The sequence below is a fragment of the Zophobas morio genome, unplaced genomic scaffold (genome assembly GCF_036711695.1).
Source record: "Zophobas morio isolate AGI-343-1 ecotype UQ-CSIRO unplaced genomic scaffold, CSIRO_AGI_Zmor_V1 ptg000029l, whole genome shotgun sequence".
NCBI classification, from domain to species: domain Eukaryota; kingdom Metazoa; phylum Arthropoda; class Insecta; order Coleoptera; family Tenebrionidae; genus Zophobas; species Zophobas morio.
The window spans coordinates 4,472,685-4,613,303 of record NW_026972134.1 but is presented as its reverse complement, the minus strand read 5'-3'; the positions used below and the strand labels follow the sequence as shown (position 1 = coordinate 4,613,303).

The 140,619-nt window shown below is 35.1% G+C and overlaps 8 protein-coding genes across 8 annotated transcripts; 3 read left to right on the top strand and 5 right to left on the bottom strand.

Moving 5' to 3' along the window:
* Nucleotides 1–23,844: 23,844 nt before the first annotated feature.
* LOC135137309 (uncharacterized) lies at nt 23,845–29,010 on the top strand. The gene has a single exon (XM_064066931.1). It carries the CDS (start codon nt 23,845–23,847, stop codon nt 29,008–29,010), a length of 5,166 nt encoding a protein of 1,721 aa, XP_063923001.1.
* Nucleotides 29,011–34,417: 5,407 nt separating this feature from the next.
* LOC135137308 (uncharacterized) lies at nt 34,418–35,353 on the top strand. The gene is made up of 2 exons (XM_064066930.1): nt 34,418–34,478; nt 35,016–35,353. Exons 1-2 carry the CDS (start codon nt 34,418–34,420, stop codon nt 35,351–35,353), a joined length of 399 nt encoding a protein of 132 aa, XP_063923000.1.
* A 2,973-nt stretch (nt 35,354–38,326) lies between these two features.
* On the top strand, nt 38,327–40,565 carry LOC135137662 (piggyBac transposable element-derived protein 3-like). The gene is made up of 2 exons (XM_064067380.1): nt 38,327–38,488; nt 38,717–40,565. Exon 2 carries the CDS (start codon nt 38,722–38,724, stop codon nt 39,883–39,885), a length of 1,164 nt encoding a protein of 387 aa, XP_063923450.1. The 5' UTR covers nt 38,327–38,488; nt 38,717–38,721; the 3' UTR covers nt 39,886–40,565.
* Nucleotides 40,566–49,706: 9,141 nt separating this feature from the next.
* On the bottom strand, nt 49,707–54,632 carry LOC135137307 (cubilin-like). Its single transcript, XM_064066929.1, has 9 exons — nt 54,212–54,632; nt 53,790–54,148; nt 52,473–52,533; nt 51,155–51,346; nt 50,901–51,107; nt 50,483–50,845; nt 50,217–50,428; nt 49,994–50,162; nt 49,707–49,942 (listed from the first exon to the last, which is right to left on the bottom strand). Exons 1-9 carry the CDS (start codon nt 54,630–54,632, stop codon nt 49,707–49,709), a joined length of 2,220 nt encoding a protein of 739 aa, XP_063922999.1.
* A 1-nt stretch (nt 54,633) lies between these two features.
* On the bottom strand, nt 54,634–83,744 carry LOC135137264 (cubilin-like). The gene is given in 43 exon segments (XM_064066879.1): nt 54,634–57,254; nt 57,303–57,527; nt 57,530–57,784; nt 58,087–58,287; nt 58,341–58,685; nt 58,737–59,156; nt 59,786–59,961; nt 60,008–60,216; nt 60,269–60,397; nt 60,447–60,548; nt 60,596–60,684; nt 60,736–61,101; nt 61,161–61,359; nt 61,408–61,565; nt 61,568–61,588; nt 61,643–61,854; nt 61,856–61,991; nt 62,040–62,379; nt 62,427–62,782; nt 62,846–63,193; nt 70,035–70,209; nt 70,261–70,475; nt 70,531–70,684; nt 70,731–71,073; nt 71,125–71,311; nt 71,357–71,716; nt 77,377–77,539; nt 77,594–77,781; nt 77,944–78,100; nt 78,156–78,509; nt 78,563–78,668; nt 78,725–78,806; nt 78,866–79,040; nt 79,093–79,277; nt 79,354–79,497; nt 79,551–79,739; nt 79,786–79,912; nt 79,964–80,064; nt 80,113–80,254; nt 80,301–80,445; nt 80,498–81,006; nt 81,057–81,186; nt 83,658–83,744. Coding segments are annotated over 43 exon segments (8,919 nt in total). The 5' UTR covers nt 83,732–83,744; the 3' UTR covers nt 54,634–57,027.
* Nucleotides 83,745–90,247: 6,503 nt separating this feature from the next.
* LOC135137406 (cubilin-like) lies at nt 90,248–117,532 on the bottom strand. Its single transcript, XM_064067038.1, has 53 exons — nt 117,439–117,532; nt 113,797–113,926; nt 113,558–113,740; nt 113,221–113,501; nt 113,021–113,165; nt 112,829–112,970; nt 112,680–112,780; nt 112,503–112,629; nt 112,268–112,456; nt 112,071–112,214; nt 111,813–111,997; nt 111,589–111,760; nt 111,447–111,528; nt 111,286–111,391; nt 110,879–111,232; nt 110,669–110,825; nt 110,345–110,532; nt 110,132–110,294; nt 107,792–108,151; nt 107,560–107,746; nt 107,166–107,508; nt 106,966–107,119; nt 106,702–106,910; nt 106,468–106,648; nt 105,787–106,134; nt 105,369–105,724; nt 104,982–105,321; nt 104,583–104,933; nt 104,347–104,528; nt 104,100–104,298; nt 103,672–104,043; nt 103,524–103,612; nt 103,372–103,476; nt 103,190–103,321; nt 102,928–103,136; nt 102,706–102,881; nt 101,840–102,061; nt 101,644–101,787; nt 101,248–101,592; nt 100,994–101,194; nt 100,228–100,713; nt 99,854–100,179; nt 99,617–99,794; nt 99,363–99,569; nt 98,942–99,307; nt 98,678–98,889; nt 98,456–98,624; nt 98,172–98,404; nt 94,592–94,666; nt 91,137–91,293; nt 90,609–91,079; nt 90,464–90,555; nt 90,248–90,409 (listed from the first exon to the last, which is right to left on the bottom strand). The coding sequence occupies exons 1-53, from the start codon at nt 117,510–117,512 to the stop codon at nt 90,299–90,301; spliced, it is 11,211 nt and encodes a 3,736-aa protein (XP_063923108.1). The 5' UTR covers nt 117,513–117,532; the 3' UTR covers nt 90,248–90,298.
* Nucleotides 117,533–117,930: 398 nt separating this feature from the next.
* Nucleotides 117,931–129,778, bottom strand: LOC135137521 (dynein axonemal heavy chain 7). The gene is made up of 2 exons (XM_064067206.1): nt 124,794–129,778; nt 117,931–124,745 (listed from the first exon to the last, which is right to left on the bottom strand). Exons 1-2 carry the CDS (start codon nt 129,765–129,767, stop codon nt 117,939–117,941), a joined length of 11,781 nt encoding a protein of 3,926 aa, XP_063923276.1. The 5' UTR covers nt 129,768–129,778; the 3' UTR covers nt 117,931–117,938.
* Nucleotides 129,779–130,182: 404 nt separating this feature from the next.
* LOC135137306 (uncharacterized) lies at nt 130,183–130,722 on the bottom strand. The gene is made up of 2 exons (XM_064066928.1): nt 130,671–130,722; nt 130,183–130,604 (listed from the first exon to the last, which is right to left on the bottom strand). The coding sequence occupies exons 1-2, from the start codon at nt 130,720–130,722 to the stop codon at nt 130,183–130,185; spliced, it is 474 nt and encodes a 157-aa protein (XP_063922998.1).
* Nucleotides 130,723–140,619: the final 9,897 nt, after the last annotated feature.

The window sequence follows — 140,619 nt, the reverse complement described above, 5'->3', positions numbered from 1 at the left end:
ACGACTACATATGACAAAGTAAAATTTAAATAACATTCCGGATCAGAGCGCAAAAGAGAAAGATCTACTAAGGCTTTAATACCTTGCGGTCCGCCGCCACGTTTCCCGTTTCTCGTTTATTTGCCGGTAGTACAGGTTCTGACTGCCACATCTGGTGCACACCATGGTAACATTTAATGCTCCGTTTCTGTTTACATTCTGCCTGTTTATATCCTGTTTGTCCCCATTTATAGCATTTAAATTCCGTGATAGTGGCTCATTCCATTTCCGCTACTACAAATGAAAGATCTGGTTCAAACAAACGCGCCTTACGCGATGGGGGTGGCACAAAATTTTCCATCCGGGCTCGTCGTGTTTTCAAGTCGTCAACCATACTTCAGCAATACATCTTTTGAATCAACATTCACTAGAGCAAACTGTTCCTGATGAAAGGGTGAAATATTCCTTAGAATAACTCGCAGTTGTTGTGATTCGGTTATGTTCACCGAGAGCCTTCCAGACAACGACTCCATCACCGATTAGTAAATACCAATAGACTCAATGCTTCCTTATGTTATATATGCTTCATTCAAATTTACTCTTATCTATGTCATGAAGATCTACAAGTGCTTGATTCTTGGACAACTTCTGTGGATCCTCGTTTCCCGCATCACAAAGCTGTAATAACCGTAATCTCTGACACAAAACTGCAGATGCTCAAGGGAAATCTGTACACGTAATATCTCCGTTGAACCTCCCAAGAAAGTCTCTGAGAATCGGAAAAAACGACGCAATATATTTCATGGTGTTCGTAAACGATACTGATGTGACATTAGCAAAAGTTCCCATCTTTTCGAATTTTAAGACGTTCCGCAAAGCCTTCCGCATCTCTTAAACTCTGCTGGTCGGCAATCCTCGATACGTGAGTTCAAACGTTAATTCTTCCGACGATAATCGGTTTATTTCATTCTTCCGCATCCCTGAAGCTGTCATCGAAAAGAAGAAAACAATAATTCACCGTTTACTTAGCTAAATAGTTCCTACGTATCGATCAAAACTGAACACTGCCTAAAAACTCAGATCCTCTGCGAATCTCCTTCTTAGGGATATTCGTTTCTTCACATTTTTACCTATTCTTACCAGAAGTCAGGGACGCGGAAATTTGATTCGAACGGGGTAACACAGTAACTACTAGCATCCAGTTCGGCTATAGGTTGGTAGAACTCGATAGAAATATAATAAAAAAGGATCAATATAGTAACGCCTACGGCGTTCTTGCAGATAAAACTAAAACTCTGATAAAAAAAGTATGAAATTTAGCATTCGTCAAAATAAAGAAAACCAATTTTCACATTTTTTTTAGTATATGCTAGAGAAGTAACGACAAATATAATTCCATCATTAGTTATTCTTTATATTTGTTTCGATTTTACATTACACATTTTGTGTTCATATTAACTTCTGGAATGTTCCTCTATCTAGATGCAAGGAACTTTTCTTGGAAATTTCAGAATGCAGCTCCGCTAGTTTCTTTTCAAGTTCTTGTTTATTTTCGAGCTCTTTTTTCTTCTGCTTTAAAACATTGCGCTCGTATTTCCAATGATATCGTCGTTTCTTGGCTTGAAGGTTGAAAGCATACAGTAACTCGTCGCATGGTGTAGTTGTTATTATTTCTTCCAGTACTGCTGTATTTTGGGCGTTACGCGTCATTTTGTATCTTCTAAAACCGCTTGCTGTTAGTCGATTCATGCTAAACTTTTAAATAAATTAGTTGTTGACAACGTCAAAAATTGGAAAATTTATATCTGACGTCTATCGATGCCATTCGATTTTTTGTAGGTATATCGCGGCGTCTTCGTTGATTCACTATAATAATAATAATAGTGAATCAACGAAGACGACGGGATATTGATATGAGGTAATGCAAATGTACGAAATTTTGACTGCATAAGAATTGTTTCAAATAATATGCACATTATCATTATCGTGACGATTGAAATCGATGTTTTTACAAGTTTAGAGCAGATTAGAGTATATGTCTTCTTATAAGACTGCTGTATGTGTATAAGATTTAACCAGAATTTGTGTTTTTTTAGAATCAAAAGAACATTCATCTGTGAAACAAATGTTCCGGGATCTCAACCAGGTGAAATACAAGAGTTTTAACAAGCATCATGCCCAAAAATTGAAACATGAGGATTACGTTTCAAGCACGGCGTTTTGTGAAGGGAGGTTTTTGCAGACGATTGCAATAATTAATATTTGAAACCGAAATGAACATTTTGGGATCATCCGCAAATAAAAGCTTCTCTCAATCTATTACGTCCACAATATCATTTATGAAGATCAAGAACAACATCGGGCCAAGATTAAATCCTTTCTAGAAGTAGAAAGTAAAAATTATATGTAAAACACAACTTCCGTCGCCCATAAAATACAGTACATCGAATGCAGGGGATGCGGGCAGGCCGACAGGCAAACAGACAGACAGACAGAAACGGGGGACCTATTTCTTCGTACTCTAGGTATCATAAAAGGTCGAGAAAACGTAAAATTAGAGGGTTGACCGACGGACTCGATTACAATACTTCCTTTGCTTACGCTCGAGAATTAAAAATTTACATTGCTATTATTATTATTACTGTCAAATCATCCAACGCGCACTAAACCCTATTACCGGATGATTATAATTACAGAATCAAACCAAATTAAATGGAACTCTCTGCATATGCTGTTATTTTATTATAAAAGTTGATTTTAATTCTTGTTTTTATAAGAACGTGAAGTAATCGATGAAAGACATTTTAACAGCTTTGAAATTGTCACTAAATATATCAGAATTCTTCGATATAAGATTATTGTAAGTTATGCACATAATAATTGTAAATTGGTGATTTTATTAGAAAGTTTGTACGTGCTCTATCACAGTAAAACGTTTCACATTTAGCCACCAACAGAATTATAGAATTCATAACTCGGGAGAGTCGATATAATCATGTGTTCTCGTAACTTATATGTATATTATATAAGTCGTACACTTTCGCTCTGCAAATAAGTGTATCAATTTGTTTACTTGTGTATAATAATTGTTACCTAGTGTTTAGTGATACTAAACTAATCATGACGTGCGAATGTATAATATGCAACAGTGATGTCAGGAATGACGAAAAAATTACTTGTGATATTTGTAAGTCACCTCTACATTCAGCTTGTTCAGGCCTAAGTCGTCATTAAATTATTTGTCTAAGAGAAAAAAATCGACAGTTGCACTATTTCTGCCCCAGATGTAAAATTGTGGACATAATTTCGAGTTTACAGTCAGAAATTGCAACGTTGAAGGTCGAAGTGAATAAATTAAAAAAGGAGACTCCAACTCGACAAGAACCCGTCAGGAATTCACAGCAAACTGATAACAACACCATTGATGATAAGATAATAATTAATGAAATTGAAGATCGTCAGAGAAGAACTCCAAACGTAATTGTCTATAATTTACCCGAAATTCAAACAAACTCCGAAAGTGACTCAATAGATGTAAATCGGGAAAAGGAACGCCAGGAACTACTAAAATTTCTTTCAAAAACTCAGGTTGCACTTAACGCTAATAATATAAAGTGTTATCGACTAGGGAAACGCTGTGATGGTAAGCACCGTCCTCTCAAAGTTATTTTTCCATCACAGGATATTGCAAATGCTATTGTAAGTGGTTACAAACTTGAGAACAACATATTTATTAACAGAGATCTAACTCCCTTACAACGTAATCAAGCATACAAGATTCGCAAAGAATTTGCCCAAAGAAAGAAGAATGGCGAAACTGACATAAAATTAATTAATCGAGCTGCTGTTCCCAAAATTGTTAGTTTCAATAGAAAAAACATATAAACATCCCAAGAATAACCAAGACTGCCATCAATTTAAGTGTTCTGTATCAAAATGTAACAGGTCTTAATACGAAATTTGATTCATTTTATACGAGTATCTTAGCTTGTGATTTTGAAATAATCCTATTAACAGAGACTTGGCTTAACAAGCATATTTTGTGTAATGAATTGTTTAGTAATAATTATAATGTCTTCAGAAAAGATCGAGAATTTACCAAGGGTGGTGGAGTACTAATTGCTTTTGATAGCAAGCTCAATGTGGTAGAAATAACATTGAGTAATCCTGTTTCAGAAATGATATTGTGGCCTGTAAGGTTCAATACCACAATGACACATTTAATATTATTAATTTATGCATTCCTCCTTCAATAAAACCTGAGAAGTATCAACTTATTTTTGATTATATGGAAGAAACAATAAATTTTCAAAATATAACTCTTATTGGAGGAGACTTCAACATTCCACACATAACAACATCTGGAAGGTTTAATACCAAATCAGAAGAGGTCACTATCCTTCACAATTTTTTAAACTTTAATGATATGTACCAACACAATAATATTTTGAACAGTAAAGGCCGTACTCTTGACTTATTTATCACATCTAATGGTGTCAATGTTACCGTCAGTCACCATGACCAACCTTTAGTAAAAGAGGATAGTTATCACCCTTGTTTGTCAATAGAAGTAGACTGTTTGATTAATAACGACTGCAAATTTGTTAATGATAAACTGCTATCCAGATACAATTATCGTAAAGCAAATTTCTTAGGTATGTACACAGCAATGCAATCGCTAACTTGGGATGAGATTAATGGCACTGAAGATGTAAACCATGCTTGTGATATATTGTACAATAAGATATTTTCAGTTATTGAAATGCATGTCCCAAGATCTACTGTGAAAAATTCTAAATATCCTATATGGTTTACTAATGAGATAATAAAAAATATCAAGAGTAGAAAATATTACTGGAAATTGTATAAGAAGACCAATTTTGAAATGTATCGCGACAAAGCAAAAAATTTACAAAAGTCAGTAAAGAGAAGCATACAACATGAACAGTTTATCTGTTCGGCTGAATCTGATATCAAATTGAATCCAAATAACTTCTGGAGTTATTTAACTAACAAAAGAAAAACCAGCAGAATACCAGGGAAAATGTTCCAAAATGACTTCTCCTATATCGTATTACAGCTCAAGAAATTGTTGATGGTTTCGCTGATCATTTTAAGAGTGTCTTTGTTAAACCTTTCAACTCTAGTCGTCAAACAAGTGATAATTCCTGTGATATTTTCATTCATCTAATGATAACATAGATCCAAATTTTGATAGCGTTATTGATACTAATATTAGCTGTGATAAATTTAATGTCTGTAATATCCCTGTCAATTCTGATGTTAATGTTTTGCATACGTTTGAAATTACTGTTATTGATGTACGTAAAGCTAGTCGTAAACTTAAGCCAAACTTTACAATGGGCTGTGATCAACTACCCTCATTCTTTATAAAAGACTATCTTAGCTGTTTTGAGGTCGCTCTTTGTGTAATATTTAATCGAGTTTCTAAAGTGTGCCCAGTTTTAAGTCTGGGAATAGATCAGATGTTACAAACTATCGTCCCATAGCTATAATTCCCAACTTCGCAAAAATTTTCGAAAGTATAATAGCACACAAATTATACAGCCATATAGCTAACTCTCTTGTTCCTGAACAACATGGTTTCGTTAGAGGCCGGTCCACAAGCACAAATCTTTGTAATTTCACTCAGCTTGTGTCAAATGCCCTGAATGATAGAAAACAAGTTGATGTCGTATATACTGATTTCAGTAAGGCGTTTGATCAAGTGATTCATGAACTTGTTGTAAATAAGCTGCACACTTTTGGTATCTGTGATAATCTTGTAGAATTATTCATTTCACAATTAGATGACCGTAAGAATTATGTAGAGTATCGTGGCGTTCAATCATATTTATATGACACATTTAGTGGGGTTACTCAAGGGTCAAATTTAGGGCCTCTTATGTTTCTAGTATTCATTAATGACATTGTCAAGTGTTTTAATTCAAAAGTTTATTTATATGCGGATGACTTAAAAATTGTTAGAATAATCGAATCATATGAGGATTGCCTAGTCCTACAATCTGACATTAATGCTCTATGTGAATGGTGTAATGGTAATAAACTTCAAATTAATAAGAAGAAGTGCGATGTCATGACATTCTCACGGAAGCCTGTGAATATAATATTTGATTATACTTTTGATACCGATTTAATTAATAGGTGTGACGTTAAAAAAGATTTAGGTGTCATATTTGATCCAGTATTGTCATTTATACCACATTATCAGTATGTTGTAGGTAAAAGCTACAAGATGCTTGGTTTTATAATAAGGAACTCTAGAAGTTTTACACATATTGATAGTTTCAAAATATTATTTTTTGCATTTGTGAGAAGTTATCTAGAATACTGTAGCATAATATGGAACCCGCATTGAGTCAATCCAGCGCAAATTTTTAAAATACTTATATTTTGTTAAACACAGAGAGTACCCGGAGCGTGGCTATCCATATTATAATCTTATGACAGAATTTGATATAGATCCACTGTTCTGTAGTTCTGTAATGTGTCTTTATAACATCATTCATAACAACATAGACAACTCTGAATTGTTAGAGATGTTAAAAACATAGCGGGAAGCAAAGGAGACAAAGAGGTTATATAAGTACATACGAAATAAGCTCTCGAGTCCTGTTGTTACTCCTTAGCTCAAAAACTCTTCAGGAGAGATCTTAAACAATAACGAACACGTAGCCGACATATTTGCCACTATCTTTTCTTGATCTCATCACTGCGAAAATATTAGATACTCTTGACTGGCGGACTGGAATAGTTGGCCCATTATTCAAAAAAATTGGTCTAAAGAGTTTAAATAGTACTTCCCTCGTTGTCGGGAACGTGACGACTGCAAGCCTATTATGTCTTTTTTCGTATTACATTTATGTAATTCTTGATGTAATCAATAAAATTAATTGACTGAGTCATTAATTTTTTTCAGACACCCTGTATAAGCAAATGTAAAAAATATTAATGCAGTGATAAATCACAAGTCATCATATTTTACACATTTAAGATAGGATTTATTCAGCAAACTTTTGATCTGACGTCATCAATTTTTTTGAGGGGATAAGTAAATATATTTTGATTAAAAAATTATCAGGCTTGTCGTAAAGATTTCAAAGCATTCGATTGTACAGATTCAAAATTAAATTGCAAAATGTTGTTTCATAATTTTGATGCCATTGAGAAAACCATGCTGTAAATCAGATATATAAGGCCTAACATGCCCGATAATAACATCATAAAGCAACATTTCGAATACCTTGGAAAAATTGCAGAGCAAGGTTATGGGTCGATAATTTTCGATTACATTTTTGTTTCCATTTTTGAAAACTGGACATATATTCGACTGTTTCCAAATGGACGACGAGATCTTTTCACAATCCGTAATCGGTAAAACCTACATGAGATCTGTCTTGGAGTTCGGCAACTCCGTCTAGGCACCTGTTTTGCAGCGGGATATTGATCAGTTGGAGTCTATACAGCATAGAGCGACCAGAATCACTACCATGACCGGCTCTTATAAATGCGACTAACAACTCTATCTGAACAGCGCATTAGGGGCGTCCTGATCACAACGTATCAAGCTGTAAACAATCCATCTTCTCCCATTTACCATCTGTTTGTTTTAAACTCAGATCAAATAACCCGCGTACATTCTTTCAGATGAAGTAAGGAAAAGTGCACTTCCACAACTCGGCGAACATTTCCCACCAACAGAGTTGTTAATCATTAGAACCCTCTCCCTGACGATATCGTTACAAGTCAATCCCTTCTTGTCCTCAAACAGCGGCACGACGAATATAATGCTTAGGCCACGTTATTAGGCATTTTGTAAATCAACGTTCACTACTCGCGAGCGTGGGCATAACAGACTTCAGCCTCTGTCCTACCGCAGAATTTAATAATAATAATTTGTACTTATATAGAGAACCAATTTATCGAAGAGTATTCTAGTTTAGACAACACCATAGTGTGAAATAAAATTTTTAAACAATCGGAGTTTCTAAACTTTCTTATCTTATGATAAAGCAGAGAACTTTAAATTAATGAATCCTTTGACATATGGTCTACATGTTGTGGGTAAGAAAATTTGTCATCGAAATATACACCCAAATGTTTCATACTGTTATGAGATGGTAACATTTTTGACAAAATCACATTCTTATCCTTTGAAAATTAAAGTTGTTCGCCGCATACCATTTTATGTCGTCCGCGTACATTGCGAATGGCGGAGTTTTTATGTTTGCCAGATCAGCAGTGCATACAAAAAAAAAGTGGACCCAGGACAGAACCCTGAGGCACTCCACTAAACACTTCAACACATCGGTTTTTTTTGTTATTTTGTAAGAATATGCAGTCTTCCATACTTATAATTCTACGATAAATGTTTAAGTCATTTTAAATTTTGACTTAAATCATCGATATACAAGGAATGGACCCAAATTCGTTCCCCGCGGAACCTCGGATGTGGCATCATATTACAAAGACTTGTAACCATTATACTGAACAAAATGGGTTCTGTTACACAAATAATCTTCACCTTCCATAAAGTAGGCAATTTGCCTGTTTGCAATGCCAAGCTGTCTTTTTATTTTTCGATAATTTAGTAGTATTCAAAACTTCATCCCTGAAAATATTTGGAACAGTGGCAATTTATTATTAATAGGTATGCTATAATGTGATGATGTGTGATTTCTAAATAATTCAGAAAAATATTGTGCAAACGCATCTAAGATGGTCTGAGTATCTTGTAGGAACAGATCACTGAAATGCATCAAACCTGGTATTCTGGAACTTTTCCTTTTAGATTTAATATAACAACAAAAATTAGACTGCTTTGATCCTTTTTGGCAGCTGCGTATCTTTAGTATATTTATCTAATCTTAAATTTCTAAGATAAAGTTTACGTGCTTAAAATGCTTATAATGTTACTTAAACTTTTAAAATTGAACCAACTTGGACAACAAATCGTGCTACGTTTATTACCAGCAGGAATATATTTCAAGAATGCTTTGTTTAATTGATTATACATGCACTGATAGGCATTATCTACATCAGTAATTGTATACAACAATTCCCAGTTTAATTCTGATAAATGATTTTACGGCAGCGGAAAGTTATCTTTTCTAAAATTAAAATAATTCTCTTGAGTTGTATAGAGAAATCTGTTATATTTAAAATTTTATAATTTTTATTATGTAAGTTAATAATTGAGGTATTACATTCTGAAAATGTAGTGAAGATCCCACATCAGAAAAATGTAAGGACTGGCCTTACGAGAAAAGAAAAATGAACTATGTAACATGTAACAATGAAGACACACTTACTAATGAGCAGAACGTCTTTTTGACAAAAAACAATGGATTTGGATTGACAAACTTTTACTATGTAGAATCTTTAGCGATTTGGGATTTTGTTATAAAATTTAAGACAAAAATACTCCTGGCACCTCTAAATTTTGATGATTTTAACATGTTATAACAAATGTCTGTAATATGAGTGTTACAATTATGACCAACGTTTAATTTAATATGAGATGTGGGATGGGTTATTGTAATAACGGGTGTATAATTAAATATCTGGTCAAGAGGGTTGCGTCCAATTTTATTGTTTTTTCCCGTATGTCGTAGCCAGTTCTCATGTCAGTGTATTTCTCCTTGTATTGTTACGAGTTTGTTGAAGCTAAAATTTAAATTCTGTAGTTCTGTTCAGAACCCCCATTTCTATATCTTCAATTCCTATGTTGCCTAAAGTCAACTTTTTAAAACGGATAAAGACGGTACAAAAATGGCTTTGATGGTTTAACTTTACAGTTTCATTCATACGGTTTAATAACTCATCTTAATCTTCATGCTATTTAAAAAAATATTAATAGCCATTATTCAATATAAATTATATCTTTGTTTCATTTTTTGAAGTAAATTGTTAACAAAGTGACCGCCAAAAAAAACATCAAAAATTATTAATTTAACCAGTGGTTGTTATTAAAGTATCATTCACTGTTGACACAGGATGTACAAATTAGCTAAAAAAAGAGACAAATAAATAAAATCACTAGTAAAAATATAATGTTAAAGTGGTTTTGCGAAATGTTTCAGGGTGGCCGTTTTTTTTGCCGGTCAGTGTATATTCAAATAAACAAGAAAAAAATAACTATTGGCACAAAAATATGGTCAGCTGTCAACAAAAACAACAACCAATCCTAAAAACTGGCGGTTTCTATTTGAGTACGACCGAGGTACAACGATATATTTTTCTACCTGGTGATTACTCACAGAAGAGAAACAAACAATTACAACCTAAGCACATTTTGGTATAAAATGAATCCTAAAACTCGATTTTTTTTAAATAATCTTTAGACCCAAAAACGTGCTTCGTTACGTACATAGGTAAATATGTATGTTTACTTACAAGATGACTGTTATTTAAAATAATTTTAGGCACCAAATGGTTATCTAGAAGACTTACCTAGAACAGAAAATTTAGTTTACTCAATTGAAATGGAAAATGTTTTAATCTTTGTTATCTCCTTTTTGTTTTTGAGAAAGTACTCACAGTGCGAGAGTTGCATTTGTGTTCCGTTTTATAGCTGTGAAGATGATTATTCTGAGGAAAAATACGAAACAGGGTGAGTAATCTTTTTTGTAAAAATGTATGGTATTACTTTCATTTCAAAAATTCCACTTTCTTCGAGCTTACCTACCGTGTTCTTTAATAACGATTCCATTTACTCTTCGATTTTAGGGATAAATTGCAGCAATGTAACGATGACTTAAATGTATGCTGCTTCAATATTACTGCAAACAATACAGAAGAGCTTACAGCGAGACTGCAAGGTACGACGTTTCGAAAATATATTTTTAAGACATTGCATAATAACGACAATATTTTAGCTAAGAGTCAAAACCAACTATTCCAATGTGAGTTGCCATTACAGTGCATCTCTTTAAAAAACTGCGAATCATTGACAAGGATGATGAAAACTTACGAGGATCTTCACTCTACTCTGCAGTACCTAAACACTATAGTTTGTGGTCAGAATAAAGAAAAGGAACCCAAAGTCTGCTGCCCAGACCTTATTTCCAATCATAAAAGTATCAAAAGTAAGAACACAATTTGTTTGTTTTGTCAAACGTTTAGGTGAAGGTATATTCCAGAACAATTAGGAACACCTCCATGTGATCCAGCTTTTCATTGTGTCAGTCTTTTAAAGTGTGGTCCCCTGATGCATTTGGTAAATTTGGAAAAACCGATGACTACAGGATTTTTAAGATTCCTCAAGACTCAACAATGTGGACTGGGAAAAATATATCCAAAAGTGTGTTGTAAACTGCCCACAGAGGTAGAGCCAAAACTAACTACAGCCATTTCGGCAACAGAAGAACCTGTGACGTCGACAATATCTTTAAAAGAGAAGTCTGTTATCATGAATAAGATTTTTAGTGATTTTTTTGACTTGATGATTTAATTGTTGTATCGCAAAAATGAAAATATTAGTTTACTTAAAGTCTTATAAATACAAGAAAAATACAAGAAAATTTCGAATCGAAATTAAATGTGAGAATTTTAAAATTTTAAATAATTTTACCTTAATGAATGAATTTGAGTGTTATTAAAAAATGTTACTAAAATATTTTAGCAAACAAAAAACATTGCAGTTAAGAAAAGGTTAGTTTTCCTGCGTGTAGACTTATTTTTTGAACAAATATTTTTCTTTTGTAACTACAAAATCTAATCACAGTTTTGAAATTTTCATTCTGACACATCAAATCACCCTTTCACAATGTTACTATAATTTCGTTTATTATTTGTTGATACGCTCGTTGTTTTAAACGCTATTTCAAATAATTAAATCACATAATTTAGAATCATTTTGCTCTGTCTGACTGTCACCAATTGTGCATCGCTAAAGAAATGTGTGAAATGATAAACGAATCTGTTGCTAGTGAAATTGACAAAACGCTATGAAATGGCAGTTTGCCATAAGACTTTGAAGCAGTAAGTTAAGCAAAAACTATGCTTATATGGAAATTAGAATTATTTAGCCGTCAAAAAGGCAAAACTGTTGTGCCTCGGTAGGATTCGAACCCCACGCCCCTCGCTCTCCGGGCAAGAATGTAGGTAAGCGGAAAAAAATGAACCCCACGCCTTAACTTTGCCGATATTTCTAGTCAACTAGGTTTTATTTCGTTAAGAAATTTCAGGTAAATAAATGGGATTATCATAATGAATAAATAATATCAATAAATTATTACTTGTTGTTTTAAATACTTGTTAATGCTATTGAAAACGTAAAAACAAATACAGAAAATAGATATTTTGGATATTTTCATTTTTGTGTTCCTGCTTATCTTTTTGTCTTTAAATATTCTTGTATTTGTGTACAATGCATGATTTACAGCTTGAGTTCTTTTCTTTAGATCTACATTTTCATTCGTCCTGTTAATTGATATTTCTGAGTATTTTAAAGTTTCTACTTCTATAGAACTTATCAAACGCTTGTTTAAAATCTAAGAACAATAGATGTACTTCCATGTTATATTCCATTTCTTTTCTATTATTTGTCTTGGTATGTGTTCATATTTAAATAAAAAAATATTCGAGGTGTCCCTTTTAAACTGACTCACTCTGGACATACAGAATTTGACAACAATCGGTCCGGTAGTTTAGAAGATTATCTGTCTAATAAAAATGGACACAGAGGTGGACCGACGACAGACGGCATTCGGCAGTCGGTAGACATTCGGGAAGTAAAAAGTGTAAATTAGGGCTCTATAAATGCCACTTTTCATTTTAAACCAGCCATTTACGTTATAAATTTATCTTATCAGAATATGTTTTGTTCACTTAAGATATCTATAATGTAGAGATAGAGTGAATAAAATATCCCGTTGTTATTTTCCTGAGTTTCACCGAATTTGTTACACAAAAGTGCATACATTTTTCGACTATGGCAAACGATGATGTACACGTAAGTTTTAAATATTATATACTTATACTAGCTGACCCGGCCACGCGTTGCTGTGGCTTAAGTAAATAGATAATTGTCAAATTTACCGGTATTTGGATCATACTGTTTGATATTAAGGTGATATTCATCTTGTCCTTGCCAAAATATCAATGGATCTTGTAGTGCGTCATATGAACGGTGTAGATCCGAAATCGTACTGACAGTGTTGTCTCGCCGTGTAATTTTTATAGATCTTTTGTCAACTGGATCACCAACCATGATAACAGCAACCTCATCAACAGTTGGAGCGTTGAATCTACCAGCATGTTCACCTAATGGTACTTTGTCGGCTTTTATGACGATTTGATAATTGTCATTTTGCAGTCGTGGCGAAACTCTTTTGATCAATTGAATTAGTTGATTGTGATCTTCTAAAAAATTTTCCAATAATATCACAATTGCTCTTTCCTCTGCTTGTTCAATAAAATTATACAGGCACCGAGTCGTCACGCGCTCTTCACAATCGCCCATAAAATAAATTTGAAGAAATTTCGGATTGTTATCAGGCATTGGCATCAGTGATCCGATTTTATGGTACACCTGGCCTTGAATTTTGAATGTAGTTTCAAAATTACGTCCATCGGATGCACGATCGCAAATTTTAGTTGCCCCAAATGACGTCATTTGGAAGCAAGAATTAAATTTGCGTATCTTACGCAAAAATAATTTGGAATCATCTGAATTGCCAGTAAGAAGTGATAATAAAGGCTCCGGCGGAGCGGGTAGAGGTGACAGCACAACTTTTCCTGATGCGCAGCACATGCCGGCTGCTTCATTCCGAAATTTCAATGCCTGACAATATTGACATACTTTATCCATTCCACCGATAGCAATTTTTGAATGCGCTGAGTAGTTAATATCTGGTGCATATTCAAAGGCAAGCCGAACGAATGATGCACGTGTTAATGAGCGGCTGATCCGTTGCCTTTGTCGATCTAGTACTTGTACTGTGGCTATGTTTCGTTCTCGTGCCGCTCTTGTTCTCGTAATATTCTGTTGCCGACGTTCGTCACGCTGTTCTTGAGATTCTTGTGCACGACTTTCTGCAGTCCTGATTCTTTCAGCTGCATTTCTTGTTTCGATTTGTTCTGGTAATTGCTGAGCTCTTTCAACACGTTTGCGTCGTGACCCTTTGCTGCTCGCGTTGTTGAGGTTAGATTTTTTCGGTGGCATTTGACTGACAATAATAATTTAATCGTTTAAATATTAGAAACCCAGTCGAAAGGTATCGACATCTGTTAGAATCATTTGGAGTTAACAGATAATTGTGACTGTCAAATAATAGCAGACAAATAATTAACAATAAATTAAAATTGCGACTATAATTTGAGATTTAAACTATCCTATCTCTCAAGTTGGATCGAACTGCACATGGTGTGCGAATTTTATTATAATCGGTTAAGTGGTTTAGGAGTCCATTGAGGACCAACATTGTGACACGAGATTTATATATGTTAAGATAAGTATTAAGTACAGCAATTTTGTGATTATTAATATTTTGGCTAAGTGGATAGTTATAACATTTTGCGATACTTTTTCACTATCTAAATCTGATAACATCATACCTGTATCATTACAGTTTCGTAGTTCAATTTAGGCATCGCAAAAGAAATAAATGACCGTAGAAGAAAAGCCTCCTTACTGTGCATTATGATTGACAATGTATAAATTTATTTGCCTCTAAAACGAAATTTTTAGATGGATTCTTAGTTAATCATTAGGTAACTTTTAATATTCTTATTATCTTTTGTAAAATTTCTTAATAAGCTTTATTCGTCCTTTGTTTTCGTGGCAGTTTATGCTACTAGTCAATAGCGAAATTACTTTTACTATGATATTATTTGTTGTCTCCCTAAATTTGATGTAAGAAAACTAAAAAGTATATATTATAAGTTTTAGTGGTAAAACTAACTCGACAAAAGTTCGGTGGTCTAATATTATCTGTTTAACAAATTTTACTTCTCGAGCGTAAGGTAAGGAAGTATTGTAATCAGATCCATCAGGCGACTGGCTAGTTCCATATTTTCTAGATGTGTCATAACCCCAAGAGTACGAAAAAAATGGCTCTCCCGTTTCCGTCTGTCTATTGTCCGCCGTCTGTGTCGAAACTACCCTACCAGTTGCTGTCAAATTTAACATGAGTGTTATGAATGCAGCGTAGATCGCAAAACGCTAACCAAATCTTATCTAATTATTCCTGCCAATAAGGTGATGATGTCACTGCAAAATTGTACATAGTGAATTGTTTGAAATAACATAGTCCCACATGTGTAGTTTATAATTCAGTCTTGAGTTTTACCCAAGACATCCAAATTTTTGGAAAAAAAAATCAAAATTGAGTAACTAATTTTGCTATTTCAGTTTGGATCTGCAAAACCGAAGGCTTTGAAATCTTGCAAACGTTTAAAACTTATCGAAAGCATGGTAAATTTTTAATCAAAATACATTTATTTTATCTCCCTAAAATTGATGATAACTTTTCAAAATTTTGCCAAATAAATAAAATTTACCACACCTACAACAACTTTGAAACGTCTGCAAGATTTCCGAGTATTCACTTTTGCAATTCCTGATTTATTAGTTTTTTGGAGTCACCTTGTATAAACAAATCTAAAAAATTTTGAGACGATGTGACCAATTTTTTGGGGTTGAGAAACAGACACATTTTGATTAAAAAGTTACCATGCTTATGACAGATTCAAAACGTCTGCAAATTTTCAGACGGTCTTGCAGTTTCTGATTTATTAGTCAATAAGATAATTTGCCTCAGTCATTAATTTTGAGACACGCTGTATAAGCAAATCTAAAAAATATTACTGCAGTATAGTAGTTATATAGTGGGGGTTCTAGACCAGGTCAAATGAGGTCAAACTGGTCCAGCTCCCCCATTACTTTTCATCGAGCGGTCATTGACCTTTCGTTTGTTGTCGACCTTGTCGGTGCACGTGGCTGACCTTGCCAGCTGGTCCAGCTCCCCCATTACTTTTCATCGGGCGATCATTGACCTAGTCGTTGCACGACCTTGGTCGTTTATTGCCCTCGTTCATCTCGAGATCTATCCCCTCTTTTCGTTTAGGTCGGGGAGGGATCTCGGACGCAATCTCGCATCCCCACTTCCGTTTTATACTTGTATAAAAGTCGATGGATTCGTCTGTTGGAATTAATTAGTTTTTTGAATTCAATTATTTAACACTTTGTAAAGTTGAAATGTCATCTTTCATTTCTACCTTGAATAAAGAGTCTCACTTGCAAGCTTTTGTGAGTGCGAAAACTTTAGAAGAAAATAAAAAAATTTTAACAAAAAATTTTAGTAAACTGTCTACAAAGTACGGTGACAAGATATTTGTGGAACTTGAAGAGTCTAGAACGATACTTCCACAGAGATTTACCGAAAAATTCACCGACTCAGTGATCAGCGATCTGAACCAGAAGATCGCGAACGGCTTGAAATTGTACTTGGTAAATAGAGGTCCGATCGGTCGAACCATCAATATCGAATTTATAGAAGAATGAAGAAGGCATTGGTTCATATGGAAAACAAATCAAGTGCAGTTAGACTGCTTCGTCGTAGATTAGAATTACATTTAAAACGAATTAGTTATTTAAAAGAAGCTATTAAAATGTATGAAATAAGGACTAAATTGAACAATCTTAAGCTGTAATAGAAATTATAATAAATATTATTTAATTCGTTCGGTGTATTATTTTCCCCAGTCTCATGTAAAAAATATTTGATTGCAAACCGTCATGAATAACAGACGTGTTTGTTTCGACAAAGTTCCGGTTATTTTCTTAATAAATGATAAAGAAAGCCGAATTAATACTTGGTTATACGATGTTAAAAGATTTCAAATGAATGTGGAACGTTTCGAATTGCAAATAAAGCCCTTAATCGAAAAAATGATGGAGAAGAAACGAAAATTTAGAGAAACAATCGAAAAATTGGATTCAGAATTGAAAATTATTCAGCAAAGAAAATCAGTTAAATAACTGTGCACATTGCGGTTAAACCACTGCGTCCTAAATTAGATTTAAATTTAAAACTTATTAGTTTCTTAAAATGTATAAAGTACGAACTTGTTTGTGTAATCTTAAGTTGTAATTGAAATGATAATAAATATTGTTTATTTCGTTTGGTGTATTATTTTCCCCAGTCTCATATAAAATTATTTAATTGCGAATAACCGCAACGAATAAAAGCCGTGTTTGTTCCGAAAAATTCCGGTTATTTTCTTAATAAATAAATGTTCATCAGCAACTTTCCGTCGATTTAAGTTTCTTTGCACTCGAAATCTCGTACGTTACAATCAGTTCAACGTAAAAATAATTATGCAAAACACGTCCGTGATTATTAGAATAAAATATCAAATGTCGGAAGGCGAGTGTTTGTTGTTTAAAATTAAAAAATGTTTGCTTACGACATTGAAAACAGGCAATTAAATTATCCGTTGTCCCTCGAAAACATTCATATACACGCACACATCACAGAAGCCACCATTTAGTGCAAAAAAAACACCTTTTTCCCAAATCTTTTCACGGTAAAATTCATAAACCGAAACACGCCGCCCGTCATTGTTACAACAAAGAATTAAATAACGCGATGCTGTTTCAGCAAATTCTTACGGAACTGGACGTTTTTATCTCAATAGACAGGGACGTATTCGGAAATATTAAAAAAAAAAGAATTATCGCTTGAGGGTGCCAAAGGGCAGAAAGTTTGTTAAAAAAAAAAAATAAAAATGCATCCCTATAAACTAATGACACATTTGTGTAAAAATAAATGTGGGTTAGAGGTGCAATAATTGTTTAAATATAAAAGAAAAATGTTTTACTCGAAGACGGTAAGAGATATGAGGTTCGTGCAAAGAACAAAAAAGTTCCTAAAATACGAAACACATGCACCTGTGTCGACGGTTTTTAGTTTGAGTTTAGCATTTCGGAGAAAAGGGCAAAAGTTTGTGGTGACCAAACGGAATTAATTAAAATTTTGTTTTTTGTGTCAAAATATTTTCGGATGAATAATCAATAGGTCCATGTAATTAAATATGTGAAAATTTGAGTTTGGGGTCAAAAAATTTTCGTCAAAAAAGGTTGTCAGAATTAGAAAAAAAGTTTTCCTTGAGCAGTAGGGAAGCAAATTAGAAGTTTTGATGAAAAAAAAAGTTAAAAAAACCCAAAGGATATAAAGAAAAATTGAAAATAAAAAATCTCAAAAAAAATTTATCGAAATTTTGAAAAGTTTGTTTTTCCATAAAAAAATGCATCCTCATGAACTACTGGCTTACCGTAACCAAAAATAAATATGAGTCATAGGTGTGTTTACCGTTCAAATAGAAAAAAACTTTGTTACTCGAAAACGGTAAGAGATAGAAGTTTCGCGTATAGGACAAAAGAGATCCACATGAACGTATCATGTATATCGCCGTCGACGTTTTTCAGCTAACATCTGACATAGCGGTGAAAAGGGCAAAAGTTTGTAACGCCAAAACGGTAAAACTTAAAAAAAATATTTCTGAGTGAACAGTCTATGGGTCCACTTAGCAAAATAAATATTTTTTGCTACCGTTTAGTAGTAATAACGAAAAAACGTCATAGCTCGTAAGCGGTAAGAGGTATATAGCATGTCGGTTCAGGGGAACGGGGAAAACCTAAAAAAATTAAGGCATATGTTGAACAAAAAAAATTTTGAAAAAAGTTGAAAATAAGGGAGAAAAGGGCAAAAGTTTCTAGTGTCCAAATGGTAAGAGATAGAATATCGGTTGTATACATCAAAACCTTCTTCTGGAACGAACGCATAAGTTTGCTCAAAAAAATCGATTCTGTCCACGTCAACCTTGATACAGGAGCCATTTTTAGTTTTTTCAAGGTCGCTACGTAAAAATTTTTTCAGGTCGAAAAAAAGACCATCGAAAAAGGATTCGAATAAGCCCAACATGCAACACTTAAAAAAAAAAAAAAAGCGAAATAGGTTGTTCTTTATATTTATTGTTATATGACTACCACCATCACAACTAAATATTCTAAGACATTAAAAAAAAAATTTCAAGTTAACCAAAAATCGCTTTTTGTTGAATTTTAGATGAAAACAACAAAAAATCATTAAAAAACGAAAATCAAAAACCTATGAACAATCATCAAAAATCACTGCTGTGGTGCTGGATCATGATGAGTCATATCGTGCTGCTGGACAAATAATTTAAAACATATTAAATAAGTTATTGTTGTATTAAATCGTAGTACTGATGCTGTTAAATAAATATGTTAAAGGACATTAAATAAAACTATTAATAGTAACTAATTGTTTTATTGAATCATACATTTGTTTGGGTATTGTATTTACTAAAATAACTGAAACAAATTAATAGTAAATAAAGTAACAGACAAAATACGATTGCAAAAATAATTGCTCCTACTGAAGTAAATATCCATATCCATGGTTGTGCCAAACAATATTCTGTAACATTTGCACCGGTAGAATTCTTGTATCCACTATAATCGTTAATGATGGTGTAATTCGGTGACTTGCATCGAGTGTTGTCTTTGAAGACTAATTCTAGCCGATATTGCAGTTGGTTCGAGGAAGATACATTTTTTGAATAAAACATACGTAGTTGTTCATGCCCATTTTTAATTTCTAACATTTTTCTAACAGTACATTCTTTACTACTATCAATAGTTTGTAGATAGACATCAGTAACATTGCTATCAGTCAATAAATAAAAATCTTTCTGAATTAGAATGGTTGATAGAACAAGTGTGCAGTTTAAGCCGAACATTGTTTGGATGAAATGAATAGTTTGTTGTTGCGGAATTCTATATATAGCAACAACCATCACCACCACCATTAACGAGCAGCCAGGTCCCAACATCCCACTATTACAGTCAATATCGTGAATATGACAAAAAATGAAGCAAACCATACACGATCGTTTCTTAAACAAAAATCAATGACTTCCTTTGAACTGCGACTGCTCTTAGTATTTTCTATTATTAACCAATTGGAAAATTGTTGATTTTCTTCTTCCGTTTTTATCTTGTACGTCAAATGATTCTGCATTGTTATATTTTTCGCATAGAAGAGATGATAACTGGTTTCGATTAGATTGATCGGTGTCATTTTTTCCCAAAATTCTTTTTCGTACGTCTGAATATACAGCAGACTTATATTTGAAGTGGTGTAGATATACAAGTTGTTTTCAACAAGCACACTTAATAGTATTAACACATTGCTAGGCAGAAACATCTTAGACTTATCTTCTTGTACACAGACACAAATACTTAGTTGTGGTCATTGATATTTGTAGGGAAGAAGTTTTTAGAGGTGGTAAATGATGGTGGTGGGGTGATAGCGATAGAAATAACAAATTATTGTTTCCTTATATATTTGTTAAATGTCGCATGGTAGGCGTTTAAGGCTGTTCTATCTAAAAACAGGGACCTATCTAACTTTGGGACATAGGTCCCTGAGAATTCGTTGCCCCAGTTTTCCACTTGCGGTGGTGTTGGTGGTGGTTGACTGAACCACTTTGATGGTGGTGGGGGTGGTGTAGATGGTCTTGGAAGTGCAGTCTCCCAGAGTTTTCGCTCCCTTTCCCAGGCATCCCAGTGGCATTTGAAAATATGCTTTCTCAGCCTATTCTCTAAAAGCCTGTGGCTGACATCATAGGGGCAGATAACAAATTTCTCTATACAAAAAAAAAAAAAATTAAATACTACAAAAAAAAATATATATAAGCTTACCCATTTCTGTCGTTAATTAATTTTTATGATATGTACTTGCAGAACACTTATTAATCTGTTCTTTTGTGTGATCTTTAATTTATACACTATATTAATCCCCACCCCTACTTTTTTCCCTCCATTTTTATTACAGTACAGATTTTCTTGAGAACTTTAAAGTTGATGATTCAGTTGCTTTCCTCATGTTTCATTTTTTGCTGACTTGAATTTATTTTTAACGACCACGTTTTCAACTACGACTTGCAAGTTGTAACTTGCAAATTAATTCTCATATAAACAAGAAACTAGTCAACGGGAAATAGTAGTGTTTCTTTTTTTCTGCTGTGGTGAGCAAGTTTCACGACAAAAAATGAAATCACAAGAATCAGTGACGGCTATATGTAAAAACTCTCTTAAGCTAATTCATGAATACATAAGTAAAATCAAAACAATCGAAGAAACTAAACATTTTTTAGTTTATATCAATACCAGTATTAGAATAATTAGAAAAGCACTCAAATGTAAAATCCATCGAGAAAATATGTTGGAAAACGCAAATTCCTTAGAAACAAGTTTGGCGTATTTGAAATTTTATCGCCTAAAGCTTTTAAATAAGAAAAAACAATTATCTATAAAAACTGGTGAAGGCTATATTAAAACAGACAAATTTAAACCGGTGACTAATGTAACATGGCAGGATGTCGAATCCTGTTTTCAACAACGAATTCTTACAGGATTTATAAGTAACCACCACATTAAAGATCCTCTTCAGTTTTTTCAACAATCTTTTAAATGCTTTATGTTTAGAATTAAAAAAGAACGGAAAAACTCAATGCTTAAAGTAAATGTAATTTTTTCCGCAAATTTTATTCAACCGCACTCTGGTGAAACAGACATTAAAACATTTTCAACAAAAAATCAACACATTGATCAATACACAAATTTAAAGGAATGGTACGAAGAAAACGTCATTGATAAAATCATGAAAAAATTAGAGGAATTTGCAGAAAAGGATTCCGGTTGGGCGTTGTATGAAATTTTAGGATTGAAAATTAACATAAATAAATACGACCCAATTAAATTCGGCTATTCAACATTTGTATCCACACCAGATTTTATAAAAAAAAAAACATGCAATAATTAATGTACAAAATAATGACGAATATTGTTTTCTTTGGGCCATAGTTTCGGCTTTATTCCCTACCGATAAACATTCAGACCGAAAATCATCGTATCCTCATTTCAAAAATGTGTTGAAATATTATAATTTAGACTTCCCAATCACAATTAAAGACATTCAAAAATTTGAGGAACTCAACAATCTTGCCATTAATTTATACTGCATCGAGAAGAAAAAAATTTTACCTTGTCGTTTAAGCACTAGATTTTCAAATTCTTATAAAGCAATTAATTTACTTATGCTACCCGCTGAAAGACAAATACAAAATACCAATAACAGTAATGATAACTTTGAAGATCAACAATTGCTCTATCATTTCGTATGGATCAAAAATTTGTCAGCTCTTTTAGCTACGCAACTTTCCCTCCATAAATGTAAATTTCATATATGCGAAAGATGCTTAAACCATTTCACCACAGAGGAATTGCTCCAAAAACATAAAACTTCATGCCAGAGTATTAATAAATATTCCATAAGACTGCCAACAGAAAACGAAGATTACTTGTATTTTCAAAATTATAGACATCAAGAAAAAGTACCTTTTACTATTTATGCAGATCTCGAGAGTATTCTTCTTGATTGTACCAAACAGCATATGTCCACCACGAATAAGACCGAAACTTATCAAAAACATATTGCGCACAGCATTGCTTACTATTTTCACTGCTCATATGATAATTCATTTTCTAAATTTCGTTTGTATCGAGGTAAAAATTGCATTCAATGGTTTGTTCAGGAATTACATCGAATGGCTCATTTTTGCAACGATAAATTTCAGAACATTATTTCTATGGAAACATTAACTACGGAAGAACGTGAGCAGTTTGAATCCTCAAAAATATGTCATATATGTAAAAAAGGATTTTCGGAAAATAACATAAAAGTACGCGATCATAGTCATTTAACTGGAACGTATAGAGGTGCTGCCCATCAAAGTTGTAATTTAAATTATAAAGATATTTGTGTTATACCCGTGGTTTTTCATAATATGAGCGGATATGATGCCCATTTTTTTATTAAAGAACTTTCAAATTCAATAAAAGGTGATATTAAGTTACTTCCCATTAACAAAGAAAGATATATCTCGTTTACTAAATTTGTCGAAGACACGAAAGTTAGTTTACGGTTTATTGATTCTTTCAGATTTATGCCACATAGTTTAGACAAACTTTCCTCCAATTTAGATAATTCTCAGAAAATTATTACGTTGGCAAATTGTAATAATATGGAAGAATTTGATTTGTTAAACAGAAAGGGAGTGTTTCCTTACGATTATATAAATTCCTGGGAGAAACTACTTGAAACAAAATTGCCCGAAAAGGAGGATTTTTGTTACGCGTACCGATTCGGTGAACGACCCACCCCACCCCTGTTAGGGGTGTTATGACCGACCGCTTGGGACCTTGAAGACGAGAACGCATTCATTCACTCGAGAGTTTTGAATTGTAACACTTAGTATTGTAACTTAGGTGCACGGTGGCCAATAAATACATTTTATAATTCTATACGTTTGCTTTACATATACGACGGTCTGCTGTTCGAGCTATACCTAATACTAAACATAATTTGGTCCTTCGAGCCGGATAGCGACTATAAAGCATAAATACCACACATACGCGACCGTGCGCCAGAAAAATACTTGTGAAATACACGTTTGTATCGTTCGGAATATCGATACTCGAGTGAGTCGCAAATACAGCCCCATACAACGCATTCGGGAGACTCCTTATCACCGATTGCAAGAGGAACCGCCGAAGAAGCCGCTATAGAAGCACGTACAGCCGAGTTCTTCGTGAAGTCACGATCCTGAAGATCGAGGCGTCGTCATATCCATATCCAAATACATACCCATCAGGAGCCAGGCGTCGACTGAGGACTCCAAATTCCGGAGTTTAGCGAAACAAGGTCAGACACAATATTCTACTAATTAGCGGTGTCATTTCCTCACACAATGCCCGAAATAACAGAAAATTCGTTTTTAGTGGCTTTTTCAAGTTTGAATGATCAGTACGAATTTGTTTCCGACCCGGAAAATCATTCCAAAATAACTAATCTTAAACGGCGCTTGTTAGATTTAGAAACATTAAAAACACAACTCGTTGAAATCATAGCACATTTCAATGAATCTGGGGTGCATTCATTAGAATTCGAAAGTGACGAGGAAGCGGTCGTTTACCAATTCAAAGATGTAAAAAACAAGATGTACGACACTTTAGCAATGTTTGATAAATTATTAACAGACGCCGGTACGGAACAAGTAGAACCGCGATCGGCATCCGGGCCAGGAAGCGGCCAATTGTTAAATGTAAAATTACCTACAATCGAATTGCCAAAATTTAGCGGTAATTTTATCGATTGGGTGCCGTTTTTCGACACTTTTAAGGGATTAATCCACTTGAACTGCAATTTAACGCCGTCCCAAAAACTGCACTATTTAAAGGCCTGTCTAGACGACGAGCCGAAGCGTACTTTAGATTCGTTAAAAATCAACGATACTAATTACGAAATCGCGTTAGATCTTTTAAAACAAAGATACGAAAATAAAAGGCTAGTCATCAATAATCATGTAAAAAATATTTTTGATTTGGGGCATGTTCAAAAGGGGGATTGTAAATCGCTGCGCAATTTTCTAGACGCGATAAATATTAATTTAAATACGCTTAAGTCCTTAAAACGCCCCGTAGATGCTTGGAGCGATTTGTTGGTGCATGTGATTTCATCCAGGCTAGATTATTTATCCTGTGCAGCCTGGGAGGAGTCATTGAACCCCAACGCGATTCCTACACACGAGGAATTATTGTCATTTTTGGAAAAACGATGCCAGACGCTAGAGTCGATGCAGGTTCACAAACAATTTTTTAGTAAAATAGAAAAATCTTCAACTGCAACTAAAAACTCTCACACTTTAAATCCGGGACTCTCCAAAAAACGTGTGTTCTATACATCTCGATCACAAACGAGTAAAAAATTTACAACTCCGTGTTTCATTTGCAACAAAACGCATGGTATTTTCAGTTGCGAAGATTTTTCGAAGCTAACGCCAAACGAAAGATTTGACCGCATCAAAACGATGAATCGCTGCATAAATTGCTTCAGATCAAATCACTCGACGAAAGACTGCAAGGCAAGCGGCTGTAAAAATTGTGGCAAAAATCATCACACCCTTTTACATTTTGAAAACAACGCTTCAACCAATAATAAAACAAATTTAAATGATGCAGAGGAATTTGACAAACTGTGCCCCAGTACATCGCATTGTAATTTGGCGGTCACATCTAACATCTTGCTTTCCACAGCATTAGTGACTACATCCGGTCCAAATGGCAAACAAATACAATGTCGCGCGTTGCTAGATATAGGGAGTCAATCCCATTTTATCAGTGAACGGTTGTGTGCCTTTTTAAATTTGCCATCGCAAGACATAAACATGTCCATATTAGGAATAAATGGTAAAAGTAACATCAAAAAAGTAACGGATATTCATATTCAAAGCAGAATAACAAAATTTAGAGCAAATTTAAAATGTCTTGTCGTAAAGACGATCACGGAGCCGCTACCAACTCATACCTTCAACATTAAATCTCTCAACATTCCGTCAACCTTAGAGTTAGCAGATCCGTCATTTCATTGTCCAGGTCCCGTAGACTTACTGATAGGTGCAGAATTATTTTTAGATTTATTAATTTCCGGTAAAATTACTCTGGGAAAGAACAAACCAACTCTGCAGAATACGGTTTTTGGGTGGATTCTGGGAGGCGCCCTTGGCAATATAAGCGGTAACACGGCAAATTGTTTCAAAATAAGTTTAGATGAATCCATCGTTAGGTTCTGGGAATTAGAAAGTAGTGGTATCGGCGACCATAAAGAATTTGTAATAAAGTCTCACGGCGACAGTTGCGAAACGCATTTCAAAAATAGTACCGATCGCCTTCAGGACGGCCGGTTCCAAGTACGGTTACCCTTTTGTCAAAATCCGCCGGATTTGGGAAATTCCAAAGATATGGCATTGAACAGGTTTATGGCGGTCGAACGGAAACGGATGCGAGATCGCAAGCTTGACGAGGGGTATAAAGCTTTTATGAAAGAATATTTAGAGCTCGGGCATATGGAAAGAGTACCCAGTGACTCATCCGAAAATTCCTTTTACTTGCCCCATTCGTGTGTAATAAAAGAGACTAGCGCTACTACAAAGTTTAGGGTTGTTTTCGATGGTTCGGCAAAAAGTTCCAACAACAAAAGTTTAAACGACATGCTATTGACTGGCCCAGTCTTACAGCCCGATCTTTTCACTATTATTTTACAATTTAGACGACATCAATACGTAATGACGGCTGATATTTCCAAAATGTATCGATGCGTGATGATGCATCCCGATGATCGCAGGTATCAGAAAGTATTTTGGCGTGATAACCCTCAGTCTCCGATAGAAACGTATCAATTAAACACTGTCACATACGGCTTAAAACCTTCCTCATTTCAAGCAATAAAATGCATTCAACAAATAGGTTTCGAAGAGCGAATCAATTATCCCTTAGCCTACCGAGTAATCAATAATAATTTTTATGTAGATGATGCGCTTTTTGGTAGCGATTCTATTCCGGAATTAATAAGTATCAAAGAACAATTAAAAACGGTTCTCGCAAAGGGACGGTTTTCGTTGAGCAAATGGTCATCGAATTGTCCTGACGCCCTCCAACATGAAAGGGGTAAATCCACTGATTGTTTGATATTAGACAAGAATCATGATAATAAAACTTTGGGTATTAAATGGAATAACGAAGATGACTATTTTTCATTCACAAATTTCAGGTTCAAACTCACAAAAAATACAAAACGATCCGTGATGAGCGCTATATCACAGCTATTCGATCCCTTAGGACTAATAAATCCAGTTGTCACGAAAGCAAAAATCATTATGCAACAAATATGGATTTCAAAAATAAATTGGGACGACGAACTTCCGGAAAATCTGAATAAGGCCTGGAATTCATTCGTCCATGATTTGCTTAATCTAAACAAAATACATTTTCCACGGAGTATTGTCTGTCGCGATCCCATTAAGCTAGAACTACACGGTTTTTGTGACAGCTCTGAAAAGGCCTATGGGGCTGTCATTTTTCTCAAATCTATAGATTATCAGTTGAATGTTCACGTAAGATTAGTATGTGCGAAGTCCCGCGTAGCACCGTTAAAAACAATTTCTTTGCCTAGGCTGGAGCTATGTGGAGCGGTACTATTAGCAAATTTATCCTCAAGGGTTGCGCAAACGTACGATCTGTTGCCTGAACACTGTCATTATTGGACGGATTCAAAAATCGTTTTGGCATGGTTAGCTGCTGACTCATACAACTGGAAGACTTTTGTAGCTAACAGAGTGTCAGAAGTTCAGCGCCTGACCAACGCTCATAATTGGCATTATGTAAAGGGCACAGAAAACCCGGCTGACGTAATAACTCGCGGAACTAATCCCACGGAATTAGGCAAAATTTCGTTGTGGTTCCACGGACCTACGTGGCTCCACCAAGTTAATTTAAATATTGATGCTACCGATACACACGCGGAACTGCATGAAGGCGGGGACATTTTGGAACAACGAGTTATCGCTGCAGTAGCCGTCCAAAATCCAAAATTAGATTTTTTCATTTTACGCGTACATTCAAGGTTTTCGAAGCTAGTGAAAACAGTAGCTTCTTGGAAGCGTGTGATAACAAACTTGAAACACCGAGTCAAACGTGAACCCGAAATCAAAGGCCCATTAACTAACGATGAACTTAAGAATGCGCGACTTCGCGTGTTACAATTGACCCAAGCCGAAGCGTTTGCGAATGAAATACGTTCGTTAAAAAATGACAAAAGCGTCGTTACCAGTAGCATAGCGTCATTGAATCCATTTCTTGATTCCGACAAGTTGATCAGGGTGGGGGGTCGATTGAATAATTCATCTTTGCCATTTGATAGAATATTCCCCGTTCTTTTACCTAAGCACCACGTGACGGAATTAATTATTCAGGAAGCGCATCTGAGACAATTGCATGCCGGTCAATTAGGTACGTTGGCCCAAGTAAGATTACTTTATTGGCCTTTGTCCGGGCGTAATCAGGTACGAAAGGTAATCAGGAACTGTCCAAATTGCTTTAAGGTAAACCCAAAACCGTACCACCAAATAATGGGAAATTTGCCGATGGAAAGAGTGACGTCAGCGCGTCCCTTTTTAAGAGTCGGAGTGGACTTCGGTGGTCCAATAATGATTAAAGAAGGAAGAGGCAGAGGAAAAAAACTCATTAAGTCATATATTTGTTTGTTCATCTGTCTCTCCACGAAGGCAGTACATCTTGAATTGGTAGGCGACTTAACATCCGAGTCGTTTTTCAATGCTTTAAAGCGCTTAATTTCGCGTCGTGGAAACATTAGCTATGTGATCAGCGACAATGCTACAAATTTTACAGGCACCAGAAGCGAACTCGCAAAACTACTTGGTAGTAAGGATTTGCAAAATAAGATAGAACGTGAAAAAATCACGTGGAAATTTATTCCACCTCGCGCTCCTAACTTTGCAGGCCTGTGGGAGGCCGGAATCAAATCAGTAAAAGGCCACATAAAACGTGTCATCGGAGATAATCACTTAACGTATGAGGAAATGTACACCCTACTGGTAGGTGTTGAGGCTGTTCTTAATTCGCGTCCCTTGACTCCTCTATCGAGCGATGCTAACGATCTTTCGGCCCTTACACCTGGACATTTTCTCATCGGTCATCCCTTGACCGCCATCATCGACTTAGACCATACCGGACTACCCTCCAACCGACTATCTCGCTGGCAGCTCGTGGAAGCTTTCAAGCAACATATATGGCGGAGGTGGTCTACCGAATATCTGACAAATCTGCACAATCGCTCCAAATGGAAGAAGCCATCCACTAAAGCCCCTCAAATCGGAACCATGGTCCTGGTGAAGGAGGATAATCTGCCACCTTTACAGTGGCGACTCGGCAGGATAGTGGAAGTACACCCGGGCAGCGACGGACTAGTGCGCGTTGTGACTGTAAAGTGCCGTAATGGACTGTTTAAACGTGCCATTTCGAAAATCTGTGCGTTACCATATGAAGACTATATGTTGTGACTCGCTAGTGGGTTGCAACAATTCCTTTAATTGTTCCAAGGCGGGGGGTTATGTTACGCGTACCGATTCGGTGAACGACCCACCCCACCCCTGTTAGGGGTGTTATGACCGACCGCTTGGGACCTTGAAGACGAGAACGCATTCATTCACTCGAGAGTTTTGAATTGTAACACTTAGTATTGTAACTTAGGTGCACGGTGGCCAATAAATACATTTTATAATTCTATACGTTTGCTTTACATATACGACGGTCTGCTGTTCGAGCTATACCTAATACTAAACAATTTCTATAGTCGCTTATATGATGAAAATATTAAATATGAAGATTATTCCCATGCCACCAATGTATGGAATACTTTTAATATTCATACATTAGGAGAATATTCTGATTTATATTTAAAAACTGATGTGCTTCTTCTAGCCGATGTATTTGAAGCTTTTCGAACTACTTGTTTAAATACTTATCAACTTGATCCGTTGCATTATTATACGGCTCCGGGCCTAACATTTGATGCTATGTTAAAAACAACAGAAATTAAACTAGAACTTTTAACGGATATAGATAAAGTTCTATTTGTAGAAAGAGGTATTAGAGGTGGAGTTTCGCAGTGTTCCAATAGATACGGTAAAGCCAATAACAAATACATGCCAAAAGAAGAATATGATCCTTCGAAAGATAGTACCTATTTAATGTTTTTTGATGTTAACAACCTTTACGGAGCGGCAATGTCTCAACATTTACCGTATGGAGAATTTGAGTTTGTAGAAAATTTCAATATAGCTGATATCTTAGATACTCCAGAAAATTCAGCAATCGGTTATATTATCGAATGCGATTTAGATTATCCAATAGATTTACATGAAATACATAGTGATTTACCATTAGCTCCAGAGCATATGATACCGCCCATTTCAAGATCTAAACTTAAGAAGTTATTGTTGACTTTATATCCCAAGAAAAATTATATTATTCATTATCGGAATTTAAAAATGTATACAAAATTTGGTATGAAAATAAAATGTGTACATCGTGTTATGAAATTCAAACAATCTGCGTGGTTAAAGGAATATATAGATTTAAATACAAAACTTAGGCAGCAAGCAAAGAACGATTTTGAAAAAGATTTTTTTAAATTAATGATTAATGCTATTTATGGTAAATGCATGGAAAATGTAAGAAAACATCGCGATATTCGATTGGTTAGTAAATGGGAGGGAAGATGGGGAGTTCGTTCTCTTATATCTAAACCAAATTTTCACAGTTCTGTTGTATTTGACGATGATTCAGCAATAATCGAAATGAGTAAACTAGAAGTATTTTTGAATAAACCAATTTATGTTGGTTTTTGCATTTTAGATATTTCTAAAACTTTTCTCTATGAATTTCATTATGACTATATTAAGGAAACATTTAAAAATAATGCTAAGTTGCTTTACACCGACACTGACAGCCTAATTTATGAATTTCACGTAGACGATATATACAAATATATTAAGAACGATTCACATCGATTTGATACTTCTGACTATGATTTATATAATATTTATGGTATAGAACTCAAAAATAAGAAAGTACCAGGTTTAATGAAAGATGAAAATAACGGTAAGATTATGCTAGAATTTGTGGGTCTCAGATCTAAAATGTACGCATATAGAATTGCAAGTGATGATTTCAATAAAAAATTAGTTAAGAAATCCAAAGGTAGTACGAAAGCATCACTTAAGACAATAACGTTTGAAAATTACAAAGAATGTTTATTTAATAATCGAAGTTACGAAAAATCACAAAGACTCATCAAGTCCAAACATCATACTGTTTTAGTAAAACAAGAAAAAGTAGTTCTCAGCCCCAATGATGATAAAAGAATTGTCACAAGATTTGCAACGGATACGAAACCTTGGGTATATCATATTTCGCACGTAATTTAAAAAAAGTGGGGATTGTCATATATAAGCAATTAAATTTCCCGGATGATTTATTCGATGTCGGTTATTTTATTATTACAACAATGTCTGACTTGAGACAATTTGTTGATCTACAAGCATTTTGTGCATCCGAAAGTGTGTACAAAACATATCTTAAAGCCGCTGCGACTGATCGAACGAAATTAAATTTATTCCTTCATCTCATTGATAAAAAAGATTTTATTGTACCGGACGAAGTGTTTAAATGGATTGCCGAAAGTGAAAGTGATTTTTATACACTTGACATTTGTATTCTGCTACAAAGAAAGCAATGTGTCGATGGTTACATTGATGGATTTCTACATGTATGCGAAAGAGACCAAATTGAAAATTTAAATTATGCTGCTTTGGAGTTTTTGATGACCACCAACTATTTGGACAATACTCTAACGTATAAATGTTTTATTTATAAATTATTGAGTGATAATCGTTGGCAGAATCTTGGAGATATATTCTATCCTGTTGAGAATATCCGGAAAAATTATCGAAGGATCGACCAGTGCGTGGATGAATTTATGTGTCGGGCTGCGTATTTGGCAAACCATAAAGCGCTCAGTACTTTCTATGAGTCTTTAACAATAATAAATTACGATTCTTTCGCATTTCAACCTTCTCAAAATCCGGAGCACCGAAGAATTTTCAACTGGATCAAAAATAACATTGTCAAAGGAGAAGCCAATCCTGAAATACCATTAGGATGGACTGAGGGACCGGATTCAACAAAATGGCCCTCGATTAAATTAGATGATTATAAGAAAACTTTACATGTAATTTCTGGTAGCCATGAATAAAACACACAGAAATATGTTATATGTAGTTTTATTTACCCCCAAACATAATAATAATACAATAACAGGTTAAATTATTTACAACACTCTGACGACATCTTGTGCAGGGATGTATTTTACCATTCTATCGTGAAGAATAAGACAGTAGGCTGTAGTGTCTGCAGGAATACCAGAGATCGTCTCAAACCACAAAGTGATTGTAACGGGGCCTCTCTTCAAAGCTTCCGTTTGTTTAGAACAGTCGATTACTATTATAGGCGTCTTTTCTTTAAATTCATCCTTATCGAATAATGGTTCGCTGGTTTGTTTGGATAAGAACGATGTCTGGAATTCTTTAAACATACCATAGAGAATTGCATACCGATTATTTGTGAAATCAACATTCAGGTTGTCGTAGGGATACATGGTATCATTAAGGTACAATTTTACATCTCTCAGATTACAATGATCAAACTGACTGTAGTTTTTCTTCAATTGGTTTTTTCTTCCTTGCTGTAATGCAAAAAGTATGTACTGAGGTTTTTCTAAGGAAGTTTTAATAGTCCAAGTATTTGTTATCGATTGTACTGGTGGAGCAAATTCATGTAATTCTTTACTTCTAAACATAATATCCAATTCCCTGTTGCTTCTTACAATATCGATTAATGCGATCCTTTCTGCATCGGACACAGACAAGTGATGCATTTCCCAGCATATTTTACTAAATTCTACTTTAATTTTGTATTTATCATTTGAGGAAATTAAAGCATTCACATCGGTATTAGAACGAACTAAAACAAGCTCCTGTCTTACATTCAAAATGGCCTTTTTAAAATCTTCACAAAAACCAAAAATCATTTTTAATGGAATCGAAACTTCAAAAGTTCCATTTTCCTTAATTATATTCGAATCTTTTTTAGGAAACCATCCAGCATTCTCTAGAGCTACGCTTTCATTACTGTTATACGTTACATATCCTTTCATGGTAGACGCTAACCCAGGATTTCTAATACAATCCACAACGACTCCAGCAATTTCATATCTTATTTGATTAAACATCAGAAGAACGCCATTATTTACAAATTTGATTTCTGGTTTCTGTACAATTTCGTCGATTTCATTCTTCACAATAACTTTACCCTCTATATGCAATTGCAATGTACTCAAATGTGGAAAGGTGTATAAATCTTGATGTTCAATAGGAATTCTTATTTCATCATCGTAGTTAAATGAACTGTTAGAATAAGGTAGGTGTATATGTCTTTCTCCATAATAAATTGAATGATCATAGGCAGCTTATTCGCTTACGTTTAATATTTCAAAATTCATTGCTGACTTATATATTCAATAAAAATATTATTTCAAGACCGTTAATCCTAGAGATTCAAGAAATTTACGATTGCCTAAAGTTAAACGTTTGACCCTTCTCAAAGGACTGACTGATCTCTTTTTCATTGCCCTACTTATATATACCGAATTTCGGTTTTTTAGATTTTCATTAAATATAATACCCATCACGTGACCTTCTTAAGATGCAACCGTACACCTACCTCTTCACCTCTGAAACTAATAATATTACTTTCTTGATCTGTTATTTTAACGATTATTTCATCTATTTGTTTCGTATTAATTGGTAGATATATCACATTTAATGGTCGTTCCACTATTTTGTAACCGGGTGGTACTGTTGGAAAAAATTGATGGATGACGTGAACGGGACTTCCGTTCTTGTATGAACCAGTTACTATATTGCAATAAATGCAAAGAGCATTTACCTTTAAAATTTTTGCTGGAAAATCTGATATATGAGTTTTATGCGCTTTCAGAATGGTATCCTTAAATCCCAATAAATTCCCTAAAAAATTTATATCAAGAGTACATTTAACTTCCGATTTTAAAGTATTATTATTTCCTCTGATTATTAAGCTTGGTGTTAACATTTTAAATTTCTTATTCTATTTCCGTGTTTGTCAATTTCGTATTGAAAATAATGTTCCATATAGTTTTTGATTTCTTTATTTAAATACGACTCAATGTCTTCTATCTCGTAAGAACCCTCGGGAATTTCTAGGTAATGCTCTTTTTTGTCTGGTGTAAAAAAATAAAATTTGTTGTTATTGTTATCGATATTTGGAAAAGAATTCCAAGTAACCAAACTTTCTAATCCTAAAGCATAGTTATAATCTTCCAAGATAATTGGTGGATAGTATCTGCTCGAAAGTACAGAACTGTTTCCATCCAATGAGAATACGTTGGACATCGTGCAACTTACTTCGACGACACTAACAGTTCAACTAAAACGCTCGAATTTCAAACAATTTTATTTATAGCAGTTATATAGGAATCTTAAACACAAATGTCCACAATTAATACTATTAAAAGTCTGTAAAGATTCATAATTATCTATATATATAAAAATGGATGTTGGTATATATATCTGTGATCGATAGACTCCGAAATCGTTTGACCGATCACCATGAAATTTGGGACATGTAAATGGTTTTTCATGGAGAAGGTTTTTGTGGTATCCGCTTTGCTGTAACTAGCCACTAGATGGCGCTACAGCACATTAACTTCTACACCGTTCAACCGATTCTCATAAAAATTGGTACACGTTGGCATTTGACTATGGAGAATATTTTCGCCCTATCCATTTTGCTGTAACTCGCCACTAGATGGTGCTACAACACATCAACTTCTATACCAATCAACCGATCCTCATGAAAATTGATATACGTTGGTATTTGACCATGGAGAATATTTTCGCGTCATCGATTTTGCTGTAACTTGCCACTAGATGGCACTGCAGCACATCAACCTCTCTGTTAAAGTATTATGAACTTAGAGAATCAGCGGCACCCATATATCTAATACTACTATATTGCTATCAGGCCTCAAAAGAGTCCGAAAACACAACGGCAGAGCAATACATCGGACCTCTTTGTCTCTCTATAGTACCAAACAGTACTGCTCATATACTCGTACTTGCTTGATTTTTAGTCGATAACGTGACTAGATGTGTTTTGACATTTCATACGTTCGCTTCTATTTTGTGTACGTGCGCACAGACCCTCGGTACTTTTCTAGACAGAAAACAATATCTTCCGTCTCCCTTTGTCCGTGAACACCGTTTCTATGTTACTTCTGAAGAGTTAGCAAGTATTAGATATATGGCGGCACCAATGACAGCATTGTTTTCGTTGGTATTACAACAAAAATTGTATTGACCGCAAAATAAAATCATTAGTGATGTTCACTGTCTACAATCCTCAGTAATAACAAAGAGTGAATTACTAGAGATTATTGAAAATGCCATCCAAAAAATCAAACTGATTCCGCGCATTCCAATGGTTCGTACTGATTTGCCCTTTACATTCAAACGACTACAGTTTCCTGTGCGTCTTGCTTTCTCGATGGCAATCAACAAAGCCCAAGGGCAGTCTCTGCGCGTTGCCGGATTAAATTTAGGAAATCCATGTTTTTCGCATGGTCAACTGTATGTTACTTGCTCCAGAGTAGGAATTCCAAAAACTTTGTACGTCTATACACCAAATCGAAAAACCAAAAATATTGTTTACCCACTAGCGTTACTAGATGTTAGTATTGATTAAAATGTGTTCAAGTTGTTTCAGTTATAGTGGACCAAAAGCTATAAGGTTATATGGCCATCATAAAATCATCCCATTGTGTCGAAGTTAAGTTGTTTACAATAGAAAAGGTTTTAGGGTCGTAAATAACGTGTCCAATGGAGCTCGACCGGCTGTTGTGGTTTCGTTCAGGGGCGGCTTTCACTAAATATGTAAATCCACCACTCCACTATTTCTTTACTACCTGCAGCCGCTGAGGGTTCCGAAATCACCACTCGCTTTGAAAGCCGGCCCTGTTAAATATGAGCAAGAAATGTTGAGAAGACGATTTATTGCCAACCGGTAAGCTTAGTGCGAACCACACAAAGGGGGTACTTATTTGCGGTCAACTACTTTTATAATGGTCATATAACCTTATACCTGTTGGACTAGCATATATAGCGAATACAATAGTCAAAAATTTTGTTCATTCACGTGAATTACTAATACAAAAATGTGTACATTGTGTATACTAATGAAAATAAATGGAATAGCATCAATATGAGTTATCTTATTATTCAGTTTTCTACAACACATTCTGCGCTCCAGACCATACATTTATATCCACATATATACAAAGTAAATATATACACAAGCAGGACAACGTCTGCCGGGTTCCGCTAGTATACTATATTACAGAAACCGTTGCTTTGTAAATATTTGATCAGTTCAAGAGGTGGTCTCAAATCTCCATAACTATCAAAGTATATAACTTCGTTTCGAGTTTTTTTATAAGCTGTCCAATGTGTTCCAGGACCTTCCTTATTGTCTAAATTTAATATACCACACCCATTAAGGCGTACTTTATTTGGAAGTGAATTTTTCATAAAAACTCCTCTGAAGTGGGGAATTTTCAAACGCTTTACATATTTGTAAATGTCGATGTTGGTGAGAGCATGTTTTGGAATATTTATCGGGAGTTTTTTTGAAATTTTGATGGAGCTAAAAAAAGACCATATCCTCTTTTATATGGTTTCAAATATAATCCACTTCCTGACTTTCCTACAGCTATCGACTCCATTTTCTGATTGTGTCGTTGATTTTCTTTCAACTGTTCTTTAGCTGATTTAGCATCGTTAACAGCTTTTGCTGCTGCGCCACCACCTAGAGATCCCAGAGCGCCTAAAGCGGCAAATATTGGTAGTAGAGGTAAAAATCCACCACTTTTCGGTATGGGTATTATACGTCTGTGACGAATAGGTCTCACTCTCTTTTTTCCTTTTGATGATTTTACTGCTCTCATGGCCACTTTTACAGCATCGTTCATATTCTTAAATTTCTTATTTTTTAAAGCAAGTCTGGCGGATTTTCTTAAAACATTAAAATTCAAGACTTTTCCACGTTTGCTAGTTTGTCTTTTGACTCGACAACCCATACCGAGTTTTATTTTAGCTTTCATGGCAGCCGCAACACCTAAAGCAGCAGCTTTTTCGCCCAAAGAAGCGTCCGAAGAACGTAGTCTAAGTTTCGCTTTATCTAACAGAACTTTATCGGCCTTATGTCGATTTTCCAAATCTTTATGTTCACCATAAGCTATATCGTGAAATTTGCAAGCTTCATCTAATTGATTCCGGCCTTTATCTCCTCTTGCTAATCGTTTTTCTAATTTAGTTCCTGGTCCACAAAAGTTATAACCGGGAATATGAAGTTCAAACGGTAATTTATTAATAAACGAATTTACGATCCCACGTCCACAATGTCTCTTTCTGTAGGTCTCAATACGACGACTGTTCCTTTTTCGCTTCGTAATCTTCATTTATACTCAAACTTTCGGATCAGCTAAAATACTAACGGAAACGTAGAAAAATTTAGTATTTATACCCTCCCACATGTCAGTTTCTTAATCAGATGTCGAAATGCGTTTGACACCTCAAAACCTCAAATTGCCGATAAATAATAACGATATCAAAATTAGCAGTGAGAATAAAAGACATGGGGATCTTTTACCATCTACAGTAAGATGTATTATTGTCGGACCGTCTAACTGCGGAAAGACTAATGTTATGAATGTTATGATAGGTTTAATCGAACATCCAAATGGTTTAAGATTTGAAAATGTCTATGTGTATTCTAAATCTCTTTTCCAACCAAAATATCAATATTTGGAAAATCTTCTAAAACCTATTAAAGGTATAAATTTTGATAGTTTCAGCAATTTCGACAATAACAACATACCACCACCGCACAAAGCTAAAACTAATTCTGTCTTTATTTTTGACGATGTGGCATGTGACAAGCAAAATTTAATGAAAGAATATTTTAGCATGGGACGACACAGAAATATAGATTGTTTTTATTTATGTCAAACCTACACATGTATTCCTAAGCATCTAATAAGAGACAACGCAAATTTTATTATTTTATTTAAGCAAGATAATTTAAACTTGCGCCATATCTATGATGATCATATCGGCACTGATATCTCATTTGATAAATTTAAAGAAATGTGTTCGTTTTGCTGGCAAAACAGTTATGATTTTTTAGTAGTCGATAAAGAGAACGAAATTCGTAGTGGTCGGTTTAGAAGAGGATTTGATAATTTTATTGATCCATTTTCATAATCTCAGTCTATAGAAGTATGTTGAACATTCAACATGCCAGTTCCTGTAAAATATAAATGTCCAAAAATGTGGAGGTGAAACAGATACTCCTAACTTACCATGTATATATTGCTACTATAAAGATCATATAAGAGATCATTACAAAACAAAACATGTGCATCTATACTATTGAATAAAGTATTTTTATAGAATGTTTGTGAAATTTTGCATAGGTATATAAGCCTATCATTCAAATAAATAGATTCAGTTTATTTGTATTTTCGGAAGTCTTAGGAGACATGGATTCGAAAATTTCAGATGTGGTTGATTTAACCTCTTAAGGTCCTGTGTTCCGAATCAGGAACATACCTAACTCAGACCAAAAACAATTAGAAAAGAGCAATCATTCCGCCAGTTCTTTAACTGACCGTTGTTCCTAATATATACCAATGAATAAACATTGATAAGTAACAGCAAACGCCATCTAGAGTGAAACTAGAATAAGTTCAGTCATACCTTTGCAGACGGAGCACGTTGTGTGGTGTTGAGTTATTTGTGATCGTAATTTTTTAATTTTTGGGTAAGTACCGATCAAACTAAAATTATTTAGGCTATTGTTAGACTTTAGAAGATATGCCTGTACCTTCCTAGTTATTGTAAATATACAATTAGTCTGTAGGAGCCCAAAATTCTGTTAGTTCCTCATATGGAACATTGGTCATTTAGATGAAAATTAGATTGTTCCTGAAATGGAACAGTGGACTTTTGGTACATATGAACTAATAGCAATATTGTTGGGTTTTTACAGTAAAAATGGCCTACATACCAAGCGATAGTGAGGACGATAATCTTGGAGACTCAGATGATGAGTTTGTTGTACAAAATTCAAGGGATTCCTCTTCTTCTGACAGTGACGATTCAATTAGTAGTTCCGAATCAGATGAAGATAATCAACCTGTAGATCATGTGGCTACAGCTACGAATGTAAGAGGAAAACCCACATACAAGTGGACTAAACTCAATAATAATGATGAAGAATTGCCATTGCCACCTTTCGTTGCGGAGGAAACCGAGGAGTCCGAAATTGGACGCCCAATTCATTATTATCAGCAATTTTTTTCGAACGAATTGCTTTATCTCATAGTGGAACAAAGCAATTTATATGCTATTCAAAATGACGTAAACAAGCCCCTGAATCTAACACGTTCTGAATTAGAAATTTTTATTGGAACTGTTATATACATGTCAATTTTCCATTTACCGCGACATAGACTTTACTGGAAGTCAGCTTGCAGAGTAGCCCAAGTTGCTGACTGTATGTCCAGAAAGAGATGGGAAGATATAAAAAAGAATTTACATTTCAACAACAACGATGACCTTCCCACGGATAGAAATGATCCAAACCGTGATAAGCTATTCAAGCTTAGACCCATAATAGATGCATTGACAGAAAAATTTAAAAATCAAGTCAAACCACAGATGCTTTGCGTAGATGAACAAATAGTGCCGTACAAAGGAAGATCTGCACTAAAGCAGTATAATCCCAAAAAACCCAACAAATGGGGTTACAAAATATTCGTATTGTGCGATAGCAGTGGTTTGGTTCACAATTTTGAAATTTACACAGGAAAAATATTGCCAACACCGGGAAAGGAGGATATAGGAGCTAGTGGAAATATTGTACTACGCTTGGCATCTGTGATACCACAACACAAAAATTATTTACTCTTCTTCGACAATTGGTTTACCTCTGTAAAGCTGCTTACCTCTCTTCAAGAAGATGGGATTTATAGTTTGGGGACCGTAAGATGCAACAGACTTCCTGGTTTACAATTCAGCAGCGACAACGTTTTGAAAAAAAAAGGTAGAGGCACTTATGAGGAATATAAGACAACAGTCAACAGTGTTGATATTCATACTCTGAAATGGTTCGACAACAAGAGCGTTTTGCGGAAGCCAGCCTGTCGATATTGTTGAACGCTTTGACAGAAAAGGCAAAAGAAGAGTTGAGGTGACCCGTCCCAATATGATAAAGCTATATAATAACTTTATGGGTGGGGTTGACCTTCTTGATGGACTCATATCCTACTACAGGATAAGCCTAAGAAGTCGAAAATGGTATCTCAAACTGTTTTTTCATTTAATCGACTTGGCTCTAGTTAGCGCATGGTTAAAATACAAGACTGATATGCAGAAGAGTAACATGGACAAAAAAGATATTCTAGATTCTTTGGGATTTCGTGCTGAAGTAGCCGAAGCTCTTTGCCGAGTGGGAAAGGATGAAAATACAAGAAAAAGAGGAAGACCAAGCGGAAGTACTGAAAAGAATTATGAAGAGAAAAAGAGAAGGGGAGCAACAAAACCTATACCTCAGTTTGACGTGCGTACAGACAAGGTGGCCCACTTTCCTTCTTATAACAAAGAAAGGCAACGGTGCAAGAGACCATTGTGTGGACTAAAAACTTATTTCTATTGTGTAAAGTGTAAGGTACATCTATGTATTACTAAGACTAGAAACTGCTTCGCTGAATTTCATATTTGATTGCATAATTATGTCTATATGACCAGTGTTCCTGCAAAGGAACATATTGTTTTGTTGTTTTCTAAAGCAGAAAATAAATATTTTGAAAACTACAATTTGTTTACTAACTGCCTCTGGCCACTTTTTTCATGGAATGAATTTTTTAAATAAGATTCTAGTATAAGTGGACCTTAAGAGGTTAAAAAGGAAACTGATTAAAAAAAGAAAAGATTTACAAAGAAAATTAGAACTAATTAAAGCAACTCAACGAAATGAAGAGAAAAAGTATGAACCCCTCACTAAACATTTGGAAACATTAATTGAGAGACGGAGTGAAAATCCAATAAAAAGTAATCAAGATGTGAAAACAAAAAATGTGTCGAACATTGAGCACAGTACACCTACAAAGCGAAAGTTAGAAAATACAATTCTGTCTCCTGTTCGTGAGAAAAAAACTATTGTTACTACACCAAAACAACAAGAAATTTTCACGCCAAGACAAAGAAGAATTGCTACAAAAGTTACTAACCTTGTGAAAAGAATCGATGCCATCAAAAATGAAAAAGAAGATCGAATGAGTCCGATTAGTTCAAAATATGATGTTTTATCACAGGAAGATTTCGAAGAATTAATAAATAAAACAGATGCACAGGACAATGTGTTCCAATACATTCCCGAGGAAGACAATGATAATTATAACTTCAATGAGGTTCTTGAAAAATCTGTTCAGTTAAGTAAAAATTATATTAAAAACATCGTTGATACAGACGTTTACAACGAATGTTTAAATGATTTTGATGAATTACCCAGAAAATATATTGACGAAATGCATCACGATGCAGAAAGTAAATTTGATCACAGAACAGGCGTAAGACATGACACTTTCTCAGAGAAATTTTATATTGGTTCGAAGGAGGTACAATTTTTAGGTCCAGATATAAAAATAGACAATGAAATCTTTAAAGGGACTCCTGGAATTTATGAACTTATTTTTAAAAAGAAGCCTGTTCATTTTACTACGGAAGACAAGGAAATTTACAAAAAAATTTTAGAAAAAACCAATGCATATCGAAGAAATTTCGATGAAAATGATCGAATATTGGGTACAAGTTCGATGAAATACAAAAATATTATAGGACCATTATTTTCAACTCTCACGAAGTATAAAAAACCGAAGAAAGGTGGTCAAGTACTATTTAAAGAAGTAAACACAAATAAAGTTGATTATGTGTATTGGGAAGATCCAAATGAATTAGTTGAAAGACTGAAGTTGTTAGTCGCTTCCCAGACAGCAGGCCATTCGGGTCATCAAAACGAAATCGTTTCTATAATAGAAGAACTACGCGAAGCTAAAATTATTGCTTAATATGACTCTGGATAAATTCGGGCGTCATTTGTTAAAACATGCTAAACTTTCAGGTTCTATCGACAATGATATGATTACTATTTCAAACTATATGTTCTATAATCTGATATTTCGCTTCGAATCCGATAAAACCGTGGAAAACACGTATCTATTAAATTCTAAAGAAACGCACTATACGTTTCCTTTAGAAATTGGAACCCTTACAAAATTAAATATTACCAGTAATGAAATAAATGTTTATGTAAATAACAAATTTTTTAGTAAAGAAGAATTGAAAGGATTTGTACTACGTAACGGTGATCGAATATCGTTCAAATATGCTGTAAATAAAACAGAAAATGTACCAAATTTGTTCTCAGAAATGATAATAAAATGTCCTGTTAATTTTGAAGAATCGTTAGTTAGTGCCGAGAAAGCACATTATATACATAAGACTGATAAAAATGAAACGCAAGAAGGTGTAACTCCCATTAAAAGAGATATTGTTGCAGAATTGCACAAACCTGTAAGAATTAATTTTAAACGACGCAAGGTTATAATAAAAGGTATTAATGAAACATTACAAGCAGATCTAGTGGAAATGATACCGTATGCTAAGATAAACAGAGGATACAAATATATACTTGTTGTTATTGACTGTTTCTCAAAATACGTGTGGGCTGTCCCAGTAAAGTCAAAGGTGCTCAACAAATCACCACTGCAATGGAAACAATTTTATCCAAAATCGTTCGGTTACCCAAAAATTTACAAACAGATCAAGGTAAAGAATTCTACAACGTAAAGTTTCAAAATCTTATGAAAAAATACAAAATTAATCATTACAATGTCTACAGTTTAAAAAAAGCCTCAATCGTCGAAAGAGTAAATCGCACATTAAAAAATTTAATGTGGAAAGAATTTAGCTTGCAAGGAAATTATAAATGGTTAGATTTATTGGCAAATGTGGTACATCGATATAATAATTCTTATCATCGTACTATAAAAATGAAACCGTCACAAGTTAACAAAAGTAATGAAAACGCTATTCTAAAAGCTGCTTATACTCAGATTAAAATAGTTAGCAATAAATCAAAATTTAAAGTTGGTGATAACGTAAGAATAAGTAAGTATCGCGGAATATTCGATAAGGGATACACACCCAATTGGTCAAATGAGATTTTCATAATAAGAAAAATTAATCTCACTAATCCCACCACATATTTTTTGAAAGATGAAAAGGGTGAAAACATTTTAGGTGGTTTCTATGAAATGGAACTATTGAAAGTTAAGCATCCAGGTGTATATCTCGTTGAAAAAGTTTTAAAAAAGAAAGGTAATCAACTTTATGTAAAATGGTTAGGATTTAATAACACCCACAACAGTTGGATTGATACAAAAAAAATTACATAGTCGCTTTCCTCTCAGTCAGTTGTCATAATTGATACGATGAAGTTGGTTGTAGTCGACGTACAAGGTTTTTGTCTACCTGAATTCATTGTAAAAGAACTTGCGATTTACGATGGAATTAACACAATACACGAAACATTCAAATCTACAAAACATCTCGAAGAAATCGATGAAAGAACCAAGAAACAAGCTAGATATCTAGAACGTTATCATCACATGTTGAGATTTAATGACCGCTTCAAGGAGCAGATATCTCTAAAAGAAATTTTGTTCAAATACATCAAGGAATATGCAGTGGAGATCTTATATGTAAAAGGAAAATGTAAAGAAAATTACCTTAAGGAAACGCTAGGAAAAGACTGCCCCAAAATTGTGAACCTCGAAACAATTGAAGACTGTGAAATTATCTAAAGAAATCCCGGCATGTGATAAACATATTGCTAATAATAAAAAATGTTACTGTTCTTTAAACAATGCTAAATGTATTTACAATTGGTTGTATTCAAGGTTTCCTCAATAAAGAATACTATATTAAAACGTGTTTTATTTAATCGCAACTCAAAACGCCAAAATAACGAACGAAAAAAAAACTGTCAGGTGTGGGATTCGAACCCACGCTCCCTTTCGAGAATCAGAGCTTAAATCTGACGCCTTAGACCGCTCGGCCAACCTGACTATGGAAAAACGGGTCAGGTCGATCGAGTAAAAGGCGGTGCCAAAACGTATAGGTCGGGCACGTGCAGTCCTAAGGCAAGTCAGCCAAGGCCAGCCCCGTGAAGCGACCCGACCTAAAAAAAAAAGAGGGGATAGATCTCGAGATGGCCAAGGTAATTCCTACAGACGAATCCATCGACTTTTATACAAGTATAAAACGGAAGTGGGGATGCGAGATTGCGTCCGAGATCCCTCCCCGACCTAAACGAAAAGAGGGGATAGATCTCGAGATGAACGAGGGCAATAAACGACCAAGGTCGTGCAACGACTAGGTCAATGATCGCCCGATGAAAAGTAATGGGGGAGCTGGACCAGCTGGCAAGGTCAGCCACTTGCACCGACAAGGTCGACAACAAACGAAAGGTGAATGACCGCTCGATGAAAAGTAATGGGGGAGCTGGACCAGTTTGACCTCATTTGACCTGGTCTAGAACCCCCACTATATAACTACTTGAATGCGTAAATTTATTTTACTGATTTACTCAGAAACTACAAAACCGAATGCTTTGAAATCTTGCAGATGTTTTAAGGTTATAAAGAGCATAATAAATGTAATAGTCAAAATATATTTGCTTATCCCCTCCAAAAAATTGATGACGTCAGCTCGAAAGTTTGCCGAATAAATCCTATCTAAACTGTAAAAATATGATGAGTCTGTACTTGTAATTTATCACTCCATTCATATTTTTTGGATTTGCATATACAGGGTGACTCAAAAAAATTAATGAATGCGTAAATATATTTTATTGATTTAATCAGGAACTACAAAACCGAATGCTCTGAAATCTTGCAGATGTTTTAAGGTCATAAAGAGCATAATAAATGTTTAGTCAAAATATATTTGCTTATCCCCTCCAAAAACTTGATGACGTCAGCTCGAAAGTTTGCCGAATAAATCATATCTAAAATGTACAAAATATGATGAGTCTGTACTTGTCATTTATCACTCCATCCATATTTTTTGGATTTGCATATACAGGGTGATTCAAGAAAATAAATGAAAGCGTAAATTTATTTTACTGATTTACTCAGGAACTACAAAACCGAAAGCTTCGAAATCTTGAAGATATTTTAAAATTATCATAAGCATGGTAAATTTTTGATCAAAACGTATTTGGTCGTCCCCCCTAAAAAATTTATGACGTCACCACAAAATTTTGCTGAATAAATCCTATCTAAAATGTACAAAATATGGTGAGTCTCTTCTTGTGATTTATCATTCCATTCAAATTTTTTCGATTTGCATATACAGGGTGACTCAAAAAAATTCATGAATGCGTAAATTTATTTTATTGATTTAATCAGGAACTACAAAACCGAATGCTTTGAAATCTTGCAGATGTTTTAAGGTTATAAAGAGCATAATAAATTTTTAGTCAAAGTATATTTGGTTATCTTCTACAAAAAACTGATGACGTCAGCTCAAAAGTTTGCCGAATAAATCGTATCTAAAAAAAGTCAATTTATTTTATTGATTAAATTAAAGGCAACACTTATTATTAGTTTTACACCCCAACCAACCCAATTTGGTAGACACAAAATTTTTTAAAGTAAAAACTCGGTTGAAACATAAGGGTAACACGCTTATTTACATCTACTTTAACATTACAGACGTGCATTTCTTTTGTGCGCTGACAAGGTTCCGCGAATGTGGTATAGACATGTTTATAATCAACCAATTGTGAATTCCACCGTCAAAAATTAAAATAAAACTCAATGTTTTAGATAATAAGCGGAAGTAGAAACAATAAAACTGATGGTCGTTTTGTTTACAGTTTTTCTATTTGACTCTCACGTATGCTGTTACGTTTGTCATCTTAAATTAAGAATGCTTATACATACACGATTTTCAGTTCCCTCTCATATTACACGCCGGCGGCGTATACGTGAGTAAATTGTTTCGTTATTTTATTGATTATAACAAATCAATATTCAAAACAACCCAATTCATTTTCCCGAAAATTTGGGAATACAATAATTTTATTCTTAGTATTACACTACATCTATCCCAACTGATATACGTGTCCTTGCAAAAATGTTGATGACGTCATCGCAATTTTTTTTAAATTCCCACTAAAAAAATGTAATGAGAAAAAAAAAAAATAGGCATGCAGTCGTCAAGTTTCCGACAGCGAGGGAAGTACTGTCTAAACTCTTTAGACCAATTTTTTTTATTGCACATATTTCGAAATCACCGTGTCTATTTATAAAAATGTTACAACCCCAGAAACCCCACATTCGACAAATCAAACTTCCACCAATAAATTTAATACTCTGAGGTGATAGGATGATTTTTGAAATTCATTTGAGTACATTAACAATTTTCTTCCTCTTTTTGCGAGAAATTCCAAACACTCTAACTTCGTAATATTAGTCCACCGTCTTTTATTAAGCTCCAATTCTTAAATGTGTTTCTGCTTCTCAGGTATTTTCTGTTCACATTCCTTCCTTCATTTTCAATTATTCGAAGGTGCCTTATTTTTCTCAAACTGTTGCATCATCGCATTTTCTTTTACTATTTTCGTTTTATTTTAATTGAGTTCCTTCAGTACCGGCGTTACCGCAAATAGCAAAATTGTCCACTTATGTCATCGAAACCTAACTGGTCCGAACCACTAAATTATTGCCCAAAATGGGTCACCGTAATCTGGGGTTGGTGAACGTGTGAACCCCGATGAAGTAGAGTTATCTATTATTTGAAGTCACGCATCTTTCCATTTACGTTGCATTCCAGTTGTCTTTTTGGAAAATCATCATCAATTGCTTTTAGAATGTTTTAATTTTATCTTTCAATTTATTTTTTCACGATCTTCCGTGAATACAGAACGAGTCAAACGTGGTCGATTTGTGCATCAGTTTGGGTTCCTAGAACTCCATATGACTTCAGTCCATCTTTCTCTCAAATTAAAATTCCACCTGATACAAGTCGAGTACAAATGGACCACGTTAACCAAAAACGTACTAAGCGACAAAATTGCAATTTGAGTAATACTAGAGTAAACTTTCATTAAAAACTAAAAATGTGTATTAATGTCGGAATAAAATGTTTGCCTTAAAAATATATGACTTTATGAATGTAGTCTATTTTGTTAATGACATCAAAAACACCCAGTCCTTTACAGTTTTAAAGAAGCATTTTGGCGCTTGGTTCTTTTTTGAGAAAACCATGATATTAAATTTATTATTCCGTAAAAAGGCACTAAGTAATTTTTTTAAAAATATTATATATATTTATATTAATTTAACGACCTGCTATAAAAAGGAACATATGCCGTGAAACAAAAACAAAAATGATTAAGTTAAATTTGTTTACCCTAATTCGAAATCGATGTCATCTGAAAAACCCTCCACATAAAATTCACAGTTTATTCCCCGTAAGTTTTTGTAAAAGAATTTTGCATCCTCGGGAATAAAAGGACATAATGTTTTTAGATCTGCCAAATTTTTACGCGATATTGCTTTTCCATTTTTAGAAGTCTTTTCCTTTTATGCATCAAAACTTCATTGTAGATCTCATTTTCCTGATTACTTGTCATAAAAATAGAAAGTGGTTTATCTTTAGTAAGTTTAATCACTCTTGTTTTCAAGCATCTAATTTTTTGTTCATGTAAGCCTTCTATTTGTGACACTAGACTCTAAATCGGCTTCACTACAAAAATGTTCTTTCTGCATAAACTAAACAATAAGTGGATTTTTCTTTCTACAATTTAACATAATATTGGCGTAATCTTTTATACATATTTAAAGTCTCTGTATATACTTAATGACGCCAAAATCTTTGTTATTTGGTAAAAAACCATGTTCCGAACCAAAAAAATTCAAATATATCGTGTGTTAAGTAGAATGTTGCTATAAAATTGATTTTAGCATGAATACAGTTTTTATATTACTATTTTTCCAAATAAAATAGTGTCCTTTCCTTATGTTACCGGAGTAAGTACCCTCGTTATAAAGCCAAAATTGACGCTTATAAAACATTAAGTTTGTAGGATAGTTACAAGGAAACAAAGCACTGCACAACCAATTAAAAAAAGTGCTGTGTCGCTTGGTACCTTTTTGATTAAAACATAATCCCAGATTTATTAAAGGCGCATAGTTCTACCTCAAATTTTGACATTAAATTGTGACTGTTAGGATGTTTAACTCATTTTTTGCGATTTGGCGCTTAGTACGTTTTTGGTTAACATCGTTCAAATATATGGTGGACGTTCTAGAAGTTTCTAACTATAATGATAAAAGAATAACTTTTGCTTGCAAATGTTGCCGTTATTCTTCCAATGTGAATACTCATTTGCTGTGGACGTAAGTTCATCCTAGTAGGGAAGATTATTTTGCTTTCTAAATATGTAACACTTGAAATATCATAGCATCGTCTTTGCAATATTGTTTTAATTTTGTTCTTTTCAGATTTTTCAAATGTTTCTAAAACATTTGAAAATTTCGGCTTTGCCAATGTGAAAGATTAATATAGGAGTATTATGTAGCTGGCGCGTTCAGTTACGTTGAAAGCTGCGTTGTCATTTCTAAGATGTTTCCGGTTTTTACTTTAGTTTAGTACACAAACACAGGTATTTTACTTACAGAGAAATCTGTAGTTTTCCTACGATTCCCAGAAATCAAAAATCCAGGATCGAAACCATCCGAAAGTAAATGATTATTCTGAAAATAACATGTAACTATTTAGGAAAGAAATTGTGCAGTACTTCTAATTAGATTCGAATAGAATTGTCTTTGATGTTTGATGTCTTTTTCTAAAAAGGCTTACTAGAATATTTATAGTGTCCAAACTTTATTTTTTTAAATATACATATATGAACTTATCGCAGAAGATATTGTTCAGTAATGTAAAAACAAAAAAGTAGCTATTTATATACCGACGTAAAAGTACTTATTATAGACGAGTGTACCAGCAGGCGAATCTATAAATAGGTACGTTTTGCCGAAGTCCATTACAACATTTTACCGTCAACCTTCACGGTTCTAGCAAACTAAAAATCAATATATTATACTATTTTAAGTGCAACAATTCTCAATTTTAATTATTGGAATGCCAAAATGACAATTTTAATGTTTATGTTAAACGTACACGTTGCTAAAATAATTCGCCCCGTGCCGCATCCACAGCAGATGAAAAAGATTTATGGACAAAAATGTTAATTTTCGTAGATGGCGACGGTCAAAGAATTTATATTTATACAAAAATTAGTTTTCCACCGATTTGTACTTGTTTATTGAAATCTATAGTATATTATTAGCCAAGGTTGCAAGGCCAAGCATTCTAGACCGAGCGCAAATTAGAACCCGAGACGCGCAGCGTCGAGGGCTCTGAAGCGCGAGGTCTAGAAGTGGCTTTGCAACCGTGGTTAATATACTATTTTTTTCACTAGTAGACACCATAAGACAATAAATTGAAAAAATAAACGTTCAATTTTTTTACGCAACATGATTTTGTTTTGATTTCTAATCAAACTTAATCTAAATCTTCAACACTAAGAAAACCGTTTATACTTGTCGCTGAGTTAATCATTTTATCTTCTACCGTCTACCAACTATCATGCGTATACTCAAGTAATGTTTGTAGCACACATTTGTTCATTTTTTAAGAAATAATCACATCAAACATTGCGTACATAACCTCAATTTTTCTTTTTGAACCCGTGGTAGCAAAAGTTGAATTTGCTACCACTAAATGAGTCGACATTTGCATGCGCCCTGGCTGCTAGTGAAAAAAATAATTATTTCACCTAACGATATTTAGGCAACATTACAATAATTTGTGTCATTTGTTAAAAAAAATTAGGTACTGTTATACTAACCGTTTCGTATCTCTACTTTATCTTCGCCACAAATGTTGTTCACAATATGTTGATTATTATTTTCTTCGTTCAAGTCAAAATCGGCAAAATGAACAACGGATTTTACATCTGCATTATTATTTTTGATGATCCATGCACATTTTATATCATTGGGGTATTTATTAGGATAACCAGGAGAAACTACGGTCTGTATGTCTTTTGTAGCATTTAAGTAAATTGTACCACAAATAGCTGAAAACCGAGTCGCAATTAAGAATTTACATTTCTGTGGTTAATATTTACATGGTGTGGCTTTCAAAGTTATTTTAAAAGCTCTCCTGATAACTCCTCTTGTAAAAAGTCTTATGCCCATGCTGTTGCTTGTACTCGACAGTTCTCTTGCAAAACTTGTGCTTGTAAGGCCACAGAATTTTTCGATTATCTCAGCCACGCGTGGGTGTCCATCTCTGACCTACGATTAAAGATTAAACGAACTAAGAACAAAATCGTGGAATGAATAATTTACTTCCAAAAGTCCGCAGCTACAATTCTTATAATTATGACTGTTTGAACCGCACGTGGTAGGTAAATTGAATTCATCAAAATGAACGTTTATTGTGGTGCTAATATCTGACTGAATTGTCCAGGAACAATCCATATCTGGTAGATCTGGTGCAGTCAGTGTTGCAGCTAAGCTTCCGTTAAGTTTTAATTTTCCACCGCATCCAGAAGCAGGTCCTGAAATTATGGTAATTTAGTGGCACTAGGAAGATCGATATTTTAATTACATACCATCCGCAAAGTAAACTTCAGCTTTAAAACCAGCATGATTTCCAGTTCGATCAGTGATCAGCACTATCAGGACTGTATTGTTTTCTGATTTAATGACCGGAAGATTCTTATTCAAATTACCACATAAATTAGGAATTCTTTTCGATCTTAATGTAATGAATTCGTAAATCTCAACGTTATCGAAGTAACAGTTCTGTTTGTATTCGAAATTGAACTCTTGGAAATTAATTACAATTGTCTTTTTTGGTGGAGCGGTGATCTTCCACATGCAGTTTATGTTCCCGTAGTATAAACCAGGTGATTTTTCGATATTCATGGGAGGTGATTTTATTACTCTTGCTGACTTAATTTCACCACCACAAGCTAGATATAATTTGATGTTTTGTTTGAAATTATAGTATTATAAGATTAAACTTACCGTCAAGTTGATAAGAAAACTTAAATCCTGGCTTCTGCTCCCACGCATTTGTTTCCAAAAGTATAAAGATTTTGCTACCTATTCGAATATCTGGGGGAATACGCTGACCACAAACGGGTTGACGATACATGGTTGCTATGGGAACATATCTTATTCCAAGAACAATATTGTAAATGGTTAGTTTATCGTACTTGCAGTTGGCTCCCGCTAAAAAATACAAAATGAAACCGTTGTTTCTGAAGATAAACACTTACCGTCTTCTAATTCGAAATGATAAAATTTTATGTTGACATATTGCCACATTTCCTTTCCAGATATATAATATTCGCAGCGCATATTTTTTTTAGAAAGAAATGGATATCCTGGACTTACAACGAAACGTTCAGTAGTATCAGCAATGAAATGTCGTGCCCAAATAGTTTTGACCGCGGCCGAGCTTTTGGACACTAACAAAATTATTTATTTGGGTGTAGGCCCATTTCCTTGGAAATGGAAGAGCTAAACTGCATGTAGGGGAAGAAGTAGTAATTAAACATTTATAACATTTTTATACGTATATTAAAGAAAGCATTATAAGCATGTCAAAAGAATAATCGAGTAAATGTGTAAATAATCAACAGAAAAATAATACATAAAATCAATTCACACACATAACACGAAAAAACAAAACAACATGCAAAACTATCTTCTAAAGCGCTACGCAATTATATTCCACTAATAAAACTCTTAAAATCTATGAACATAACCCACATTTTTAATTAATAAACTTAATCCTAGAAAAATCAGCATGCAAAAACACTAAAAAAAAAAATGCGATACCTTCTAAACAACATTAATATTACGAGCATGATAAATAACCAAAAAAAAATAAACTACTAACTACTAAATGGAATCATTACTTAATTATTTGAATAAATTGCGATTGGGCATTTATATATATTAATTAAATCATGAGAACAACTAAAATAACGGGTAAAAATCATGCACTTAAATCTACGACAACTTATAATATAATATAAAATAAGAATATAAACATGTAAAAAGAGAGATAAATGAGTTTTTACATACATCGATTAGCTAATATGCCGAGCATAACAATTGTTCACGAGAAAAATTGATGGTTACAGGACAGTTAGATACATGTAAAAATAAACAGTCATAATTTATACATGCAGTTAAACATTGGGACATTAGTATCATAAATGCGCTAAAATACAATGAGACGATTAAAATAAAATATAACGTGAAGTTTCCAAATACTATAGCAAAATATTCAGAGAACGGAGTCATATTTAAACGGCAAAAATTCAATATAAGATAATCGACAGCAAGAAAATTAGATTAAAAGGTTTCAATTCGGGAACTTCCCAAAAACGCACATAAAATATTCATGTCGCAAGCAAAGAATTAAATCGGCAAATTTAAAGAGATATTGGAATAATTATTATAAAAGCAAATGGTAAAAATCAGAAAAATCCTCTCCAAAAACGCATATAAAATATTTATGTCGCAAGCAAAAGAGTTAAATCGGCAATTTACAGAAATTTTGGAATAATTATCATAAAAGCGAACGGTAAATTATCGAAAAATCCTCCCCAATAATCAAGAACTGACGCAAGGCTAAACGTGCCACCTGCAAACGGGAACATATGGAAGCACTAAAGATTACTTTCGGTGCCGGCGCTAACTGTTCACACCCAACGTAACGGAGAAAACGCATAAATTAAACGCTACACATGTACGATTCAAACTCGAGAACACATGACGAAAAAACGGAAAGCAAGATAAACTAAGAATGACTAAAAGGTAGACTTACAAAGCTGCAGCATTGAGAATTTTTCTATCTTCCTCTCGGGCTCAGCAAATTCTTCTAAGTTCGGATTTCTTCAAAATTCAGCAAAAATTAATAAAAATTCTCGACACCGGTTTGGACAGAGCCTTCGGCGGCAACTGGAAACTTCTACTTAAACTGTTTTCGGCGCTACTGCTTATATAGGGATTTTTACTCATTATTCTTGTCTCCCGTGACTTTAGTGGACTATATTTCTTCATGATTAGTGTATTACTCGGTACGGGATTTTAGGTTTTATTTCGTTGTTATATAGGGTTTAGCTTTTAATTATGGTTCCGCGGCTGACGTTTTTTATTGGTTAGTATGTCGTATATTTTCGGGTTTTTTCAACTTGCGTCATGCTTTTCATGTCGTCATCGCTACATGTGGTTAGCTTGTTGTAGCAATTTTTAAAGAGGGCGGTTTTTTCTGAGGTTGTTTATGTGTCTGGGTTTTGTTTGCAGCTGTTTTAGTTTGGATACAATTTTATATGAAAGTAATTGCGATTGGCGATGTTTCTGGCGTATCATTTTGTACAAGTTATTTGCAATGTCTGGCAAGCGCAATGTTATTCGCAATTTGCGAATACGCGAATTTTGTTCCTCCATTTCGGGATTGATAGTTGATTTTGTTTATCTATTTGAATGGTACTATATGCCGATTAGAACATGCGTGTTAATTAATTAAGATTTGCAAATTTTCTAGTTATGTTTTGAGGGTTTGTTATTAGTCTTTTTAGTTACAATTTTCTCGTGAACGAATTTAGTGACGGCTCGTCACAACACTCCCTGGCAAAAAGTAAAATGCGAGCACCGAAATGTTCGCAGTTTTACTCCTACGTCCCTGATATGACTGGTTTGCGATCTGTTTTATTAGCAAAACTTTCCTATTATTTCTGATTGTTAAATTTTTACGGATATAAAAGTTGTGCCAATAATACTTGTTGCTTACTTATTTGTATAGAATGCGCTCTTCTTCTCTTCTGGAGGTGTCAAGTGTGATGCATCTCTATGGGTCGTTTTGATTTGACGGGCTCAGTTCTGGGTTGTTAGTCTCACTTTCTTGGTCCAAGGTTGTGGTGGTGGGAACTCAATGATTACCGTTTTGCGAGGAGTCATGCCTTGATATATGTGCACGTTAGAGTATGTATGAGGGCGAGGAGGCGTTTCGATGGTTTGCCTCTCTGTTGTGTTTGTTGGCGATGGGCTCGTCTGGATGCAAGTGATCTGCTCTATGGCTTCATATACTCGGGCTGTCTGCTGTTCGTTGTTGATAGCCTCTCCTCGAACTTTCGTGGCTGGTCTCGGGGTGTCATAACCGGCTGCTGTTTCATTGTTCGCCATATAGACGGGGTTCTCCTTGTAGTTGGATCGCCATGTTATGTTGGAGGGAGTTCGTGCCAACGAAGTGAAGCCTTCTGGGGAAGTTGAGGATACTTCCAGAAAGGTTGGTGTTGTGGGTGTGGATTATGCGTCCCCACTGGATGGATTTTTGTGTTGTGGAGCCCCTCGGTACAGGTTGATCATGCAAAACAACAGTATATTAATGATGATCAGGCCAAACACAATGATTAGAATATCATTGTACTGTTCCAGCTCATTGAAATTTTGCGTTAATGAGCACATTGGTTGATACACGAGTGTTTGTGATTGTTCAACAAACGCTCGCATAGGATCATATTGCTTGAGACTTATCGTTTGTCGTTCTCCGCAGTTCATAGGGAGGAGAACTAACGTCATTGTTGTCGAGATATTGTTCACGGTGTTTGTGTCGTGACTAACCCACCATATGTGTATTGGGTTAGAGTTGTTCCTTGGTTTTTGCCATATTAAGTTATATAGCTTAGCATTGTCTTTAACTGGCCAAATTATGGGGACCCATTGCTGAGTTACAGTAGGCATCGTATCGTCTAATTTCTAGGATTTACGCTGAATCTCCTTCTTGTGTCGGACTACCTACGGTCAAACTTTTTTTATCTTGCTCTCTTACAATTTTACTCTACTCTTATGATCTAAGGATATTTAAATGGAACGTATGAGATTATATTCTTAGTACTAGGCATGCATTATTATTGTTTTATTTTATTTATTTATTATTATTATTTTTTTTTTATTAGTTTAGGTGAACAGTTAGAACCAGGTATGATTTCGGGGTTCTTTTAGATCGTCTACCGCTTGCTTAAAGTGCACATATGTGATAGTATGAGATTTGGTTAATTTCTTTTTTCTCCGGATTCGCGTCAGGTCTTGTATCTACTAGAGGTTTTTCCGATACTTTTGAAAAATATGGTTCTTCCGGTTTTACAGTAAAGTTTTCGGAGTACGGATAAGCTAAGTTGGGAGCTGTTGGGAAGTATCCCGGATTGAGCGGGTTATTATCGCTAGGTGTATCATTACGTTCTGTGACTTTTTGCATATTCGGAATACCTCTTTCTTGTGTTTACGATGGAGTAACCACATTGTTAGTGTCGCCAAAAACTAGTCAAAATTTTAATTGCTCATCCGTGTTAGTTTTGAATAGCTATCGCGTTTATAATTATATCGGTTAGTGTTTTAATAAAGCGAATAATAGAGTATATTCCCAAAATGTCCCTTGTTCGGGAACCTATCCATTTGAACCTGTCCCACATCCTTTCTATTGTGGTTTCTGCTAGTTTTTCTATTTATTCAGCGCTAAATATGTGTAGCATTGAAACGTCCTGATTGTCTATTCCTTGACCCATCGTTTTATGCATGAGTATGTTATTTATGGCTTTTCGTTCATGTTTGAATAGCATAGCGTCTTGTGTCGTTCTGATTTCTTGAGCCGGATAAATGTTTCCAGCTCCCAGGTTCTGATTGGGAGTGAATATCAATTTGGCTTTATTGTTGGTATGGACGCGTCACTTCAACGGGGCATGTTTACCCATGTATTTTCTCGAATGGTTTTTTCCGTATGATCTAAACTTGTCGGAGTGTCATAAGGTATCAACATTCTGGTTCTGGACATTCGGATACATCATTTAGCGATATCATCATGATGTTTGTTGATGGGTTCTGACAATCGTAGACGATTAGGGATGCGGCTGGTCTGATTAGAGCGATCTATGTTAGGACGGTGTTATCTTGAGATATTTGTAATTAATGTGCACTCTTAGTACTTCTCCTCTGGTTCATCTAGTTATCCGTAACTAATCCTATCTGTAATGTTGTTTCTTAAATTCTTATGGTCTAGGTGCTTATCTATCTCTAATGGTATATGTATATTGGGTTATGTTCGTTTACGTAGTACCCAAGGGTCTTTTTGGAATCTGCCTTTGCTTTTTGTACGGTAAGGGTGTGGTTGTGAAGTTACTTTTTCTTTTTCGTCATCCTTGTCGTCTAATAGGTCTTCATTTCAGCTTGATCTGCTCCTTCTTTTTTTTGGCTGTTGCTAGCTGTGATGTCTGGATTTCTTCGATGAAATCGTTGTCCAAGAAGGCTTGTATTTCTTGTTAAGTACTATTTCTTTCTACAGCGGAACATTTTCTGTATTAAGTAGACGGTTGACTTTTTTTTTTTTGCACGATTCCAATTTTAAATTTTCAAGCAGCTGATAATTTCGGGTTGTTAATAGTTCACTTCTGATGATATTTGTTTCATAGTGATTCACTTTATTCAAATCGCTGTAATTTTAATTTAATTTTCACTTTACACTAATTCACTTTATTCAAATCTACTTTCTGCTAATTCACTTGATTATGATTAACTTCTTTGTGTTTCACTTTATTCCAATTCACTGTAAACTAACTCACTTTATTTCAATTTGTTATATACTATTTTATTACTACTCATTTTACACTAATCAATTAACTTTCTTCAACTTAATTTTCTTTTTGTTTTCTAATTCACTTCTAATAAACTTCTATTCTGCAACATTTTTCTCTGATTTTTCCTTCTTTCGGATGTTAGTTACTTTCCAGTAGTATTTGTCATTCGCATCGGGACATTTTCTTAATTATTGCATGCTAAGTGAGTTGTTAAAACGTTGTCGAACTTCTCGTCCAAGGGTTCAATCATGATACACTGCGAAATGGCCAGTTTTCGAAAGTGCACCTTGGCAAACAACCTGATTACGCGGTGAAATTTTTCGTGTCGCCGAGAAATTTTTCAACATAGTTCTGTGTTATCGATCGATCTAGAAGGTCTTCATTGTCCCGAGGTGTATGGCAATATTGCTGGTGCTCTGGAGTAATTATATACTTTACTTAATTCTTTTGATTCTTCGTAGCCATTGATACCTTTGGTAATTAATCCTATCCTAATACTACGGGGTGACTTATTTGAATGAAAACCACTCATCATTTCTCCAATCCCATATTTGAACGAAATCGTTTTTGCAGTTGTCGCTTTGTTCGATTTGGAATCTAGTGATAAACGTAAGTCCAATGTGGTACCCTGCATCACTCCTAAGTTCCCATAGACACTCTGCATTGTTAGGGTAATCATCAGGGAAAGAGGGAGTTTGGATTATCCGACTTTGGCTACGGAACAAACCACCGCATCCTAAAAAATTCACTTTCACAATTTGAGACTTTGATTTGTTTACATTACCTTGTATTCTTGGTTCGTATTTTAAACTAGAACTTTTTCCGTTTGACTCTAGGTCATATTTATATTCAATCCATAAAATATTAAATTCCGATCTTATGCGCTCAGGTTTGTTACTCTGGCAGTATCTATCAATCTTCGGACTGTTCGGCGAATCCCCGTTGTATATATCCAAGTAGCTCTTTGCGCAATTATCTCCTAAATCGAGGTTCTCAAATGTTAAAAGAATTGTTCTTCTGGTAATTTTAACAACCAAGCACATTCAATCGATGATGAGTACTTGTTTGGGTAACCAGGACTTCTGATAGCCCCTATTTCACCATTTATGACTCCACCACATTGATACGTGTTATAAGACATTGTATAATTGACAACACTTCCACTATTAGTTTGCATGAATGTTAGTTTTAAGTTTGAATAGGGAGATCGGATTACTGTTGTACTAGGAATCCACTGTATTGTTTGGATAGGTGTTTTGGCGTCTTCTAAAATAAATTTCTTATTAATAAATATTTTTTACATTAGGTGATTATTTAAATCTAGTATCAAGAAGGCCATAACGTTGATGTCTTCTGTAAGTTATATGACTTTAAGTTAGTTGTAGGCTCATACGTAATGAACTTGGTTTAGAAGTCCTACCAACGGGACGATAAATGATAAAAAAGGCAAAGTTGAGACCGTTTTGGTTTCTACTTAAAAAAATTACTGTATTGGTTGTTTTCGATAAGTTTTTTGTTTCATAATGCTTCTCGATTCCAGAAATAATTATCCGACGGGAAACCTATACCTGACTCCACTTTAATTGCGGCTAGATATTGGAAGCAAGTAATTTTACCACTCGGATTAGTCTTATTCGTAGTAGTGGTAATAGTCATCGCAACAGTTTTTCCTTGGGACTGTTGATTTCGAATGTAAGTACAAAAATAAGGGTATGGAATATTTGGCTGAGTGATAGTACCACTATCATCATTTAAATCACCTTGGCAGCCTAGATTTTAACAAACTATAAAATATTGATCAAATATAGCAAATGTCGCATACTCGTCGGTTCATTGGAAGAGAACTTTAATTTAAATCCACGTCCAGTTTTCCCCGGAGACCCGTAGTAAATAAACATGTGATTTTCCGAAGAGTCGACCGTTTTCTCGTTATTCGAAGAAATTTTTTTAAGGAAACCTTGGAAATCGTTTTCATTATAAAATGCCAATTCATTTACCGACGGACTTATGAATCTATTGTCTAAGTCGAAGTCCTCTATGTTTACAGTTACGCGTCGGCCACGTGGTACTTTGATGTACCAAGTACATCTTCTTGGGCCTTCATGGGATACTGGATAACCTGGAGATTGAATTGTACCTTCTGTGGCTTCAATGGTACCACCACAAACTGAAACCAAATTATGTAGCTACTTCAAATTTTTTGTCATTACAAAAGTACCTTCCTGGCTGGAATTAAAGTTTAACGAGAAACCGCTTAAATCTTTTTTTGCTTCGTTGGTTACGAAATTAACGAATACTTCGTTTCCAGCTGAGTTTACTTCATTCGGAATTTTTTTTCCCGCAGAATTTACAGAGAGTGTTTTCTAAAATTTTCCCATATGATACATCTTTATAGGGTACCAGCTTTTAAACATACTCGTGTTGTCCACATGATTTTCTTCATAAAGCCACACATGGTCAATTGTACATTCGAAACTTTCTTCTAAATCGATTTTATTGAACTTTATGTTCATACTATGACCAGGTGGTCCCATTAAGTGCCAAGTGCAGGTTGCACGGATGGGATACTTAGAAGGATTGTTGAAGAAGAGTGACCGAATTTGACCCATTTTACTGTGGATGGTTCCGCCACAGTTGGCTGAAATCGGTCTTAATAAAATTTGAATTACATAAGCATTCCGAGGCTGTGTACAAGCTGTGTTTGAGAAATGGTTTAATTTAAAAATTTAAATTAAGTATGTTGTAATAAATGTCAACCTAAATCTTGGATTCAGGTTTTAAAGAAACTAAAACCAGGCTTGCTGAAAGAGTGAAATCTAAAACATCTTTACTTAAGAGTAGGCAAGAAATTTTGTATACAACAGAAAATGGTTGCTGATACGTTGTGACAATTGTTCATTCAGAAGAGCATATCCCAGAGAGTACCGAATAATTCTAATTAGCATATGGTTTAAGTGGACTTTAAGTGAAATTTTAGAAAACTTTGATAGCATTTTACTCACTGTACTTAGGTGTTTTAGAAGACAGCAACTCGAAATAGTAAATTTATCAGTTCGTGAATCATCTGCAGTTTAAACTAAAATTTGTTTGAAGTTATAATAAATATGCGGCAAAGAATTGACAATTTCGCGTTAACATAAACGTTACAAGAGAATAAAATTGTAACGATTCAAATACGAATCGGGAGGAAATTGGCCATGAATCTAATGATGATCGGTGTAGAACGACCAGAATGAAAATAGTTAATCTTGTCGTATTCTTTCTTACCGAGAGTTAATTTCGCCTTAAAACCATTGCTCGGATGGGTTAACTGAGTGAAGAATTTTACAAACATCATGTTGTCAGATGTGAATCGTGAATTTGGTCTTTCGCCGCAGAATTTTCCGATTAACTTCGAATATATCGTTGCACCATCCCGTACTTCCACATACTCTTTATTACATCTTAAACACGATCTTCTACAAAATATTCATATTTATAACAACTTACTTTTTGTCATTGGCCACGTCAAATCTGTATGGAAAATCAATTCGGATGATTTCGCCAGGAGGAGCAGTGATTCTCCAAATACATTCAACATGCGGAGGAGGTATTTGAGGGTAATTAGGTGAGTTAATTTCAGTAACATTTTCGAACTGGTTTAATGTTATTTCTCCACCGCATGCGTAGGAAACTTCTCGGTAGCGTATTTTGAAATTCTATTAGAAAATTTAATAATTAAAAAAAAGCTGACTGTTATTCAAAGATTACGGCTGCGGAAGGCGGTCCTTCGTATTTAATGTACGCATTATTGCCAGTGGTATTAAGTCTCGAGGGAACTTGATCACCGCAGTTACCATCTCCTAAAATCGGAGAATCCGGAAAGATACCATTACGTATCTGAATTACGAAAGTACATTACTGTGAATATTAAGAATATTATACTTACTATTAGATAGTTATTACAGCCTATTTCGTCGTGTACTATATCGAACTGTAAGAATTCTAGCTCTATTGTTTTTCCAGCACCAACCGTGATATTCCATTGACACTATAATTTCTTTAAGAATAAAGAGTGTGTTAAATGAATAGTCTTACTATGCTAGAGTGTCTTGGAAGAAAACCCGCCCTTATATTGTTGTCATATACGATGTAACTCGTAGGTTCCGTCAAATTACCACCACATGCTAAAATTTTTTTAATTCTTAATTTATAACTGAATTAGGTTAATGAGTTACTTTCTCCTATAAAGGCCGCAAATCCAGTACGATTTTGATAGTCGTCCGTTTTAAAAGTTACCTTCATCATGTTTAAAGCATAGATGAAATAACTAAAGGTCACGTTTTCGTGACAAGTTTTTATAACACTCTCCCAGTCCTCATTTTTCTTTTCCAAGACTTCAACGTAATCTCCGTAACAGGAAGAGCCGTAAGGAGGTGGTAAATCCATATCCGTGAAATAAATAGCTATTCGATTCATCGGAATCGTAGTGAATATCCATTCACAATTTAGATCTTTTCCGTACCCGTTAGGATATCCAGAAGATGTAATTTTGGTATAATTTTTCAAAGCATTTATATTTACGGGTTCGCTCGTGCCACAGCCTTTGGATAAAAGATACTTACTGATACGAAAAATTAACTCAGAAGTAGTATTATATTACCAGTAGGGGTCTTATTGATTTCTCGAGTACTTCCATCGATTGCCAACCATTCTAGAATGAATCTAATTATGGACCGGGTCGTGCTGTAACCCCTAAACTTGATGAACAAAATATTGGAAGTGGATTTAAAATCTTTTGGTAGCGACGTCCCACAATACTCATTTATAAGAGCGTCAGTATCGCTGGAGCCATCGTAAATCTAAAAATATGATTCTAGTTCTTCAATTTGTTGATTTTTGAACTTTACCGTGATCGCGGAGAAATACATACTCTCACCGCTGTCTAAATGTATTTCTTTAAAAGTTAGTAGAATGCGTTTTCCGTAGTTTACGGTTATCCTCCAAGAGTAATCACCATAGAGTGGATGGCCTTGGTTATACAATGGTGACACTACTCTTCCGGAATGTCAGTTAGATCATTTTCACGGTCTGTAATTAAAAGTTTATATTTATTAGGAATTTTCGTTGAAAAATATGTTCTACTTAGAATATATTCTGCTTGGAATCCTTTAGCGGTGATAGCTGATAAATCGCCGTCCATAAGGCTGGTTTTTAGGAAAAACCATAAACTACCCATATTAGTGATATTTAACGGTAGATCATCACCACAATATGTTCCCAGAACTTTACCAGTTCCATTACTTTGTCTTACTTCCAAGTAGTCGGTATTACAGTGTTCGGACTCTAATAATTCAGTATGTAAAAGTCACCGATAGGTGGTTTCCTTCGGGAATATCAATTGTCCATTCGCATTCTGTTTCTATAGAATATTTTTTTGGATAACCGGGAGACGCAAAAGTACCTTCAACTGATGTTAGAGTGCCTCCACAATCTGAAATACACAAATCAGAATAAAAAATTATTGTACTTAAATACCAACGATTATCGAAAATGGAGTAAGTTGCAAACAATAATGAGTTGTATTCTATATCTATGTGCATTGCCGAACCGTCAGTTGTTAAAGTGGGTGGACTCTTCGTTCCACAGTAACTGCCCAATGAGGGGGCATCGGAAGAAGCACCGTTGTAGATTTTTAGAGCACTGAAACCTTCATCGCAATAATTTCTCATTGTGTCTAAATGAGTAATGGTTAAAGAAACGTGTTTGCTCGGATCTTTAGATACGATAGTCCACGAGCAATTAAATTCTTCGTAATCTAAATCGTGGGGGGTTAGTCGTATGTATCCAGTACCATCAGTTTCAATTCGAGCACCACATGTCTGAAATTGGCTAAATTAGGTTTGAATTTCGATTTTTATTAATTTACCCTTTTATATTTTGCTAGGAAACCTTTAGCTACAACATCCGTTTGTGTCACCATTTCCATATACATTTTATTTGTAGTCGAAGTAATAGTTCGATTAGGAGCATCTTTACCACAAACTTTGGCTAGCACAGGGTACTCTATTGTGGGACCATCGTAGACCTCCACGTAACTGTTATTGTTTGATTCACAGTTGACACCATCTGGTGTAAATAGATCGAAATCTTCGAACTTCAGCGAAATCATGTGTCCTTCTCCGATTTCAATCTGGTAGCTGCATGTATCGTTAACTTCGTAATTTTGAGGATAATTTGGAGACATAATAGTTGCTTTGTCGGCAACATATTTTCCTCCACATCCTATTAATAAAAGAAAAATAGGTATTGAAATGATTACTTCTTGTCTAATAAATCACTACTTACTTGTAGATTTTGTAGTATAGTTAGCAATGAATCCTACTCCTTGAACTGACGGATCAGCTTTAAACTTAACATACATCATATTGCCCGAGCTTCTTAAAGTTATCGGTTTATCTTGGTGACAAATGCTAGCGATTATGGGATAAGTATCGTCTTCACCGTTATATAGATTAATGTAATCCAAATGACATATGTAAGTTTTTTCAAGTTCTATCTTATCAAACGTGATCTCTATGTGTTGCCCAAAATCAACTTGAATGTTCCAGTTACATTCAACTGAAGGTGGGTAAGCGTTGGGATAATTTGGAGAGGTGATTGTCCCATTGGGTTGAGTTAGAATGTCACCACAACCTATATCAGCAGCATAAAATTTTGGAATTAGGTAAATAAGTATGTATTAATAAATATAAACACAACAGTACAAATGGGGTGAATAATAACAGACTACGTTATGAGTATTAAAAGTGCAGTCGTTTATTTCAAAGGTACATTAATGGTAATTGGCAAATGACGTTGGGTGGTTGTTGGTATTCACAAAATTAGTGCCATCTCGCAAAATTTTTGAAACTAGAAGCCTGGAAATGGTACACAGGCCACTCGTACTGTTTATTCGAAAATTAAAAAAACAACACTAGTAAGGCCTTTCAGCACCCAACACTTTTTTAATTATTTTACTCTGATTTTACAGGTCCCCTTAATGAAAAGTCAAATTTTATGAAATCTACCCAGTTTTTCCAAGGATAGACTTTTTAAAAAAACTTTTTCATGTTTTTCATGTTTTTCCAAAGGTGAATCCGATTTCGGTCAAACAAATTCACTTTTAAAAACGTTTAAAATTTAAGGATTTTATCCTATTGTTTAAGGTTTTGAGCTGTTTATATTTTTCTAAAATTTTCCTTAAAACTCTCTTAATAGTACGTACATGCAGTGGGAGATATCCATCGCCCAGTGGACTTACATATCCTCTATGTACAAATTTTATAATTTCGTTTGTGATTAAAATATCTTTTTTGCAAATGCGAATAAGCTAGAGAAATTATACACAGATGTTATAGCCCAACTCAAGAAATCAGAACAAATATGCTACAAGACAAATATGATGAAGACATATTACATTTCTTCTTGAAAAGTTAGAAATCTGCAGCAAATCGGAGAGACATAGACACTTCGACTGCTCAACGATGAATAATTAGTCAAAAAACTATGTGGTATAAAACGTGAGTACAGACCTGCTTAAAAGGAAGAACTTTAATTACAATATAAAAAAGAATAACGAAAACTTTAGCAACATTGTTATAAAATATATGATAAAGAAATATTTAAATATGGGCTAAAAACATATTTACGTATGATCGAATAATAATAGGTTGTTTTTGGCCCCCATTTCCGGGCGTAAAAAAGCTCTGTTTGGCCCGAGGGCCAAAACCAACTGTTTTTGGCTCGTTCAATATATGTATACAACTACAGTTACTCAATTTTTATTTATTAATATGAATATTAATATCAAATACACATTTTTTACAATTGCTAACATTAAATCCAGGAACGTTAACCTCCGCACCAAAATCAGTTAACACTGAAGCACTATGACTTGTTGAAGGCTGTTGAGGGTCACTACGAAAACCTTCTTGGCAATTTTAATTTTATTTTGGATGAAATCTTCAATGCATGATACTGCAACAGAAGGCGGTCGCCAATTTGCCTTTATCATGGAGTACTGTGACCAAAGTGAAGAAGGCTTGTAAGTCGTGCTCAGGTCGTTGAAATATACCAAGAGAATTTTTCCTGTAAGATTGTAAAACTTCCATAGTGACTTTCCGTCCGCACGCATCTCAGCCCCGTAGCTACGGGGGGGCAAGATGGGGCTGAGCCCCCCCTATCAGTTGTGGTTGCCCCCCCTGGACCACTTACACATTATAAATTTCAAATTAGTAATAAAATTTCAATATAATGCCGATTGCTGAAGCATATTTATTAGGCCCACCCGCCCACCCTTTATTTTCTTACAGGGTATGTTATTTGGCAATATATACGAATTTTTAGATACAGTACAGCTGTTTGTGAATCTACATTATCTAAATAGATAGCAATGAGGCATCAAAGATTGGAAAACTTGGTTTTTCTGGCTTTTCAAAAGTACCGTACCAATTCTTTGGACTTGGACAGGTTTTTACGAAAATTTAATAGCGGAAAAACGAAGTTTACAACTGTTTTAATGAAAAAATAAAGCAGTTATCTGAGTGTATTATTGAAATATATACAGGATGTCTCAGAAATAAGTACATTAATTTTAATCAGTCATAGAGCTCATCGAACTCAACAACTTTTTTTAATAGAGTTTTCTCAAGAACTTTTTAATTATCAAGTTAAAAATTGTTAAAGTTTTATCACAATCAAGGTTACCCACCCATGGATCCCCAGTCACCCATGGACACTAATAATTATTAGTCAACAACCAAAGTACTCCTTTAATAAAAATGTGTGCACTGAATGCAGTTTTTTATGTAGATTTCAAATCTGCTCTCCAAATTTTTCCATCACGTCACATTTTTGTGCTACACGTAATTTTATATCGTAAAATTGCCATTTTTCACATAAAACGTGCATCTGTACTGCCCTTATTACACGAGTTGAAAAAATCGGATTTTATGATTTAGTCAAGTAGGCATGTGTCACAATTTAAATGACATTTAGAAGTTACGTCAAAATTTTTGTTGTGTGTAATTTTGCGAAATGAGTCTAAAACTAAAAAAATATCGCACTTACAATTGGTTTCAGAAAAAACGGGACAAGATGAGTAAATCAGGTGCTCATAAATCGAAAAGCAATGGGAAAAGACTATTACATAAAACGTTACGAATTTTTCAAGGAATGAAGCTGAAAATGTCTTCTGAGGGCAAAAATCTAAAAAAATCCCTGTTGTTTTTGAAAATGGTTAAAAAACTGTAGAAAACTTTGTAGTGAAAATTTGGATTTTGAAAAATTTGCTTAAAAATTCTCAAAAATTCCATAACGAAGATTTCGAGGAACTGAATAGAAAAACATAGTGGGTTGATGACCTGGGAATAATATTTTCAAAAAATTCGCTTTCAAAGTCAAAATTTTTACGAAAATTCTAAAAATCGTTGAATTCATTAGGCGATTACAGAAAATGTTAGGAATTTTTCAAGAACTGAAGCTGAAAATAACTTTCGGAAGTTAAAATGTAATACAAAATCTCGAAAATGGTCAAAAAAATTCAACAATTCTGTATTGAAAATTTGGATTTTAAAAAAAATTCTTAAAAATCCACAAAAATTTCTGAACAATAGAACTCGACGACCTGAATCGAAAATCATATTGGTTTGATGATCTGGGAATATCATTTTCAAAAAATTCACTTTCAAAGTCAAAATTTTTAAGAAAATTCTGAAAATCGCAAAATTCATTTGACGATTCTGGAAAATGTTAGGAATTTTTGAATTATTAATTATAACAATTATAATTATTACAATTAATAATTTATGGTCAAAAACAGTTACTAGGATACGTATTTTCCTAATCTTGTCAACATGACAAACATTTAGAGAGACATTGAAAATGCTGCTCTCTAATGGCGTACGGAATTTCATCGGCCCAAATGTAGGTGTTGATTACACTTTCCCTGGTGTAACCGACCTCATCAGTTGATGGTATAAGAGATCCAAAATTTGCTTGTTCGTTTATTTTTCTATTAACCCACTCACAAAAGTTTTGCCTACGTGGTAAGACTCTTGGTTTCAATAACTGAAGTTTCTGGTCCTGAAAGGGATACAGTTGTTCTCTGAGTATCCTCCAAATACTACTCTCCGATACATCACACTAGACAGTGATGCGTGCTAGTGCCCGGTTGAGCTTCGACACTCTTCAAAATAGCCTCTTCAATATTAGCATTTCGATTACTACGTAACTTACCCCGATCCTGAGGTGCAAGTTTAAAAGATCCGTACTCTCGAAGATGCTGCAATGTTGTTAAAAGTGCGCACGTTTGGCAGACGACGATTTGGGAGGCTTTCTGAAAACATTCTTTGGACGCGAGTGCCGTTTCCCCGAGTTTCACCGTACGTTAAAACGATATCGGTACATTCCAGATTTGAAAACAAAACCATTTCAAAACATTTCGTCTATAAATTAGAAATCTGTGCCAAACAAACTTTAAAGAGACAACGTTTATTAATAACATACACTTGTCATAAAAATGATCGTCAGTGTCAAAACGGTTGCTAGGGTACCTACTTTTTTCATTGTTGTAGTGTTGTTATTATTTAAGTTATTAATTAAGGTGACCATAGACGGCTCGTGAATATATGGGTGGGAAAATTCGACCTTCGACTTGAGTTTTCGAAAAAATGCTATATAAAAAAGTTGTTCCGTTTCACCAGTTCTGTGACTGGATAAAAGTAATGTACTTATTTCTGAGACACCCTGTATATTTACATGAAGCCCCCTCTGTCGTCAAACTTGCCCCCCCTGAATAAGTTTTCTAGCTACGGGGCTGACGCATCTTCAACACCACGTTGGAAATAGTATCCGGCACTCCGGCAGCAGAGCAAAGGCCTGTGACAACCACAGTATAGACATCAATCAGTAGAGCCAGCTCGTGTCAGCGCCTTTGTTCTTTCTGACCCGAATTTTAAGCCGTCATGGGTGGTCGTTGCCTAAACTACTCCTAGATGTCGCCACCCAATTTAAAAAGTATCACTTCATTTACAATTTCAAAAATTGATTCGTGTACGCAATTTATTGCAAACTGTGTAGTTTGCTCAAATCGTATAATCGTGAATCGCAATAAGAAAAAAGAAAAGTCGATATTTAATTTATAAACACGATTATTTGTTACAGTTTTTATTTTATTACTTATACAATTTAACAATTCGCACATTCTTTCCCCGAATACTTGAGGTTTAATTATCATTGTAAAAATAATGTAATAAATACATCTAAAAATAAAGAGGTTTATTTAAGAAAAAATAAATAAAATAAAAATTAAATTACAAAAAGGAAAAAAGTTAATGCTGCCAAATTATTTTCTTTCTATTAATTTTTTCACCTTTGCCATTTGTAAATTTTAAGCTAGCATTTACAAATTTTAGTGCATAAAATAGTCTCATCCTAGCATACAAAGCAAGCAAATAATCGTATGGAAAGTTTAGGCATGGATGAACAAATGTAGCTTGCTTATATAAATTTAAAAATTTCAACAAAGTAGTTGTCTGTAAAATTATATTTTCAAAATTTTCACTAAAAATTTGCTCTAATTCACAAATGTAAAAAAAAGAAATTATCGTTTGGCATATATAATTTACCAAATAACTCGCAATTCTTCGTTTGGTAGGCTCTGAAATGTGAATATATGCTTGTGTTGTCTTTTATGTTCATTTGCATATTTTTCACATTCACTACAACTATGTACTAATAAAGATTTCCGAATTAGGTAGCCTCAGATATATCTAATTGCGTTTTGTTCAGCTGTATGAAAGTGATAATCACAATCTTTTAAGGTGGTCTTCTGCATCGTGGTGACTGATTCTTCTTCATCAAAACGACGACCTACATTTAACTTTAACATTTCTTCCATATTAGGATCGCAGTTTTGATTACCTGTGTTCGTTTCATCAAAATAATCTTGTATGATTAATTTTCTAAAAGCCATTTGAAATTGATTAGATGTGGGGTTAATAGAATTTCCATTTTGTTTCCTAATCCATCCAAAACAGTTTTCTAGTGCGTCTTGGCAAAGGAGTCTTGTTAATATATAGTCAAACCCATTTTACCTAACAACTTAACCCGTAAGCGTAATATCATATAAAGTAAAATTTGTATTTAAAAAAAGTTATTACAAAAAAAATGCCTATTTGTCCGCTCACATAAAGTGCAGGTAATTGGTATGGGTCGACGCAGGTAAGAATAATTAAGGAATTCATGAAACCGGAAGTCCATAGGGATTAAGCGAAAAAGGATATTTGACAAAATGTACGCCTTGGGTCATTTTTACCCACGCGTGACTGCTTATGGGTTAAGCAACGTCCCAAAATAAAACTCAAGATTGTCTAGGTCAAAATATATATATATATATATATATACATGATGAATAAAAAAATTGTTTATTGAGAGAAGGTCTGCTTATATAATTTTTTGTTACGTGTAGTTTGTTTCTTATTATTTTTATATTTAATTTCACCACAACAACGGAATCATATATAATAAATTTTTATTATTTATTTCATAACCACCGTTGTTGTCCGTTTGCGACGACTTTTTAAACAAAAAGTGTGTTATGTTTACTATCTTTTCCAAGAATTCCAAACACGATGGAAAGAATAAGGCGCACAACAGTGATCCTGTATGAAAATTCATCGGACAAAGATTTTACCTTTTATTGTGAAAATCACATTTTTATAATATTTGTACAATTCTACCGGAAAAGCAGTCTTAAACAAGCAAAACCGGCAAAAATATTGTAAGAAAACTGCCAAATTTCAAATATTTTAGACGTCAGTTGGGCGCCCTCATTCGGTCATAATCCGAACGACCACCCACGAAAACGGGTCACGAAAAACGGCGAGCTGTCTCCACTGATTGATATCTATGCTGTGGTGACAACAAACCGCTTTGACAGAATGCAACCGGCTACACATGCGTAATCGGTCGCTCATTGGTTAATTTTAACTTGGCGCTCCAAAAATCTGACTTCGCCTGCGCGATGTTGTCTCACTCTGTATCATTGGAATTTATATAATGTCTACTCACCTTGCTTACAGGAAAAGGGCCAGGAGCACTCACAATTTTTTACATTTAAAACAGCCACGAAATCACAAAATGAACACGCTTGCTTACAGATCACCATAGTTATTCACAATTTTTATTATTTTATTTTAAATCAAAACATCTTCGTTCTAACATTTTTTACGAAACTTTTTTCTTAAAATATTGTGTTGATTGTCGATCGTACATAAAGTTTTGGATGTACCTCTTTTGCCCGTGGCGTGTTAGTGCACTCAGGCCTTACGCCCTTAATACATAAATAACTATTAAATTAAAAAATATGAAGTTAGATAGACATTAATTTGTCTTGTCATAAAAGTGTGCTATAATACTGTAATTTTGGGTTAAATTTTCAAAGATTAACGTTTGTATTTACTACTCTTAAAACTCTAGATACACAGATACATACCTTCAATTTGCCATTCTAATCGAAAACCACTGCCTCCTATTAAATTATCAGAAACGAAATGAATTTTAGCGCGACTGGATTTCAAAGTAATTAGTGGAGGGTTGTTATTGCCGCAGTACACTCCATACTTTTGGAAGGGACCTTCCCCTTCTTGAACAGGTTCAATATAGAGTATCTAAAAATTTAAGTAAATATTTTTTATCATACACAACACATTTGAGAATACTTCTACATAATCATAAATGCATTTATTGGCAGACTCGGCGGGGCCGGCGTAATTTGAGTCAATTCTTCCTAAATTAAAATGAGAGAAAGATATGTTGATATTATTTCTTTCAGCAACTTCGATTTCCCAGTTACAGTTGATAGAACCTGGATAGCTATTTGGGAAGTTTGGACTTTCTATAACGCCTCGGAAGCCTTTCAGTGTATTATTACACACTATAAAAATGTGGCAAATCCAAATACAAACTGAATTTACATAATTTTATCTTACTTGTTGTATACTGAAGTTGGAACCCTCTACCGTTTTGACTTAAATCCGATCTGAATCTCACCGTAAGACTGTTGCCAGTAGATCGAATAAACGATGGATGCGACGTACAAAATCGTCCCAACGATTTAGAATTTAAAGATGGACCGTCGAGAATCTACAGCTTTTAGATTTTAATTGTTTAACAAAAATTGTGATAATACCTCAACGTAATCCAGCTGACATTTCGAATGTTCTTCTAAATCTAACTCGGAAAAGACGACCTGAATTAAAGAACCAGCACTAACAGCAATTCTCCATGTACAGTCTGTAGCGACTGAATATGGTTCCGGGTAGTTTGGAGAAATTATGGAACCCCTTGGACTGCTCAGTGACCCACCGCAGCCCGTTGCTGTAGCTTCCCATTTGATTTTAAATCCACGTTCTGATCTCGTCATGTCTGAGTGAAAGCTGACGTAAATTTTATTAGCATGAGATGGAATTGACTTTGTAATATTTGTTCCACAGAATTTTCCTAACAGAGGAGAAGCAACACTGCCACCATTTCTATAAATTTGGAACGGGGATTATGTAAGGAAAAGAGTATCTGAGAATTACCTTATCTCTAGCCAGTCGTATCGACAAAGAGAATAGCTTTCTATGCTAAAATCGATTACGTTCAATAGAATTTGATGGCCGGGTTTAACTTGTATGGTCCATGTGCATTCCACATTCAAAGGGTAGTTTTGTGGATACCCAGGGGATTTCAATGTTCCAGCATCCGTAAAGTAATTTCCCCCACATACTAAACAAAATAAATAGATTTATTGAAACAAATCAGAATATTTACCATTAGCTTCCAAAATAGTACTGTATGTTGCTAGGAAACCACTCAGATGTTGTGTTGGGTCTGAATGAAAGTTGACCGTGACCAAGTTGGAGGTGCTAAGCATTGTCGCTGGAATCGTTTGACCGCAGAACTTTCCAATGGAAGAGCCTTGTCCGGTTTCTATATTGTTGTCGAAGATTTCTACGTAGTCGCCCACACATCCGTAACTTGTCTCAAGTTGAAAATTCATCCAAATTAACTGAATTATATTTTCCGGGGGAGCTGCGATAATCCATTTGCAGGTTTGATCTCCTGGATAGAGATCTGGGTAACTTGGTGTGGAGAAGGTGCCAGTTTTTTCCTTTAGAATTCCTCCGCATCCTGTAAAAATTGAAATGTGTTTGTTTTCTCTTTTCTAACCAAATACGTGGGACATTTAGAGGACTTGAATTACACGAAGTGTTCAGGAAATGGAGAGATAACTTTGTGTTTAAACTACATAAGTCTGGTTGAAAAATTGAGAAGTTAGACATTTGATTGTCCTCGATTACTGAGGATCTACAACATAAAGGCCATGTTGTTGTAGATAGAATTCCTAAGAATGGTATCCTAAGTGGGAGTGACCATGGAAGAGACATGAGTATGAAAGAGCTTAGAGAACAATTCTAGATTTACTGAACTGAAATTGGCAAAAGAATTAAGACTACAACTTCAAAAAACAACTGTTTATAAGGATTCTAAATTATTTTACTGATAAACAAGGAATAATCCAGAACAGGTCGTCGAAATAAGTTTAAAGACCAGTATTCATAAAATTCTAAAACGATTGAGAATTGAAGCTGCCATTCGTAAACTTTATTTGAATACGAACAGACGTAAGTAACTATTCAAACTTCGGTATATGGTCGCAGTTTTACAAGACAGTCGATTTCATGTGAAGATGCCACTTAATCACAATATTTTGGAGGTTATTTTTAAAATTAGAAGAAAAGAAAATGAAACGTCTTTTTAATTTCAAAATATAACTGATTTTGCAGAAGTATACTTGTTGAAGAATTGAAGAAATACCGGAGAATTTAACGTGACAAGAAGAATACTCAATACACCGAAGTAGTCTAGAAGAGTGTAATTGGTGTTAATAAAGATCATTATCTGTCAGTAATTTTGTTAACAAAATGGAAAATTTGTGCAGTAATGTTGATAATTATGTACTTTGATTAGTTTAATGATTTTGATAATTATGTAAAAAACCTTTGATTTATAAAAATGTGCTTCAACCCCAAGTTAATTTGTGTAAAATTGACAAGAAAAGGTTCTCATAAGAATATTTATTTCCCAAAATACATCTCTTTAACAATCACTCACAACTGTCCACACACCTTTTAATTTTTACTTGTATGTCTAATCAGTGAAACTGCACAAAAAACCCTATAACACGAAGACTGCTGTATTTTAGGGATGAAGCAGTTCCTTGATTAGAAATATACAAGTAAAGTTAAAGGTAACTAAGTTAATTTTCACAGCAACGGGAAAAATGCTGACACCATGCTACGAATAGCTTAACGACTATTGATTCCTAAAAAAATGTATTTTTGGAAAATAAGTATTCTTGTGAGAAATATTTTTGACTATTTCCTTCAAAAAATTTAATCCAATCAAATTAACGCATTTTAGGTCGTTCACCTAGCAACGAAGGAATTTCAGTGACAATTTTGTCCCAGGGAAAATTGTCGACAATTTTCCCTAGTGGTTCCGTCGATAATTTTTGACAGATAAAAATTGATATTAAACACAAACTTTAACTTTTATTTAACAGAAAAGTACAATTATTGAAAGTACAATCCGAATACATTGGGTTCTCTGAATACTTTTCTTTCGATACTAAGGAGCCATTTTGTTAATTTCATTTTAAAGATTTTTTTGCGTATCGCATTTCCTACTTTAAATTTTTTTCTGGAAATAGTCCTCCGAATACCCCTCGTCCATGTCCAATTGCCTCCTAATTTTCTCTCGTGCACTTCGTGCACTCGAGAAAATTAAATTGTCGGCAATTTGACATGCACTCGGGATATTACTATTGACAATTTGACACAAATGCTTTTAGTGTTAACATCAGTTTTGGTGAAGTTCGTGTTGAAGAGAATAAGGAAACATTTATTATCAATGTGCGTGAGAACAATTGGTCGAAGTTTATTTTGACAGAACTTCTATCGCTGCTGAAGTGCAGTCCAACAAATCCAGCTTAGTTGAAAAATTATAAAATTTCATTTTGTAATTTTTGTTTTGTGATAACCTCTACATCAAGTAAAAATCTGTAAATAACACCTTTTGATTGGCACCAGTCAATCATCACTAATTGCACCCTTTAACTATTTACAATAATGTTTTTATTGTTCTCTTGATACAACAGTTTCAGAGCCAGAAGCCTAGGGAATAATAAGAGTAGGAGATCAGCGAATTTGCTACACAAATCAGAGATGATATCAGAGAAAGTAATAAACGCAGCTTAAAGAGGAGTTTAGAACAATAAGAGAAGAATTAAAGCAAGTAACAGATTAACTACAGGAGCAAAATCAAGAAATTAGAGATAGGCATGAAGAATGGAAGCGAGCTAAGGAAGAAATCGGAAAAAGAGTGGGTGAACTAGAAAGTCAACTACATCGAATGGAGAGAGAAAAGATAAGAAACAAAGTAGTGGTGATGGGATTGGAAATAGGAACCGGAGAGCAGAAGCAGATAATTGAAAAGGTGACAAAATTTTTAGAAGAGAAAGCCAACGTAGAGAGTAAAGTTAAAAGCGCGTACAAAATTGCAGAGAAAGTTTATGTAGTGGAATTCGAAAACAGAGAAGAAAAAATAAATGTAATGAAAAGCAAGAAGAACTTAAAAGGGTCGTCAGTTTACATAAATGATGATCTGACGAAAACTGGATAACAATCGATGGGAAATAATAATCGTTTATAGCATGAAAATGGAGGAAACCAAGATAAACATTGAAAAGGAAACAAAAGAAAAAGGAGATGAAAAAATACTTACAGGAGGGGGTTTTAACGCAAGACTGGGCGATAAGGGGACAAGAATAGTAGATGAAGAAAAGGGAGAGAAAAGAGGATCAAAAGACAAAGTAAATAACAAAGAAGGGAAAATATTTTGGAAGATAATAGAAGAAATGGGATGGGAAATTTTAAATGGAAACAAGGAAGGAGATGAAGAAGGATATTGGACGTACGTAGGGGCTAGGGGAGAATCAATTATAGACTATGGGATTGTTAACGAAGAGGCGTGGAAAGAAATAGAGAGTTTCAAAGTCGGGGAAAGGTTAGAATCAGACCACATGCCACTAGAAATAAAAAACTAGAAAGAAAAAGAGTGAAAGTACGAAAAACAAAAGAGAAGAAACGAAAGAAAAGAAATAGAAAAAAGAATATGGGATGAAGAGGGTATTCAAAGATACAGAAGTAGACTAGAAAAAAGGAAATTCGAAGTAAAAGAAGATATAGAAGCTATGATAGCAGAGCTGATCAACATAATTGTAGAAGCTACGGAAAAAAGAAAGATATACATATGGCAAGGGAGGAGTAATGGATGGAACAGAGAATGTAGTGAGTTGAAGAGGAAAGCAAGGGAAAAATTAAGAAAATGGAAGGATAACAAGGGAAGGAAAAAAGAGTACTTAAAAGCAAGAGAGAATTATAGGAGAAAATGTGATGAAAGAAAAAGAGAAAAACGAGAAAAAGAAGAGAAGACAATAAAGTCCCTGAAAACAGAAGAAGAAGTATGGAGATATACAAACAAGGAACGGAGAAGGAAGACTGAAGTCAGTAGGAAAATCAAAATACATGAACGGAAAGACACTTATTAATGAAATTATTGGGAGGTTGTGAGGAAAAATGCTGCAAAATAAATTAATTAATCGAGGGAAGAAATGTGGAGAGGTTCGGAAATAACAGAAGATGAAATAATAAGACAGATTGAAAGATTGAAAAGAGGATAGACATCAGCAGGGAATGAAATCCAGAACGAATCGTGGATTTTCGGGACAGAAGGAGTGAAGGAAAGGATATGGGGAGTGGTAGATGGAGTTTGGTAGGGAAAAGGGTTTTCTCGGCAGTAGAGAAAAGGTATAATAATCTCATTATTTAAAAAGGGGCAAAAAAGTGATGTGAAGAACTACCGAGGGATTACCTTGGTCAATACGTCGTACTAGATATACGCAATTATACTAGATGAGAGCTTACGGAAAGAGATTGAATCAAGGGGTATGTTACCAGACGGTCAGGTAGGGTTTAGGAAAGGAAGAGGTACTATGGACAATGTGTACATCCTGCGGCATTTAGTGGGAAGAGAAATAAGGAAAGAGAGTGGACGAATGTACGCATTGTTCATAGATTTCAAAGCAGCGTTTGATAGCGTGAATAGAGAGAAAATGTGGGAGTATTTGAGGCGAAAGGGAGTAGATGCGTACCTGGTAACGAAAATGGAAAAAATATATGAAGAAACAGTAAGTAAGGCGAGAGTGAATAGAGTAGAGAGCGAGAGTTTTTAATACAAATAGAGGAGTGAGACAGGGATGCCCACTCAACTCCGCATTGTTTGCAGCGTATCTAGGACATATTGATGAAATGTTCAGAAAAGCACAGACAGGAGAGTTAGTAGTAGGCAAAGAAAAAGTGTGGTCGTTGGCTTACGGAGATGATTTGGTGATTCTGGCAAAGAAAAGAGAAGAAATGAAAACAATGGTTAAAAGTTTCGAGAAGTGCGTACAAAAACGGAAAAAACAAAAATGGTGGTGTTTGGGAAGAAAGTAAGAAAGGACAAGGAAGAGTGGGCATGGAGAGGGAAGAAGATTGAACAGATGAAAGAATGTGGAGTGGACGCGGATAAAAGGGCGTTGGATTTGAAGAGATGTTTAGTAATAGAGGTGATTGTAAAATATTGCAAGAATGTTGGAAATAAATAAGAAAGGAAAGGGGAAAACATGTTTGGAACGAAAGAGACAAGTATTATGAAAAAAAGGAATATGCATATCAAGAAATAAGGAGAATGAGAGAAATGGGAAGGAGTATGAAAGAAGAATTGAGTGTAAGAGATAAGGATATAGATAAGCAAGAACGCAGATCGGGAATATCGGAATCTAGATATAATGCAGAGTATAGAAAATTACTAAAGAATGAAGTACCAAAGTACACACATAGTGAGAGTATAAAGGAGAAAAGAATGATGGCAAGATTTAGGTGTGGAAATGAAGAGAAAGAGAATAATTTTTTGATGGATGAAACTGAGAGAAGGTGTAGGATATGTTGGAGAGAGGGAGAAATAATAGAGCATTTGCTGGAAGGATGTGAAGGATTGAAAGAATTGGAGGAATGTAGGGAAGAAGTGCTAAACGAGGATGGAAGATGACGGGATTGGATGAAAGAAGTATGGAAGATAAGGGAACTAAGGCAAGGGGTGGGCAAGCAGAAAGAATAGAACAATTATTATTGTATAAAACTCGAATGAGTATTTATTTTATTTATTTTTATTGATTTATTTGTATTATGTAGATTAAGTTAATTTGTACTTCTACTTCTACTGGGATTCTTATTAAGTCTGTAAGGGAAATAATAAATTAATACAATATAGTGTTAAAAGAAAGAAAACAGAACTTCAAACAGGTTCTAAGATGGCACGTGCTAAATCGAAATACTTTCTGAAAATATGCACATTCAAACATGAGAATGGTGATTCGCAAAGAAATTTCAAAAACAGCGTTTTAACGTCGATGCTTGGGGATTGGTAAAGGTAAATTTTGGACAATTTGTAAATAGACCTTTTAAACTTTTATAATTTTTTAACAAACTGTGTACTGCACTATATGCTATCAATCTAAGGTGAATTTTATTAAGTTAAGGCTCAGACTTGCGTTATTAAATATCTAAATTATACACATGGAAACTTCGTCCAGATTAGTATGATGTTCTTCAGAGTTGTAACTATTCAAATAAGGTGGTGTATTTATACTTACCAAATATTTCCAGTTTTAAGTTCTTACTACTTACCCAAATTGGAAGTTGTATAATTAGCTTTAAATCCTCGACCATTATTGTTAGAATCTGATTCGAATTTTAACCATAAGTAATTATAACTTGAAACAATAAGTGGTGGAACCTCTTCGCAATATGTTCCCACCAGAGATGAATTCGCGTCATGTCCGTCTCTAACCTGTTTGAGATTTAAAACGTTTTCGAGAATAATAATTCATCACATAAAACTTACCTCTAGATAGTTGTACGTGCACTTTGGATACGAATTGCTTTTGAAATCTAAGTCTTGAATTTTTAGCTTAATGATCTGTCCAAGAGGTTGTATTATTTCATATATGCATTGTAAGAAATGGTCATGATCGTTTGGATAGCCGGGAGACGAGATAACTCCAGAAGGTGCAGTAAACTTACCACCACATACTGAAAGCATTAATATTTTAATACCGGAAAATATTCGAAGATTGACACATTTTCTGAAAATTGTTATTTAATTTTGACCAGAAACTGAATTTACTTTTATGCTTGATCATGGTCTAAATCAGAACAGAGAAGAAAAATTTTCAAATCATTGCACTTACAAACCTGTTTCGTATTTGATTACAAATCCAGAACTAGTTGCGGCCCAGTTAGTTTTAAAAACAATTAGCAAAACATTATTATCTGTAGTGTAAGGTGCAGGTACGTCTGTTTCACAATATTTCCCGATCAGAGGAGCATCAACAGTACCACCAGCATAAATCTGAAAATAAAGTGTTAATTATTAAACACGGAAAATATAATGATGGTTCTTATACAGCAACATAATCAAACTGACATCCTTTCGTGTTTTCGAACTCCAACGACATAAACGTAAGCTTTATACGTGACTTTTCCGACAGTTGAATTGTGTATTCACACTGAATATCGTTCGGATAATTTGCGTTCAAAGATGGCGAACGAATTTCGTCTTGGTATCTGGTATAAACGCCACCACAACCTGGCATTCCTTCTACCACCGAATATGTTATTTGAAATCCTGGGTAAGTACGACTTGCATCCGTATGAAAATGCACCAGCACTTCAGCTCCTGGCGAAAACAACGGAGTCGGGTGTGTAGTGTTGCAGAATTTTGCAAAAACTGGATCGCTATATTCGGTTCCTGAAATAAACTAAATAAAAAGGCATTAATAAGAGCGTTGTTCTAATTGTGACTTTAACTTACTTCTAGATAGTCGTTGTCACAGGTGGAACTGTTACCAATCATTAATGAGAAAAAGTGGAACAGTAGACGTTTCCCGGCTGGAGCTTTTAAAGGCCAGTAACAATCTCTAATCGTGGATATTACTTTTAGAAATGCAAACATATTAGAAACTAAAGTGGTTACCTATTGTTGGGATAATTTCCAGGGGAACCGGGTGAGTGAATGTTACCCTGAGATGTGATTTGTTTTAACTCTGCACCGCAATCTGTATTATTAAAACATGTAAGTTTTCGTTTAATTAACTTGTCCACAATTGTTTCTTACATGGTAGTAAAGAAGTCCAAGTCAAGTGGAAACCTCGAGACGCCACAGAATGATCTGACCTGAACCATAGATGAACTACATTATGTGTACTGATAATAATTGTACCACCGTTTGGTAAACTGTGTCCACAAAAACGACCTATAGAGCGTGACAATGTGTTTTTTCCATCGTGAATCTATAAGTTGTGTAATGTTATGCCTATTTTTGAAATGTTTTTCAGAATTTACTCGTAGCCAGTCGTATCTACACGCAGGAGATGCTTCCACACTGAAGCTTGAAAAAGTAATGTTCAGTACCTTAATTATGTTAGTTTCAATAGTCCACGCGCAACTTAACGCATGCCCATATGTCTCGAATTGAACTGAAGGGAAAGCCAACGTACCGTTTTCCGAAGCTAGCTGACCACCACAAGCTTTAAATTGAAAACTAAATTTTGATAAAAGTGATACAGAGGAGCACGGAAGGTGTATAAGAAATTAAAAAATTACCTTGCCTCTCCGTTTCACATCTAGATCCAGTGTAAGATGACGGACAAATACATCTGTATGTAATACCAACAATCGATCTACAAGTACCACCATTTTGACAAGGATTAGTGGCACATAAATCTCTAAATGAATCACAATTTCTTCCTGTTAAATTTCTGTAAGGACCTGAACTGACGACGAGTATGATTTTCACTTACCCGTATACCTGCTGTAACATTCACATACGTAATCACTAGTCCCATTAAGTCTACACCTTCCATGTCTGCAAGGATTTGGATAGCAGGGGCCTTGGCCGGGTAGTAGCGAGCGCACGCATCCGTTGAGACCAATACCATTTCCAACGTAACCAGCTGGACAAACACACACGACGAAGGTTGAACTAATTCCTAGAGTATTAAAATCAAAAGAAGAAAACAAAATGTTTCTACATACTTGGGTTATTTCGACAAGTAGCTAAACTATGACAGCCACCATTGTTTACACTGCATACTCCTTGATAGGAGCAGATGACACCATTGCCCGTATATCCCGCAGGACAATTCCCACAAATTCTGGAACCCTATAGCAATGTTTGTGTATGTCATGATGTTACAAGCAATATGAATCTTACAAGAGTATTGATGCACTGTACCACCGGATTTGTACTACATCCACCATTTGAAGTTGCACATTCGTCGACGTCGATACAGTAGTACCCATTTCCGCTATAACCTGAAAATATGTGTTAAAATTTTGTTCCCAGTTATGATTCGATTTTACCTTGAGGACAGTTTCCACAGCGGAATGTTCCAGGTAGATTTACACAGGGTACTGGTGGGTCGACTGAACATGGAGCTTTTTTCATTGCACACTCATTGACGTCCGTGTTGTAAGCGGGTGTCTTACCATCGTTTGTCCAACCCTAGAACATATGTAAAGAATCCAAACCAAACAAAACAAGAATTTACTTGGTCGCAAATGCACTTATAACCAACATCGTTGTACTGAGTTACGCATGTTCCATGTCCACAGAGCTCTGCGTTAGATCCTGATTTACAGTCATTTGACCTTCTGGTACAATGAATACCGAACCATCCGTGGGCGCAAATACACCTGAGAACATTAGTTTTAAGTAGTTCAAATTAAATAGAATAAGTTTATTTACTCGTAAGTTCCTGGACGATTTATGCAAGTGGCTACATTCTGGCAACCTAAATCGGTACCAGCAAATCTAGCACACTCATCAACATCTTTATTACAAAGCGGCCCCTCCCATTCATCAGGACATTGGCAAAAGTAATCGTTATATAAATCTTGGCAAGCTGCCCCATTTTTACAAGGATTACTAGAACATTCATCCGTTGTCAGTAGAAGAGTAAAAAGTCGTATCGTCTTTTGCAAGTTGTTTACTTTTCTGGTTAATGTCCTAATTCTTCGCACTACGAACTACAATTTAAAATTAGTTACTGTAGCTGTAAATAAAGCCTGTGAAGCGGAATTAACTGCATCCTGCGGAAACTGATTAGATGCGGATGTCAGGTTTGCACCCCCTTGTAGTGTTTTTATTTTTGTCAAGATGCCATCATCAAGGAGTTGTTCGAATGTAGAAATTTTTGCAAGTGATCTTTGTGCGCTTATTTGATATTTTTTGATGGATTCTAAGACTTTGTTAGTCTAAAACGAAATATCTTTTAAAATGAATACTTGCATTCGATGTAAATTACGATTTTGGATGATTTTAATATGTCTGCGCTATTTACGTGAATTCCACCTCGTCCTACAGTTTGAAAGCTGATGTTTTTATGCTCTGCCGCATAAAATATCAGATGTCCATTTTGAGCAACTATCCTCGATCTGAAACACAATGTGGTTAATTAATGTCGTTAGTTTTAGTTAGCAATGCAGACATGTAAGCCATGCACTAGAAAATTTTATTTATTTTGTAAATTTTGAAATAAATTGCTATGGACGATGCTAACATCGCCATTGCAAGCGTGATTTTTTTAATGGACCAACTTTTTTTATTTTGTGTCTTTTTTAAAATTTAGTAAGATTTGTTTATTATTTTTGTCCATACCAACATTTTCAATATTAGAATCAAAACAAATTTATTAAGTTTAATTTTATTTTTATAAATTGAGTATAAATTTCGTTTAAATCTCGATATTTGAGTAAACAGTACTGTCATTATTAGTATTACACTGCAATTATTCAAATTTATATGTATTCTTGCTAAAATGTTGGCGCCGTCATCACAAAATTTTGTTATCGGAAAACTCACTTGAAACATCCACATAGCATGCTTCTTTGCCTTCACTTTAACTGTCCACACATACCTTTATTTTAACGTGCACGAGTTATCATAAAAAATAAAATTCGCAAAATTTTATTTTATGTTTTTCGAATAATCTATATTTGTTCGCCCGTACTTTAGGGCAAGGGAAGTTCTGTATATAGTTGTAAAGACATAATTTTGTCTATCGTTTAAATATTTGAAAAAGCAATAGTATATTTTACAGTTATTATTACTAAAAAAATATATAAATATCACTCCAAAAATTGGATGTAAGATGAAATTAAACTAACTAAATTCCTTAGGATATTCCTGCCTTGGCTAAACTAAGAAAAAATGTGTGGTGGTTATGAACAACGCACCATATCATTCAGTGCAGTTGGACAAGACACCAAAATGTTCTGGTAAAAACGCCAAATGCAACAGTGTCTGCTTAACCATAGTATTGAATTGCATGGGGTTTTGTAAGAATTGCTACAACAAGCACACACATTCTCAACCTTCATCCAAAGATAAGGTGAACTTGAAGCTCTCTCTTAAGGTACTCCAAACATTTGGGAAAATTTTAGTGGACATTGTGAAAAACTTATTTTGGTAGAGTGGAAAAATATATGGGAAATTTTTCCTCCTTCCATTATTTCACTAGGTGAATCTGATTTAGAGTAAGAATTAGAAGACGATAATGACTCAAATTTTTCTAATGATCGAAATGAAAAAAAAACCTTAAGCTTAACTTGCCAGGGGATGATTTTTTATTTCAAAAATTGTTTAATTGAAAAAACAGGTATTACCATTCATTAAATGACCATTTTATTTTATGTTGTATCTCAGAAAATTTTGATCAAAGCATTCCATATTTACTTTAGAAAAAAAAAAAAATTACAACATCTAAGTATACAGAATTCGTCACTTAGTTTTTAACTAGGTACATTTTAGCCGGCCGTCGCGCAACACCCCCTTTCGGCGTACAATTCCCGTCCAATTCCCGTTCAGGCGTCGCCGCCTCCCCAGGATCTGAAGAAGTCAGGAAACAGCCGCCGCCAGCAAGGTCAAAGAACGACCGTGACCGAATTTAATTTCTGTTTTTAGCCGTATTTCTTCATCCAATAAGTTTTCTCGATCATCAATTTTTGGAAAGGAACAAAACGGATAAATTTGGGTTAACGATTTACTATGACAGCGAAATGATTGGAAGATTTCAGAGTATTCAGTTTTGCAATTTCAGTAACAAAATTTTGATTTTCTTTAACCTGGATTTCCATGATAACTCAACACGTATTCATAAACACAAGTGTAGGAGTATATTATGTTATAAACTTTAAGTAAAATTTACTATTGTAAATGACATCGTTCCGTTCTTGGTAAGGATGATCAGAAACATTTTGGTTATCGTTTTACTAATTACACAATATCCCTGACATACGTACAAAGTTTGACAAGAATTGGTCCTATAGCTTCGAAGATTATCTGTCTGACAAAAATTGAAGAAAAAGGAGCCAACCGCAGGGCTTCGAACACGGGATTTTTTGGTTACAAGTGGGTGATGGTTTCATTGCTGCTACGAACTGATTGTCGTACTGCTTGCACATATATAAAGGTAATCATGATTACAATGTTTGCGAAAATTTTGATGTTCAAGGGGAAAAACTCAGAGCGGATTCACTACAAACGTAGAAGCATATTATTGTGTAGTATTTAAATAATTTTAATATGGAATCTTTTGATATGACTTCATTAAATTCTTGATGATTAGTTAAATTTTGCTTGGTGTTTTACCATCTACGTGATATTTCTCATATATATACAACATTAGACAACAGTCGGTCTAGTAGTTTCAGTTATTACTGTCTAATAAAATCGACACAGACGACAGTCAGACTACAGAACGACGGAAAGAGGAGACCACTTTTTTCGTACTCTAGGGGTCATGAAATATTGGGAGAAAATATGAAAGTAACCAGTCGCCCGATGGTGCTAGTACAATACTTCCTTCGTTAACGCTCGCTTGGAGTAAAAATCAAATTGTACTTACTGCCTTCCATATTCATTATTTGTATACACAATGTTCACCAGCGTATAAAAAAATAAAATATATATAAAAGTCATTTTTAAAACCTAATTCTGTTTTTCACTAAACACATTTTCAGCGAATGATCAAACTGCATTAGAGATAGTGGTAATAGATAACTGAGTTCTGGCGGTGTCAAGGGGCGTTATATATTAGGTTGTACTAATCATAATTAACATTTTTATAGCCCAAAAGATTGAATTACATCATGGTTGAATTACGTGTTAATGTGGGACCAGAATTAGTACATCAAGATGGTAAGGGTGGCTCGAGTGACAACTGTAATATAAAAGCAATAATCACTTTCTGAGATTATTATCATAAAAAAAAATAATCCAAAATGCTACAGAATACTCCGACAAAGAAAGACTAGCTAGTTTTTAATCAATGTTACTGGGGTGTATACGATTGGAATATCCAACTGTTACAAACATGGTTACATTTAGTTGACCCACGTGTGTTATTACTTATTAACTTATTAGATATATTTTTAGTTATTTCATTCTTCTTTGCTTTATTTAATAAGCAAATATTTTTATAAAACAACATATATTTAAGACTATTTCCTCAAAAAAAAAAAGATCCAATCAAATCATTTATATTTCTGCATGACAACCAATAAAAATTGAATTTCAGCGATAATTTTGCATTCGTGGAATCTTATCACTGTAAAGATGGGCGAAAACCTATTTGCCTATTCTAAACTACTGGGCATATCGACTAGAAACTTGTGCAGATGTGTTTTTTTGTTTCTGCCTTCAATGAAGCAATTTTTATTTTGCATGTTTTGATATACCTGTAGGTATAGCGGCATATTGCATATACTACTCCATATTTTTGGTTTTACTGCATATAAATGCATATTTTATACATATTTTTTGCTGTTATTTTCATTGCTAAAAAGTTTTCGCTTGGCATCTGAGTAACCAGGTAGATGGGTATTAAGGGGACAATGCGATTATATATGTTAGGGAGCGGTAATTCAATGGCTGGTGGACCAAGGGATTTGGTAAATTTTCTTAGAACCGTTTGCTTCTTCAACGAAAATTTTAGTTGTTAATTCTTTTAATGCTTGAAAGTCCGGTCTTATGACTTTATTAGTGAAAATGTAAGCTTAAAACTGTAGTAGAGTAATTAATTTGGTAGTAGATAATTTTAAGCCGAATCATTTAGTTTTTTATGAAAAGTATGTATATTACACCACATTTTCCCATCCCCTACACAATAGGAGAAATAATACTGCGAATCTGTTCCATTCTGTTTACTTTCTTCGAGATAATACATGTTTCGAGTTGAAACTTCAAAATGTCGAAAGTCGGAAGTTCAAAGAGTAAACATTGAAACACAAAAAATAATTTCGGAGGATTCCATGATCGTTTTCCGGGTTGGGACCGTGTCAATTGAGTTTTTGGGGAGGCCTCTGGTATGACTGATACGCTGAGTTGCCGTGTTTTTTTGCCTTCTTCCAAATTTCTCAACCTTGAACATGCCACTTACGAAAGTGTGCGAAACGTTGAACCGAAAAACTCAGTCCCAACCCGGAAAACGATCATACACAAAAAATAGTTTAAATGGAAAATACATTGATGAACGGAAGAAATCAAAAAGATTTTTTTTTTACAAAAGGATTATTTAAATATTTTGCGATGTGAGAAAGAGTATCTTAGACCTGATTTACAGAAGCTCAATTAAATATTTAATTGCCATTACATGGCGTTAAAGTACCACGTGATCGACTCTAGGCCAATAAGACTTCGCTAAATGCCTCGTTAAATGCGTGATTAACTTATTATTAGTTAAAATATTCTATAAACTGGCCCTAAGTGTGTGAAAATACAGTGTAGAAACTACTTACGGAATGAATTCAGTAATTCTAAAACTAATGGTATTTATCAAAAACCCCGAAACACGTACATTTGTATTTCTAATTACGCCCTTTTTAAGTTGCTATATACATCTATTTGTAACTTCATTGTCTTTCGAGTTATCGTGTCTTGCATTATTTTAAATAGAATGCTCTGTTTTTTATGTTATTTGCAGATAGTACCTTTAAAGAGCTTTTCAAAAAACCGATACTTGTTACACAATTTTACAAAATGGTTAACGTCTTGAACAAGTGAAGAAACCCAATAGAGTGTAATTAGAAATAAAAATTGACTTGTATGTTTCAGCGTTTTCGACATATATCAATTTTATTCGTTTTCCAGTTACTGAATTTATTCCACAAAGAAGAAAAATTGGTCTAAAGAGTTTAGACAGTACTTCCCTCGCTGTAGGAAACTTGACGACTGCATGCCTATTGTGTTTTTTTTCTCATTACATTTTTGTAGTGGGAATTTAAAAAAAAATTGCGATGACGTCATCAACATTTTTGCAAGGACACGTATATCAGTTGGGATAGATGTAGTGTAATACTAAGAATAAAATTATTATATTCTCAAATTTTCGGGAAAATGAATTGGGTCGTTTTGAATATTGATTTGTAATAATCAATAAAATAACGAAACAATTTACTCACGTATACGTATCAGAGGCAACTGAAAATCGTGTATGTATAAACATTCTTAATTTAAGATGACAGGCGTAACAGCATACGTGAGAGTCAAACAGAGAAACTGTAAACAAAACGACCATCGGTTTTATTGCTTCGACTTCCGCTTATTATATAAAACATTGGGTTTTATTTTAATTCTTGACGGTGAAATTCACAATTGGTTGATTATAAACATGTCTATTTCACATTCGCGGAACCAAGTGAGCGCATAAAACAAATGCAGGTCTGTAATGTTAAAGTCGATGTAAATAAGCGTGCTACCCTTATGTTTCAACCGAGTATTTCCTTTAACAAATTTTGTGTCTACCAAATTGGGTTGGTTGGGGTGTAATCCTAATAATAAGTGTTGCCTTTAATTTAATCAATAAAATAAATTGACTTCATTAATTTTTTTGAATCACCTCTTAAGAAAATCTAAAAAATATGAATGGAATGATAAATCACAAGTACAAACTCATCGTATTTTTTGCATTTTAGATAGGATTTATTCAGCAAAATTTAAGGGTGACGTCATCAATTTTTTTAGGAGGGATGAACAAATACATTTTGAACAAAAGTTTACCATGCTTATAATAACTTTAAAATATTCCCAAGATTTCAAAGCATTCGGTTTTGTAATTCCTGATTAAATCAATAAAATAAATTTACGCATTCATTAATTTTTTTGAGTCACCCTGTATATGCAAATCGAAAAAATTTGAATGGAATGATAAATCACAAGAAGAGACTCACCATATTTTGTACATTTTAGATAGGATTTATTCAGCAAAATTTTGTGGTGACGTCATAAATTTTTTAGGGGGGACGACCAAATACGTTTTGATCAAAAATTTACCATGCTTATGATAATTTTAAAATATCTTCAAGATTTCGAAGCATTCGGTTTTGTAGTTCCTGAGTAAATCAGTAAAATAAATGTACGCTTTCATTTATTTTCTTGAATCACCCTGTATATGCAAATCCAAAAAATATGAATGGAGTGATAGATCACAAGTACAGACTCATCATATTTTGTACATTTTAGATATGATTTATTCCACAAACTTTTGAGCTGACGTCATCAAGTTTTTGGAGGGGATAAGCAAATATTTTTTGACTAAAGATTTATGATGCTCTTTATAGCCTTAAAACATCTGCAACATTTCAAAGCATTCTGGTTAGCAGATTAAAAATTTCAAAATGTTGTTTTATAATTTTGATTTTTTTTCCAAAAATCTGGACGTTTCGGCTGAAAAGTCGATTCAGAGTTGTAAACTACATGTGTAGGACTATGTTATTTTATACAATTGAAAACCCATTTACTATGTACAATTTTGAAGTGACGTCATCGCATTAGTGGTGGGGATGATTAGACAAATTTTGGTTAGCGTTTTACCATCTACATGATATTCTTAATATAAGTACAAAATTTCACAACAATCGGTCGAGTACTTTCGGAGATTATCTGTCTAATAAAAATCCGGGACGGCAGACGGACAGACGGACAGACGGACGGACAGACGGACGGACAGACGGACGGACAGACGGACGGACAGACGGACGGACAGACGAACGGACAGAAGGACGGACAGACGGACAGACAGACGGAAATGGGAGACCTATTTCTTCGTCTTCTAGGGGTCATGAAAGATCGAGAAAACGTAAAAGTAGAGAGTCGGCCGACGGACTCGATTACAATACTTCTTTGCTTACGCTCGGGAAGTAAAAAGGTATGCAGAATGTCAGCAGGGGAGAAGAAAAAAGAACCGTCGAGTAACATTTTATCGGTTAGTACTGAAGCTGCAACCACGACATCACGAGAAATTAACATGATTCCTTTAAGCTCAGGTATTTCGTTTGGGTGCTCAAAACTGTTCGTTTCATTTCATTTTGGGAAATAAGTTTATAATAATATATATATCATTATTCAACACAAAAAGCGTTTGTGTTAAATTGCCAAAAATATTTCTCACAAGAATACTTATATGTTTTCCAAAAATACAGTTCTTTAATAACTAATCGTCGTTTCGTCGCATGGTGTAAGCATTTTTCCAGTTGCTGTGACTATTTACTTCAAAAAAATTAATCCAATTAAATTGTTTATGTTTCTGCATGACGACCAATAAAAATTGAATTTCAGCCATAATTTTACTGGTGCAAAATTATCATATTTGACATTTAGTTGAAAATAGTAAGTAATATAAGACTAATTTCACTAGCTTTCGTTTTCGTAAGGTACAAAAACATTATATGCACAATTAAAGAAACTTTTGCCTCCTAAATCTCTGAATTCTACACGAACGATGACCACCGCATTTTCTATATTACACTGCCTTTGTTTTGGTGTTCCATGGAGTCTTGATTATGCTTTCCTTATATTCTGTAAAATATTTTTTGATGTGATCTGCATCACTATACGTTGCTCCTTCAAGTACGAAATCTTCGATATTAAAACAGAGTCAGAAATATTTATGTGTACGTATAATTGGAAAATTTAACGTTTTAAAAAAACTGACAACGCGCTAAATGTTTTCAGTCATATAAGTCATATAATCATCAACATAAAAAATCCCCATCGAAGAATGCACCGGTATCCAACATTATCCTCAATTTGACAGGGTTGTTGCAAAGTGAACCGAATTTACGGTATAATAATCTTTCAGCATGGGATGTTAAATAACATCAACAACAGTTTTAGTTACATTTTATGGAAAAGTTAAACGGACTATCTTTAACCATTAAAAAATTAGTTGCATGCCCCACAAATCCCAAACAATAATATCACTTTTTCTAATAAGATAATGTGTATTAGGAGCTTCCAAAAAAATCTAGTTATTTGCTCTCCGTTCACAACGGCCGCCTTCTTCGGCTTGTAATTTTCAGATTTTCAATTTAAGAACGTAAATAATTTTCCATATCTAAAAAAACACTTGAAATCATGACCCTTAATTTGTGACGTTTTGACACTTACCCGAAAATATCGATACAAACTATTTGGAGCAATGTTAGAGGAGCCGGGCAGATAGGCAGGCAGGCAGACAGACAGACTAACGGAAACGGGAAACCCATTTTTTCGTACTCTAAGGGTCATGGCCCATTGAGAAAGTTTGAAAGCAGCCAGTCGCCTAATGAACTAGACTAGAGTACAATATTTCCTTAGCTTCCCCTCGGGAAATAAAAATGAAAAATAAGTTCCTAAAAAAAGGACTTCGGATTTAATATGAATAAGTTAAATGGTGAAGACTATAAAGAGGAAGTTGTAAAGACTATATAAGGTAACGATCGATCCGTTAAAAGACGTCATATTCCCAGATGCCAGAAAAACATATGACACAAAACGAAAAAAACTTTTGAGTGATATTAATAACAGAAAAGTAGTGCAGCTAGTTTAAATCTTGAAGAATATGATAAAATTGTTGGTCTTTGTTTGGGATGAAGACTGTTGCCAACGAAAACTTTGTCACATAGCAGCCTGTGAACTTGCTTGGCGTGGCGAAGAAGCAGCTAAATGTTACATTGCACATACGAAGAAAGGCGAATTAACTGAACGTCTAATCTAAATTTGCATATAAGAATTTTGTCAATCAATAATTATTATAAATAAATTACAATTTCTTCAGTAAGAAAAATTATTATCAAAAATGCACTAGTGCAAATTATTGGTAATTGCCCTAGTGGAAAATTACCGTCTAATTCGACACTAATTGGTTGATTTTTAAAAATTGAAGGCTTCTTATTGTCGTAAAATAATATGAGGGAAATAGTCAAAACAATTTCAGCAGAAACAGTGGATAACATTTTAGTAATAGGTAAGTAAAAAAGTAACATTTAACGCACCGTGATGTGATATTATTTGGTCCTATATTCAAAACTTCATCAACATTTTGTGAAAAATAATTCAGTAATTTTTAGTTTTTTAATGTCAGATCTGTAGGTTTTAATTTAACTTTGTTGTTTTAGTACATTTTTTGAGTTGTTCACACTGAACAGGTGAAAAATAAAGTAATAAAGGAATCTGTAATGGAGGATATATCTCTTTTTATTAATATTCTCATACATAAATGACGATATTTCACTGACTCACGGCTTCAAACGAAGCTTGCCATCCAGCTCCATCATTATTAATAGAAGATTGGTATTTTACTAAAATGTGTGAATTTGAGTAAAGAACAGCTGGGTTTTCCTAAAATTAAAAAAAATATTACTAAATTAACTCAAGGATAAAGAATTTAATCACATTTTTACAAAATCGGTGTTCATTTCCGTCTTCTTTCTCATATGTGGTCACTTTTACATAATTGTGGTCACATTCGCCTCGAACGTCAAAAACTACAATGCAGGGTGAGCTTGTGAAAATACACACGTATTAGTAATGTAATTACCAGAAAATTTAATAGCCACCCTCATGCCGACAGGAACTCGGATATTCCATTCGCATGGAGTGCTATTTTTATAGCCCAGAGGATATAAAGGACTAGTAAATGATCCCTTGTAGTTGTACAAAGTACCACCACACCCCTTTCCTTGATCCGACGATGTATAAACAAAATCGTAGCTTGCTGGCCACCTGTCGCCCATTTGATTCCAAGAATGTAACCACAACTTATTCGTCGTTGAGAAAATTGGATTTGGTAACGCGTAACCGCAAACTTTTTGCAACAGAGTAGCAGATTGGTTTCCTCCATCGCGTATTTCTACACCAACCTTTTCGCAGTCGTTCAAATGGTACATCACAAACTGCTGGAAATAAGCCGAAATTGTGTAGTTCTTAGGTACGGTAATTGTTTGAAAACACTCATTCGTAATGGTGTTGACAACACGTCCTTGTAAGGAGGTGTAGTTTCTGTTGCAACCTATTTAACAATAACACCATTGTGGACCACTTATTGCAGTGTTCTATATTTACTTACCTATTGTGTGATACTCTGCTTTGAATCCTTTGCCGCGGTTTCGGTCATTGTTACCACTTGAGAACTTGATTACTATAGTATTTAAGTTTGAGTAGTAGTCAAACGGTCCGTCGGATTTACCGCAAAACTGATGAGTGCCTGTCATTAAGGAATATCTCTGGAACATTATAAACCAAAATATACATTTTAAGAATTTTTGGATGAAAGTAGAGATCGGAAATGTGTAAAGTGTTTATGGATTTTATAAGCTGATGTGACAAATCAAAATCAAGAAATTCTCGGACGCTTCAAATAACTCAGCATGTAACGCAATTAATAAAATGATTTTTAAAATTCAATCGAATACACTAACAATTTTCTTGCTAGTTTTTCGAGAAACTCCAAAACAGTCGAATTTTGTAGTATTGGTCCATGTCTTTCGGTATGTCCTGTCAAAGCCGTCTGTTTCTTTGCTTTCTGTTTTTCTCTAACTATTGCCCAAACTGGTTCGCCGTGATTTCGGGTTGATAAATCTATTAAGGCCGACGAAATCGTTTTCGTTTACGAGAAGATGACTTTTTTAGCAGTTATCTATTCTTTAAAGTCGCAAATCTTTCCATATCCATTTCTATTCCAGTTGTATTTTCAGAAAATCATCATAAAAACGAGTAGTTTCTATGTATCAATCTTATATTCTAATCCATTTTCTCACGAACTTCTTTGAAAACGGAACGAGTGAAACATAGCTTAGCTTCTGTGACTTTTCATGTCTCTTTGTCGCGTTTTTGCTGATAAGTCTTTAGATAGGCCACAGAAGCACTCAAAATTTTATAAAATAAATTTTTCTTCCTGTAACAATTTCTAGACCTATCTCATACGGTTTCAGTCAATTCTTTTCTCAAACTAAAAATCCATAGAATACGGGTCGATTCCAAAAACAGATATATGTATGGCGGAAATTCTAGAAGTTTCTCGACTAGGAAAAATTTGCCATGATTGTTGAAGAAGTTTCCTTCGCCATCATGAATTAATGGTACATAAAGGGGTAGCTTTTGTTTGCAAAATGTTACTGATATTCTTCCAACATGAATAGGTACTCTTTTATTGAGAACGTAAATTTATACTAGTCTGGGACATAGGATTAATTGGTTTTTTTTCGATTTAATGGGTGTTCAACAGAAATAATGTCATCAAGCTGGTGTTGCTTTTGTGATAGAATAAAACGTAGCGATACGTGTATATGTTTTATAAATTAATCCATACTGTTTTGTCTAGTTCTCAATTTCAGGATTGCCATCGATTAAATTTAAGTTTATTATGGAGATAATTCACACTGTTTACAAAAAACTATGGCCAATTTAATGAAATGTTTTCTGAATACTTAAAAATGATGTGCAATGTGGGATGTCAGCTACATACAGGGTCGCTAAAAATTATGGAAGCAATTGAGTATCGCGAGAACGGTTTGTTGAATCTTTTTTGAAATTTGAGCTGTCCCTAGGAATACTCAATTTCTACTATCTGCAATTTTTTCAAATTTTATTCTTCATTTGTTTTTGGGATGCAGGGATAACTTGAGTTTAAATTGCACTAGTAGTCAAATGTTCCGTTTTTAAATAGGGCATTTTTTTATGAATTCCGAAATGTAACCCATGCATTATTTTAGTTTCTCCCAACATTTTTCCCATGGTAAAATAAATTATGAAAATAAAAATACTGAAAATCAGAACATCGTAGCTAGCTTTGACAATACTGTCACATGTCATACTCCTGGTGTATGCCACTTTATTCAAAAATTATACTAGTGCAAAATCATTATAGAACTCCGGGTACATAAACTGAACTAAAGGTGACAGCGTAATATATTGATTTAAATGTTGTTTAAATAATAATACTCCGATTTAATGATTGTAAATAGAAGCAATGGAAGCGTATTGAAAAATTTAATTAAAAAATTCCATTATTGAAAACAGATCAAATTAAAATTTAAAAAACAATAATGTTATAACAAATGTTCAAATGTTCTTCATTTACTTCCTGGCAATAATAAATCAGTAATAGTATCAGAAATCATACTTAATATTCTTTCTTGGAGTTCTACGATGCTTTGCGGTCTATTAACAAAAACTCAATTTTTTAGATAACCTCACAGAAAAAAGTCAAGGAGGGTTAAATCGGGTGACATAGCTGACCACTCAACTGTTCCCCTTCGTCCTATACCCTTTCCAGGAAAAGTTTCATTTATTCGTTTAAGTATGCCGTACTTGACGTCCGAAGTGAGATGGTGCTCCATCTTGTTGGAACCAGAAGGACTCTGTACGTAAATTGGGGTTTTCATAGTTGGGAAATATTTTTGTTCAAATTTCAAGAAGATCTAGGGCCGGTTTATAGAAGCGCGAGTTAAATATTTAATCCTCGATTAATTTAACACTGTATTAAAATGTGGAATGAGAGCTCGTGATTGGTTAAAACCTGCACGTCGCCTAGCAACGAACCTCAATTAAAAGTTAATCGCGAATTAACTTTAACTTCGGTTTCTATAAACCAGGTCTTAATTAACTGTTGCCGAGATATTTAACTGCTTCCATACTTTTTAGCAACCCTGTATTCGGCCATGCGTTCAAAAACATTTGGTCATCGAATAGTAACTAGAGAAGATTTATTCTTTATTACACTTTATATCGAGCATTTAAACATCACAGCGTCGTCTTAAAAGTTGGTGTTAATTTTTTATAATGTACATATATATATTCGTCCTTGGTTTATAGACGACATATTATGTATATATTATTAATAAATCTTTTATATATTCCAACCTTGTTAATGCAACTTTACTGACTCTTATTGCTCCTGTATACTACGTTGAAAGTTGCGTTGTCATTTTTAAGTCGTTTCCAGCTTTGAAAATACCCTATTCCACCGTCCGCCGAGTATCACTTACGATATAAAAATATATTTATTCTATTTTAGAATCGTAATCTTGTTTATGAACACTCAAATGCGGGCGTAAGTTGGCGTTTATCCCACAAATCTGTCAAAAATTGCTAAGCAACCATTGATTGTTCATTTACACTAATCAATTAATTATTCAAAGAAGCTTAGATATTCAGCATTTTTTTTAAGTTGGAAAAATAATATTTTATCAAATCATTATCTGACCGACTTCAAATCCTTCTAAACTTTCTTTTGAATAAACGTTTTCCGCTTCTTTAATTTGCATTTTGAAAAACAAATTATCAAGTAATCAACATGGTATCCATAACAACATCAAAATAATAGCCAGCTATGTATTAAAATTTTCATCGGCACAATTCACAAAATCTTGCCGAAAATAAAAAATATTTCGTTAAAAATGGTTTAGAAACTGAAATAGAATAAAACGTTGTATGTACCACGTCCCTAATTATGCCCTTAATACAGAAATAACTATTGTTAATTAACGAGTTTATTGTATAAAAAGGTAGGTGTTTACTTACAGCGAAATCTGTAGTTTTTCTTCTGTTCCCAGAAATCAAAAATCCAGGACCGAAACCATCCGAAAGTAGATTATTCTGAAAATAAAAATAAATAAACATTTAGGAAAGACATTATAGTACTTAGAATTAGATGTGAACAAAACTGTGTATGATTATTGCTGTCTAGCAGGCTAACAACAAAATTTATAGTGTTCAGAATTCTACTACATTCATTTCGATAAGTCTCGCGGCAATGGCAGATCTGTATTTTCGGGATCTACAGACTAAGAAAACTAAATTAAAGTACTTTATTACAGCATTTCTCATGGTTATTGATTAAATATCAAACGCATCTTCTATCTAAACTTTAATAACTGTTTGGTTTATTGCATAAATCGCTAAAGAAATTCAATTTATATTGCTATCAAATCAGATATCCATTTGTTGTTTTCTCGAATTTACTGTTTTATACAGTGAAATTATACATAAGTAAGTTTATTTTGCCCTAAGGGCTTAAATTGTTCTTGATTTAGAAAAATATTTATCCACTATATGTAAAATACAACGTAACTTCTTGTTTATTGATAGTAATACGAGCAAATAAACATTTTTTATCCTTTATTTCATTTCTCTTTGTCCAAGCCTTACACTGGTCCTCTCCACTTCTTTCACCCAGCGTTTCCCTCTTCCACTTTCATTCAATATTTCTGTCACACTCTCTAGATTCTGGATTCTAAATTTTGGGTGCTGACCGAAGCGAGCCGGCATTTAGGCCTCGCCTTTGGTCCCATTGTACCTTGTTTTCCCGCTCCTCTACTCGTCAAGCCACCCAACTGCTTGAATGTACTCGAGTAATGCAGAGAGCGGGAACTACCTGATTTTTGCCATACTAGGCCAGTTGTCCTCTAGTATGGATTTCCTGTAGGAGGCTAGCGCTGGACACTCACGAAGAAGGTGCTGTTTCCTCTTCTTCATTGCATCCACGACAGATTGGGTCTGTTACCACCCCTATCGTATGTAGATGTTTGTTAAACTGGTAATGTCCCATGAGGAATCCTAGCAGTTTGTGCAATTTGTCCCTTGAAAGTGAGAGATAAAATTTCGTCAACTTACGGTCTGGTGTCGCTATACAAGCTCTACTTTGCCGACAGCTGCTCATCGTTGTCCATATTTGCTCATGGCGTCTATGGGTATATTGCTTTACAAGTTCATTCTAGAGGGCGATCGAAGGAGTGATTGCCGGTTCGGGTCCCCAGAAGGGCATGCTCGCTTCGCCATCTCATCTGCCCTCTCGTTTCCTTCGTTACCACTGTGTCCTTTGACCCAAGAAAGTTCTACACTGCTTCTCTGCGATACATACCTTAGCGTTTGTCTGCACTCCCAAACCAGCACGGACCGAACCATGCAGCTGTCCAGGGCTAGTAGTGCAGACTTGCTATCAGTAAGTATGCGTGTTCATTTGTTGCCGATTTTACGTTCAGCAATAATTCTAGCTCCCAACATTATTCCCATCAGTTCTATTTGTAAGACAGACGTGTGGGTGCCGAGAGGTACACTAATTTGTGCGTTCAGTTGTTCGGAGTAGATGCCGGCTCCTGAACAACTATCTGTTTTGCCATCGTCGACATAGATGTCGATGTCGGTCTTCCGTTTGAATTATCATTCATTTATATTCTATATGTCTTCTCATATATTAATTTTGTGCCCATTGGGTCACAACCCATCCTTAACAAGGGTATTCTGTTGAACGCCTCTGTCAAGATGCGAGTGTGCTTCGTTATGCGGCCTTGCTTGTTCCATACTCCCAGAGTGTGAAGTCTTAGAGACATCCTCATTGCCGCTTCCTCTATGTAAAGGTTAAGAGGTGCTATGCAAAGAAGTGTCTCCAGAGCCGCCGTGGGAGTGGTTTTCATTGCTCCTGTAACACTGAGACACGCCATTCTCTGAACGTGTTCAAGTTGCAGGGCTGTTGTTTTTTGTCTGGCTCAGGAACGCCAAACTAAAGCTCCGTAACATAGCATCGGTCTGACTATCGCCGTGTAGATCCAGAGGCCGATCTTGCGGTTTAGACCCCAAGACCTTCCCACTACCCTACGACATTGCCAAAGAGCCAAGCGTGCTTTTCCCACTTTATCATCTACATGCTTCTTCCAATTCAGTCGCCAGTCCAATACAACTCCCAGATATTTGACTTCGTCCAAAAGTTGAAGCGTTGTGTTAAATAATTTTGGCATCTGTAGTGTGCCAATTTTTCTTTTCCTAGCAAACAGGATTAATTTCGTCTTCTCTCCATTAACGGAGAGTGTATGCCTGCTGCACCATTTCTCGACTATTGCATTATTTCACATAATGTTTCTGCGTTTTATCCTGTTAGCAAAATGACAGATCATCTGCGTATCCAATTGTGTGGTAGCCAAGATCATTGAGGCATCGTATCAGGCTATCAACGACAGTATCCCACAGTACAGGAGAGAGTACTCCTCCCTGGGGACATCCCCTGTCTACAACAGCCTCGATCTCAGTGCCACCTACATTGATCAGTAGTTCCGTATTCCTCAACATACCGGTCACTCACGTTGTGCTCTTCTAAGGCTAGTTTTATGCTTTTGAAGGTCGTTTTATCGAAGGCTCCATCAATATCCAAGAACATTCCTAAGGTGGAGAGTTTGTTCTCCATCGTCCACTCTGTACGGTTTACAACTGTGTGTAAGGCTGTATCCGTAGATCTTCCTTGGATGTAGACATCTTGGTTCGGATGTAGAGGTTGCTTGCTCAGAGCGGTCACACTTTCTTCTTTTTCTTTAATTTCTTCACAGTCGTGTAACGTGTGTTGTTCTAATGTCTCTTTTGCTTCTCCGCACACCCTACATATTCTCCCGCCTTCACCCAACTATATTTTTTTTTTCTTTATTTGCACACCTAAATCTTGCAATTAATTTTCTGCATTGTGCTTTCTCTATCTAGGTATGGTAGTTCCAGAGTGACTTCGTTTTTACGTCTGTATCTTGTTGTGGAAGAGTTAAGTTCCTCTACAATAGGCCGATTTTGTCCACATCCATAGTTTCAGCGAATGAAAGCGGATCCGGCCCTACATTTCGAGCTTTGAAAGATGATTTACGCCACGAATATTTACACTTTCATTAGAGCTCCTAATGCTAGCGGTACTTGAGTTTGTAGACCATAAAAACGAAGTCAGTCTGAGAGTACTTACTATACTTTGCATTGTCTCTGCCATTATCTTTATAAAACCCCTATTGTACATAGATTCCTTTATACTCGCTTATAGTCTTGCTTCTTATGTCTTTGTGACGCATACACAACTCTTTTTTCTCACTCACCCCCATTTTGCTCTTTCTATTTCCATCCATGCGTTTTCCTCAGCGTTCATACAATATCTTACATTCCTCTCTATCGTTCAACATTTCAGCATATTTTACTGCTCTCTGCCCGATATATACTCTTAATTTCTTTCGCTTACTCTACAATCTGCCGTCTTTCTCCTAAGTTCTAACATCCACCGCAAATATTTTAGGGGACATTAGATTAATTTGTATCATTTGTTAACAAAAAAAAAAGAAAATATTAGTTCTGCTGCACTAACCGTCTCGTCTATAATCTCTACTTTATCTTCGTTACAAACGTTGTTCACAATATGTTGATTATTTTCTTCATTCAGGTCGAAATCGACAAAACGAACCACGAATTTTCCATAACCATTATTATTTTTTATGATCCATGCACATTTTATATCACTGGGGTATTTATTAGGATAACCAGGAGAAACTATGGTCTGGATATCTTTTGTAGCATTTAAGTAAATGGGGCCACAAATTGCTGAAAACCGAATCGTAAATAGAAATGTCCATTGTTGTGATAAATATTTACATGGTGTAGCTTTCAAAGTAATTTTAAAAGCTCTCCTTACAATTCCTCTTGTAAAAAGTCGTATGCCCATGCTGTTGCTTGTACTCGACAGTTCTCTTGCAAAACTTGTGCTTGTAAGACCACAGAATTTTTCAATTATCTCTGCCACGGATGGGTGTCCATCTCTAACCTATAATTAAAATGATATAGACCAAATACGACGTCGTGGAACCAATCGTTTACTTCCAAATATCCACAGCTACAATTCCTAAAGGTATGATTACTTGAACCACACGTAGTAGGTAATTTGAATTCATCAAAATGAAGTTTGATTGTGGTACCAATATCTGACTGAATTGTCCAGAAACAATCCATATCTGATAGATCTGGTGCAGTCAGTGTTGCAGCTACACTTCCGTTAAGTTTTATTTTTCCGCCACATCCAGACGCAGGTCCTGAAATTACAAAATCAGTACCACTACGAACGACGATATTTTATTTACATACCATCCGCAAAGTAAACTTCAGCCTTAAAACCAGCATGATTTGCAGTACGATCAGCTTTCAGCACTATCAGTACTGTATTGTTTTCTGATTTAATGCTCGGGAGATTTTTATTCAAATTACCACATAAATTAGCAATTCTTTTTGATCTTAATACAGCAGATCCTTCGTAAATCTCAACGTTATCGAAATAACAGTTGCGTCTGTAGTCGAAATTGAACTCTTGGAAATTAACGACAATCATCTTTTTTGGTGGAGCGGTGATGTTCCAGACGCAATTTAAGTACCCATGGTATAAACCAGGTGTTTTTTCGATATTCATGGGAGGTGAATTTATTACTCTTGCTGATTTAATTTCACCACCACAAGCTAAACATAATTTGTTGTCTTGTTCGAAATTTTGGTATTGTATGATTAAACTTACTGTCAAGTTGATAAGAAAATCTGAATCCTGATTTCTGCACCCACGCATCTGTTTGGAAAAGTATGTAAATTTTGTTAGCCAGTCGAATATTTGGGGGAATACGCTGACCACAAAAGACTTGACGATACATGGATGCTATGTGTACATATCTTACGCCAGAAATATAATTGTTAATAGTTAGATTATCGAATCTGCAATTTGATCCCACTAAAAATACAAGAAGAAAATTGTTCTTCCTGACGTCAAACACTTACTGCCTTCTAATTGGAACTGATAAAACTTTATGTTGACATACTGGGATGGATTCTTTGAGGAGATGTTGTATTCACACCGCATATTTTTCTTGTATAAAAGTGGATATCCCGGACTCACAATGAAACGTTCAGTGGCATCAGCGATGAAAGTGCCTCCACAGTTCCATTCCCACTTCGCCTGTGAAATAAATAAGAAAGTGAGAAATTTCCGCTGGCAGCAGGTGATGTTAAACCCACTCTAAAACCTTTACCGCCAATTCTTTCGTTACTTCTAAACAAAATCTTCATTCTGTTAGAGGTAGCGTTTATCGACTCTGGAATTTCTCGGCCGCATTTCTTTCCTAAAGAAAACCACTCATCATTTCTCCAATCCCATATTTCAACAAAATCGTTTTCACAGTTGTCGCTTTGTTCTATTTGAAATCTAGTCATAAACGTAAGCCCAATGTGGTACCCTTCATCACTTCTAAGTTCCCATAAGCACTCTGCATTGTTAGGGTAATCATCAGGGAAAGAGGGAGTTTGGATTATTCGATTTTGGCTATGGAACAAACCACCGCATCCTGAAAAATTCACTTTAACAACTTAAGAATTTGATTTGTTCAAATTACCTTGTATTTTTGGTTCATATTTCAGACTAAAACCTTTTCCGTTTGACTCTTGGTCATATTTATATTCAATCCATAAAATATTAGATTCTGATCTTATGGAATCAGGTTTGTTGTTTTGGCAGTACCTATCAATCTTCGGACTGCTCGGCGAATTCCCGTTGTATATATCCAGATAGCTCTTTGCGCAATTGTCCCCCAAATCGAGATTCTCAAATGTTAATAGAATAGTTTGTTCCTCTGGTAATTTTAACAACCACGCACATTCGATCGATGATGAGTACTTGTTTGGGTAACCAGGGCTTCTGATAACCCCCGTTTCGCTACTTATGACTCCACCACATTTGTATGTGTTATAAGACATTGTGTAGTTGACAGTACTTCGACTTGTAGTTTGCATGAACGTTAGTTTTAAGTTTGAATAAGGAGATCGGATGACTGTTGTACTAGGAATACATTGTATGGTCTGAAGAGGTGATTTGGCCTCATCTAAAATAAAGTTAAAGAAAATCTTTTACGTCAAGCGATGATTTAAAATTGGCATCGAGAAGGCCATAACAAAAATTCGGCCGTGGAGTGAATTACACGATTTTCCGTTAGGTGTAGAGTTATTGAGTCAGTTGAAACCTCTTGAATTCCACGTACAAAATATAGTGCATTTTGTTTGTTGTTTTGGCATGTGCGACAATTTTTTTATGATACATTTTTTTTTGTTTCGTAATACTTCTCGACCCCACAAATGGTTAGACGATGGCAAGCAAAACTATACCTGACTCCACTTTAATCGTGGCTAAATATTGGAAACAGCTTGTTTTACCACCCGGATTAGTATTATTCGTAGTAGTGGTAATAGTCATCGCAAAAGTTTTTCCTTGGTACTGTTGATTTCGAATGTAAGTACAAAAATAAGGATATGGAATATTTGGCTGAGTAATAGTACCACTGTCTTCATTTAGATCACCTTGGCATCCTATATTTCAACAAACTAGAAAATATTGATCAAATATAGAAATTACCACATACTTGTAGGTTCATTAGAAGAGAACTTTAATTTAAATCCGCGTCCAGTTTTCCCTGAAGACCAATAGTAAATAAACATGTGATTTTCCGAAGACTCGACAGTCTTTTCGTTATTCGAAGAAATTTTTTTAAGAAAACTTCGGAAACTGTTTTCGTTATAAAATGCTAATCCATTTATCCACGTAGCTAATAATCGATTGTCTAAGCCGAAATCCTCGATATTTACAGTCACGCGTCGACCACGTGGTACCTTGACGTACCAACCGCATCTTCTTAGGGTTTCATGAGGTGCTGGATAACCTGGAGATTGAATTGTACCTTCTGCAGCCTCAATGACACCACCACAAACTGAAATGAAATGATCCAACTATTTGAAATTTTCTGTGATTATGAAAGTACCTTCTCGGCTTGAGTTAAAATTTAACGAGAAGCCGCTTAAATCTTTTTTTACTTGGTTCGTCAGGAAATTAACGAGCACTTCGTTTCCAGCTGAATTTAGTTCACTCGGAAGTTTTTTCCCGCAGAATTTACCGAGGGTAGTTTCTAAAATTTTGTTATACATATATTCAGAGTGTACCAGCTTTGTTAAACGTACTCGTGTTGTCCACTTGATTTTCTTCATAAATCCACACATGGTCACTTGTACATCCAAAACTTTCTTCTAAATCGATTTTATTGAACTTTATATTCATACTGTGATCAGGTGGTGACACTAAGTGCCAAGTGCAGTTTGCGCCGACGGGATACTTAGAAGGATTGTTGAAGTAAGGTGATCGAATTTGGCCCATTTTACCGTTGACAGTTCCGCCACAATAAGCTGAAATCGATGTTAATTTTTTTTTAAGGAAGTCTTAAATTTAAAAGTTAATAATGTTAGAATAATGGTCTAAGTATTGAATTCAAGCGTCACAAAAATTAAAAACAGTGGAGAAGAAAGGATTACAATCCATAGTTGAGTCAGTAGATAAGAAATTCAGTAAAATTTAAAAAATGGTTGCTGATATTTCAGATGCTGTTATATATTGTCAATTAGCCTATAGTTAAAGTGGACTCTAAGTAAAGTTTCAAAAAATTCTTACCATATTTTACTAAACTATGCTCTTTAGCTTCCTAGAAGTGTGCCACTCAAAGTGGTAAGTTTAATATTTTGTAACATTGGTAATTTGAATTAAAATTAGTTTGAAGTTGAAAGCATTATCTCTGACTCAAAATATGTAAAATAGAAGATTGGAGATAGAAAGCATTGTTTAAATTTGTAATAAGTATTCGACAAAAAAAAAAAAAAGAATTGTTGAGAATTTCAGCTTACGGAGAAATTTATAAGAAAATCCAAATTGTAACAATTAGAATACGAGTCGAGGAAATTGCCTGTGAATATATATACATATCTTGAAAAATTAATGACTGGTGTAAAGCGACCAAAATCGAAACCATTAATCTACTTATTTTATTCGCTCTTACCAAGAGTTAATTTTGCCTTAAAACCGTTGCTCGGATCAGTTAACTGAGTGAAGAATTTTACAAACATCATGTTGTTAGTTGTGAACTGGGAATTTGGTTTATTGCCACAGAATTTTCCTATTAACTTCGAATATATAGTAGCACCATCCCGTATTTCCACATACTCCTTATTACATCTAAAACACGACTGTCCGCAAAATATTCATACTTGTTAAAACTTACTCTTTGTCGTTGGTTACGTCAAATCTAAACGGAAAATCAATCCGGATTATTTCGCCAGGAGGACCAATGATCCTCCAAACACATTCAATATGCGGAGGAGGTATTTGAGGGTAATTAGGCGAGCTAATTTCAGTAACATTTTCAAACTGGTTTAAGGTTATTTCTCCACCGCACGCGTAGGAAACTTCTCGGTAACGCATTTTGAAATTCTGTTAGGAAATTTAATAATTAAACAGAATTATAACTGTTATTTAAAATTTACGGCTGCCAAAGATTGTCCTTGGTATTTAATGTACGCATTATTGCCAGTTGTTTTAAGTATTGAGGGAAGTTGATCACCGCAGTATTTACCATCTCCTAAAATCGGAGAATCCGAAAAGATCCCATTACGGATCTAAAATACCAAAGTTGGAATAGTCTATACATGAAGAATATTCCGCCTACCATTAGATAGTTATTGCAACCCTTTTCCTTATCGTGTAATATATCGAATTGTAAGAATTCTATCTCTATCGTTTTTCCAGCACCAACCGTGATATTCCATTGACACTATAATTTCTTTAAAAATAAACAATGGATTAAATTAATAATCTTACCGTGGCGGAGTATCTCGAAACTAAACTCTGCCTTGTATTGTTGTCATACACGATGTAATTCGTAGGTTCCGTCAAATAACCGCCGCATGCTAAAATTGTTCAAGTTCATAATTTATACTTAATTGAATTACCTACGTTAATGAATTACCTTCTCGTACAAAGGCCGCAAATCCAGTGCGATTTCCATAGTTATCCGTTTTAAAAATGACCTTCATCATATTTGAAGTATAGATGAGAGACCTAGAGGTAACGTTTTCGTGACAAGTTTTTATAACACTCTGCCAGTCTGCAGTTTTCTTTTCAAAAACTTCAATGTAATCTCCGTAGCAGGAAGAGCCATAAGAAGGTTGCAAATCCATGTCGGTTAAATAAATAGCTAGCCGATTCATCGAAATCGTAGTGAATATCCATTCACAATTTAGATTTCTTCCGTACCCGTTAGGATATCCAGGAGACGTAATTTTCGTAAAATTTTTCAAACCATTTATATTTACGGGTTCGCTGGTTCCACAGCCTTTGACTACAAGATATCAAGATATTTATTGATATGGAATATTAATTTGGACTTAGTGTTACCATTAGGGATTTGGTCGATTTTAGGAGTGATTGCATCGATTTCTAACCATTCTAGAATGAATCTAGTTATGGATCGGGCCGTGCTGTAACCTCTAAATTTGATGAACAAAATATTAGAAGTGGATTTAATATCTTTTGGTAGCGACGTCCCACAGAACTCATTTATAAGAGCGTCCGTGTCGCTGGAGCCATCGTAAATCTAAAAATATGATTCTAGTTCTTTTATTTGTTGATTTTTCAACTATACCGTGATCGCCGAGAAACACATACTGTCACCGCTTTCTAAATTTATTTCTTTAAAAGTTAATAAAATGCGTTTTCCGTAGTTTACGGTTATTCTCCAAGAATAATCACCATAGAGTGGATGACCCTGATTATACAGTGGTGACACTATTCTTCCGGAATGTCCAGTTAGATCATTTTCATGGTCTGTAATTCAAAGTTTATATCCATTTGGAATTTTCGTTGAAAAATATGTTCTACTTAGAATATATTCTGCTTGGAATCCTTTAGCGGTGATAGCTGATAAATCACCGTCCATAAGGCTGGTTTTTAGGAAAAACCATAAACTACCCATATTAGTGATATTTAACGGTAGATCATCACCACAATATGTCCCCAGAAGTTTTCCAGTTCCATTACTTTGTCTTACTTCCAAGTAGTCGGTATTACAATGTTCGGACTCTAATAATTCAAAGTATGTAAAAGTCACCGATAGGTGGTTTCCTTCGGGAATATCAATTGTCCACTCGCATTCTGTTTCCATTGGATATTTTTTTGGGTAACCGGGAGACGCAAAAATACCTTCAACTGATGTTAGAGTACCGCCACAATCTGAAATACACAAATCAGAATAAAAAATTATTATATTTAAATACCAACGATTATCGAAAATGGAGTAAGTTGCAAACAATACTGAGTTGTATTCTATATCTATGTGCATTGCCGAACCGTCAGTTGTTAAAGTGGGTGGACTTTTTGTTCCACAGTAACTGCCCAACAAGGGGGCATCGGAAGAAGCACCGTTGTAGATTTTTAGAGCACTGAAGCTTTCATCGCAATAACTGCTCATTGTGTCTAAATGAGTGATGGTTAAAGAAACGTGTTTGCTTGGATCTTTAGACACGATAGTCCAGGAGCAATTAAATTCTTCGTAATCTAAATCGTTGGGGTTTAGACGTATGTATCCAGTACCATCAGTTTCAATTCGGGCGCCACATGTCTGAAATTGGCTATATTAGGCTTTATTTTTTGTTTTTATTAACTCACCCTTTTGTAATTTGCTAAGAAGCCTTTAGCTACTACATCTGTTTGTGTCACCATTTCCACATACATTTTATTTGTAGTTGAAATAATAGTGTGATTAGGAGCATCTTTGCCACAGATTTTGGCCAAAATAGGATAGTCTATTGTTGGACCGTCGTACACCTTCACGAAACTGTTATTGTTTGATTCACAGTTGACACCATCTGGTGTAAACAGATCGAAATCTTCGAACTTCAGCGAAATCATGTGTCCTTCTCCGATTTCAATCTGGTAGCTGCATGTATCGTTAACTTCGTAATTTTGAGGATAATTTGGAGACATAATAGTTGCTTTGTCGGCAATATATTTTCCTCCACATTCTGTTAATAAAAAAAATACGCATTGAAAATGATTACATTTAAAATAATAAATCAGCACTTACTTGTAGCTTTTGTAGTATAGTTAGCAATAAATCCTATTCCTTGAACTGACGAATCAGCTTTAAACTTAATATACATCATATTGCCCGAGCTTCTCAAAGTTATCGGTTTATCTTGGTGACAAACGCTAGCGATAATGGGATAAGTATCATCTTCACCGTTATATAGATTAATATAATCCAAATGGCATGTGTAAGTTTTTTCAAGCTCGATTTTATGAAACGTGATCTCTATGTGTTGACCAAAATCAGCTTGAATCTGCCAGTTACATTCAACTGAAGGTGGATATGCGTTGGGATAATTTGGAGAGCTGATTGTTCCATTGGGTCGAGTTAGAATGTCACCACATCCTGTATCGGTAGCATACAAGTTTTAAATTAGATAATGAATAAACGTAAATAAATATAAAAAAGTAAATAATTTTTTGAGGTGACGTATTCTTTCTACAATTCTAAAACGATCAGGAACACAATAACACAAATACAGCAAAAATATAATGTCACATTATAAAATTCAAGAGAAATTTAGAATGAGAGGAGAAAACTTCTGCCACGCTTGGAAAGTAAAAATGTTCAAAAATTAAACAATGAAAAACAAAATTACCCTCAGTCCCGTAGATTGTTAGTTAACTTTTCAAAAATTAATATTTCGTATTTATTTCTGTTAAAACTCTAGATACAGACCTTCAATTTGCCATTCTAATCGAAAACCATTCCCTGTTATTAAGTTATCAGAAACAAAATGAATTTTTGCGTGATTGGATTTCAAAGTAATTAGAGGAGGATCATCACTACCGCAGTAGACACCATACTTTTGGAAAGGACCTTCTTCTTCATATTCTTGAACAGGTTCAATATAGAATATCTAAAATTTTAAGTAAATATTGTTTATGATCCACAATATACATCTGCGAATACCTCTAGATAATCATAAATGCACTTATTGTCAGAATAAGCCGAGTGATCTGGGGCAATTCTTTCTAAATCAAAATGAGAGAATGATATGTTGATATTATTTCTTTCAGCAACTTTGATTTCCCAGTTACAGTTGATAGAACCAGGATAGCTATTGGGGAAATTTGGACTTTCTATAACGCCTCGGAAGCCTTTCAGTGTATTATTACACACTATAAAAATGTGGTAAATCCCAATACAAACTGAATTTACATAATTTTAACTTACTTGTTGTATACTGAAGTTGGAATCCTCTACCGTTTCGACTTAAATCCGATCTGAATCTCACCGTAAGACTGTTGCCAGTAGATCGAATAAACGATGGATGCGAAGTGCAGAATTTTCCCAGCGATTTAGAATTTAGAGATGGACCGTCGAGGATCTACAGCTTTTAGTTTTGAATTGTTAAACAAAAATGATGAATATACCTCAACGTAGTCCAGCTGACATTCCGAATGTTCTTCTAGATCTAAGTCTGAAAAGACGGCCTGAATTAAAGAACCAGTACTGACAGCAATTTTCCATATGCAATCTGTATGGACTGAATATGGTTCCGGGTAGTTTGGAGAAATTATGGAACCCGTTGGACTGCTGAGTGACCCACCACAGCCCGTTGCTGTAGCTTCCCATTTGATTTTAAATCCACGTTCAGACTTCGTCATATCTGAGCGGAAATTGATGTAAACTTTATTGGCATGGGATGGAATTGACTTGGGAATATTTGTTCCACAGAATTTTCCTAACAGAGGAGAAACAGCACTTCCACCGTTTCTATAAATTTTGAATGTGGATTATGTAAGGAAAAGAGTATCTGAGAATTACCTTATCTCTAGCCAATCGTATCGACAAACAGAATAGCTTTCCATGCTAAAATCGATTACTTTCAATAGAATTTGATGGCCGGGTTTAACTTGTATGGTCCATGTGCATTCCATATTCAAAGGGTAGTTTTCTGGATACCCAGGGGATTTCAATGTTCCAGCATCCGTAAAGTAGTTTCCCCCACATACTAAACAAAATAAATAGATTTATTTAAACACATCAGAATATTTACCATTAGCTTCCAAAATAATATTGTATGTTGCTAGGAAACCACTCAGATGTTGTGTTGGGTCTGAATGAAAGTTCACTGTGACCAAGTTGGAGGTGCTAAGCAATGTCGCTGGAATCGTTTGGCCGCAGAACTTTCCAATGGAAGAGCCTTCTCCGGTTTCTGTATTGTTGTCAAACACTTCTACGTAGTCGTACATACATTCGTGACTTCTCTCAAGTTGAAAATTCATCCACATTAACTGAATTATATTTCCCGGAGGAGCTGATATAATCCATTTGCAGGTTTGGTCTCCTGGATAAAGATCTGGGTAACTTGGTGTGGAGAAGGTGCCAGTTTTTTCCTTTAGAATTCCTCCGCATCCTGTAAGAATGGAGATGTATTTGGTTGGTTTCTCTTTTCTGACCAAATACGTGGGACATTTAGAGGACTTGCATTACACGAAGTATTCGGGAAATGGAGACATGACATTGTATTTAAACTAAGTACATAAGTTTGGTTGAAAATTTGAGAAGTTAGACATTTGATTGTCATCAATTACTGAGGATCTACAACATATAGGCCATGTTGTTGTAAATAGAATTCTTAAGAATGGTATCATAAGTGGGAGTGAACATGGAAGAGACATGAGTATGAAAGAGCTTAGAGAAAAAATGTAGACTACGAGGTCTCAAGTATGCCTCAGATAATTATAATAGGAAACGAGAATTTCGACCATTTAAAAAGCAGATTTTTGTAAAGATTCTATAGTATTATATTGGTAAACAAGGAATAATTCAGAACAGATGTAAGAAATAAGTTTAAAGGAAATCTTTCCTAAAATTGTAGGATGGTTGAGAATTGAAACGGACTTCAACCTTACTTTCTCGTTTTTCAAATCATGATCATACATTCAAATTACCATTACGACATTAACAAAAAATAACTAAAACTTTGTTATGTCAAAGGGGTCCAGATCTCTATGGCCACAACTGTGGGTAGACTAGTTGGAGAATTGATAAAATGCGGAAACCTTTTCAACTCACATTTTCACGTGAATCTGACAAGACGAAATTTCTATTAAAAGCAAATCAGAAATACAGGGCAAAATTCGAGGAGTATTCTAGGGGAATTTCTAGAACTTTTCGTCATTAGAGAATGAGACAGTATTTACGAAAACCTGTGTCCGAGTAAGGTGATTTTTAACAAGAAAATTAATCGATAAGGTTCTTCAACAGCGAGGACTTCTAAGGAAGAAGCATCTTAATTCAACTTTAAAACGTTTTAGGTACCACCAAAAATGTGGCATTTTGTAAATTCTCAAATTAGTAATAATTCGTCAGGAGTTTGTCACGGAAATGTTTCAGAAGAAACTGGTAAATTTTATGGTGTTGGGACAAAAGTCGAATCTTAAACAATCACGTAAAACCAGAAATATTTAAAAGTATTAAAAACTCCGAATAAAGTTATTAAGGGTTAAGTTTAAACCAAGTGTTATGATTTCTTTTGCATATCGAAAGATTCTCATTACTTTCTTCCAATTCCTTTGTTTTGGATTTTCCAGCCTTTCTGCTAAAAACTGATAAATGCAATGACCAGAAATATGTTTCCTACGGCTTCTCGGTAGGGCACCAGGCCAAAGAGAATTATTTCAATTTTTTACATTGCGAAGTGTAGAAATTAGAGAACATTAATTTAAAGATAAATACATCAGACTATGTACATTGTACATATAGAAAATTCAGCATTATTTCAATTTTATTTTATTAAACAAATGTAAAAATTAATGTCGCATGTATATTTTTTTCTAGCACACTTTAAATTATGACTTTCAATCTTGTTGGTAGACCATTTAGAAGAATCAATTAAGAGAAAAAAAATGGCGAAAATTTGAAAATACGTTTTATTTTTACAAAAAAGTTTTGAAGTGTTGTTTTCGATGACATTATAAAAGAAAACATTCTCTGAAATAGCACGTGATAAATCCAAAAATTAATTTTTTGAAAATATACACGTTCAAGAAAATGAAGATTCGCAAAAAAATGTTAATATTTTTAATTAATTAAGTTAATAAAACATGTGTTTTAACGGTAATTCAGTAATACCAGCGGAATGATAAAGAATGTTTGATTAATTGTGACGATTTGTATATCGATTTTTTTTAAACTTATGTTAGGTACCACCAATTAAAGGTAAATTTTATTAAGAAACGGTTCACACTTCCGTTAAATATCTAAAATGTGGAAACGGAAATTTCATTTAAACTAGTACACTCCTCAGTGTTGTAACAATTCAAATAAGGTGATACATTTAAAACTAGATATTACAAGTTTTGAGCTAAACATGACATAAGTATGTACGTACCTAAATTGGAAGTTGTATAGTTAGCTTTAAATCCTCGACCGTTATTGTTAGAATCTGATTCAAATTTTAACCATAAGTAATTATAACTTGAAACAATAAGTGGTGGAACCTCTTCACAATATGTTCCTACCAACGTTGAATTTGCATCGTGTCCGTCTCTAACCTGTTTGAGATTTAAAAAGTTTCTAAGATACGTAACGTCCAAAAACTTACCTCGAGATAGTCGTACACACACTCCGGATATGAATTACTCTCTAAATCTAAATCTTCAATTTTCAGTTTAATGACTCTCCCGAGAGGTTGTATTATTTCATATATGCATTGTAAGGAATGGTCATACTTGTTTGGATATCCGGGAGACGAAACAACTCCAGAAGGTGCAGTAAACTTACCACCACATACTGAAATAATTAATGACAATTAATTTTTAATGCGTATTAAATTTTGACAAGCAAGTGAGATATTCTTCTATGCTTGACCTCCATGGTGTACATACGAACATCTTAGAAATAGTTTTAAATCACTGTTCTTACAAACCTGTTTCGTATCTGATTACGAATCCAGAACTAGTTGTAGCCCAGTCAGTTTTAAAAACAATCAATAAAACATTATTATCTACAATATAAGGTGCAGGTACTTCCGATCCACAATACGTTCCTATCAGAGGAGCATCGACAGTACCACCCGAATAAATCTGTAAGTACATTGATAGTAAACACAGAAGATAATATTTGATGGGTCTGATACAGCAACATAATCAAACTGACACCCTTCAGCCTCCTCAAGGTCGAACGACAAAAACGTGAGCTTTATACGTGACTTTTCAGAAAGTTGAATTTTGTATTCGCATTGAATATCGTTCGGATAGTTTCCGTTAAAAGATGGCGAACGAATTTCGTCTTGATATCTCGTATAAACGCCACCACAACCTGGCATTCCTTCTACCACCGAATATGTTATTTGAAATCCTGGGTAAGTACGACTTGCATCCGTATGAAAATGCACCAGCACTTCAGCTCCTGGCGAAAACAGCGGAGTCGGGTGTGTAGTGTTGCAGAATTTTGCAAAAACTGGATCGCTATATTCGGTTCCTGAAATAAACTAAATAAAAAGGCATTAATAAGAGCGTTGTTCTAATTGTGACTTTAACTTACTTCTAGATAGTCGTTGTCACAGGTGGAACTGTTACCAATCATTAATGAGAAAAAGTGGAACAGTAGACGTTTCCCGGCTGGAGCTTCTAGAGGCCAGTAACAATCTCTAAAGGTGGATATTGTTTTTAAAATTGTGAACATGTAATAAACTAGACGATTACCTGTTGTTGGGATAATTTCCAGGGGAACCAGGGGAGTGAATGTTACCGTGAGATGTGACTTCTTTTAACTCTTCACCGCAATCTACATTTTTAAAACATTTATTACGATTCATTTAATTAACTTTTCGAAAGTTTTTCTTACATGGTACTATAGAAGTCCAAGTCAAGTTGAAACCACGAGATGCCACAGAATGGTCCGACCTGAACCATAGGTAAACTACATTATGTGTAGTGATAATTGTACCACCGTTTGGTAAATTGTGTCCACAGAAGCGGCCAATAGATCGTGACAATGTGTTTTTTCCGTCGTGAATCTACAAGTTGTGTAATGTTACGTCTATTTTTGAAATATTTTCCAGAATTTACTTGTAGCCAATCGTATCTACACGCAGGAGATTCTTCCACACTGAAGCTTAAAAATGTAACGTTCAATACCTTAGTTACATTAGTTTCAATAGTCCACGCGCAACTTAACGCATGCCCATATGTCTGGAATTGAACTGAAGGGAAAGCTAACGTACCGTTTTCCGAAGTTAGTTGACCACCACAAGCTTTAAATGCAAAACGTAAATTTTGATAAAAGTAATACAGAGGAGGGAGGTGTGTAAGAAATTAAAAATTTACCTTGCCTCTCCGTTTCGCATCTAAATCCAGTGTAAGATGACGGACAAACACATCTGTATGAAATACCAAGAATTGACGTACAAGTACCACCATTTTGACAAGGATTTGTGGCACATAAATCTCTAAATGAATCACAGTTTCTTCCTGTAAAATTTCTGTAAAGAGCTATACCGACGGCAAGTATGATTTTCACTTACCGGTATACCTGCTGTAACATTCACATACGTAATCACTAGTCCCATTAAGTCTACACATTCCATGTCTGCAAGGATTTGGGTAGCAGGGGCCTTGCTCGGGTAGTAAAGAGCGCACGCATCCGTTGGGACCGATACCATTACCAGCGTAACCAGCTGGACAAACACACTCGACGAAGGTTGAACTAATTCCTACAGTACTAAAATCAAAAGAAGAAAGCAAAATTTTCCTACATACTTGGGTTATTTCGACAAGTGGCCAAACTATGGCAGCCCCCGTTGTTAACACTGCATACTCCTTGATAGGAGCAGATGACACCGTCGCCCGTATATCCCGCAGGACAATTCCCACAACTTCTGGAACCCTGAAGAATATTTTTGTGTGTTATGATATTAGAAGACATGTGAATCTTACAAGAGTATTGATGCACTGTACCATCGGATTTGTACTACATCCACCATTTGAAGTTGCACATTCGTCAAGGTCGGTACAGTAGTATCCATTTCCGGTGTAACCTGAAAATCTATGTTAAAATTTTGTTCCCATTTATGATTCGATTTTACCTTGAGGACAGTTTCCACAGTGGAATGTTCCAGGTAAATTTATACAGGGTACCGGTGGGTTCACTGAACATGGAGGTTTATTCATTGTGCACTCGTTGACGTCCGTGTTACAAGCGGGAGTTTTACCATCGGTTGTCCAACCCTACAACATATGTATAGAATCCAAACCGCAAGAACAACACGATAATTTACTTGGTCACAAATGCACTTATAACCAACATCATTGTACTGAGTTACACAAGTTCCATGTCCACAGAGTTCTACATTAGATCCTGATTTACAGTCATTTGACCGTCTGGTACAATGAATTCCGAACCATCCGTGAGGGCACATACACCTAACAGCATTAGTTTGAGTAATTCAAATTCAAGAGAATAGAAACAGTTATTTACTCGTAAGTTCCTGGACGATTTATGCAGGTGGCTCCATTTTGGCAACCTAAATCAGTACCAACAAACCTAGCACACTCATTGACATCTTTATCACAAAGCGGCCCTTCCCATTCGTTTGGACACTGACATAAGTAATCGTTAAATAAATCTTGGCAAGTTGCTCCATTTTTACAAGGATTACTAGAACACTCATCCGTTGTCAGTAGAAGAGTTAAAAGGCGTATCGACTTTTGCAGGTTGTTTACTTTTCTATTTAATCTCCTAACACTTCGCACTACGGACTATAATTAAAATTTAATTGCTATGATTGAAAATGAAATTTGGGAAGTATACTTACACCGGAGTTAACTGGAACCTGCGGAAACTGGTTAGAAGTGGATGTCGCGTTTGGACTCCATTGTATTGTCTTTATTTTTGCCAGGATGCCGTCATCGAGGAGTTGTTCGAATTCAGAAATTTTTGCAAGTGATCTTTGTGAGCTTGCTTCATATTTTTTAATGGATTCTAAGACTGAATTAGACTAAAATTAAATACGTTTTAAAATGAACGCTGGCGCTGTCATTGGATTTAAATTACGAGCTTGGATGTTTTCAACAGGTCTACGCCATTTACATGAATTCCACCTCTTCCTACAGTTTGAAAACTGATGTTTTTATGTTCTGCTGCATAAAATATCAAATGTCCATTTTGAGCAACTATCCTTGGTCTAAAACACGATGTGATTAATTAATATTGTGAGTAAGACAGAATATGTAAGTAGAATATTGTTTATTAATAAGTATTGTAATCGGGTCCATCGGCAGACTCCCTACTTTTATCTTTTCTCGACTTTCATGGCCACTATACTACGAAGAAATAGGTCTTCCATTTTCATCTGTCTGTCGGTCTATCTGTCTGCCGTCTGTCCTGATTTCATTAGACAGATTATTTCCGAAACTACCGGATCGATTGTTGTCAAATTTTATATGTATATTAGGAATATCATGTGGATGATAAACATTAATCAAAATTGGGCCAGTCATCTTACCACCAACGGGATGACGTCATTTCCAAAATTTACAACAGTATTTTTTATTTTATAAAAGAAGATACTCCTGCACTTTTGGTGTATGCATCCGCGTCAAGTTTTCACCCTAGACATCCAGATTTTTGAAAAAAAATCAAATTCGTACAACAAAATTTTGCAATTTAACTATGAAACTGCAAAACCGAAAGCTCAAGATTCTTCTCTCTTTTGCAAAAGTTTTAAGGTTATCGTGATCATGGTAACTTGTTAATCAAAATTTATTCGTTTATCCCCTCCCAAAAAATTTATAACGTCATCTCAAAATTTTATCTGAAATGCGAAAATATTATGACTCTGTACTTGTGGTTTATCAGTGCGCCCACAGTTTTTAAAATTACTTATACAGGGTAGCTCAAAAAAATTAATGAATGAGTCACTTTATTTCATGGATTAAGGAACTGCAGAACAGGATGCTTTGAAATCTTTTTGAGACCTTTTAAAGTTATCGTCAGCATGGTCAATTTTTAATCAAGGTATATATTTTCATCCCCCGCCCCAGAAAAAATTGACAACATCATCTCAAAGGTTTGCCCAATAAATCTTATTCAAAATGTGGAAAATATAATGAGTCTATACTTGGGACTTATAATTGCGTTTTTTAGAATTGCTTATACAGGTTGACTAAAAAAAAAATTTTGAATGAATAAATCAAGAACTGCAAAACTGACTGCTTTGAAATTTTGCAAATGTTTTAACATTATCGTAATTATGGTAAATCGTTGATCAAAATTCGTCCACAAAAGTTCATGATGTCTCAAACTTTTGTTGAATAAATCTTATCTGAATTACGCAAAATATTATCACTCTATACTTGTGATTTATCATTGCATTCATACATTTGCTTATGCAGGTGGTTCAAAAAAATTAATGAATGAATCAATTTATTTTATTTTCAAATCAAAAACGGCTCACTCTTTTTACCGAAATTTTGGGAATACAATACTGTTACTATCAGTAATATACTGCACCAATCCAAGTTAATATACGTGTTCTTGCAAAGATCTTGATGACGTCATCGCAAAATTTTGTAAAGTAAAAATTCATTTGAAACGTACGAGTAGCATGCTTATTAAATTATCAACTTGAATGATTACTGTTTGAAATTATCGATCACCGTTAGTTACGGTTTGAGATTTATTACAAAATTTGTCGTATATGTGGTCGTTAGTAATTCCAAAAATAATTTTATATTTCAATGTAAACAGATCATTTTCAAATGTCTACTCGATAGTAATAAGTGGCGGTACTTATACTTGCATTTATGCTTTATTGTATGTATTACGCTCTTGTATATTTGGCCTCTATGGACATGTCTAGAGAGCGGATTTCATGAAATTTGCATATCCGTTATTTTTTGCATATAAGTCTTGATATTTAATATGTGAACGAATCATGCTAATTAAAAATGAATACAGCTATAAAAAAATTGCATATTTGCATATATTTGCCTTCTGCTGCATATTTCACGGAACGGGTGCATATTTTGCATTTTTATCAATTTTTGTGTTAATTTGAAAAAAAAAATATTGTCATTCTATTGGCATTTATCTAGAAAAACGAAATTTTATTAATCATATTGCAAATATTGTCCTGAGCTTCAAATAACTATGAAAGGTTTGGGTTTTATGGTAGTTTGGAGACACCACTGGGTGTTAAGCTATCCTCTCAGGTAAATTCGCGCCCTAATTACTTTTGGAAATACCGTTCATTCCCAATATTTGTGTTCGTTAGTTAAGTGTATTAATTGTACGTTTAGTGGTGGTCGAAGGGACGTTATACTATTATATTTCATCGTGAGTTTGTATTGAAAGCATTTAAAGGGATACAGGTATACCAATATGTCGAAGATGACTCAAATTAATTTATGGATTAAACCTTTTTCTAAACTTATTCTTCAAGAACGAACTGTGTTTTGTCGCGCCTGCCCTAAATTGGTAAGTATTTTTACATCTCTGGACGTAGTACGCAGTTTTTCTATTTACCAATATATATAGGTACTTTAGAATCACCGGAAAAACTTTTTGTTACAATATTTCGAAAAATATTTAAAAATAAATTGGTACCAAAGTAATAATAATAATAATAATATATTTTGCCCAACAGAATAAAAAATAGTAATTAAATAGTGGATTACTACTATTTTTTAATTTGTTCTGTTTATATTTATTTTTTAGTACAAGAATTTTATCTTTAAAAACGTGATTTATGTTTAGTGAGATGTAATTAAACACCATGCAATGTGATTTATGTATTTTTTGTAATAAAACGTAAGCTCGGGAAACCTGTTTTTGTATTTTATAAATAAATTTAGTTCGCTTATTAAGCTTTTTTTTTTATTTTTGGAGCATATGCAACTGCATATCTCTGCATATATTAAGAAAGTTACTGCATATTTGCATAAATTTGGTGCATATCATATGATCATATTTCTCAAAATTTTGCTGCATATTTTCCGCTCTCTAGACATGTCTGTTGGTTACTTAAGTCTATTGCTATTGTTGTTAAATTCGACCAGTTATTTTGTAAAATTTTGTATACTTAGATATACAACAGTTTAAACAACAATAAATATACTTTCATTTTATATGCGCTGAAAAATCAATTTGAACTGCCGACAACAAAGATAGGATATATTGATTGATATATTGATATTTTTCTTTGTAATATTAATAATAACGAAGTGTTTTGAATTTCGCTAATTTATTTTCATAAATTAAAAAGTTTAAAAAAGAGGTAAACCGTTAGCTGAAATATCCTGGATTCTATTATTGTAACATTCATTGTATTACGAAAAATCCAAATTTTGTACGAAATAAAATAATTCTTTTTGTATTTAAGACATTTCTAAAATTTTAAATACTTCTCGTGGGAAATACATTTATATATTCATTTCCTGAAAACTGTCGAAAAGTGAAGACTCTAAATTTTATCGAGACTCAAAATTTATGAGGTGAACAAAAATGATCTTCATCAGAATTATGCAAACGAAAATATTGTTATATATAATAATCCAATATAGATAGAATTGTTTTAATTTTTTTTTAAATTTATACACACGATTTTGTATAATTTATTTCATTTAAACCCACGTTATATTTTGTTTCCTTATTATTTGATCTTGTGTGCCTCAGAAAAAATCAAATTGTACTTACTGCGCTCCATAAGAATTAGTTGTGTATATAATATTTGCCAACATATAAAATAATAAAATATAAATAAAAGTCATTTTTAAAACCTATTTCTACTTTTCACTTAACACATCTCAGAGTAAACGATTGAACTGAACTGTGGACAGTGGTAATGGGCGGCAGAGATCTAGCAATGTCAAGGGGCGTTATATATCAAATAGTTGTACCAAAAGATTGAATTACATCAATGCACGCGTTAATGTGATATATAGAATTGGTACAAGGAGGTGTCATTTGTGTCAAATATCGGAGTTGTAATATAATAGTTTAAGTTTGTTTTATTCAAAGTCTACTAAACTTTTAAGACTGACTCTGCCTATAAAAAAAAATATCTGAATAAATTTCAACTTACTGAATTGGCATTTATAAGAGTACGTATAAAACATTTTATGTATAAACACTGTGGATATAAAAAACTGAGTAAAATATCATTGCAAAAAAAATTATGCTAACATTTTGATTGGCTAATCTAGCTGACAAAGTAGGGCCACGCTTCTTTTAATCCAATGTGCAGGAGTAATGGTAGTTTTCAGTAAAACTGGAAGCACATAATTTGTAGAATGACCCGTTGTAGACAAAACGCCTCTTCTTTCTGAAGTCTTATAAACCGGACACTTGTATCTGCCTCTCTCTTTATAGTCGACGTCTTTAATAGGTTTTATCCAAATTAAAGGCATGTTGTCATGTAAAATTTTTGGCAATAATTCGACAATTTGCTGTGTACTTCTTTCCCATCTAGCACCATCCATGAACAATCCATAAATGTAGGCACCATCTGGAGGTGCTTGATTTTCCCTATCTTTCTTCATAACTGCAAAATCGAAAGTGAGTTGGTCAATAGGAATGGTGTATTTTCGAGCATAGTTTTGCTTAACACCAGTCAAAAACGCTTGGGTAAAGTAAAACCCAGATACCCAGTAATCATTTGGTTTCCCATTCTGGTACCACGTATCCAAAAACACGATTCTTTCTACAAAATCCGCTACGTAATTGGGTAAGTTTTTTAAACTGGGGTACGAAGCACCGGCCCAGTTTTTCGGGATTCGAGCTACTAGAAGAGACGCAGAAAAGGATTCTAAAGCTGGGGTCATTGAGATTAGGCCCTGGATGGCTTTCTGCATATTAATTAAAGAGGTTCGGATCACACCAAGGAGTTTGTTGAAACGTTCCATTTCTTGTACCAAAACGGTATTCATTGATTCGGAATACTGAACAGGGTAACGTTGCATTGCTACTTCTTGATCAAAAGGTGGAGGCAATTTGGACAAAATATCGGAACACAATGTCATTATGTACTTGTCGGTTTCACCGGTCATGCCTGATTGACCCTCACCATAGGCCATTAAGGCTGAATTCAGTAGTCTGTGAGAGTTCTGCAAATCACGAGTTATTCCTGCGTTTGTATTGAGACCAAACACTTGAGGAGGATGAATCACAGGGAGGTTCTGTATATGATTTATGAAATCTGGATAGTCGATTTTTGTTGGGAGACCATAGCATTCTGCAGCGTCGCTGAAGAGATAGTTACTTGCACTGACTAAATTCGGATTGAGAAAGTCTTCTAAGATGGTCGTGATCAAGCGACGATCCCAGTCATCCGTTACTCGACCTCCGTAGTTGCATTCACCGATCAGATAAGAGAGGGCTTCATATGGATCGTCACTCTCGTTGATAAACATTCGTAGTTGCTGAACCGATATATCAAAATCGGAATCGTTAAACCCGTATGGTATATTCCACCCTAGTGGTCCAAAAGTACGTCTCTCTTGTACAACGGCGTGGAAGAATGCGATGCCATATAACAGCTTCACAAACATTTCTTGATTTCCTGGGCATCCGTTAAAGAATTCTTGGTTTTTGACAGGATCGTTGAGGTACGATTTCAGAAGGTTATCTTTAAGACCACTTGGAGGCTCATTGGTAATTTTAACTCCCTTCTGCAATATAGACACTGGAAATTTATCGGAAGGGTAACTCGTTAACCACAGTCGAAAATTATCGTCTGTATTTGTGTAATCCATATCTTCGAAGATTTTCTCAAGACTTGGCATCCATGACGTTGCAAGGTGACAATTCTGCAGGCACACCCAAAGCCCTTCGTTTTGACCTTGTTGAATTAGGGCAGCAGCACGTGGACCTTGTCCTTGTCCTAAAGAAATCGACTGAAATTGTTCGACATATTTCTTTTCTTCGGCAAATTTTACCAAAGCAGCCATAGGATCGGTACCAGGTGATAGGATAAAGATCAACGGACATAAATTATACGATTCGTTATACGAAACGGAAATGTTAAACTGGGGTGGCGTTATATATTTTACACCCATTTCTTTAGCGATGTAATTGGTGGCTCCCACCAACAACTTGTCAGGACGAAGAATACGTAGCACAGTCAGTTTTCCAAAGGTATTGAGATTATCTTGCCAGGGTGGTGGCAATTTTTCGTTTTCCGGTTGGTAGCTGTCGTAGATTTTCTTCCAGTCGTGCGATCGTTCAACAAACGAATCCTTAAAATTGTGAAAAGCTGGTAGGTCGCTTACTCGGCATATTTGATCCCATGACAGTTTTGGTAACCATTCTAGTGGATTCTTTAGGGTATTCTCAACATTTATCCCTCCTGTCATTAAGAACATAAACTCTTTTTCGTCCAAAGTCTTGTTAAAGATTAAAATCTTTGAACACAACAAGAACGAAAACAATAGTTTGTCTTTCTCAAACAATGATCGCGTTATGTTCGAGTAGAGGTCAAAAGTGAAAGCTGTGATAAGATTGGCGCACCGCTTTTCCACGCTTTTGCATTTTTCGGCTCTCTGAATGGATCCGATGTACAGATTGATGAACCAGTCTAGTGAGTACTGGTACATCGGATCTACGTTTCCTAGATCGCAGATGCAGTAATAGAGAACTGCCGAATGTTCGGCCACACCTTGATACATCACTCGAAATTCTTCAATAGATTTTTCGATTTCCAAGGATTTAGCTTGTTTGTCACGGATCGTTGCAGATAATAATTTGGATTCATCGAGAATCTGTATTGCTGTTTCGTCCTCTAAAATATCACCTTTACATTCAGCTAGAGTTTTTAGGATGTTGCGTTCAACATCATCTAAAGCACCTTTGTTTTCAGCTTTTTGTACGATTAATTCTTCTTTTAACCGTTGTAATTCTGGTTTTTCTACTGCAACGACGATGCCTAAAAGTTGGTCTTGCAGACCTTCTAGAGTTAGAGCAAAATTGATGACTGTCACTCTGTTGAAGACTTCAGGTAAGTAGTGGGGGTTTCGCAAGGGTGATGACAGATACATTCTAAAATTTTGGTTGTACGGAATCACGTTCTCTCCTAAACTTATTACTTCAAATCCTGCTTGTTTGAAAACTTTTTTGTACAAAATGGGGTCGATCGGTGCTTCTAAAACTTCACCGATGCTTTCAATTAAAACTGGAAAGCCGTTCTGAATGCAGTTCTCGATTGTTTTCATATAATCTGCATGAGAAAATTTCACAACGTACAGTGAGTTCTTTTTTTCCATTTTCTTTATCCAGTTGCTTGCTTGGTACTGTGGATCTATAAACAGTGACCACTTTTTTGAATTGTCTTGTATCATTCCGTTTTCTGTCGAGAATGCGTCCCGCGGCAGCCCACTTATGTACCAGTTTTGTATTTTAACATCATCGCCTAATACAACTACGAAGTCAAACACTTCCGAACAAGGTATTTTCAATTTCTTAACAAGTTTGTGCCAGTCGGAAACAGTTTTTTGTCGGTAATAGGCCGTCAAAGGTGACAAGTAAGCCATAATGCCGCTCGACACTAGGATGTCACCAGCTAAAGAATCATGTTGGACTTGTAACGCCTCGGCTGCTGCCGTCCACCTGGATTTCTCTCCACCAAGACCACCGATAAGTTTCTGTGCTCGTATCAATTTGTTTCGACACAAATCGACGTCAGCTTGGAGCTCCGCTTGCCTCAGTTGTGCTTCTTCTAGCTGTTCGTTCAAAATGCGAAGTTTCTCTTCTAACTGTGCGACTTGTGCTCTTTTAGCTCTAAGTATCTCCATGGTCGCGGCAAATTCTCGTTCCGCGCTTTCCAGTTTCGCTTTTTTCGGAGCCACAACTTTATTAACTTTATCGTATTTATCCAACGCAATTATCCACTTACACAGACCTTCAGCAGCACTTGATGCTTTGGCGACAATTTGGGGCTTGAAATCTTTATGTGGGAGATACTCTTTTCGGATCTTCACCATTATCTCGGGTTTTATATTATCTTTATCGTAGTCTTTTAGACCTTGTAAGAAGGTCATCTCCCCTAGAAGTTTGACACTAGGTCCCCAAAAGTCCAAATTCATTCTGCCAGACGCTGGATCTCGAATTCTTGCAGGCTTAATGTCTTTCATGATGCACACGGCAGCCATCACCAACTTAATTGCGGCGGGTGGATTCTTCATAGACTTCACCAGTACGATATCTGAAGGTTTCAGAGTGTCCAGCGCCTTAATGGCATCTTCTAAAATCGGAATCGCTTCAGCTAAATCTGCTTCACACTCTTTCTTTAAAGCGGAAGCCATTGCGGCCTGCACGTTGGCTACCTTTTCGTCTTTTTTAACAAGCTCGGATGCTTTCTCAACTTCGATGGTTTCGGTCTCAATCTGCTTCATCATGTCGATAGCTTTGCGGTTCATCTCTTCTAACTGTGGTCTTAATATTGCCAAGTTTCGCTGCATCTCAGCGATTTGTTCGGCTGCGAACAAAAGTTTTTTCAAACCACCAATATATCTTTCTTGAGTCTTAAGAATTTCCTTTTGCTTGCTGTTCGTAAGTAACGTGAAAGACTTAATGAGTTCTAGATAAGACGCGGAAGTGATGTACGTTTTTCGACCAGTCGCTATATGGAATCCATCTGAAACTTTACGAGCTTCAACGTGAAAGTACTTGCAAGCCACAACAGCTTGTTGTTTCACTTCATCGGATAAATTAACGTCTACCATCCATTTCTGGGCTACTTCCTCGAGGGCATTTTCTGGCCAGTCGTCGAACCAGTCTATCGTGCAACAGTTAATAAGAGCAGGATATAGCCTTAACCGATTTCTGAAAGTCGATCCAACGGGACTGAAGCACAACACTGTGTGTACTTTCTCCCGACATCTCTTTGTGAAGAAATAAAAGATCGACAAGGCACTTATATCAAGATTTCTATTGCCTCCCTGAGCTGCGAGTCTCACCATTTCCAAAATTTCTTGTCTCTCGTCTATTTGGTATATATTGGGTACTTCGCCCGAGTTGAGGAGGCAGTCGATGTCCTGCAAGAACGATTCCTCTTTAATTTGCCCTTCAGTAATCAAAAACACACAATGCCGTCCTCTGCCTCCCGCTTCCTTGAGTATTTTCTTAATATCATCCCTCCATTCGTTTAAACCGTAGTTGTTTGTAATTTCTGGCTGGAATAAGGCTTGACCATAAATTTCGCTAGCTAGTCTAGTTAGAGACTGTCTTCCAGAACCACTGATACCGACTAGGAGAGCGCTTCCGCAAGCCATCGACAAAACACGACAAAGCTTCGACAGATGTTCCAAAGCGTAATCGAAAAGTACCACATCCATTTTGGTTTTATGAGAAGCGTTATAGTCATCCAGACAACTTTGGCACAACGCAGCGAAGGCACCTATGTTCGCTGTTTCCTCATATCGCCTTTCGTCGTCATCTGAATCTTGATCAAAGTAAGTCCCAAACATGAGCCTCTTCAACGAATCCAAAGTTAAATTATTTTCAGAATCTTTTGGCAAATAATCAAAGACATTGTCGAAATGCTCTTTGAAGCTATCACGAACAACAAGTTTGATTTTTGAAAACAACCATGCCTTGTCGGCATTTTCAATTAGTCTATCGTAGAAAATACGCAAGACTTCGTGGACCCAAATCTTTGCAAAGACAACTCTCTCTTCCGCACACTCTTTTCGCAACATGGCACAACCTTGAATCAAACGAGAAAAGTCACGCAGATTGAAAACATAGTGACTTTTTGACGGAGTAGGCCGTAAATTTTCTGTAGCAGATTTGAAAATTTCTAAACTTGCGTTCACTGTTTGTACAGCCATGTTGATAATATCGCTAGGGAAACCGTTATTTTTCCAACCCAAATGTAAAATGTTTATATAGATTTTCGCCATGGTTTCCTCGGAAAATTCATTTATGGAAAAAATGCTGAAGTGCCTGAGGAATCGTGGATAAATTTCTTGTCTGCTACCTCCCACGAGACCCATAGCTGCCAGAAAGATTACTCGGTGTAAGAAAACCGGTGCTGTGGTTTTAAGATCGTACCAATTTTTGTGGTCGAAGTACTGGCGCAGGAGTTCGATAGGTGGTTGCGCCCCGTAAGTTTCTTTATAAGGCATGTTGATATCGTCTATAAAAAGAACAGCAGTTTTGCCTTTTGGTGCTCCGTAATGATATCTTCGTAGTTTGTTCAATTTAGAAATAATCAAATTTTGGGTCTGATTAGCTGTGACTTTTACTGTGAACGTGATGAATGAAGGCAAGTACATTTCTTTATCCAGTTGGTTCATGAGGAGATCTTGAATGTAGAAGCTCTTTCCAGTACCAGTTGGTCCTACTAGTAACACGGGTGCGTTATTTTTAATGTGCATTTCTACCAAAGCCATATATCTCCCCGTATCAACGGTGGGAATTAAAGCTTGTAAGATATTCTTACATTCATCTACCCTTTCGTTTTTCACAACTTCCGGCCAGAACTTCCAGGTGCCCTTCATTCTATAATTGTATGCGTAATCATAGAGCAAGCCTTCAATCGGGATGCTGATTTCAAGCTTCTCTAGGGATGCTGGATAAGGATTATCTTCCAGTTGACCTCGCCACAGTTGTTTGTAGAACGTATCAAACTTCACCTTTGATTCTGTATCTAGAACACATCCCAACCCCCATATTCCTGCTTGAAGAAAAGCCGCTTGCATCCATATTAATAAATTTTTCTCTTTTTCGTCCGCTTTGATGACCTCCTCACAAGCTTTATTCAGTGTCATTTCAACCAGTTGCATCATATTTTTTACTAGATTTATCATTCCGATATTACAGTACTGAATGCAGTATTTTCTAAGGAAGTACAAACACGGCGGTATAATCCAATAGAAAAGGTCTTTGGTGAGGATTCTGTATTCATCATAACACCACTCTTGGTTACAATTGACGAGCCAAGAGGTAAGAAAAGGTTCCCAGCCGAGAGTTACAGCTTCCATATAGATCATACCACAACGCGATACCTAAATTAAAATTGTTTAGTGCATTTAAGTATGAACTAAAACGCTTACCGTGGCCGGCGATGCCTGTTCCAAGTCCATTACTTCAAAAATCAACGACATGGTGCTCGACAATGTCATAACTTCTCCACTCATCAAACAAAGCTTCTTGTTATCGTCTAAAACACTGTTCATATTTTCAATCCAAACGGCATCTACAGGTCCATCAAATATAATCCACTTTCTGTCGGGACTGGGATCATTAGCATAATTTCGAAAACAGGTGGCGACGACTCCATCGGACCATTCGTAGGAAATGGGATCAAATTGACCGTACAACTGACCCATCGTTATAGCCTTTGGATTCAATATCGTATAACATACTTGTGATTCTCCTTGTCCTTGTTCATTAATAAGCGATAATGTGTCGGCCAAAACCTTCAATGTTGAAGATTTCCCCGCAAATGGCTCTCCCACAATCATAAAACCCCATCTCACGATCATCATTTCGTACGTTTGTATGATTTTTAACAGAAAAGAAGCTTTTGGTTGAAGATTACGTTTCTTGCAACAAACCATTATAGCGTCTGTCAACATCTTATAATCAGCTTCTGGTAAAACAACCCCTGGGAACAAATCCGAGATAATTCCTTCAAAAAGTGGGATATCATGATTCAGAAATTTCGGTAGGTTGACATCTAAAATGGCCCTCAAAAGCAGAATATCTTCTTGTTCGTCGGGAAATTTTCTCTTGTTGTTACCAGCAGCCGACAAGACCGACTTCACAGCTCTCATGCCGTAATCGTAGTGATTCTGTGAAGACAGTTGTTCCGAACACAAGCGATACGTTGTGACTATCTTCACAGATAAGTTTCTCGCATCGATAAAACCGTACGAGTACAACGAGATTTCTCCAATCATGGCATAGTCGGGTACCATCATGGCGACCGTGCGAAACAGCACTTTCAAGTTATCGGGCAGTTCCGAACGTCCTGCATATCCTGGATTCATGGTGATACATACATAGCAAGTGGGATTTAATTGAATTTCTGACCCTTCGAAAAGAAATTTGGGTAAGTTAGCACGAACTGCCAATATTATGGATAGAATCTGCTGGGCTACCACAGACAGTACTTCAATGTCGATTCGATTAAATTCGTCGAAACAGGCCCAAGCACCACACGACGCCAGTCCTTTAAAAAACTTCCCCATGGCCTTGTAATCCAAACCATCGGAGCAGTTAAAGACAACACACTGTACAGCGATTGCTTTTGCTAAATCTTTAGTAGTCTCGGTTTTGCCGGTACCTGCGGGACCTTCGGGGGCTCCATTCAAATGTAGATGGTATGCACCGATTAAAGTTCTGTAACACCTGTCCGTCAGGGGTGTAATTACCAGACGATCCGTGTTTCCTAGGTATTCGTACGCGTATTTGACTGTTGCGTTGACAAGTCGGACGTAACATTCGTTTTCTTCCAAGTAGTACCTTAACTGTGACAACCACTTAAATTCTTTATCGTCCTTCACTTTCTTGTCGGCCAAGTCTTGAACGACGTCTTTTGCGTGTACGTCAATTACGATTAGAGCTTTGATGGTTATTCTTGAAAGATTCGTTAAAGTTGGGTCTCTGATCAGCCCGACTATCTCTTTAAGTTGGTTCTTAAGACTACTAGCAAGTCCATTTATCGTCATGTCTTCGACACGATTCAGTGCTTGGTGAACGCTCGTAGTCCAGTATACTTGTGACACTGCTAACACCACTTGACCCGGCCATTTTTGTACCCATTTCGTTCGTGGCGTGACAGCGTAGTTCTTAAAGCTTTGAATTATTTGTTCCCTGACTGATTTTATCATTTGCTCTTCAACAAGAATGAGCCATTTTTCGACACTTCCTCCAAATTCTTTGGTTTTGATCATTTTAACGAACTCTATTTCTTCGTCTTCTTGGCTATACATGGCATGGATCTGTAATTGGTCGTCGAAATTGAGACGATTGATGGCTTCAAAACATTTCTTGAGGTGAGGTTGTACTCTTAGAGGATCTTTTGTTTCGGACAAAATCTCCAACATTTCGTCGTTCGACAAGAAGAAAAATCGCGGAAAAAAAAGTCGTTTTTTCTCTAGATATGATACCACGCCGTCGTTGATTTTCTCAAGGAGTTCTATACAATGAACCATTGCTTCTAGAACTCCAGCAGCGCCTGCTGTTTCAACAACTCTCGAGTCTCTCATAACCATGTCCATGTACCGCTTGTACGTGTCGTTGACTTCTTTAAAAAGTTGCCCTTCTTCTGGCATTTGTGCTACAATATCTTTTGATGAAAAAATTGGGAGTAAGTAAAGCCACTGTGACTGTACTTTGCCCCATTCTTCTATCGTATTGTTTATTCTCAATAATTTCTCGTAAAAAGCCCTTACTTCAGTTTCATAAGGTCTGACAAAAACGGACCCTCTCATGGTTAAAGTCTTCAGAATATGGTCATCGAGAATGACTTGAACATCATCCAACTGAGTTAGAATATTGATTCCTGTGTCTTTATAAGTACCGGTTTTGAAACGAATATCGACCCATTCTTCTTGCATTTTGTTGAGGTTGACCAAAAGTTCTCTTTCTTTGGTTGCACTGGTACTAATAATCTCATATTTGTCCATATCAGGTTCTAGACCCATACCCATTAACTTTCTCAACGAAGTACCTGCGTTCGGAGTCATATCAAAACCGGCGATCTCAGACATTTCTTTCCAGTGTCTCTTCAGCAAGGCGTCATTACACATAATTTTCATCATTGTTAATGCAGGCCTAAAATCTTTAATGTCTTGGATTGCTCTCGCAGTCAGTTTAAGCGGCGCTGGCCAGTTGACAAGTTCTGGATCATCAAGTATACCATCAAATCGCAAGGCAACATTCTCAGCTAGAGCTTGCTTTATTTTATTCCTGTACATCTTTTGAATTTTCAAAAGCTCCTTCTGAAAGTCTTCTAGCATCAACTCGGTTTCCTCTGCATTAAGAAATTCAAATTGTCCATCAAGCCACACTGCAATTTTTCTTTTCAGATTTAAACAAACTTTCAATAAATGGTAAAAAGGGAACAAGAAGTTCGCCATCTCCTCGTACTTCAAAAAAATGGTTACGCCGAAACCCAGAACCTCTTCTTCGTGATTACTCCAAATGATCTTCTTCAGAGCGTCACGCATGACTTCTAAAAAAGGCGCCATTCTGTGAACGTACTGACGTACGTTTTCCACATCGTCCATGTCATTCAAGATCACGAGATACGGCAGCAGTGTTTGCAAAGCGACAGCAACTTCATCTTTGGTTTTTTGAAGTTTTTCTTCTGCTTCAAATTTGAATTGTTCGTACATGACGGAACTTTGTTCTAAGATGGGTTCGACATTTTTTAGCCAGTTAACCGTGTCTGAATTTAGATCCATATGTTGTTGAGAGATTTCGCCATATTCGAACAAGTGGGTCAGATTATATAACATCTGCTGGATTCGCTCCGCAAGTTCTATGAGATGAACTGTTTTTACCCAGATCATGTACTTGCCTTGCTCCATTAATTCTTCGCTGTTAGTTGGTACTTCTAGAGCTTTCTCTCTGATATCTTGGAAACACTGACAAATTGCTTCATCTTCCAAACGGTGTTCCAAACTGAGTTTACCCAAAATTTCGTCGATGAGACGTTGTAAAGACGCTTTGAGATTATCAACGTACTCGGAAAGTATCAGTTGACCTATGGCAAAATATTCGTTGGTTAAATTTGTGTTAGCTTTTTTTATGTAACTTTTGTAATAGGCTATTTGATTAAAGCCGTTCGTGAAAAGCATTTGTTTATCTTCTACTTCTTTGTGGATATCAAATTCTGAATATAGATCCCCAAATTCTGACTCTACATACTCGAGGTAACTAAAAATAGGTTCATACATCTTCGAAATGTTGAGTGACATTTGTTCAATACAATGTTCGAGGAAATCGTCAGTGACATTCAGATGAGTCAGCTCCGAGTCCTCTGCTTCTCCTTCTTGTTTCGCCGAATTCAAAACTGGAAATTTTTTACCAGTCGCAACTAGGTCATGCAAGAATCGAGAATAAAGATCGATGACGTCATTCATTGTTGGCTTCAAAGTTAGACCTACTTCACCAAAAATGAGAGTTAATTTAAGATATGGTATCAAATCCTCATTCCCCGTTGCCCTCACGATATATTTCATCGTTTCGATAAGTGCTTGACTCATGTACACTCCAAACAGACCGGTACATGCTTTCAAATAATCGGTGTTATCGCTTTTGTCTTTCTGCACCAGTACTGTCAGTTTTAAGTAAAGTTCTTTAAAAAGAAGTTTCGATTCCTTCACATAGGTGGCAAACTTTTCAGCCAACGTTACGATGTCTACCGGTTCGCTACTTTTCTCCCCAAAATCGAACAGCTTGTCTGGTAAGAATGTGACACATTCCTTCAAGATTGCTCGAATTAGGGGATGGTGAAGTTTCCATTTCCATAACATGTATTGACGGTGCTTTAAATAAACGTTGTACCTTTTCGTCTTTCCAAAAAATTTTAAAGGTTCTAGGTGGATGTGTTCGTCGTTTCCCATAGGTCTCGTTTTCACGTTGACGCTCACTCCGTGAACCGTTTCGATAAACTCATCTCTTGCTTCATCCAAAATAGTTTCTACTATCTGGGGGTATTTGTTCTCCAAACCACCTGTATGGACTCTTTCCATTATACATTTCCACTGGAACATGATCTTCATAGTTTTGGGTCCAGACTGCGCATATTTGCGTATATCATATTGTGGAGTATTTTTTTGGGGAATTTCTGGGTACAACTCTTTTAGTTTTTTTTTCAGTTCTTTCTTCTTGGTGTCTTTCGCCATTTGGCATTTTTTTTTGAGGAGAAATTGTCGTGTATGGGCTGGGACGTTGAAACGGGCGAGCAGGTCTTCCGTAAGTGTGGTTTTTATTAGTTCCTCTATAAGGGGGACGTTTTGGGTCTTTGTTTGTAGTTTTTTGCATTTTCGGAACTTATCTTTTGCTTGATCCATGATAAATTGTGAATGAGTCGGGGGTTTGACAATTTGAAAAAAAAAGTCTATGACAATTGTCAAAATGTCATTATAGTGTGCATTGGGAAAAGGTAGCGAAAACAAGAAAAAACAAAGCATACATTTTATAAGCACATGCACATTACCATGTGACTCCAAAGTTCCAAAGTCCGCGAGTGCTGGTAATGGTAATACTTGTATGTATTATGTTATTATACTCGTATTAACATCTCTTTTTACTAACATTATCACCTAAAGAGAAAATATTTTTCTGGTTGGTGATTTTACTTTCAATTGTTGTTAATCCCTTCTGGATGTATATAAGTGAGCTTCATTTGTCATACCTGTTCTAGAAATGTCCCTATTATTATCATATGACACAGACTGCTGTAAATTAATAAATTAAAAATTAAAATTACTGACCCCATACTGTGGTAATCCATACATCCCACCAAAACTTAATAAATTTTGTTTTGGCCTGTGATCGTCTAACAAAATGGGATACTACAGTGTGAGAAATGGCTGGACGTGTTGTAACGGTGGATTTCAAGATAGCGTCAGCCATCCAGCTTACCTTCAAATTGAGGAGTGTTCGATTTTGTTTAGTTGTATCGAAAGCGACAGTACAGACATCTGACCATTCGAATTTACGATCCTTTTTCAGCAGCGCAGTAATCGGTGCGACAATAAATGCAAAATTCGGAATATACCGAAAGTACCACGACGCCATACCTATAATTCGACGGACTTCAGAAACCGGTTTCGGCGCGAGAAGCGTCAGAATAGGCTCTATCTTCCCCGGGTCAACATCAAGGCCCGATCGTTTCACTACATAGCCTAAATATTTAAGTTTCTCGTGACTAACATATCAGTCTTGCTCTTGCGAAATGTACTGCGCTCTACGAAACACCTCGCGCAGTACATCCAGGTGCTTGTCGAAGTCGGGGGTGGTCATGATGATATGTACATACATAAATACGTACGGCTCCGGATCTGCTCCCAGAACTCAATCGATGAGACATTGCCATGTTGCTGGTAAGGTATGTAGGCCGAATGGTAGCGTTTTAAACTGGAACAAACCTCTTCCTGGGACAGGGAATGCCGTTATAGGACGCGATTTTACTGCCACAGGCGCCTACCAAGACGCGCTTTTTACATTCAGAAATGATAGATATTTATTGTCTTTGCCATTTCTATTGAAACACCACTTGTTGATTTTGCTTAAAATTGAGCAATTGGTAAGAGCTTTCGGTTGATTGACAACGGCTTTTAGTTAGAAAATTGTCTGAATATGAACGTTGCCAAATTTATGATTAACAAGGGGTGTTTCAATAGAAATGGCAAAGACTATAGTTACTATTCCTTAGCTTATTCGAAGTGTTCGACACATAAGGAAAGGGGTAAGCATCTCTTCGGTGACCTTGTTCATCTTTCTGTAATCGGCACAAAACCTATAACTACCATCTATCTTTTTCAGTGAACTTTACACCAGTGTGTGCGCAAGATAGTAAGGAATTTAATTGTGCTACTGGTTCAGTAAACTGTGATTGCATAACGTGGTGATCTGTGTTTAAAGTGGAACTATTTCTTTCCTCTCTTATCTAAACAAGAAACTTATCTCACTGATAGGAAAAGTCGAGAATCCACCTCCCACGTCCAGTCCATCTATTTTCGTGATGGAGTCTAATAAATGCTGTGAGTGTTCTGGTGAAACGAGGGTGGGAAATAATGTGGCTTGTGGTGCTTGTAAGCGACATTTGCACTTCAGATCCACTGATTTAACCGTACAAGAAATAGATCTTGTCAAAGCCACTAAGTCGGTGCATTTACTCATTTTTTGTAAACTCTGCAGAGCACATATAACTTCCTTTAGTGAGCTCACGAATAAACTCTTAATAATGCAAAAATCAATTGATGATCGTCTGTCTTCCATTGAAAAAATAGTGTTGACGACACCGATTACGGCAATAAAACAGGAGGAGCTGATACAAGAGTCTGTGGAAAGAGCGCTACGGGCTGGCAATGTAATTCTTTCCAATGTACCTGAAGGAGCTAATGTAGGGGATGTTGATATCGCTAATGATATATTGAAGTTGGTTGATCCTGCAGCAGTGGTCACTCCCGAAAATGTTATGCGTATTGGCAAGGCCACGTCTGGCCGACCTCGCCTTCTAAAGCTCAGATTCAAGAATCCGGATATGGCACGTATTGTACTTCGGAAGTCACTAAAAACGACGAAATTTAAAGAAGTGTTCATAATGGACGACAAAACTCCTAATCAACGACTTCATCTTAATAACCTACGGGAAGAACTTCGTGTTCGTAAAGCTAAGGGTGATAATGTTACTATTAAATATATTCGCAACATTCCACAGATTGTTTTTGCATCACCAGGCGATCGCAATAACTTACCTTCTTCTAATAATAGTAATTTAAATTAACAGAGCCCAACAGTTACTCAAAACTTTACCTTTATTATCAAAATGTTCGAGGGTTATGCACAAAAGTTGATGAAGTTTATGCTAGCTGTAGTCAATTGGAATATAATGTTGTGTGTTTATCTGAAACATGGTTGAATTCTAGTGTAAGTTCATCTGAAATTTTTTCCAATAATTATACGGTATTTAGGGATGATAGAAATGTAGATACTGGTCGTATTAAAGGCGGGGGAACACTCATTGCTATTAATAATGAACTTAAATCGCATATATTAGACTTAAGTACTGTTACCCTTTCTGTTTCTCTTGTTGATTTGGTAGGTTGTAAAATTATTCTGAGTAGGACTTCGTTATTTATTTTTTGTGTGTACATTCCACCTGATATTTCCGTTGAAGATTTTGAGATGTTTTGTGATTCTTTTGAGCATTATCTCATTAACTTAAATGGCACTGTTATTATCGTTGGTGATTCTAATGTTCCCAACTTGGTGAAGGATTGCAGAGATAGAAAAAGTACAATTATACGAAATTTAATGACTTACACCAATCTTAAACAAGCTAACACGATAGTGAACAGTAATGATAGAATTCTGGACCTTGTGATTCATAGTGAAATAAATTGTGCAGTTTATCGTGACTTTAGCCCTTTGGTGCCAGAGGACCCTCACCATCCATCATTAAGCGTAGAATGTCAGTTAAATATAGAAAAAGTGTCAAACTTTTCTGCATGTTCGACACTTAAACAGTATAACTTTAAAAAAGCGAATCTTATAGAATTATATGATGCAATACTTAACATTGACTGGTCTTTTCTTGAAAACTGTACTGACATTAACTCAGCTTGTGATGAATTTTACAAACATATTTATGATTTATTTGATAAATATGTTCCATTGGTCAGATTTGGTAAATTGAAATTTCCATCTTGGTACTCCCGCGAATTACGTTATCACATTAAAACCAAAAATACTCTGTTTAAAAAGTTTAAGAAATGTCGCTCTTTTGAGTGTTACATGGCATACTCTGATCAAAGGAGATATGTTAAACAAATAATTAATCGTGATTATAAATTATATTTAACGAAGGTTGAAAATTCTGTTCTATCTGATCCGAATTTTTGGTGTTTTATTAAAAACAAAAAAGGTAGAACGGCTGTCCCAGGTACAGTTTTCGATGAAAACCAGGAGTTTAATACACCTCAAAAAATTGTTGATGGTTTTGCAAATTTTTTTTCTGACATTTACAAGGGTAATACTGGTCTAAAAAAGGATAACGATACACTATCTCATAATTCTCCTCCATTGATTACCATTTCTAATTTAAGTGAAGAGGAAATTTATAGTGCTATGAGAAGATTTAAACCTAATTGTGTGTCAGGGTTTGATCAGATTCCTTCTTTTATTGTTAAAGATTGTGCTATAGCGCTTGTTAAACCTTTGTGTTTCATGTTTAATTTAGCTTTAAATTCAGAAACGTTTCCAAACAGCTGGAAAGATGCAAGAGTTTGCCCAATTTTTAAAAATGGTGATGTGTCAAATATAAAAAATTATCGACCAATTTCGTTATTAACAAATTTATCTAAGGTGTTCGAAAGTGTGATTCGTAATCGCGTTTTTCCTAAAATAAAAAAATTAATAACTACATCCCAACATGGTTTCATGACCAATAGATCAACAATATCAAACTTGGTTTGTATATCGCAATTTCTATCTGAATCGCTAGATAGGAGACGGCAGGTGGATGTGTTATACACTGACTTCTCAAAAGCGTTCGATTGTGTTCAGCATGACATATTGCTCTCTAAAATGTCAGGTCTTGGCTTTTCGGAAACATTATTAAATTTTTTTAAATCATATCTTGATCATAGAACTAACTACGTATCCCTTGGCGGTTACCTCTCTGATAAGTACATAGCTAATACTGGTGTGCCTCAAGGATCGATATTGGGGCCACTTTTATTCAATATTTATATCAATGATGTTGTTGATTTATTTGTCAATTCGCAGTGCCTTTTATATGCAGACGACTTAAAAATTTTCAGAATTGTGTCAAATAGGGAGGACTGCCTACAACTTCAATCTGACATTAACCAAATTTTTAAATGGAGTGAAAACAATAATCTAAAATTAAATCTAGCAAAATGTAAAGTGATTTCCTTTACTAGGAACGAGAATAAAATTATATTTGATTATAGCGTTAACACCGTTCAACTGCACAGATGTTCCACATTTAAGGATCTTGGAGTAATTTTTGACCAGAAATTGTCATTCATTGATCACTTGTGTTACATAACTAATGCAGCTTTAAGAACTCTTGGTTTTATAGTACGTAACTCCCGAGATTTCCATAGTGTGCCCGTGTTAAAAATCCTGTATTTTTCGTTAGTTAGATCCAAATTAGAATATGCTAACATTATTTGGTCCCCATACTACATATATCAAAAAATCAACTTAGAAAAGGTTCAAAGGAGGTTTTTAAAATTATTATGTTTTAGAACTGATAATACCTATCCCAGTCGTGGTACTAATCAAAAATATTTACTGGAACGTTTCGGGTTTCAGTCACTGCACTGTAGAAGGTTAATAGCTAGCATATGTTTTGTAGTTAAATTGTGTCGTAATAGAATTGATTGTCCATATCTTTTATTTCTAATTCAGTTCTTTGTACCTTCATTTTATACACGGGACAAGAGTATGTTCAAACTTAGACACTACAAAACCAATCTTGGTATGAAATCACCTATTAATGTAATGTGTCAGAACTTTAATAAAATTTCTCAAAAATGTGACTTATACAATGATAGCCTTGGTTCCATTGTTAATTTTGCCAGGGGTTATTTTGATTCAATTGCTTAAGAGCGAATGTTAATTTATTTCCATATTGTTACACACCAGCCCACTGCATGTCGAATTTAACTTAATTTCTAAATTAATTAATTAACTGCGGTTGTATTTGATTATTTTAGTAGTATTTTATTTTTTTTATTTTTTAGTACTCTTAGTTTAGTTTAACATTAATTAACTTGTAATTACCCTGTTAATGGAAATTTTCTGTTGGGTAATAAATTTATTATTATTATTAATATTATTATTATTCACCATCACTATAGGCAAACTCCAAAGTGATGAGGATGGTTCGATAATATCATTCTTCAGTATTTCATACAGCTCCTGATTTACAGATTTTTGTAACGTCGGCGATAACGAATAATAACGTTGTTTGATATGGGTTCAGCAGTTGTTTTGATTAAGTGCTCTGCTAGATGTGTGCATCCGATCTTATTAACCGTAGGCGGAAATTCATCGAGCATTAGTTGTTTCAAGCGTTCCCTTCGATCAGAAGAAAGGTCTTCCGAGGCGATCAAAGCGAGCACTCAGGTGCTTGTCTAAATTTCCACTCACTGTGTGGTAGATCTGGCACGATTTCCATTTTTCTCCAGAAATCAATACCCAATATAAGAAAATGTGTTAATGACGGAATACCTAAACCTCAATAACTCGTACGCGACCAATTAATAGAAATGGAATGGTAATCGTACCAATGACTGCATTTACCTTCATCAGCGACATTATGCCTATTTACAGAAACGAAATTCCGAGTTTCCTGAAAAATTCTAACCCTGAGGTGTTTGTAACTGTTCTATTCGCCCCAGAATCTAACAACCCCTGAACGCGATGTCCAAATACCTCCACTGTTAAATATGACCGTTCGTCACGACTACATATGACAAAGTAAAATTTAAATAACATTCCGGATCAGAGCGCAAAAGAGAAAGATCTACTAAGGCTTTAATACCTTGCGGTCCACCGCCACGTTTCCCGTTTTTCGTTTATTTGCCGGTAGTACAGGTTCTGACTGCCACATTTGGTGCACCACAATGGTAACATTTAATGCTCCGTTTCTGTTTACATTCTGCCTGTTCATATTCTGTTTGTCCCTATTTATAGCATTTAAATTCCGTGATAGTGGCTCTTTCCATTTCCGCTACTACAAATGAAAAATCTGGCTCAAGCAAACGCGCCTTACACGATGGGGGTGGTACAAAATTTTCCATCCGGGCTTGTCGTGTTTCAAGTCGTCAACCATCCTTGAGCAATACATCTCTTGAATCAATAGAGCAAGATGTTCCTGATGAAAGGGTGAAATATTCCTTAGAATAACTCGCAGTTGTTGTGATTCGGTTATGTTCACCGAGAGGCTCCCAGACAACGACTCCATCACCGATTAGTAAATACCAATAGACTCAATGCTTCCTTATGTTCGTGTTCGTATCTCCTGACTGAAATTCATCTCGTAAAAGACGTACAAGTGTGGACCAAGTTGATACTTTCTTCCTACTGGCTCTGTACCAAATAAGTGCACGACCTGTGAACAAATCCCCGAAATGAGTAGTCCAAACTCCGCCTATTGAATTTCTCAACCATTCATTCAAATTTACTCTTATCTATGTCATGAAGATCTACAAGCGCTTGATTCGTGGATAACTTCGGTGGGTCCTCGTTTCCTCCATCACAAAGCTGTAATAACCGTAATCTCTGACATAAAATTGCAGATACTCAAAGGAAATCTGTACACGTAATATTTCCGTTGAACCTCCCAAGAAAGTCTCTGAGAATCGGAAAAAGCGGCGTCCGTAAACGATACTGTTGTGACATTAGCAAAAGTTCCAATCTTTTCCAATTTTAAAACGTTCCGCAAAGACTTCCGCATCTCTTGAACTCTGCTGGTCGGCAATCCTCGATACGTGAGTTCAAACGTTAATTCTTCCGACGATAATCGGTTTATTTCATTCTTCCGCATCCCTGAAGCTGTCATCGAAAAGAAGGAAACAATAATTCACCGTTTACTTAGCTAAATACTTAGTTCCTACGTATCGATCAAAACTGAACACTGCCTCTGCGAATCTTCTTCTTAGGGATTTTCGGTTCTTCACATTTTTACCGACCTTTTCTTACCAAAAGTCAGGGACGCGGAAATTTGATTCGAACGGGGTAACACAATACCTATTAGCATCCAGTTCGGCTATAGGTTGGTAGAACTCGATAGGATTATAATAAAAACGGATCAATAGAGTAACGCCTACGGCGTTCTTGCAGATAAAACTAAAGAAATATGAAATTTAGCATTCGTCAAAATAAAGAAAACCAATTTTCACAATTTGTTTAGTATATGCTAGAGAAGTCACGATAAATATAATTCCGTCATTAGTTATTCTTTATATTTGTTTCGATTTTACATTACACATTTTATGTTCATATTAACTGCTGGAATGCACCTCTCTCAAGATGCAAGGAACTTTTCTTGGAAATTTCAGAATGCAGCTCCACTAGTTTCTTTTCAAGTTCTTGTTTATTTTCGAGTTCTTTTTTCTTCTGCTTTAAAACACTGCGCTCGTATTTCCAGTGATATCGTCGTTTCTTGGCTTGAAGGTTGAAAGCATACAGTAACTCGTCGCATGGTGTAGTTGTTATTATTTCTTCCAGTAGTGCTGTATTTTCGGCGTTACGCGTCATTTTGTATCTTCTAAAACCACTTGCTGTTAGTCGATTCATGCTAAACTTTTAAATAAATTAGTTGTTGACAACGTCAAAAATTGGAAAATTTATATCTGACATCTATCGATGCCATTCGATTTTTTGTAGGTATATCGCGTCGTCTTCGTTGATTCACTAGAATAATAATAATAATAGTGAATCAACAAAGACGACGGTATATTGATATGAGGCAATGCAAATGTACGAAATTTTGACAGCATAAGAATTGTTTCAAATAATATGCACATTAGAATCGTGACGATTGAAATCGATGTTTTTTAAAAGATTAGAGCAGATTAGAGTATCTGTCTTCTTATAAGACTGCTGTATGTGTATAGGATTTAACCAAAATTTGTGTTTTTTACTTCCCGAGCGTAAGCAAAGGAAGTATTGTAATCGAGTCCGTCGGCCGACTCTCTACTTTTTACGTTTTCTCGATCTTTCATGACCCCTAGAAGACGAAGAAATAGGTCTCCCATTTCCGTCTGTCTGTCCGTCTGTCCGTCCGTCTGTCCGTCCGTCTGTCCGTCCGTCTGTCCGTCCGTCTGTCCGTCCGTCTGTCCGTCTGTTGTCCCGGATTTTTATTAGACAGATAATCTCCGAAAGTACTCGACCGATTGTTGTGAAATTTTGTACATATATTAAGAATATCATGTAGATGGTAAAACGCTAACCAAAATTTGTCTAATCATCCCCACCACAAATGCGATGACGTCACTTCAAAATTGTACATAGTAAATGGGTTTTCAATTGTATAAAATAACATAGTCCCACACATGTAGTTTACAACTCTGAATCGACTTTTCACCCGAAACGTCGAGATTTTTGGAAAAAAAATCAAAATTATAAAACAACATTTTGAAATTTAATTTTTAATCTGCTAACCCGAATGCTTTGAAATGTTGCAGATGTTTTAAGGCTATAAAGAGCATCATAAATCTTTAGTCAAAAAATATTTGCTTATCCCCTCCAAAAACTTGATGACGTCAGCTCAAAAGTTTGTGGAATAAATCATATCTAAAATGTACAAAATATGATGAGTCTGTACTTGTGATCTATCACTCCATTCATATTTTTTGGATTTGCATATACAGGGTGACTCAAAAAAATTAATGAATGCGTAAATATATTTTATTGATTTAATCAGGAACTACAAAACGGAATGCTCTGACATCTTGCACATGTTTTAAGGTTATAAAGAGCATAATAAATGTTTAGTCAAAATATATTTGCTTATCCCCTCCAAAAACTTGATGACGTCAGCTCGAAAGTTTGCCGAATAAATCATATCTAAAATGTACAAAATATGATGAGCCTGTACTTGTCATTTATCACTCCATTCATATTTTTTGGATTTGCTTATACAGAGTGACTCAAAAAAATTAATGAATGCGTAAATATATTTTATTGATTTAATCAGGAACTTCAAAACGGAATGCTCTGACATTTTGCACATATTTTAAGGTTATAAAGAGCATAATAAATATTTAGTCAAAATATGTTTGCTTATCCCCTCCAAAAACTTGATGACGTCAGCTCGAAAATTTGCCGAATAAATCATATCTAAAATGTACAAAATATGATCAGTCTGTACTTGTGATCTATCGCTCCATTCATATTTTTTGGATTTGCATATACAGGGTGATTCAAGAAAATAAATGAAAGCGTAAATTTATTTTACTGATTTACTCAGGAACTACAAAACCGCATGCTTCGAAATCTTGAAGATATTTTAAAATTATCATAAGCATGGTAAATTTTTGATCAAAACGTATTTGGTCGTCCCCCCTAAAAAATTTATGATGTCACCACAAAATTTTGCTGAAAAAATCCTATCTAAAATGTACAAAATATGGTGAGTCTCTTCTTGTGATTTATCATTCCATTCAAATTTTTTCGATTTGCATATACAGGGTGACTCAAAAAAATTAATGAATGCGTAAATTTATTTTATTGATTTAATCAGGAACTACAAAACCGAATGCTTTGAAATCTTGCAGATGTTTTAAGGTTATAAAGAGCATAATAAATTTTTAGTCAAAATATATTTGGTTATCTTCTACAAAAAACTGATGACGTCAGCTCAAAAGTTTGCCGAATAAATCGTATCTAAAATGTACAAAATATGATGAGTCTGTACTTGTGATTTATCATTCCAATCATATTTTTGGATTTGCATATGCAGGGTGACTCAAAAAAATGAATGAAGGCGTGAATTTATTTTATCGATTTAATCAGGAATTAGAAAACCGAATGCTTTGAAATCTTGGGAATATTTTAAAGTTATTATAAGCATGGTAAACTTTTATTCAAAATGTATTTGTTCATCCCTCCTAAAAAAATTTATGACGTCACCCTTAAATTTTGCTGAATAAATCCTATCTAAAATGCAAAAAATATGATGAGTTTGTACTTGTGATTTATCATTCCATTCATATTTTTTAGATTTTATAAGAGGTGGTTCAAAAAAATTAATGAAGTCAATTTATTTTATTGATTAAATTAAAGGCAACACTTATTATTAGTATTACACCCCAACCAACCCAATTTGGTAGACACAAAATTTGTTAATGGAAAAACTCGGTTGAAACATAAGGGTAACACGCTTATTTACATCGACTTTAACATTACAGACCTGCATTTGTTTTATGCGCTCACTTGGTTCCGCGAATGTGAAATAGACATGTTTATAATCAACCAATTGTGAATTTCACCGTCAAGAATTAAAATAAAACCCAATGTTTTATATAATAAGCGGAAGTCGAAGCAATAAAACCGATGGTCGTTTTGTTTACAGTTTCTCTGTTTGACTCTCACGTATGCTGTTACGCCTGTCATCTTAAATTAAGAATGTTTATACATACACGATTTTCAGTTGCC

Bases quoted from the DNA above. Each gene is read 5' to 3' on its own strand.
- LOC135137309 (XM_064066931.1), top strand. From the start codon at position 23,845: ATGCCCGAAATAACAGAAAATTCGTTTTTAGTGGCTTTTTCAAGTTTG.
- LOC135137308 (XM_064066930.1), top strand. From the start codon at position 34,418: ATGGTGCTACAACACATCAACTTCTATACCAATCAACCGATCCTCATG. The intron at 34,479-35,015 runs GTTGGTATTTGA...TACAATCCTCAG, and splicing joins CCTCATGAAAATTGATATAC to TAATAACAAAGAGTGAATTA.
- LOC135137662 (XM_064067380.1), top strand. From the start codon at position 38,722: ATGGCCTACATACCAAGCGATAGTGAGGACGATAATCTTGGAGACTCA.
- LOC135137307 (XM_064066929.1), bottom strand. From the start codon at position 54,632: ATGCCTACTGTAACTCAGCAATGGGTCCCCATAATTTGGCCAGTTAAA. The intron at 50,163-50,216 runs GTAAATTATTCA...CTTTAATCGTAG, and splicing joins GTAGCTGCGGACTTTTGGAA to GTCAGAGATGGACACCCACG. The intron at 49,943-49,993 runs GTAAATATTAAC...CTCGGTTTTCAG, and splicing joins AACTTTGAAAGCCACACCAT to CTATTTGTGGTACAATTTAC.
- LOC135137406 (XM_064067038.1), bottom strand. From the start codon at position 117,512: ATGACTTTTATTTATATTTTATTATTTTATATGTTGGCAAATATTATA. The intron at 105,725-105,786 runs GTAAGTGCTGAT...TTTTATTAACAG, and splicing joins CTATACTACAAAAGCTACAA to AATGTGGAGGAAAATATATT. The intron at 100,714-100,993 runs GTATAGTTTTGC...ACTTTATTTTAG, and splicing joins CACGATTAAAGTGGAGTCAG to ATGAGGCCAAATCACCTCTT.
- LOC135137521 (XM_064067206.1), bottom strand. From the start codon at position 129,767: ATGGATCAAGCAAAAGATAAGTTCCGAAAATGCAAAAAACTACAAACA. The intron at 124,746-124,793 runs GTAAGCGTTTTA...ATTTTAATTTAG, and splicing joins AACAGGCATCGCCGGCCACG to GTATCGCGTTGTGGTATGAT.
- LOC135137306 (XM_064066928.1), bottom strand. From the start codon at position 130,722: ATGACCACCCCCGACTTCGACAAGCACCTGGATGTACTGCGCGAGGTG. The intron at 130,605-130,670 runs GTAGAGCGCAGT...TTAAATATTTAG, and splicing joins TGTACTGCGCGAGGTGTTTC to GCTATGTAGTGAAACGATCG.